Source organism: Artibeus jamaicensis, unplaced genomic scaffold (genome assembly GCF_021234435.1).
Source record: "Artibeus jamaicensis isolate MK-2021 breed Jamaican fruit bat unplaced genomic scaffold, CSHL_Jam_final contig_470, whole genome shotgun sequence".
Lineage (NCBI taxonomy): Eukaryota > Metazoa > Chordata > Mammalia > Chiroptera > Phyllostomidae > Artibeus > Artibeus jamaicensis.
Window position 1 is genome coordinate 397,285 of NW_026521849.1, and position 141,245 is coordinate 538,529.

At 47.5% G+C, this 141,245-nt stretch overlaps 4 protein-coding genes, 1 non-coding gene and 1 pseudogene across 12 annotated transcripts in view; 4 read left to right on the top strand and 2 right to left on the bottom strand.

Annotated features, from left to right (window-relative positions):
- Positions 1-1,565: 1,565 nt before the first annotated feature.
- Positions 1,566-1,939, bottom strand: LOC119037334 (adenosine 5'-monophosphoramidase HINT1-like; annotated as a pseudogene).
- A 38,071-nt stretch (positions 1,940-40,010) lies between these two features.
- On the top strand, positions 40,011-62,854 carry GRAMD1A (GRAM domain containing 1A). 6 transcript variants are annotated; one of them, XM_053667586.1, is made up of 19 exons: positions 40,011-40,273; positions 49,061-49,271; positions 49,359-49,379; positions 49,817-49,901; positions 50,029-50,132; positions 50,205-50,300; positions 51,106-51,186; positions 54,374-54,486; positions 54,634-54,784; positions 55,331-55,538; positions 56,496-56,639; positions 57,758-57,876; positions 57,953-58,095; positions 58,694-58,797; positions 58,881-59,054; positions 59,155-59,242; positions 60,399-60,506; positions 60,590-60,710; positions 62,399-62,854. In XM_053667586.1, exons 1-19 carry the CDS (start codon positions 40,026-40,028, stop codon positions 62,489-62,491), a joined length of 2,412 nt encoding a protein of 803 aa, XP_053523561.1. In that variant the 5' UTR covers positions 40,011-40,025; the 3' UTR covers positions 62,492-62,854. The 6 variants fall into 6 exon arrangements, with proteins under 6 accessions (XP_053523561.1, XP_053523562.1, XP_053523563.1 ...); XM_053667587.1 differs by having other exon boundaries at positions 55,331-55,529; XM_053667589.1 differs by lacking the exon at positions 40,011-40,273 and adding an exon at positions 42,965-43,149.
- Positions 46,222-46,357, bottom strand: LOC119037357 (small nucleolar RNA SNORA67). Its single transcript, XR_005080178.2, has one exon. It is a non-coding gene; the product is annotated as a small nucleolar RNA SNORA67 (small nucleolar RNA).
- Positions 62,855-65,570: 2,716 nt separating the features above from the next.
- SCN1B (sodium voltage-gated channel beta subunit 1) lies at positions 65,571-74,880 on the top strand. Of its 2 annotated transcripts, none has more exons than XM_053667582.1 (6): positions 65,571-65,970; positions 67,578-67,744; positions 68,499-68,739; positions 73,450-73,591; positions 74,109-74,185; positions 74,268-74,880. In XM_053667582.1, exons 1-5 carry the CDS (start codon positions 65,931-65,933, stop codon positions 74,173-74,175), a joined length of 657 nt encoding a protein of 218 aa, XP_053523557.1. In that variant the 5' UTR covers positions 65,571-65,930; the 3' UTR covers positions 74,176-74,185; positions 74,268-74,880. The 2 variants fall into 2 exon arrangements, with proteins under 2 accessions (XP_053523557.1, XP_036985394.2); XM_037129499.2 differs by having other exon boundaries at positions 74,109-74,180.
- Positions 74,881-76,749: 1,869 nt separating this feature from the next.
- HPN (hepsin) lies at positions 76,750-93,755 on the top strand. Of its 2 annotated transcripts, XM_037129512.2 has the most exons (13): positions 76,751-76,914; positions 77,462-77,531; positions 82,809-82,910; positions 82,987-83,028; positions 88,509-88,638; positions 88,711-88,833; positions 88,968-89,008; positions 89,448-89,613; positions 89,710-89,900; positions 92,434-92,529; positions 92,720-92,862; positions 93,022-93,186; positions 93,407-93,755. In XM_037129512.2, the coding sequence occupies exons 2-13, from the start codon at positions 77,516-77,518 to the stop codon at positions 93,443-93,445; spliced, it is 1,254 nt and encodes a 417-aa protein (XP_036985407.2). In that variant the 5' UTR covers positions 76,751-76,914; positions 77,462-77,515; the 3' UTR covers positions 93,446-93,755. The 2 variants fall into 2 exon arrangements, with proteins under 2 accessions (XP_053523567.1, XP_036985407.2); XM_053667592.1 differs by lacking the exon at positions 88,711-88,833 and having other exon boundaries at positions 76,750-76,914.
- Positions 93,756-136,476: 42,721 nt separating this feature from the next.
- FXYD3 (FXYD domain containing ion transport regulator 3) overlaps positions 136,477-141,245 on the top strand; it is a 6,192-nt gene continuing 1,423 nt past the window's right edge. Inside the window, 5 exon segments of the mRNA XM_053667600.1 lie at positions 136,477-136,621; positions 136,798-136,891; positions 139,582-139,635; positions 140,761-140,793; positions 140,901-140,924. Of these exon segments, the coding sequence (XP_053523575.1) occupies positions 139,596-139,635; positions 140,761-140,793; positions 140,901-140,924 (97 nt within the window). The 5' untranslated portion in view covers positions 136,477-136,621; positions 136,798-136,891; positions 139,582-139,595.

The window sequence follows — 141,245 nt, forward strand, 5'->3', positions numbered from 1 at the left end:
CCATGAGTCTTTTTGCCTTTTTGCTCAGTCCCTCTACCCTCTAACCCCTCTACACACTAGCTGTCATCTGCTCTCCATCTATGAGTTGTCTCTGTTTTCCTTATTAGTACAGTTTGTTCTTTAGGTTCTACATATGAGTGACATCATATGGTATTTGTCTTTCCCTGACTGGCTTATTTCACTTAGATAATGTTCTTCCAGGTCACTCCATACTGTCGCAAAAGGTAAAATTTTCTTCTTTTTTAGGGCCAAGCAGTATTCCATCATGTAAATGTCCCATAGCTTTTGTTTTGTTTTGTTTTGGTTTGGTTTTTAGCAGCTGTCTATGTGATTTATTAGCACTGGTTTGATGAAGTTAGTGGGAAATATGTATAAAGAAAGCTGATTCAACCCTCTAACACATGATGCAAATGCTTCTTTAATTACTTTCTTTACAGTGACACAAACCCCTCCAAAACTTTTTCCCAGAACTTCTCCCACTTTAAAAAAGTCATAAAAGTACATAAAGCCATAAAAGTATTAGGAAGAAAAAGAATTTTAGAAATCCTCCTGGGTGGGAAAGCCTTTTTAGAATATGAAATAAAAATTGGTACCTTAACTATATAAATACTTTAAACACCATAAACCAAAAATTATGACTGAGAAAAAATTATTTGTAAGATATAAATGACCAAGTTTCCTAATCCCCCTAAAATATTGAAAAAAATTACTAACAAAATTTAAAATTATGAAAAAAATTTAATTGCATGTGTCCAGCCCTGCTACAGTGGCCTTCAGAAAGGCAAGGGTACTAGGCAAGACTAAAAAGAAAGCTTGGTTGTCAGGCTACGCAAGGAGCACCGAGACCCTGAGATTCCCCTCCTAATTCCACACAGCCAGATTCATGCACAACTCAAATATTTATATTGGTATGAATGTAACACATTCAAAATAGTGAGTTTTCAATTTGAAGTTAATTCTAACAGGTTTTCAAGTCTTTATAATAAATTCTCAGCCAGAGTTTCAGCAACAAGGAAATAACAATGCATGGCTTCACATGGTCATCAAAAGTCTGTGACTCATCTACTTTCGTCCTTTCCAAAATCATCCCAAAAGTCCAGGGGAAAGATATGGGCTGGACAACATTGTTTTTAAACCCCAAACTGTTTGTGGTTCAATTACATCACATATTCCTTTGTTCTCAGAAAATAAGAGAACTGGATTAGAAAATTTTTTTCCAGGATTGAAAGGATATTTCAAAACTAAAGCTAAATTTATGAAATTTTATAATTTGTTGTCAAAGATGGTCACACCATTATACCAATGTACATATACATTGAGTCCTCCTTAAAGGAGAAAAAACAAAAAACCTCCCAGGTTATGATCTCCACTTTCATACATCCCAACAGATATATATTTAAAACAATAAATCACATACAGAATTTAGAACATGCAACAATGTCTTTTATTATGTGTGGGTTTTAGAAATTATTTCCTCAATTTCTCCATACACAGGCAAAAGTGTACTTTTTAACTTGCAAAACTGATCATTGCCTACAGTAGGGAAAATTACCCCTAAAACTTGCTTAACCAGAAGGCCAATTCATCTGCTCACCTCCAAGAACATGAAGGTGAATGTGATAGACAGTCTCCCATCTGAGTCTTTGTTCACTACCATTCGGTACCCTTCTTCAGGCCGAGATCAGCTGCGCATTTCTTGCCAACAATCATTAAATGTCCAAGAAGACTTTCATCAGCATCTTCTGCTACAGAAATCTGGGTTATATACTTCTTGGGTACCACCAGAAAATGTGTTGGTGCTTGAGGAGAAATGTCATGAAAAGCAAGACACTGGTCATCCTCAAAAATGATTTTGGCTGGGATTTCCTTGCAAATAATCTTCCTGATCTTGTTGCCACCAGGCTGAGCTGGCCTGAGCTTTGGCGATCTCATCTGCCATAGTGGCTTCCCTTCTTTCTGCAAGGCTGCTGGGGGAAAAGCTGCTGGAGAAGCTGGGGGAGGGGAGAGGGGGGAGTAGGGGGAACGAGGTGAGGGCAGGAGCTGTCCCATAGTTTTTTTATACACATGTATTGATGGACACTTGGGCTGCTTCTACATTTTGGTGATTGTAAATAATGCTGCAGTGACAGCACATAGGGGTGCTTATGTTCCTTTGAATTAATGTTTTGGGTTTCTTTGAATATATTCCCAGAAGTGAGATTGCTGGGTCAAAAGCAGATCCATTTTCAATTTTTTGAGGTATCTCCATTCTGCTTTCCACATAGGCTGTACCTGTCTGCTTTCCCACCAACAGTGCAAAAGTATTTCCCTTCCTCCACATCCTCACCAGCACTTGCTGTTTGTTGATTTATTTATGATAGCCATCTGACAGGTGTGAGATGGTATCTCATTGTGGTTTAATTTGCACTTCTCTGATGATTAGTGATGTTGAGCATATTTTCATATGTTTACTGGCCGTCTGCATGTTATATTCAGGTCCTTTGCCTATTTTTTAATTGGGTTGCTTGGTTTTCGGTGTTGAGTTTTGTAAGTACTTTATAATTTTTGGGTATTAACTCCTTATCAGATGTATCAGCAAATAAATTCTCCTGTTCTCTGGGTTGCCTTTTTATTTTGTTGTTTTCCCTTGCTGTGCAAAAGTGCTTGAGTTTGATGTAGTCCCATTTGTTTGTTTTTTTCTGTTGCTTCCCCTTGCCTGGGGATAGATATATGATAAAAAAAATTCCATGAGTAGTATCAGAGATTTTGCTGCCTATGTTTTCTTCTAGGATTTTTATGGTTTTGTTTCTAACATTTAAATCTTTTATCCATTTTGAATTTATCCTTTTGTGTGGTGTAAGAAGGTGGTCTAGTTTCATTTATCTACACACATCTGTCCAATTTTCCCAACACCATGTATTGAATAAACTATCTTTAGCACATTGTATGTACTTGCTCCCTCTTGCAAATATTAATTGACTTTAAATGTGTGGGTTTATTTCCACACATTTAAAATGGGTTTATTTCTGGCCTCTCTACTCTGTTTCATTGATCAGTGTGTCTATTTTCTTGCTGGTACCAGGCTGTTTTGATTACTATATCCTTGATATAGTTTGCTACTAGGTAGCATGATTCCTCCAACATTTTTTCTTCTTTCTCAGGATCACTGTTGCTATGTGGGGCCTTTCATAGTGCCATGTAAATTTTTGAAATATTTGTTCTAGTTCTGTGAAATACTGCATTGGAATCTTGATAGGAATTGCATCGAATCTATAGATTGCTTGGGATAGTATAGACATTTTAATGGTGTTAATTCTTCCTATCCAGGAACATAAAATGTGCTTCCATTTATTTGTATCTTCTTCAGTTTCTATCTTCAGTGTCTTATAATTTTCCATGTGCAAGTCTTTTACACCCTTGGTTAGGTTTACTCCTAGATATTTAATTCTTTTTGAAGTAATTGTGAATAGGATTGCTTTCTTAATTTCCTTTTCTCTTAGTTTGTTATTGGTATAAAATAACAGATTTTTGGATATTAATTTTGTATCCTGCTACTTTGCTGAAATTATGTATCAATTCTCATAGTTTCTTGGTGGAATCTTTGAGATTGTTTATGTACAGCACCATGTCATCTGCAAATAAACACAGTTTCACTTCTTTCCTTCCAATTTGGCTGCCTTTTATTTCTTCTTCTTGTCTGATTGCTGTGGCTAGGACTTCCAGTATTATGTTGAATAAAAGAGGTAAAAGTGGATATACCTGTCTTCTTCCCAGTCTTAAGGGGAATGCTTTCAGTTTTTGCACATTGAGTATGATGCTGGCGGTGGGTTTGTCATATACGGCCTTTATTGTGTTTGGAATGTTCCCTCTATTTCCACTTTGCTAAGAGTTTTTATCATAAATGGGTGCTGTATTTTGTCAAAGGCTTTTTCTGCATCTATTGACATGATCATGTGACTTTTATCCTTCATTTTAGGTGGTGAAACACATTTATTGATTTCTGAATGTTGTACCAACCTTGCATTCCTGGAATAAATCCCACTTGATCATGGTTTATGATCTTTTTGATGCATTGCTGAATTCAGTTTGCTAATATTTTGTTGAGGATTTTAGCATCTATGTTCAACAAGGATATTGGCCTATAATTTTCTTACTGCATAGTGCTTATATCTGGTTTTGGAATTAGGATAATGCTGGCCTCAGATATGAGTTTAGGAGCCTTTCTTCCTCTTGAATTTTATGAAATAGTTTGAGAAGAAGAGGTGTAAGTTACTTCTGCTCAGATGTCTGATAAAATTCACCTGTTAAGCCACCTGGTTCACAGCATTTGTTTGTTGGGAGGTTTTTTTTTTTATTACTGCCTCATATTCATTAGGTGTAATCTGTCTATTCAGATTCTCTGATTTTTCCTGATTTAGGCTCAGAAGATTGTATGTTTCTAGGAGTTTATCCATTTCATTGAGGTTGTCAGTTTATTGGCATATAATTGTTCATAATATTTTCTTATAGTCCTTCGTATTTATTGGCATCAGTTGTTATTGCTCCTCTTTCAATTTCACTTTTATTTATTTGGGTCCTCTCTCTCTTTTTTCTGGATTTTGTCCATGTGTCCTATATAGTTGTTCCTGAAAACCCTTCTCCCCTTTCTCCTCATTATCCACTCTCACCTCCCCTACGGATATTGTCAGTTTGTTCTTAATTTCAATGTCTCTGGTTATATTTTGCTTGCTTTTGTTTGTTTTGTTGATTAGGTTCTACTTAAAAGTGAAATCATATGGTATTTCTCTTTAACCCCCTGGCTTATTTCACTTAACATAATGCTCTCCAGTTCCTTCCACACTGTCCCAAAGTCTTCACTTTCTCCCAGGTAATGAGTGAGTTTAGGTCCTTTCATCTTTGCCTATGCCTAGTGTCCTGATGCACAAAAAGCACTCAGTGTGAGTTTTAAATTAATGAAGAATAAGTCAATTCATGATTTAAAAGATGTGAGATTAATAGAATAATGACCCTGTTGATCAATGGAAATTTGGATTTACTTCTGAATTAATGAAAAAGTGTAAGTAGCTGAACAAACAAATAATCTGATGAATGGGTATATTTTACTTAATCTTTCAGTAGTATTTGACCCAAATTGCTTTCTTCTGTACCTCCCTCCTCTCCTACCTTCTTAGATGCCACATTGTCTTTCTTTTCCTCTTACCACCCTAGCTACCTCATTCCTTTAACCAGTTGGACATTGGTACTGTCCACCAACACTAGTCTCCCCACCCACTCCTTCTCCACCCAAACTCTAAATGTTGTAGTCTTAAGGGCGTGGCCATGGTACCTCTTGTCTTTCTATCTCTTTAGATGAGTTCACTCATTCCCCCTGATTTTGCATACCATATATTTCCTCCTGATTTCCAAAGTTATAGTTTACCCTTGAATGACAAAGAGATTAGGGACACAGGCCCCTGTGCAGTTTGAAATGTGCATATAACTTTGATTCTCCCAAAACTTAACTACAATTGTCCATCAGTATCCACTGGGTACTCAAAATCTGAGGACCCCAGTGGGTGCCCAGATCTGAGGATACTCAAGTCCCTTATGTAAAATTACCTAGAGAAATGCACACAGTCTGGCTCTCCTCAGTCAGACTCCTGATCTGCAGTTTGTTGAATCTGCAGATGTGAAACCTAGGGACAGAAAGGCCAACTGTATATTAATTGAAAAAAATCTATGTATAAGTGGACCTGTGCAGTTCAAACTCATGTTGTTCAAGGTTCAGTCATATATTGCCATGTATATTCTCACTTCTCCTTTGTACTCTTGCCTGTATTTTCAATGGATTTCTCACAGCCTCTCAAAGTGAACATTTCCCCCTATATTTATCCCCTCTCTAGGGTTTCCCATCAATAAGGAAGAGAGAGATGAGCAGAGATAATTTCTGGGGCAGAGGCATGGAAAGAGAGAGAGAGCCAAGATTTTGAAGTCAGAAAACAGATTGAGATAGTAGCCCTGGCCACACTACAATAAGGACAGCCCAACAAGCCTGGGAGCCTGATTCCAAATATTAGGAATGGGTCTCCAATTTTACGTTCTTTCTTAGCTGGGACTGAGCCCTGGAATCACCAACACTTAAATATCAAGTGCCACTGATATAGGGATACTCTGCAGCTGGAAATTATGTTCAGTTGCCCAGGCTCACTGTCCTTGCCAAGGTACACCTCACTCATACCTTACTCCTCCATCCCACTTTGCTCCCACAGGCAGCATCCAAGCCCTGCAGATGCTACAATATCCACCATTTATGGTGGTCAAGGCCACCCTTATTCCTTGCTGGAATTCCTGAGCCAGCCACCTCCCGGGTTCCTAGGGGAAGCCTCCACACCCACTAGCTGTCACTCATCCCCTTGGCTTCCTCTTCCTTCATTATAGTCTGCAACTGTTCACCATCTGTGGGAGGTTAACCCAGCATGTTTCCCTTCCCAGTCCCACATTGAGCTCCATCAGGGCAAGGACCTGGGGTGTCTCATTCTCCTTTGCATCCGAAGATTAAAGTAGCAAACATTGGGTGATTGATACATATTTACTGATAGCAGGCGTGAATAAAATGAATATCAAGAAGATGGATGAAGGAATGCAGGAGTGGATAAATTGACCAGACAAGTGATGGGTAGGGATGGAATGAGAGCTGGAAAGAATGAAATGAAGCTTTCACATTTGTACTGTGGAGAAAGGGCTTTGAAAGCCATATTCAAGTGGGAGTTGCCACCACTGGTTACAGGGACAATTCCTTCAGGCCCTGCCTCCATAGTAAGAAAGGCTCCTCCTCATGCCTTCTGGGACTCTCATAGCCACATGGCTCTCACAAGGTCCACAACTGGCAGGCACAAGTCCCAATGCCATTTTTCTCTGCCTCAATGGCATGAACCATTAGTGGGTAGCCACTGAGTCCTGGGGAAACAGTGGGTGTTGGAAGTGGATGTGCCAGATATTCCCTTCCCAGAACATTAGTCCAAGGGGCTGAGACCACAGAGAACCTTAGTCTAAAAACAAATCAACTTTATCGGCCTAAAAACTACTCTAAGCCCTGTCTGGTGTAGCTCAGAGGATTGAGCGCTGGCCTGCAAACCAGAGGATCGCGTTTCAATTTCCAGTCAGGGCACATGCCTGGGTTGCAGGCCAGTTCCTAGCAGGGGACGCATAAGAGGCAGCCATACATTGATATTTCCCTCCCTCTCTCCTTCCCTTCCCCTCTAAAGATAAATTAAATTAAAAAAACTACTCTAGATTCCCTCTCTCAGTGGTAGGAATTGGATGCAGGGAAAGGAGAGGTGGGGTCTAAGTTGATGACTTTTCAAGACTTGGCAACCTTATTTTGTATACTTATTATACTATGTTCTAAGCTTGTGAGGAAAACAGATGCAGAGAAATTTATTATTGACAAAGGAAAAATAAGAACTTTATAGTAAAAAAAAATCCAGCAGACACAATCCTAGGTGATCAAGGTCACCACCACCAGTAATGTCCTATTAACATCATGGCTCTCTTGCTATGAAGTACTGAGAAAGGCACAATGTCACTCCTGTGGCACCCTTGTCATAAAGTCACACACACATAACTTCCATCCGATTGTGAGAAAACCATCAGATATTCCTAAACAAAGGGACAGACTACAAAATATTTCTGATGCTTCTGGTCACCAAACATAAGATGTGTTGGGGGAGTGGTTCCCCATACCACCAAGTAATTCTCTGTGACACCAGCTGGTTGTCCTACAATTCAACTCAATTCTGACAGTATCTCCCTAGAAACTGTACCCCTACACACACTTCATATGCCAGTTGCAAGCCCAGGTTATCACCTGTACTCTGATTAATTGGCTACAGATTGGAGGGTACCATGATCCACTCCTCAGGTTGAATTAATTTGTTAGAGTGGCTCACAGGACTCAGAGAAACATTTTACTTACTATGTTATTCATTATGAAAGGATATAACTCAGGAACAACCAGGTAGGTGGAAGAGATGCATAAGGAAGTTGTGGAGAAGGGGAACAGAGCTTCCAACCCCAGATCTCCATGTGTTCACCAACCCATAAGCTGTCCTAACCTTATCCTTTTGGGTTTTTATGGAGATCTAATTACATTGGCACAATCGATTAAATCGTTGGCTGTTGTAAATTGATCAAACCTCCAGCAACTCTTTCCTCCCCAAAGGTGGAGTGGAGTGGGACTGAGAGTTCAAACCCTCTAATTGCATTATTGGATTCTCCTGGCAACCAAACCCCATCCTTAGGTGGGGTCAAAAAGTCACCTCATTAGCATAAAAAAAGACACCTTTGTGCAAGGGTTTTTGGAGCTCAGCGCCCGAAACAGGACAAAGACCAAACACATATATTTCTTATTGTATATTGCAGTATTATAACTTGACTTGTCAAGAGTATCAAGGTCATGAAAGACAAGGAAAGACTGAGGACCTGTCACAGATTGGAGAAGACTAAGCAACTAAGGCAACACTGACAGCAAAAGGCAGTGTGGGGTACTGGATTGGATCCTAAAATACAGGGAGTACGTTAGCTGGTGAAATCCTAAAAAGTCTAGAGTTTATTCAATAGTACCAATATTAATTCTTTAGGTTTGGTCATTGTATTATAATTATGTAGAATACTTACATTAGGGGAAGTTAAGCATAGTTTGGTATATAAAAACTCTGAGGATTATTCTCATTCTCCTGTGAATCTAAAGTTATTCCAAAGCAAAAAATTGCAATAGATACATTTAGGAACAGAACATTTCAGGAAAATGTGTTTGTGGGTGGGAAGGAGTGTTGAGGTCACCTGAAGTGGGGGTGATGGGGACAGGTGAAGGGGTCATGAGAAAATCTGGCTAAGAGATGTTTAAAGTGAATAATAATGGTAAATGAGAAGTTGGGAGAAACCATCCAAGAGAGATAGATTCAGGAGTTCTGAGGACTGAGCCGAAGATGGAGATATGGGAGTCACTGGTCTCCCAGAGATAATTAACACGAGGGGAGTGAAAGCAAGGAAAAGAGAAGACAGATAGAGAGAGGGGGGCCAGACTAAGACCTAAGAAATAAAACTATTTAAATATGGAGTACATTTTATGCTTTAGAAATAAGAATCTAAATTCATATTTTCTTATATATCCATAGAGAATTCAAATGCTACAAATCAGTGCTTTCCCCCCACCCTGGACAGTGAGTGGTTGGTAAACATTTGCCTGCACATTCCTGCATTTAATGTAATTCATTTAACTAGCTCCCTCTTGGTGAACATGTGAATTGTTTCCAGTCTTTTTGTACCACAAGGGGAAAAAAGGCTGAAGTGAATAATTTAATATCTATGTCACACCTCATATCTTTGACTATATCTGCAGGAAATTGTCTAGCACCATAATTTCTGGTTAAAGGCTAGGTACACTTATAATTTTAGTAAATATTTTGAAATACTGGTAGCTTTTTATAGAGTCAGTGTCAATTTATGTTCCTATAAACACCATATGATAATGCCTGTTTGCTCACATCATCACCAGCACAATGTTATCAAACTTTCTTTTATCATAGCTAGTCTGATACATGAAGAATTATGCTGCCTTGTAGTTTAAATTTACATTTCTCTTAACATGAGTAAAGTTCAATAGATGGTCTTACATTTAAGAGGCCTTAGATTTTCCTTTCCTATGAATAATTTCATATTCCTTGCCCATTTTTTAACTGAATTGTTGTTTTTCTTACTGATTTTAGGAGGCCTTTAAATATGTGGAAAATTAACTCTTTGTTATATGCTAACAATTATTTTAATAAGTATGCTATTTGTGTTTTATTTTATTTTATTGAGAACAAAATAGTTTTATTTTGTTTATGGCATCGCTTAATAAGACATTTTTGTATTCGTGACATCATATATAGAAATGTCACCCCAAAGCTGAGATTTATTTTTATTTTTCTAAGATTTTATTTATTTATTTTTAGAGAGGGGAAAGGAGAGAGAGAGGGTGAAAAACATTGATGTGAAACAGACACATCAAGAGACATAGCCTCTCATATGCGCCCTGGCCTGGGATGGAACTCACAACCCAGGCATGGGCCCCGAATGGGAATTGAACCAGCAACCTTTCTCTGTGCAGGATGATGCCCAACAAACTGAGTCACTCTGGTTAGGGCACTGAGATTAATTTTTAAAAATACTCTTTCAGCTCTGGCTGGTGTGGCTTGGTGGATTGAGCACTGGCCAGTGAACCAAAGGGTCACTGGTTTGATTCCCAGTCAGAGCACATGCCTGGGTTGTGGGCTGGGTCCCCGGTGTGGGGTGTGCAAGAGGCAACCACACATTGCCGTTTCTCTCCCTCTTGTTCTCCCACCTTTCTCCTCTCTCTAAAAATAAATTAATTAAATATTAAAAAATAAATAAAAATACTCTTCAGGTATTTTTTGTATGAAAATACTAATATTTACTTATAATATTTCACTTTTTCCCCTTTTATGCCTGTATCTTTGCACCATTTAGAATTTTGCTCTGTGGGGAAAAAGAAAAATTCCTCATTTCTTCCCCTGGTTCTTTCCTCCCCAACATGAGACAGATTTACAAGAGAAAATCAACTTAATTTCATGTGAATGGGAACCCCACATACATGAGAAAGTTAGAGACTCTACATACATGACAGGTTCAAAAACAGAAAAGGAGAATGAGGCATATATGACATTTTGAGCTCTGGATGAGGTCTGGAACCTTGGGATTTCAGGCGAGGGTTGGGGGGAGGGGCGGGCGGGATAACGAAGGCCACCGCAGGACAATAAGAAGAGCAAACAGTCAGTGTTAGGTTGGAGTTGCTCAAGAAACCAGACGGACGGGCGGAGCCAGCTAAGGAGCAGGGTTTATTAGTGGGAAAAAGTGGAGCCAACCAAGGGCAACCTAAAAGCCTCGCTGGGCAAAGTAGGACCAACCTAGGGAGGTTGGGGAGCCAACCAAGGGATGTTAGGACTGCCCTCCATTAGGGCAGGGTTTTTAAGCGCAAAAACCCGAGAAGGGTAACTGATTGGATGTTAAAGTCTGATTGTCTAGAGCTGGTTGCAGGGTGTCATTTCTGCTGACCATTGTTCTTGGTACATCTTGGCAGGCCCAGGTTAAAGCTACATCCTGTTATGCCGGATAGGCTGACCCCAGACCCCGGTCATAGCAGTAGCCAGGCATCTGTTTGTCCTGGGTAGGGTTGACAGGCAGTTTCCCAGGCAGGCATTTTCCCAGGCTACAGTTTCCCATGGTACAGTTTCCCCGCCTGGTAATTTTCTATTCCTCTGAGGCCTACCTAGGTCTGCCAGTCAGTGATTACAAGTTTGCTCTGCCCTATAAACGAATCATAAAAAGTTATTTCTGATAATAACTTTTTATGGGCAACGTCCCTAATTAAATTCTTCTGGGTAGTTGAGAGGAGGGGGGGCAGAAATTTCTCATGAACCTGAAGGCTCTTGATTGCTTTTAGTTCAAAATAATCCATATACCACAGCAGCACATTTTGGGACAAGTCTTTCTGAACCCCTATAGCTCTCTATATTTATCCTCTTCTATAGAACAGTGTCTGGAACCTACTGGATACTCAATAAGTATTGTTAAATGGGTAGAAAAAAATGAACACGCAAGCCCGCTAACATGTTTCTTGAAACCATTATTTCCTGTTGCTTGTGGCACTTTGAGCACTCGGAGCATTTTCCCACAGAGCAATGTTCATCGGCTTCTAAGAGGATGAGGATACTAGCAGTAGTATCCCTTCAGGCACAGGCCTCTGGCAGAGATGACCACCAGTGGCTCTAATTGCGCCTGTGTGGTGGTTACCTAATCAGTCTTGCTGTATGCTTTTTCATAACACGGGGGTGGTAATTACAGTGTTCTACCTCCAGGATACTGAAAACATCCTCTTCTATGTCTGGCCCTGAAAACCATTGCAGAGCTTAACCCAAAAGTCCTGGAAAAGTATTCTTTTCTCTAGTACTTGATAACCATAGTAAGTCTGTTTATCTTGGTGTGCAGTGCTTGGTTCTGGTTTACAGATGTAAATTAAAAATGTAATGTGCGAAAACAAAAGGAAAGCTTGGGGGTGTGAAGGCACCTTCTTGGGGCAAACAACTGATACTGCCACATAAATATGAGTGTGTAGATGTCGGGGCAGAGAGGGGAGGCATGGAGACAAAGGAGAAATACCAAAGTGACTTCAATTTTCAGTGTTCTGCATCCAAATGTTCTTCCAATGAAACTCAGCCCAGGAGTCCACTTCTGCTCCTCTTGCCCTCTGGCCTGCTCCAATCAAGAATTCCTGCATCAGTTGTGCTGGGCAGGATTTCTCAGCTTCCAATGTGGAGAAGCATAAACAACTCTGATCCAGGGGTCAGAATTGCCACAGAAAGAGAGACAGGAGCTCAAATGAGAGACAGTTCATGACTTGGAGGAAATGGTTCTTCCTGCCACAGGAAGAACCAGGACATCCTGAGGCAGCCACTTGTGCAGAGCTGGAGCCCTGTGTGGCCCAGAGGGCATGCACATGAATTGCCGGGTGGGGTGGGAGGTGGAGTGTACGCCTGAGGCTTCACCTGATCAGACAGAATCTAACGCGGGCTCCAGGGGAGAAGATTGATAAGGGGGAAGCAATGACTCTAATGTTCCAAGATCAGCTCAGCAAACACAGGTATGGAAACCAAGGAAAGAAGCCAGTGTGGAACTGAAATACTTCCTTCATTTAGACACTGGCTGGCACACTTGGGTCAGAACTCTGGTGTGTGGGGGGAGTGTGGGCACATGTTTAGCCTGAGTGTGATGGGGATTCTGATAAAGAAATAACACTTGGGCAGCCAGGGTGTTCCAGAGGGGGGCCAGGCCCTGAGGGGGTCTGCCTAAGGCCAGCCTATAGTGTATTGGTTCTTTACCTCAGGTAGGAAAGATTTTACAACACGGGTCCAGGTGACTACAAGGATACATTTATTAAAGCTGAGGACAGTGAAACAAGGAAGGGCCGAGCATAGAAGAAGCAACAGGAGAGCCTGTGCCTTAGCTCACTGAGAAGTCAGAGACAAGTGGGCCTTGGGACAGGTCCAGGGATAACCCTGGGATGAGCAGCTGCTGCCCATTGATGCCCTGATTGCAAGTCTCAGGGTCCCTTAGAGTTTAGCAGACTCATGCCTTTAGGAAGAAGAAAGGGAAGAAGAGGGGAATGCAAATGGCATGGGCTGTTCCTCAGGGGGACAGTGCATGCTGGGCACTTTGTCTTGAGGCTTTTATCTCTCTATTGCAGGCTTATCTTAGAGGAGGTCTGTTGGGAGCCGACCAACAGCTGTCCCTTGACACAGTCGGGATGTATGAGATGCACAGCAGAGACAACTGTGGCTGGATTTCCTGTCTATCTCTCCCTTGCATGTTTGTTGTTGAGATTAATAGGCGGTGGGATTTTTAGACACCTGCATTTCAGGTCAAATGATCCTCATAATTCCAATGAGGTTGTACAAAATAATTTCTTGGCCAGAGAACAAATTTTCCCCCTAATGAAGTAGCCCCTGAATATCTAAAAGTTGATGGAGTAACAGCCCCTCCTCTACCTTAGACAGGAATATATATTAATTAGAATTAGACAGACAAAGAAAGAAACAGGAGAAGCTGGTTAGCTACTACAAACTAAGCATGTAGAAACAATTACCAAGGAGTTAGAGTCCATATTACATAAAGAAACATTTTAGACAGAAAGATAGATAGCTAAGTTAGACATCACACAGAGGCCTTATAATGAATTTCCTAACTTCTGCTCGGCCTAGTGTACCTTTTTGCCCCATGTCAAATTCTAAGACCTTTAATAAATAATAAGACATTCAAATTCTGTACATAGAGCTATTTCAAATTGTCTGATTAATGGCTCTCCTGGTCAAAACAACTTTTGTTTAACATAACTGAAACTATGGAAATTCTTGTACTTTTCTTGGTTACCTCTGTATTGGTTTTTTCTGTTTAACTGATCATGCCATGCACCTGTTCCTTTAATGTTATATGACAATCTCTATAAAACTAAAGCTTAAATCAAACTCTATGAGTTCAGTCAGACCCACAGAGGCTGGCTGTTCTCTGGCATCCAATAGGGTGTCTGACTCATCATTTGTCACCTGCACCATCCATCCTTTGGGAACCCTGAACCCTGCTGAGGCTGGACCCCAGCAGAGGTCTCAGGGGAGGGTTTCAGTGGATCAGTTTTCAGTGGAACAAATTGATCAGTTTTCCAGGTGTTCTCTTTCAGGGTCAGGGTCTCCACTGATTGGTCAGTGACAGGGCAGGGGTCATTAGTCATTGTAGCTAATCCTGGAGATGCAATGCAACTGAGGCCTAGATATTATTTCTAGGGAGATGACCTATTATATCTGGCTGTAAATTGCTCAGCCGCTGTGTTCAGTTGTCTGTCTCAGTTTCTCTATTCCACTTGCCAAGAAATCTTCCTAGCTTCTTACTATCCTCTCTCAAGGGGAAAGGTGGTATATTAGTTATCTATTACAGCATAGCAAGGTGTTCTCAAACTTAGTGGCTTAGAAAAACACACATTGATTATCTTCCATTCTCTGTGTGTCAGGAGTCCAGGCACAGCTTCCCTGGTCAGGGTCTCTTCAAGATGCTAGCCAGAGCTGATGTCTCTTCCCACTTTTCAACTGGAAAGGAGCTGCTTCCAAGTTCATTGTTTCTCGCAGGCTGTGGGATGAGGGCCTCAGTTCTTCACTGGCTGTTGGCCAGAGGCTGCTTCAAGTCTTCTTGTCCAGCATGGCAACTTGTGTCATCCAAGTGTGCAAGCCAAGAAGACAATTAGGAAAATCTGCTAGCAGAGAGAAGACACAATCTTTTGTAACCTAATCATTAATATGACATCCATCCCCTTTGCCATAGTCTATCAGTTAGAAGCAAGTCAGGAAACCAGAGCCACACTGAAGAGAAGGAAATTATACAAGGGCACCAATAACAGGAGGTGAGGATCACTGGAGGCCCACTTAGAAGTCTGCCTCCCATAGGTACAGAAGAAACTGGAGAAAAATACCTAAAACTATACTTTCCTCTGGTCTAGATTGTTCTTGAGAATTATGTAAGGAGACAACTTTTTAAATATTTTATTTATTTGTTTTTAGAAAGAGTGGAAAGGAAGGAGAAAGAGAAGGAGAGAAATATCAACATGTGAGAGAAATATTGATCAGTTTCCTCTCCTTCGCCCCCAACTGGGACCTGGCTTGCAACCCATGCATGTGCCCAGAATAGGAATTGAACCAGCAATCTTTCAGTCCGCAGGCCAGTGCTCAATCCACTGAGGCACACCAGTCAGGGCAGGAGACAACTTTTGAAATGAATTAAATGACAAAGAAGAAAAGTTGAAAAAATGCTAGTCTTTCTAAAACATTTTAGGGCTGATTTTCTAATAGTCTATAGGAATTGGACTTAATCTCTAAGGAGACAGCCTTTTAAAAATAGTAATTAGCCCTGACTGGTGGGGCTCCGTGGGTTGGGTGTTGTCCAACAAAGCAAAAGGTTGCTGATTAGATTCCCAGTCAGGGCACATACCTCTGTTGTGGGCCAGGTCCCCAGTTGGGGGTGTTTGAGAGGTAACCAATAGATGTTTCTCTTGCACATAGATGCTTCTCTCCCTCTCTTACTTCCTCCCTTCTCCTCTCTCTAAAAATAAAAAGATGACATCTTTTAAAAAAATAGTAATTAATGAAAATATGTCACTCACTCATAATTAATCGAAACCTGAGTTTCCTCACCCTCACCCCTACACCTCATCAAACTCAGTCTGAGTTTGGGAGAGTCTGAGAGTGTTCCAGTTGCCACATAACAAGTCACTCCAATGTTTAGTGGTTTAAGGCATTATGTATTTTGCTCATAGTTCTGCAATTTGGATATGTCTGCTTCACTCAGCATCAGCTAGAAAGGCTTAAAGTCAGGGAGCTGGAATCTTTTTTTTTTAATTATTTATTTTTATTGATTATGCCATTACAGTTCTATTCCCCCCTTCATTCCCCTCCACCCTACCCCCCGTCCCCACCATTACCCCCCTTTAGTTTATGACCATGTGTCTCAAGTTCTTTAGATTCTATATTTCCCATACTATTCTTGCCCCCCCCCCATCTATTTTCTATCTACCATCTATGCTACTTATTTTCTGTACCTTCTCCCCCCTTCTCCTCCTCCCACTCCCCTGTTGCTAACCCTCCTTGAGATCTTCATTTCTATGTTTCCACTCCTGATCTAGCTGTCCTTTTAGTTTGCTTTTGTTTTAGGTGTGGTTGTTAATAACTGTGAGTTTGTTGTCCTTTCACTGTTCATGTTTTTTTAACTTCTTTTTCTTAGATAAGTCCCTTTAACATTTCATATAATAAGGGCTTGGTGATGATGAACTCCTTGAACTTGATCTTATCTGAGAAGCACTTTATCTGTCCTTCCATTCTAAATGAAAGTTTTTCTGGATAGAGCAATCTTGGTTGTAGGTTTTTAGATTTCATGACTTGGAATACCTCTTTCCAGCCCCTTCTTGCCTGTAAGGTCTCTTTTGAGAAATCCACTGACAGTCTGATGGGAAGTCCTTTGTAGGTGACTGTCCCCTTATCTCTTGCTGCTTCTAGAATTCTCTCCTTCATTTTAATCTTGGCTAATATAATGATGATGTGCCTTGGTGTGTTCCTTCTTGGATCCAAGTTCTTTGGGACTCTCTGAGCTTCCTGGATTTCCTGGAAGTCTTTTTTTTTTTTTTTTTTTTTGCCAGATTGGGGAAATTCTCCTTTATTATTTGTTCAAATAAGTTTTCCACTGGTGGCTGTTACTTTCCCCCTTCTGGTACCCCTATAATTCGGATGTTGGAGCATTTAAAGATGTCCTGGAGGATCCTAAGACTCTCCTCATTTTTTTGAATTCTTGCTTCTTGACTCTTTTCTGTTCAGCCATTATTTGCTTTCTTCTGGTCCACTCCATTGATTTGAGTCCCAGTTTCCTTTTCATCGCTATTGGTTTCCTGTGCAATTCCATTCATTTCAATTAGAGTCGCCTTCATATGTTTGTCTAATTTGTGGCTATAATCAACCAGTTCTGTGAGGATCCTGATCACCAGTGTTTTAAACTGTGCGTCTGAGAGTTTTGCTGTTTCTTCATTGCTTAGCTTTATAGGCTCTGGGGCTTTGAGATCTTCTTGCACCATTTTTGGTCTGTTCGCGCCCGTTAAGTATGAGGAGCGGAGCCTTGGACACCCAGGTCACTGGGTTGTGATGCTGTATGTGGAGGCGGGGTCTGAGTGGGGAAATGGCGGTGCCCTCTGCTGCCGCTCGCCACTGGTACATGCTTGGTCCTGTCTCACTGCCCACTCCCTCACTGGTCTATCTGGGAAAGAATGCGCGACCACAGTCAGATCTCGGCCCTGTTCCCTTGCTGGTTCCCCGCGGTTGCTCGCTGGGTCGCTCGCTGGGTCACTCACTAGGTCCACCCCTTGCAACCCTGTGTCTGGGTTCCACGTGCCTGAGTCCGTCTGACCGAGTTTTCCTGTGCAACCCCGCTCTGCCAGCTGCTGGTTTTGCCCCTCTTTACCGGTCAGGCTGAAGAACTTGTTGTTATCAAACTTCCAAAAGTTTCAACTTTCTGTGTTCTGGCTGTGTTTTCTGTTGCTAAATTTAGTTCTCTCTAAACTTGGTTGTGTGAGAAAGCACGGTGTCTCCACCTATGCCTCCATCTTGGTGGAAGTCTCTGGAATCTTCTGAAGTCTTTCTCATTCATATATCTATAATTGATGCTGGTAGTCAGCTCCAGCTTTGGCCAGGACACCCACAGGTGGCACTTCTATATGGTTGCTTGGGCTGTCTCATAGCATGGTGTCTGAGTTCTAAGGAGGAGCAACCTGAGAGAAAAAGACAGGTGGGGTGTATCACCTTTCATGATTTAACCTCGAAAGTCACCTGGAATCATTCCCATTGTCTCAGGTCACCTGGATTCAAGAGAAGGAAACATAGATCTTGATGGAGGTGTCTCAAGGTCTATGGTAAGAAGGGCACAAGGGATGGAATTCATCTGTGGAAAACACAATTTTCCACAGAGAGTAGAGTCGCTCCCTGCCATCCTTGAACTTTCACGAGTGTCACTGACAACAGACATCATAAGGTAAAAAGATGTATACGGTTATGAAAAAAACAGGCAGCAGGTATAATATTGATAAATGGAAGTACAATCCTTTCTACCTCTTCTTCCACTGGGGCAGGAGATGGGGAACAGATCTGTCTGCCTAAACTAAGAGAACAGACATGGTTCAGGATCGTTGGCCAATCTTGTGGTTTGGGGATCCTCATTTGTCCTGTTATTAGCTCATAAAACTTCCTCTGTTAATTTTCTGTTGCTGCAAATACCCATTTATTATTTCAGAGTTTTATGGTCAGAAGAACCAGCAGGTCTGGATGGGCTCTGCTCAGGTTACTGTGAGGCTGAAATGAAGATGCTGGTGTCTTGGCTCTAGATAAGAATCTGTAAATACTCCAGAAATTATATCTAGTAGAGGAAGCTTCTAACATCAGTTCTCCACTGGGTGCTGCTAGGGATTTGTTGGCCAACAGAGGACACATGAACCACGATCCTTGTTGCTGGGAGCAGTGCCTAAGTTCCAGATCCTTTCTGTCACTGTGGTTCCATTACCAACAGCACAATCATAGCCTGATAACTTGCTAGAAAAGCAGAATCTCAGGCCCCAAAGCCAGACCTGCTGAATAAGAACCTGTATTTTGGCAAGATCCCAGGCAATTTGTGTGAACATTGACATTTGTGTGAACATTGTGTGAACAGTGAGCATAAAGGGGCACTCCAGCTCAATGGTTCTCATCCTTGGCTGCTTGTTTAAATCACCCCCAGAAATTTAAAATATTCCTGATGCAAGGGCACTCCCTTCCCATTCTTCCCTCCCTGATAAAGTTTGATTTTAACAATCTGGAGTTTTAAAAGCTCCCCTGAGGACTTTAATATGCAGCTCAGGTTGCGAATCTCCATGAGTCCAGCTCATTCCACACTGTAGAACTTTGTGTATGCATGAAACTGTGTTGTGCAGTGCCACGCCACCTGGTGCAGGCAGAGAAGGGCATAAACCCCACTCCCAGGAGTCTCCTGGAGTGCAAGACCCCAGCCCTCAGTGGCTTCTTGGTTATAGTGAAGTCAGGACAAATGTGGAAATGTGAAACACTGAAGAAGTGTTACCACATATTCAAAGTACATTAAAGACCCAGGTTAAACACCAACTACTCAGACAGAAATCGTTGTCCCCTGGCACATGCTCAGTGATGGTGCTCCCCAATCACTGATCTCTGATTGGTGATGGTGCCTCACGTTGCTGGAGAGCAGGAACTGTGTTGGTTCTCCCCTATGAGTGTTTGCCGGATGATGCATCCTCCAAAACTGCTACATGACCTGGGCAGACCCCAGCTGGTGGTGGGCCCAATGAGCTGAACTTCAAGAAAGAAAGTACCTGGAGAACAGAGAAACTCGGTATTTCAGGAGGGACTTGTAAAAATATTTATCCTCTCCAATTTATAGAGCACTTTGCAATTTCCAATGCACTTTTATGTGCATTATTTCATTTTCACAATACCTGCCTGCATTAGATTACATTGGTACAAAGGTGGAAAAGTTAGTGACAGAGGTAAATGTTATGTTGAAATTTGCAGGATGAGTCAGGCAGAATTGGAACAAGAAATTGCTTTCTTAAATCTGAGTTTCTGAGCACTATGTCCAGGATGTGGCAATATCCCACTTTAGGCCACTCTTTCCCCACCACATGGGAGCATTTCTAAGAATCTTGTCTTTGTTCTTTCTTCTCCATTCTCCTCTCCAAGCTGATGGTTTGTTTTATCATTCTGGAATTTTCAGTTAATCTTCTACCAAATATCTGCTGGCTTATATCCTTTCTCATTTTCCATAGAAGAGCCACTAGGTGTGGAGGAAATTCTCAATATGTGGTATTGAGAATTTCTCAATAATGGTAGTATTTCTTCAATGCAAGGAACTGTTTTCTTGTTGTATCTCTACCACTTTAAGAAAATATCTGTGGAATGAGGAAATCAGAAATAAAGTGAAGGAATTTGTGAAATTAAATCTGAGAGGAAGGCAACAGACACAGAAGAATAAGTGGCCATGGGTCTGCACATGGTATGGTGGGCAGGCTCTAACCTCTAAACTAACAGCTGTGGGAGATGGGGTATATAGAAAGAAATACTGTCAGGATCTTCTCATGTAATTGTCAAATCTCATGTAATTGTCAAATCTCCTGCATACAATTCCTTTTCTGTTCCTCTCCATAATGCAGAAATCAGAAGTTAAAGTCTGAATGTATTTTCTGCTCCAAGAAAATACTACATTGTTCTTTAGAAAATTCAGTAAACCTCTGGATGCTGACTCTTTCATTCAGGGCCTTTCCTTTTGGCTCCCCACTTTCTCCTGTCAAGTGCCCTTACTCCTCTGGGCTAAAAAACCCTCTCCTTGGATTCCTAAAAACTCTCCTCCCCAAACATCTGAAATGTAGGAAGGGTGTGAAATCATGTGCCCTGGCTTCACCTTGTGTTTCTGTCCATCAGAATGAGGTTCCATCTCAAGCCCACTCCTCCCCTGACTGATTAACCTGGCCCTTCTCCCCTGGCTTGCCTCCCACAATCTCCCACTTTCTTTGCTGAGTCCCGGCCATCCAAGAACCTGCAGTGGCCAAGGCTCAGCCCACTCTGCCCCTGGCACCAAGAATCAGTGTCCGACATCCAGGCTACAGGAGGCCTCTCTTTGCTCTTGGTTAATACTTAGGGCCTAGAGAGGGGCAGATAATGGCAGGTGAAGAGGCCATCAGCAGTGGACACCAAGGATGATGATAGGCAGGCTGAAGGAAGAACAATGGTAACTGGGTGGAGTGTTTCAGGAACTACACCCTAGTATAAAGGGGAAAAAAAACTTAGCTTCCCTATTCTCAGATCACTAAGGAAGAAACTTACAAGAGTAAGAGTGCATGGGTAAAAAGAAGGAGTATTATGAATGGACAAGTTGAGGCCAATGTGGAGTTGGGTCCAGGAGAGTGAACCGGGCTTAAGAGCCCGAATCTTTCTCTTCATGTTGCCCTCAGGGGATTTAAAATCTCCAGTTTCTACAAGGCCCAAGCCCCCTCCCTCTGGCTTGCCTTAGATCAGACCCAAACAAGGTAGTAAATTTTCACTAAGAATTTTTATCCCTTAAACTCTGTGCCACAGGGGATCATGGAATTTTCTAGGATCTTCTAGGGAACTTCTTAGGGGTCATGAATATATGTATTTGTCAAAAGTCATTGAAGTGTATACCCAAAACAAGTACATTTTATTGTGTGTAAAGTGTACTCCAATAAGCTGATATTTTTCAAGTGCATGAGATTGACAAGAATATGGTAATTGTCAAAGATGGATGATGTGTACATCACAGTTTTTATGTTTTTCTCTCTACTTCTGGGAATGTTTGAAAATTTCCATAATAGCCCTGGCCAGTATGGCTCAGTTGGTTGGAGAGCCGTCCCATAAACCTAAGGGTTCAATTCCTCATCAGGGCACATGCCTTGGTTGTGGGTTCAGTCCATTTTGGGGCTCATGTGGTCCCAGTTGGGGCATGTAAGAGAGGCAACCAATCAATGTTTCTCTCTCACATTGGTGTTTCTCTCTCTCGCTCCCTTCACCTCTCTCTAAAATCAGTGAGCATATCCTAGAGTGAGGATAAAAGGAAGGAAGGAAGGAAGGAAGGAAGGAAGGAAGGAAGGAAGGAAGGAAGGAAGGAAGATGTCTGTAGTAAAATGTAGAAAAAAAGTTCTCTGTGCTAAACTTAGTTGAGAAAAGCAAAGTCATACCTGAATTCTTCCATTTCACAAGCAATTGTTTGAGCACCAACTGTGTGCCAAACATTGTACTTGGCACTGGGAATCTGATGATCCAGTGATGTCCTGTCCCTGTCTTGCGGTGTGCAGAGTCTAGTAGAAGAGATGGACATTCAATCACTCAGGTAAATTATGACTTTCATAAGCAATGTAAAGCAGTAGGATGTCATGAGATAATATAGAAAGATCCATCTTACTCTAAGCAATTAGAAAGACTTTCTAGAGGAGGTGATAGTTAACCAGATGCTGAAGGATGAAAGATACTACAGGAGCATATTAATTCAGCAAAATTTTGTGGCATGAATGCTGTGTGGCAAATACTTAGTAATTTCCCTTGGGGAACTCTTATTTTATTGGGTGATTCCAAATGGTGGTGAATACCTTGATTCAAGGTGATATTTACTCTGACAAAAAACATTCATTTCTTTTGGGACTAAAGATTTCTTGGAGAAGATTTGTGTTGAAGAATTTATAGTGAAAGTTGCCTGTAAACTAAGTGTTAAAGTAGAGTTAGTGTCAGTTATGTAGGTCAAAATGTGGGAGATAGTGTGACTTGAGTGGAGGGTGCGCTCTGAGGAACAGTGGGAGATGTGCTCTGGTATTTAAGTTAGATGGGGTCTGCATGGGTGCTGTGAATGCCAAGCTGAGGAGGTTAAAAGTGTCAGCTGATGGGCATTGGTGCCAATTCAGGGTGTCAACAAGAGTTCCCAATTTGGGGTCTGGTAAAGGGAAACAATTTCCAGTACAAATAGCTCAATTGTGATAGAGGTCAACTATGATATAGCATGGCAATGGAACAGCACAGCTGTGAGGCAGCAATGGGCTCAAGGCAGCTCTGGGCACAAGATGCCCCAGCCCCAGTGTTGCCACTCAGTCCCTGTCCAGCAAGATGGTTTCAGCCTGCCAAGACAGGACAGCATCACCCCACCCCACCAGGTACAACCTCTTTAGTGTTACAGCTCCAACAGTGTGGGTGCAGAACCAGAGGAGAACTGACTTGTATAAAGAGAAGTTTCAGCCCCTGATCTCTGACTGGTTCATTCTCATGCAAATGAGGACTCCAAACCCTCACAGTTTGATTGGTCCAAAAAGATGTCATGACTAGGTGGGAATAGAGCTACTCTTGTTGACCAGTGAAGTTGCTAATGAAGATATAGCTGCAAAGCTACAATTGGCTGGGGAAGGTCTCAGTCCTATTAGCTGAAATAGGATTCCAGGAACTCCTTTATAATGGTTGGCTCAGCCAGCAGAAATAGTGCAGACAGGCAGTTCAGTACAGACATTTTCCTAAAGCATGGCCTGAGTGAGAGGCCGCTGTTTAACAATGGCCACTAGGTTCTGTCTTTAAATTTGAGCCCAATTAGCCAGCAGGATTTTTTCTTGGTAGGTATTTTCTTTCTTGGGGTCAATAGAGGGGATCCCTGACACTGGGTACTCACCACTATTGTAGTTCCCCTCTTTCTACCTCAACATTAGGCATGTGGAAGAACAGAACCTGGTGGTATTTTAGTGTCAAGATGAATCTTCTATCAAATTTACTGAGGTTCAGGCCTGGCTGGGACACCTCATCTGCCTGGAAATCAATATGACCAGGAGCTAAGCATGAAGCCAAAAGTGAGAGCTCACAGCATAATGATAAAAGTACAATCTAGTTTACATATTTCTTTCTGGAAGAATCTTCAGGTTCTCCTGCTTGAACCACAGGCAGCGAGCCTTACCAATCCTTACTTATAACAAATATCCAATAGCACTTCACGGTCTGCTGGAAGTGGTGAATGAAATCAAATGTAGAAAAGAAAGACAATTCCTGACTAGTGTGGCTCAGCCAGTTAGAACATCATTCTGTGAATTGAAGGGTCGCAAGTTCAATTTCTGGTTGGGACACACATCTAGGTTGTGAGTTCAGTCCCCATGGATTGATGTTTTTCTCTCTCTCCCTTGATGTCTCTCTGAAGTCAATAAATATATCCTCAGGTGAACACTTCTTTAAAAATTATTAAAAACAAAAAGAAGGAAAGAAAGATAATAATGGCACCTACCATGAAATAAATTGACATAATTCTAACCTACTCAAAATAAGTATTTGAAAATTGATTGCTATATTTTCAAACTCTAGATACATATACAGTTGTATTAAAAAGACATATATTTAACATTTAAACATCATGTAATGTCAAAAAAATATAACCAACCTCCCCATACCTTCCAGCCACTTCTTATAATGCATTATTTTTGTCTTATAGCTCTTCTGACATTGCTCCATGCTGTAATATTCATATCCTAATATCTGTTTTGCATTTTAATGCTATTGAAGAATAATTCATATACAACAAAATGTATCTCTTCCTTTTTGTTACTTGTTGTTTTTTAATACAGTCATTCCACTCATGTTTATTAACTACTTATAACGCTTTAAGGGCATTACAAGTAAGTGCTTGAAACATTAGCTTAGGACTTCCGCCAAGATGGAGGCATAGGTGGATGTGCCGTGCCTTCTCACACAACCAAGTTTAGAGACAACTAAATATTAGCAACAGAAAACACAGCCAGAACATGGAAAATTGAACCTTTCGGAAGGTTAACAACAAACTCTTCAGCCTCACCAGTAAGGGGCGAAACCAGTGGCTGGTGAAGCGGGGTTGCACAGGAGGACTCGGTCAGACGGACTCAGGCGCATGTAATCCAGGTGCAGGGTTGGACCTAGTGAGCAACCGAGCCAGCGACCAGGCGAACGACCGCGGAGGAGACAGCGGGGGAGCAGGGCTGCGTGTTGACTATGGTCGCACATTTGTGTGCGGGTGGACAGACGAGGGAGTGGGTGGTTGAACCTGGGCCCGGCGAGTCCCTGCGGCAAGCAAGCGGCAGTGGAGGGCACCGCCATTTCCCTGCTCTGACCCCACCTCCACATACAGCATCATAGCCCAGCAACTCTGAGTGGCCCAGCCCAGGTGAACCACCTAAGACGCTGCTCCACACCCAGCTGTGAGAAACAGCAGAGGGGGTCGCCATTTCCCCGCTCTGACCACGTCCCCACATACAGCGTCACAACCCAGTGACCTGGGAGTCCAAGGCGCCACTTCTCACACTTAAAGGACACGAACAGACCAAAAATGGTGCAGGAAGATCTCAAAGCCCCAGAACCTATAGATCTAAGTGATGAAGAAATAGCAAAACTCTCAGACGCACAGTTTAAAACACTGGTGATCAGGATCCTCACAGAACTGGTTGATTATAGCCACAAATTAGACAAATATATGAAGGCAAAACTAATTGAAATGAATGGAATTGCACAGGACACCAATAGCAATGAAAAGGAAACTGGGACTCAAATCAATGGAGTGGACCAGAACACAGCAAATAATAGCCAAACAGAAAAGAGTCAAGAAGCAAGAATTCAAAGAAATGAGGAGAGTCTTAGGAACCTCCAGGACATCTTTAAATGCTCCAACACCCGAATTATAGGGGTACCAGAAGGGGGAAAGGCAAAGTCACCGGTGGAAAACTTATTTGAACAAATAATAAAGGAGAATTTTCCCAATCTGGCAAAGGAAATAGACTCCCGGGAAATCCAGGAAGCTCAGAGAGTCCCAAAGAAGTTGGACCCATGAAGGAACACACCAAGGCACATCATAATTATATTAGCCAAAATTAAAATGAAGGAAAGAATCCTAGAAGCAGCAAGAGCTAAGGGGACAGTCACCTACAAAGGAGTCCCCATCAGACTGTCAGCGGATTTCTCAAAAGAGACCTTACAGGCAAGAAGGGGCTGGAAAGAGGTATTCCAAGTCATGAAATCCAAAGACCTACAACCAAGATTGCTCTATGCAGAAAAACTTTCATTTAGATAGGAAGGATAGATAAAGTGCTTCTCAGATAAGATCAAATTCAAGGAGTTCATCATCACCAAGCCCTTATTATATGAAATGTTAAAGGGACTTAGCTAAGAAAAAGAAGTTAAAGAAACATGAACAGTGAAAGGACAACAAACTCACAGTTATTAACAACCACACCTAAAACAAAAGCAAACTAAAAGGACAGCTAGATCAGGAGTGGAAACATAGAAATGAAGATCTCGAGGAGGGTTAGCAACAGGGGAGTGGGAGGAGGAGAAGGAGGGAGAAGGTACAGAAAATAAGTAGCATAGACAGTAGATAGAAAATAGATGGGGGGGGGGCCAAGAATAGCATGGAAATATAGAATCTACAGGACTTGAGACACATGGTCATAAACTAAAGGGGGGTAATGGTGGGGATGGGGGGTATGGTAGAGGGGAATGAAAGGGGGAATAGAACAATTGTAACAGCATAATCAATAAAAAAATTTAAAAAAGAAACATTAGCTTAGCACTTTTACGCAGGCATATTTGCAATAGAGAAAGTCAAACCATTAATTATAATGGTATCTTGAAAATATCACGCAAAGTGCGTTTTTCCATTGTCTATATGATAAACTATGCTGCATTGAACACCCCTGTACAAAAATGTTTAGGCATATTATGTATTTTCATCACTTGGATTCTTAGAATTAAAATCACTGGGTCTAATAAATGCAGACTTTTTCAATTTTAATTTTAATAGAAATTTTAATAGAAAAGGTGAATTACTTCAACAAGTAGTTGTCTCCTTCACCTCATGTTTTATCATTCCTGATTCTACTCTCCAGAATTAGCCACTCTTTTTTGGTCAATATGTGCATTGTAATCTTCATGTTTATAAATAATAAGTTGATATATAGTCCTGACTTTTTAGTTGTATGTATTACCAATTTACTTCTTACTAGATGATTATGAATTAGTTCTTACCACTCCTCTCCCACACACATATTTCCTTTCCTTCCATCCACCCCTCGGAGTTATTTCAAGATTTTTATTGTCGAGATTTTGGGCCTAGATGTAGGCATAGGTATATACACTTTGCCTCTTTGCACAACCAAAAGAGGGACAACAACAAATTTAAAAACAAAAAATAAGCAGAACTGCCAAAAAATCAAACTGAACTGAAGTCTGACAACCAAGAAGTTAAAGAAGTAACATTCATCTGGACTAATAAGAGGGGTGAAGAGGAGCAGCTGGGGTGAAGACTCACAGGAAGGCATCATCTGGAGAACCAGGTTGGGCAAGGCAGTGGCTAGTGGACCAGGTGGCCCCACATTTGCATGCAGATAAACTGGAAAGAACAATTGGAGAGCGAGACAGACCCAAAACCCAGGGTTCCAGTTTGGGAAAGTAAAGCCTCAAAGTCTCTGACTATAAAAACCTGTGGGGGTTGCAGCAGTGGGAGAAACTCCCAACTTCACAGGAGAGCTCATTGGACAGAGACCCACATGGTCCCAGAATGGACACAAACCCATCTACCCAGCAATCAGCACCAGAAAATTCCAATTTGCTTTGGGTAGTGGGGGAAGTGACTGAAAGCCAGCCAAGAGCTGAGCAAGCAGCATTGTTCCCTCTCAGACCCCTCCCCCACAGATGCAGCAAAGTGTATGCCTCACCCTGATGAATACCTAAGGCTGCACTCCTTACAACATAACAGCTGCTCAGAGACAAAGAAATATGCCCCAAATGAAAGAACAGATCAAAGATCCAAAAACAGAACTAAAAAATGAAGACATAGATAACCTATCAGATGCAGAGTTCAAAACACTGGTAATCAGGGTGCTCACAGAAATGGTTGAGTACAGTTGCAAAACAGAGGAAAAAGTGAAGACTATGAAAAGTAAAATAAAGAAAAGTGTACAGGAAACCAACAGTGACAGAAAGGAAACTGGGACTCAAATCAATGATTTGAAGCAAACGGAAGAAATAAACATTCGACTGGAACAGAATGAAGAAACAAGAATTTAAAAAAAAATGATGAGAGGCTTAGGAAACTTTGGGACAACTTTGAACATTCCAACATCTGAATCATAGGAGTGCCAGAAGGAGAAGAGGAAGAGCAACAAATTAAAAACTTATTTGAACAAATAATAAAGGAGAACTTCCCCAATCTGGCAAAGGAAATAAATTTCCAGGAAATCCAGGTGTTCAGAGAGTCCCAAAGAAGTTGGACCCAAAGAGGAACACAGCAAGGCACATCATAATTATATTAGCCAAGATTAAAATGAAAGAGAGAATCCTAGAAGCAGCTACAGGTAAGGGGACAGTCACCTACAAAGGAGTTCCCATCAGACTGTCAGCGGATTTCTCAAAAGAGACCTTACAGGCAAGAAGGGGCTGGAAAGAAGTATTCCAAGTCATGAAAACCAAAGACCTACAACCAAAATTGCTCTATCCAGCAAAGCTTTCATTTAGAATGGAAGGACAGATAAAGTGCTTCTCAGATAAGGTCAAGTCCAAGGAGTTCATCATCACCAAGCCCTTATTACATGAAATGTTAAAGGGACTTACCTAAGAAAAAGAAGATAAAAAAATTAACAGTGAAAGGAGAGCAAACTCACAGTTATTAACAACCACACCTAAAACAAAAGCAAACTAAGAGGACAGCTAGATCAGGAGTGAACCATAGAAATGAACATCACATGGAGGGTTAGCAACAGGGGAGTGGGAGAAGGATAAAGGGGGAGAAGGTACAGAAAATAAGTAGCATAGACAGTAGATAGAAAACAGATAGGGGCAGGGTAAGAATAGTAGGGGAAATATAAAATCTAAAAAACTTGAGACACATGTTCATGAACTGAAGGAGGGGATGGTGAGGGAGGGGTGTGCAGGGTGTAGGGGAATGAAGAGGGAAACAGAACAAATGTAATGGCATAGTTAATAAAATAAAAATATATTTTAAAAAAGTTTGTATAAGGTTGAAATTACTTTTCCCTTATATGTTCAATAGAATCCCTTGTTAAAAACATTTTGTCTGAGAGTTTGTGTGTATGATCTCAGGGGAAAGTGCAGGGAGCAGGATTTTTAACCAGTAATTCAACTTACATGATTTATTTGAAATATGACAGTTTATATTCTGTAGTTCTTGGATATGTTTTGATAAATTATATTTTTCCTAGGAATTTGTCCATTGCATCTAAGTTTTCAAATATGTTCACAAAAATTTGATCGTAATGTTCTTTCATTATCATTTTTTAAATATTTTATTTATTTATTTTTAGAGAATGGGGAAGGGAGGGAGAAAGGGAGAGAAACACCAATGTGTGGTTGCCTCTGGCACACCCCCTACTGGGGACCTGGCCTGCAATCCATGCATGTGCTCTGACTGGGAATAGAACCAGGACCCTTTGGTTCACTGGCCTGCGCTCAATCCAATGAGCTACACCAGCCAGGGCTCATTATCATTTTAACATCTCTAGCATCTTTATCTTCGTCATTTTTATTCATTTCTAATTTGGTTTGTTCGCGCGTCTCTCTCGGTTTTTTTCCCCTTTATCTATATTTCCAAAGTTTTGTCAGTTTCCATATATTGTCTGATTTCTATTATGGCTTCTTTTTGGACTCATGAGTTACTTAAAAGTGTGTTTCTTAATTTTCAAATACATGAGTTTTTATAGTAAGCCTTTTGTTGTTGATTTCTGACTTAATTTTATTGTGACCAGAGATTGCACTTGTTTGCCATCCAGAACTATAACTTTTCATTGGTACTATCTTTATGTCCTAGACTGTGGTGAAATTTTGTAAATATTTCATGTGTGCTTAAAATAATGTATATTATTCTTTCCTTATTGTCTACAACTTGTTCATTAATGCATCCAAGCTTGGAACTGTTACATCTTCCTAGTGAAGTGAACTTTTATATTGTTAGGCTATTTTTAACTTTAGAAATGTCTTTTGCTTTAACATATTTTTTGTCCAATGTTATTACAGCTACACTACTTTTCTTTGGTTAGTGTTGTCCTGATAAATCTTCTTCCATCCTTTTACTTCCAGCCTTTATTCATCCTTACATGTTAGTTTTTGGTAAACAGCATATAGCTATGTTACAGAAACAGACCCATGGAGAGGTGGATGAGATGTTATTACCGAATGGACCCCCCCTTCTCTGGGGGTCCCCCTGTACTATGTTCACCTTGCCCACTGCCAGGGAATTATGTCTCTCAGTGCCAGAGATTAGTGAAAAAGAAAGGAATTATTTATTAAAATGATGTACAAACTTAAAAGTAATGACTTAATGTCTTCATTGAGGTTGCGAAGTCCTGTAGAATAATAACCACGAATACACACAGTCCTTCCCCCTTTGCCCAGTTCATAGTACCGTATCTCAGGAAAAGAAATAGAAGTCTGTGGCTCAGGTAGCCCCTCAGTTCCCAGCAATTCTTGCTCAGCCACCAGCCTCCTGTGGTTCCCAACACCATCAGCTGTGTCACCACCACAATCTCTAGTTAATCCAAAACTATGTGGCACCTTCTCATGGCCCATCAGCCCTTTCACCCCTTTTCTTCCCAGTAATGTCTCTCCTGCTTCCTAAGCTATGTGGCAAAAGGGAGCACCCTAAATCCTCATGGTCCCCATTTAGCATGGCTGCTGAGCCTGGGTTTAAATCACCGCACCAATCTTCCTCTGCAGCCCCATTTCTGACTCTTCCGACACTCAGCTACTCCTGCCAGCACTCCCATACCATCCCAGCTTTACTGGGCTGCCATAGTAAGTCCAGGCAGGCATGGCCCCATGGCATGGAGCCAATCATCTCCAAGCTCTCACGCAGGTGCTATAACCAGTGGAAGTTGCCTCCCAGTTACATCATGGGTTGAAGTCACTCCCATTTCCCTGGCTCAAAGCATGGCCACAGCTATTTAACATATTCATGAAACCAGTCAAAAGTTATAGATATGTTAAATGACCATGGCTGAGGTTAGTTGCAAAACTGTTGCTATGCAAAACAGCTCTCAGTGGCCCTGCTCTCAGTTCAGACTTGTGGGGATCCTGGATACCCTGAGTTCTGGACCCCATTAAAAATCCCTATTGGGGGGCCTCCTGGCTGCACCCTGTATCAGCTTTCTTTATCTTTTTGGCAATGTTTGTCTTTTAACCAGAGTTGTTAGTCTTTTTACTGGTATTATAATGATGGATATGCTTGTTATATATAGTTCAGCCATAATATTTTGTGTACTTTCTCTTTATCTAACTTTTTCATTTTTCTTATCTTATCTTTGGTGCTTTAGTTTGGATTGAGGGTTTTCCTTTTTGATTTTTGTCCCTCTACTAATTTAGTTGTTATACATTATCTTTCTATTTTAGATGCACATGTAATGTATTGAAGTTTCTTATCAGTCTTTATTCTCCTTCAACAACATAAGGACTTGAGAACACCAATTCCAGTCATCTACCCTTTTAGGCTATGATTATTGTCCATGTGAGAAATATCCAAACCTGTGGAGAATTTTTTGTGAGTTTATTTAAACTGAACTGACAATAATTGCTGAGAAAGAAAATCTCAACAAATTGAGAAAACGCTTCAGAGAATGGCCACTTTGCAGCTTATTTTCTACATTAGAATGAAAGAAGACGTGTTATAGAATGGACCTGTGGTGGGGGACAAAATACTGTTATCAAATGGACCCCCCTTTCTCCCAGGGACCCGTTTTAGGTTTGCCTTGCCCATCGCCAGGGAATTATAGCTCTCAATGTCAAAAACTGGTGAAAAGGAAAGGAATTATTTATTCAAAAGCTATACAAACTTAAGAGTAATGACTTAATGTCTTCACTGAGATCCCAAAGCCCCTTAGAATACCCACAAATGCACACAGTCCTTCTTTCCCCCTTTGCCCAGTCCAAGGTACCCTATCTCAGGAAAAGAAATAAAAGTCCATGGCTCACATAGGCCCAGTTCTTCCCAGTAATCTGCTTGGCTGGCAGGCCACCCTTGGTTCCCAGCACCATCAGCTGTGTCACTAGGATCTCCAGTTCTCAATCCAAACTCATGTGGCACCTTATCCTGGCCCACCAGCAACAGTCCTTTTACCCCTTTCCTTCCCACAGTGTCTCCTGCATTCCTCCAAACTGGTAAGAGAGAGATCTGCATCGCTGCTACATCTTGCTTCCCAGCTTCCTAAGCTGCATGGCAAAGGGAGCCCCAAAGCTGGGCGGTTCTCCCTTTTCTCTCCAAAAGCTAAGTGGTCCTACCTTTCTCGCCAAAGCCACGTGGTCCCCTCCCTTTCCCCTTACTCCAAAGCCAAGTGGTCCCCTCTTACTCCAAGCTCTCATACAGGTGCTGTAACCAGGGGGAGCTGCCTCCTAGGTAGCTGTAAGGTTGAGGTAGTCAGGGGTTGAGGTCACTCTCATTTCCCTGGCTCAACACACAGCCACAGCTATTTAACATATCCATGAAACTGGTTAAAAGTTAGATTTGCTAAATGATCATGCCTGAGGTTAGTCGCAAAACTGTTGCTATGCAGAATTGTTACCGAACAAGAGGTCTGAGGGAGGGGCAATACAATATTTGGCCCACCTAGGGATGCCCAAAACTGCTATACAACAGGGGCCCCTCCCAAAAACAAAATACTAATATCTACTGGGCTCTTCTGTCCGCCGCCAATTGGAAAGACATCTCTCAATGCCAGAGATTTGTGAAAAGGAAACAAAATGTTTATTTAATACTATTCAGGCCTAACGCTTCCACTAAAATATCAAAGTCCTTTAGGGTATACACCTACACCCACACAGCTCCCTTCTCCCACTGTCCCAACTCCGGGTACCGTAAATCAGGAAAAGAGCACACATCTGTGTTGCAGGCCGCTGGCACCATCAGCTGTGTCACTGTGCAGGCAGGATCTCTCTAGTTAATCCAAAGTACTGTGGTACCCTCTCATGGTCCACTGGCAAGAGTCCTTTGTACCCAGTTTCAGTCAAAGCCTCTCCTGCTTTCCAGGCCCCACGGCCAAAGGGGGCAACCCAAAGCTGCGTGGGCCTCTTCTACCAAAGCTGCAGGGATTCGTACTCCACCAAAAGCATGTGGCTTTCTTCTTCACCTGGCTGCAGGGACCTCCATTCTAGCAAAGCTGCGTGGTTTTCTCTTTCATTTGGGCAGTTATTGCCTCATGTTCTGGAGCCAGTCTTTTCCAAGCTCTCACACAGGCCTCCTCACTCTGGGGCGCAGCCCCTAGTTTCATCCTGAGTCCCAGCTACTCCCTTTTCCCTGGATCCAAACTTGGCCACAGCTATTTAACATATCTATGAAACCAATTAAAGATTATAGATATGTTCAATGATCATTCCAGAGGTTAGCTGCAAAACTGTTGCTATGCAAAACAGCTCTCAATGGCCTTGGCTCTATTCATCCCTTCCCCCTGGGGGGGGGGAGTGGTGAGGACATCCTATATGTCTCTCCAATATTCCTATACACTTTGAATTCTGGACACCATTCCAAATCCTTTTTTTTGGGCCCCCACCCCAGCTGCACCCTGTATCAACGCCTCCACTAAAATAGCAAAGTCCTTTAGGTTGTACACCTACACCCACACAGCGCTCCCTTCTCCCACTGTCCCAACTCCGGGTACCGTAAATCAGGAAAAGAGCACACGTCTGTGTTGCAGGCCGCTGGCACTGTCAGCTGTGTCACTGTGCAGGCAGGATCTCCAGTTAATCCAAAGTACTGTGGTACCCTCTCATGGTCCACTGGCAAGAGTCCTTTGTACCCAGTTTCAGTCAAAGCCTCTCCTGCTTTCCAGGCCCCGCAGCCAAAGAGGGCACCCCAAAGCCGCGTGGGTCTCTTCTATCAAAGCTGCAGGGGTTTGCACTCCACCAAAAGCATGTGGCTTTCTTCTTCACCTGGCTGCAGGGATCTCCATTCTGGCAAAGCTGCGTGGTTTTTCCCTTTCACTTGGGAAAGAGGGGGTCCACACCCTGCCAAAACCACATGGCTCCCTCTTTCACCTCACCAAGAGAGGGTCCTCACTCTGCTGAAACCGCGTGGCTCTCCCCTACATGACTGCAGGGGTCCTCACTCTGCTGAAACCGAGTGGCTCTCTCTTCATCTGGCCAAGCGGGGGCCCTTCATATCTTGGAGCCAGTCTTTTCCAAGCTCTCACACACACCTCCACTCAGGGGCGCAGCCCCCAGTTTCCTTCTTAGCCAAACCCTTCTCACTCAGGAGTGCAGCCCCTAGTTACATCCTGGGCTTCTAAGCTACTCCCTTCTCCCTGGCTCCAAACTTGGCCACTCCTATTTAACATATCTATGAAACAAGTTAAAGGTTATAGATATGTTAAATAATCATTCCAGAGGTTAGCTGCAAAACTGTTGCTATGCAAAACAGCTCTCAATGGCCCTGCTCCATTCTTTTCTTCCCCCTGGGGAGGGGTGGGTGAGGACATCTTATATGTCTCTCCAATATTCCTATACACTTTGAATTCTGGACACCATTTCAAATTCTTTTTTGCCCCCCCCCCTTGGTTGCACCCTGTATCAGAATGACTCTCAATGGACCTATATTCCATGTGTGCCATCCCCCAGTTCAGACTTGTGGGAGCGAGGACATCCTATATTTTAAAAATATTTTTGGACACCCTGAGTTCCGGACCCCATTACAAATCCCTATTGGGGTCCCCCTTGCTGCACCCTGTTACAAGGGCTTACATGAAATCCACTGGTGATGGATAAGTGAGGAGGGAGAAAGCAAAGTGGGGGTTGGGAGGTAGGGGAAGAATCTCTGAGACTGGTTGGATAAAGAGTAAAATGGAAAGACACATATTTCTTTTACATTGGTGGGTACTGGATAGTTCATAACTAACACTTACAGCACACAGAGATGGTACAGGGAAACAAGAGAACAAGGGGTTCTAATGGGCTGGAGCTCTGGAGCAGTGGTTGTGGCCTAGGGGCATGGAAAAGAAGATTGCTCCAACATTCCAAATGTATGTCATCTTTGATGCAAAACAACAGCAACAAAAAAAACAACAGGCTCACTTAAGGTTAAGAGTGACTTGTGTCAAGGAGGCTTCATGCCTAGGACGTGACTAACTGCCGTGACCTGCTTTTTAGTTGGGAATTTGTGTGTTCAGACTATCTTATGTGGCTACTTTCATCCCCTGAGTTTTTAAGTCCACCATACAGGCCTCCCTTGAGCTTGTCAGAGTTTGGATGAGGTCCCTTCTCCATCCACATTATCATGTATTTTAGTTCTAGCCTATTTTTTAAATCTGAAAAACAAAAATTAGTTGTTTTATTCTCTCACTGTCCATTTTAGATCTGTTCACACATTTGTTACTTCAATTGTCCATGACTGCACCCGGCAGTTCATATCTTCTCTCAAGTACTGTTCCTTTCTGCAGAGCCAAATTATTTAGAATTTCTTTTATTGAGGATCTGTTCATAACACAATATTTCAGTTTTTATTTGTCCAAAAGTGTGTTTAATTCATCTCCAGCTTTGTGAGACTGTAGGAAAGACAGTTCTGGGCTGGCAACTCTTTTCTCTCAGCATGTGGGAGGCATGCTCTTCTGGCCTCTTGTTTCATTTTTGCTGTTGAGAAATCAGCAGAAATTTTGGTTTCATATCGGTTATCTATCTTTTATTTCCACTGTTTTTAAGATCATCTCTTGTACATTATCATTCTTGTACATTTTTTTCAGTGGATCTTTCATCTTTTCTCTTGGGTGATGTAGTGGTGGGTAGCCAGACTTTTCCTCTCAGTTCCAAGAGTAGTGGTTTGCTCAATGTACAAGAATTGAGAATGGCCAGGCACATTTTCACAGGCCTGTAGTCCCAGCTACTCCAGAGGCTGAGGCAGACCTCTTGAGCCCAGGAGTTCTGGGCTGCAGTGTGCTATGCCAATCATGTGTCCACACTAAGGCTGGCATCAGTATGGGTACTTCCTGGGAGTGGGAGACCACGAGGTTGCCTAAAGAGGGGTGCACTGGCCCAAGTCAGAAATGGAGCAGGTCAAAACACCCTTGCTGATCAGTAGCAGGAGTACGCCTGTGAACAGCCACTGCACTCCAACCTGGGTAACATAAGCGAGACCTCATCTCTTTTGTCCCCTCACTGATTTCATGGAATCCTTTATCTTCTAGTATTCCTTTGACCTCCAAAATTAATAATGAAAATACAAACAAACGAAGAGTTGAGAGTTGTTCTAACCAGCTTGTCAGTGTGGATTTGCAAACTGCCTCCACTGCAGTGTGAGAATGTGCACCAGCTAGAGGTATCTGCTCCTCACAGGGCCTGTTTCCTTCTCCACTGTGTGGCCAGTTCCCGACTCCTGCCCTTTCTTTTCTCAGGACTTAGGGGCAAGGCTAGTTGTTTCCTGTAAGATTATCCATACTTAATTTTTACACATAAAATATGCATAATATCAATAAATAAAACAGAGAAAAATAGCCATTCCAAACCTATCCTGTTTGAAGTACTGTCCTCCTCACATTCCTGACTGTGGAGCCAAATGAAATCTTTCCAGTTCCTCCCTTCTTTGGTCTCTTTGCAAGCAATAGAAAGAGAATGCATCACCTTCTTATTTTAAGAATTTGCATAATAAGTGGTGTGTAAAAACACCTAGGGCTAAACAAAATCAATATGAGGACATGACAAGCATTCTAGAATTTTTATGTTTCTTCTGGCTCTATTTTTACATCATCTTGTATAGTGTGGTGGTAGAAACCATGATCCATGGATGTTCAGGTAAACACTCCTCCCTCACCCCCCTGGGACATATGATAATGGCTAAAACAGTGATTGGGCACTGACCACACACCAAGCCCAGCCTAAGCATTTTAATTCTATTATCTTATTAGAATCTCTCAAAAGCCCTTGATGTGTGTAATAACATTTTTCGTGTTTCACAGATGAGGGCTGTAAGCTCACTGACTGCTAGGACTAGGCCCAGCTGTCGATGGTCTAATTCCCATTTTCAAGAAGAGCAGCCTTCAAGGTGTGTGTCAGTAAGAGGGGAGACAATCTAGAAAATCATTGCAGTTTATCAAAAGGCTCCCCACCATCACTGCTGGAATAAATCCTCCAATATCCAGAAGTTTCTTTGAAAAGTTCTTAGTCTGGGCAAAATACTGGATGGAAGTTCCACAGAGCATCATAGATCCCCCCAAAGCAGTTATTTCTACAGAAAAGGATATATTTGGTCCTGACACATCCTTGCAGAAATTAACCCACATGATCAGGAAAAAAATGCAGTTCTTCTGGTTTTGCGAAGTAGAACAGGCCATCCTTTCTTAGACTGTTTGTGTCCTTCCTTGCAGTTTTTAGGAGAATAAAATATATAACCTAAGAAGGCAAAAAAGAAAACCAGCTGCTTGGGGAAAAGCTGTGGAGAAGGAAGAAGCCCTTGGAAGGACTAGTCTTTAATCCTCTGGTTGACACAACGCAAAAATACCCATTTTAATTGCTCCTGCCCTGTTCCTATCAGTGTGCTGAGTCCTTGGAAACTCAAGGTACACCAAGCTTCCTCCCCAGATGGCCCAAGTTTAAGGCAGGAAGTGGTCTCGGACAGGGTGTCTTTGCTCTGAGAATAGAAGCACCAACACATGAATCCAAGATGCTGGAGAGACGAAGCAACTTCATGAGAAAGAGGCCCAACAACAATGTCTGGGAGGCTAAGGCAGAAGCTGGCTGGGAGCAAACAGCCAGTTAGCACCTGCAAACTCATCAGTTATATAAAAATTTAGCTCAGTCTAGCTCAGCAATTGGGCAAAGTACTCAACAGGAGGATATTAGAGAATTTGGGACTTTCCAGAGTGGAGAGTATGGGAAGGGATTTGTTAAAATCAGACATGCTTGGGTAAGAAAGCTTACGTATATAGAGAGTGTGGGTGAGATCATTTGGTAAGAAGTCAACTTACCAAACCCATGTGGACACAGAAGAAACCATAAGTCACAGTCCAATGGAAACAGACAGATACAGTCAGGAAATCTTGAAGTATCTGGGGAATGCAAATATCACATAATTGCTTAGTATTTGTCAGAAATACCTAAGCCCACGCTCTATTGAATACCCAGATAGAAGTGGCAAATGGAAGCCAGAATTGACTGTATCTGTGCATCAACTCTTCAGGTGGAAGAATGCTATGGAAATGGCACAAAATTTGGACCCCTTGACCCATAACATGACCCCACTGGGAGGAGACTCCAGCGGACAGTCTCAGGAGGCTGCGACCCCCCTGAATCTGGGGAAGGCAGAAATAATGAAATAAGAAGCAGGAGGTTTTCAGCCCACAGAGATTTTAGGACAGGAAACATGGGAGCCTTCGTGTGGAGTTCTTAGTAGCCCTGCTCTGTTTGAGATTTCATGTCCACACACCATCCCTTCCCCATGTTTCCAGGGACATTGGTTTCTAATAAGTTTCCTTCTCTCCATAGCCCTAATGCCAACCATAAACTTTACTCAAAACCTGCCTGTGAGGCAGAGATCAGAAAAGGTAAAGACAATCCTAACTGTAAGCCCAGATGCCCATATGACTCGTGCCCTGACTGATGTGGCTCAATGGGTCGGGCATGCTCCTGCAAACCAGAATGTATACCATAGTAATAAAAATTATTAAAAATGAGTGTGTGGGAGGGAGTTAAAGAAAACAAAAAAATTCTAAAATAACAAAAAATAAGAAATGTGAGCAGATGATACCTGATGAATGAGGGAGTGATAGAAGATGGCAGTGTGGGGTGGGGGAGAAGCCTAAGACAGTAGGGGAGAAGCACTCATCAGGGGTGCTCGTTCTCCAACTGGGTGGGTAGGGGTCATAGGGTTCATTTTATTGTTATACTTTGTAACTTATATTTATGGTACAGACAAACTTTAATATGTATCGATTTTTATGTAATAAAAATGGAAAAGTCGGAGAGAAGTGCCTGGACCTAAGCCATAGGAAATACCACTTTTACAGACCAGGTGCAGACCAGGTATAGGAGACAAAGCTATGCACAACAGTGAGATGGGGGTAGGAGCCAGAAACTGCGATGTGTTGGAGGCTGTGAGAACCTCCCAGAAGGAAGAGGGCTCTCCCAGGTTCCAGCTTTTAAGAGCAGGGTGGGAAGGTGAGAAGCGGAAAGTGTGTCAGATTTGGCCACCTGGAGGATCCCTAGGCTCCGAGGAACAGCTCTGGGAGAGTAGTAGGAGGGAAGCTAGGCTGTGGCTGGCTGCTGGCCAACAGGAGGATGAATCAGTAGAGGTCTAGGGTGAAGCCAAGAGGAAAGGGCAAGATGACCGCCAAATTCAGCCTCCTCTATGGTATGCATACCCCCACCCCCACTTTGTCCTTTCTCCCAGCTGGTCTGAGGGAAATATGACTCCAGTGGACAGGCTATTCCAACTGGCAAGGTCACGACTCTCTACCCCGGCCAAGACTCCTGGGAAAAGGAAGGGCCTGTTCCCTTGCCTTTACCCTGTAAGTCCAAACGCTGTGAGGACAAAAGGAGCTAGAAGCCATAAGGTAGGGGTATTGGGGTGCCTGAAAAAGACCCTGGGGTCCAGGCCTGGCCTGTAAGAGTTAGAGTCTTCTCTGAACTGGGGGAAACCCTTTCTGGGTTCCACAGGTCCTATCTCCCTATTCCCTGGTAGCTGGGTGCAAAGAAGCCCTTGCTGCAAGTACAGAGAGACACTGATCTGATCTCCCCAGGCCCAGGTGGCCTCCAATATCACAGTTCCAATCGCAGAAACCAGCCTGGCTTCCTCCCATCTGAGGAGGCCACAGCCCAGCCCAGCCACCCTCCTGTTGTTTGTCTTGGGAGGGGTAATTACTGAGCAAACAGGGAAGGGAAATCCTGGATTATGCCTCTCCTGATCAGCCGTTACCCAAGCCTGAGGCACTGGGGCCCCTTGGGCTTGGCTCCTTTGTGGCCTTGTGTATGGAAGGGAGCTGGGTGGCGTGTTTATAGAAAACCCAGGACTTGGCCTTGGTGAATACTCAGAAAAATAAACCCTGGCCCTGAGCAGGTTTCATGAACATTCACTGACCACTTGCTGTGTGCTGGGCCCTCTGTATGTCACAGTTCTTTGACACTGCTCAGCTACTCTAGGATGTCAGCATAAGGACTTTCAGTTTCCAGAAGAGGAAACTGAGGCTCAGGGTCATGAAGGGAGGATACCCGCAGAGGTGGAAATGGCACCCAAACCTCTCTGACCCTCACACTGTGCTCTACACCTAGCTCATCTTTGTTTTTGGGAAGGGCAGGGCTTGGGCAGGAACTCTCCCCTTCACCTCTCTTTTTTCTCCCACAGAGAACCACACCTGCTGTCCAAGGGCCCCAACCAAGCAGACAAGAGCCCTCCCCATGGCTGAGCTTTTGCCCCTGCCGTCTGGGGTGCCCCTGCTGACCCGGAGTCATTCCCAGGACTCACTTGTCTCCCCATCTGAGTGGCAGAGCCAGCAGCCACAGGACGATGAGCCCTGGAGGCTCTTGGAGGTGCCCTCCATTCAGATAATGCCATCAAGTGATGGGGAGTCACCTCACTGCACCCCAAGGCCCCAGTGCCTACAGCTGCTGAGGACCTCAGACATGGATAGTCTGCTCCAGGACAGGTGAGATCCAGGTGTTGGCACAGGAAAGGGGTTTTCTCTTTCTAGGGACTCATGCTCAAAGGTGGGCTTCCTGTGGTTGTGACTGTCCAGAAGAAGGCTGAAGTTTAGTTGGAATGTGGCCTTAGTCTGACTGGAAGTTGTAAAATAGATACACAAACAAAAACAGGCAAGTGGGAGTATGCATTGGGACAAGCAACTCTGAGCTTAGCTGAGCACTCAGACTGGAGACAGACACCCTCTTTAATGTACCTGATGTTTTGCAAACTGCGGGTCATGACCCTTTTAAGGACCGTGAAACCAATGTAGTGCATTGCAATCAGCACTTTTTCCCAAACAGAGCAAGGACAGAATTGAAAATACATAGCATATGAGGTATAGTGAATAAGTGTGGTTTCTTGAAGCTTTTGTAACATAAATTTCTAAGTATGTACTGGAAGCTAATATAAAAGGTATTTCCTGTTGCAGCTGATAGGCAAAGAAAAAAAGTTTAAGCAAAACTGCAAAGAAACTCTGCTCCTGGAACAAGGAGACAGGAACTGGGAGGTTCAAGGCTACAGGGGAAAAGAGGAAAAGAACTATGCTGGCCCTGAAGAGAAATATCCACTGAGGTTTCTTCCAACAATGAACACATGAAAAGAGTTAAAAGTTTAGGAAGTAGAGCTCTGTGTTAATGTGGAGAAATCTCAAGAAAACAATGATGATAGAGAAAGCATGCTGTAAAATGATATAGGAGACTAATTGTGTATCTTTTTAAGATATTGAACAATAAGACACATTATATTGTTGGTGGATGCCTCCCTACAAAAAGGATGGGAAAGTGCACAGGAAGAACACACATCAACTTCAGGGCAGAATGTACTTTGGGGGCGGAGGCAGAGAAAACAGGGGTAGGATCTCAGCCTTTGGCTGTAACCGTAATCATTTATTTCTTAAAACAAACAACAACAAAAAAAACAAGGATCTGAAGCAAAAATGGCAAAATGTGCACATCAATTATATGGGTGGTGGGAACATAGATGACTATTACCTATTTTCTTATTTGAAATAAATATTCCCTAATTTAAAGTATTTCAAAGCAAGAAACAGGCAAGGAGAGTAATGAGAGGGAGGGAGATGGTGGAGGGAGGGCCTACTTGAGATATGATGGTGAGAAGCAGTTAAGGGAAGAACTGAGGGAAGAGCTTTCAAGCTCCAAGCAGAGAGAGCAGCAAGTGCAAAGGCCCCAGGGCAGGAATGTGCCTGTGAGTCAGAGGAAAACGCAGGGTGGCTAGGGGGCTGGAGGGGATGAGCAGAAGGGAGACAGAAGTGAAGTCAAAATGAAGTCTTGGGCATCAAGGTGAGGGCTTTGCTTTTAGCTGGGAATGAGGTGGAGCCACAGGAGGGCTCAGAAACCTGACTCCCCCTGGCTGCCTGTGGGGAGAGGACTGTGGGCACTTGAACCAGAGCAGCAGACAGGGAGGAGGTAGCTGATGCTCCAGGAGGGAGGGAACTGAGGCTGGGTCAGGGTGGGCCGTGGAGGGGAAGAAGAGTTGAGATTATGGATAGGTTGTGTAGGTGTGACAGAAAGACAGGGGTCAAGAAAGACTTAAGTTTAGGGTCTGCCATCCACCAATATGGAGGAGTCATACTGCTTGGAGGCTGGGAAGGGGGTGGGGATGGAGTTTTTTTCAAGAGGATGGAATAACCCATCCTGCAGAGGGATAGGGAGCAAATCTCTGCGCAGTTGCTTCTGGCCAGAAGCTTTGAGGTGGGCCTCACATTCTGTGTTCTAGGGCAAAGGAGTCCAGAACCAACAGACGCCGGCAGTTGCCGCAGAGATAGACACAGGTTATGGCCTCAGAGCAGGGCTGCGTTCAACTCTGCAGCCTACTCGCTGGGTGACTTGGGCCACTCACTTCCCATCTTTCGAAACGGGCTTCTGTCTGTTAAAGTGCTGCTGCTGCCCTTCCCCAAGCCGTTCCGTGGAAAGCCCTTATCACTGACGTAGTGGGCTGACTTACTCAAGGTCACAGCGTAGATAAGCACCAGGGTGTGCTGAATTCTAACTCGGCCTGGCCGACCACCTGAGACAACCCTTCCGGCAGCCGTGATGCCCCTCCTTCCAGTGCAAGCCGCCGGGACACCTCTGTTTCCCAGAATCTCCATCCACCCCCCAGCTCCGCCCCATCTCTTAGATTACGCCCTGGAGGGAGGGGACCTCCGGGCCATGAGCGTCACTGGAGTTGAGGACCCCTTTCCCAGGCACCAGGGGAGAGGGTGGCAGCCTGTGCCGAGGCAGCTGCCACGGCAGCGTTTTGATTTAATCAAGTCGACCTCTGTTTCTCTGTCAGCCTCTCCTTAGATTCTTGGCCTCCGTCTCTTTTTTTTCCTCTCTCCCTGTATCTCCGGCGTCCCAGGCGCCCCCCCCCCCCACGATTTCTGGGTCTCTGTCTTCCTCCCCCTGCGGCCCCGAGTCCTTCGGTCTCTACTTCTCCCTCAGGGCCTCCCTGGGTCCCGCTGTCCCAGCAAGGCCTGGACTAGCACCCTCCGGCGTCACTCAACGTCTCTGCCCCTGCGGCCCTGCAGCCTCGGCCTCCTGGATCTAGGCCCCGCCCCCAGTGTCTAGGCCTCGCCCCCAGCCTGAGCCAGTCCCTCCCCCTTCCCCTTCTCCGACGAGGGCCGGTGACGCGCAGGGGCGGGAGCGGGAAGGGGGTGCGTGACGTCACAGCGGCCTCTGGCAGCTTAGGCCTTTTGTGCCGGCGGCTGGGTCGGTGGGGTGGCGGCCTCGGACTGAGGGGCGGGAGTCCTACTGGGACGTCTAGCTCTGCCCATCCCTGCTCAGCCGGCTCCAGCCCTGCCCTGCGGCTGGGCGCTCCCGCCGCCGCACCCATGTTCGAGTAAGGACCGTGCGGGGCAGGGGCCCCAGCCGGAACCAAGGTCCCGGAGCCAATGCACTGGGGCCACCGGGGTGGGGTGGGGCTTGGCGTTCTAGGGTGCACCCGGGCACTGAGGGCTGATGGCTGGGAGGCTCTGGCCTGGCTGGTCGCTGCCAGGGTGCGATGCGCCAGGTTGGAGGGGCTTTTGCTGGGGTTCCTAGCTGATTTTGCGGGAAGCGCGCCTGTGGGGAGGGCCCTGGCCTGGCTCGCCCCTGCTTGGGAGGTGAGGGGTGGGAGCGAAGCTGACCCAGTTCTTTGGGCCTGGCCTGGAGGCAGGGCTCACAGGCCTGGGACCCTGGGCAGGCCCAGTAGCAGCCCCACCGGGCCTGAGCCACCTCCCACAGTCTTCGTCTGTCTCGAGTCTCGGCCAGGGTTACTGGGAGGTGGGGGCTTCCGTGTGGCCGACCGACTGACCGTGTGCCTGACCCCTCTGGGGCCCTCCTGCACCCGTCTGGCCCGGTGTTTCCAGTTATGAATTGTAGATGTCTTGGAAGCTTGTGTACGCGTGTCTGTTTTCCTAGTTTGCAGGCCGCTGTAATCCTCTTTGGCTGTGTGTGTGTGTAATTTACCTCAAATTCCATGTATTCTGTAAATTCCCTGCGTGTATCTGATTAAGCCTCTGTAGTGTGTGTCTGGGCTTAGCTTGTGTGGCCATGACCTTCTGTGGTTGTATGTGTGTGGTGTATGTCACCCCATCAGACCTCTGTTGTCAGATTGGGACTTGGGAGTGTCCATACATGTGTCTAGGTTTCCAGGGTGTGAAAGCTGTGATCTTCCCTGGCTGTGTGTGTGTGTAATTTATATCTGACTCCATCTGTGGCTCCAAGTGTCACTGTAAGTTGCCTGTGTCCAGTTGTGACTGTAATGTGTGACCGTATGTGTCTGAGCCTCTGTGCTTGGTGCTATGGCCATTTGCCTCTGAATGTGCCTATAATTTACCTCTGAACCTATTAGCTCTGTGTGCAGATGTCAGCTACCTGTGTGTCCAAGTGTGATGTTGGGTGTCTGGAGCCAGACATGTATGACTGAGGCCCTCTGGGGTTATGCCTGTAATTTCCTTCAGATTCCATCTTTGTGTGAAAATCCCTTGGTAACATTGTTATATGTATCTGCCTGGGCTTCCATGTGTGCAGCTGACCCTCTGGGGCTTTGTGTGAAGAGCAGGAGAAAGAGACTTCTTGTGGGTCTTAGTGGGTCTCAGCCCCTCCCTCTTGAGACCTCAGGGGTACCCTTGACTCTGGAGCAATAATCATTACTGACATCATTCCCCTGTTATAGCTTATAAAGAATGTCCCTGGCCGCAGTGTTGTTGAGATGTGGCTACAACCCCAGGGGCTGCCTTATTCTGAGTCCTTAACTTCTGTACAGTTGTCAGGGTTCTCTGTCAGCAGCAGCTGCTGATACCTCCATTCCTTGACATGTTAGAGCAGGCTTTTGCTTTTTCTTCCATGCCAGATGGTGAGCATCATAGGAGCCCAGCTGACTCTGTGACTTAATATCCCTAGGTTGTTCATGTGTTAGCTGGGGTCCTCTGTGACTGTTCTGTGACTGTGTGATTATAACTGGGAGTGTTTCCTTTCAACTCTTCTCTGAGATGTTCTTGTAGCTGTATGTGTGAATGTATCTGGGGCTTTTTGTGGTTTTCTGTGTTTCTGTGACCCTCTGCAGCTGGCTTTATGAGTGCATTTAACTTTTGGTGTGAAGTACTTATGCTGGGACTTGTGGCTGTTTGTGACTGTAACATACCTGTGGTGCTACTGCTGGGGGTGGGAGTGTAGGGAAGAATACTTGCAACTGTGGGGAACTATAGTTTGCCCATGACACTGGCTGTCAAGTTTTGCTTTAATGCATACCTGTGTGTGTATCTCGTCTGCTCTGACCAGAGGGAGCTCTGGACCTGTTTAGGCCCAGGAAGCTGGACGTGAGTTGTCTGCAGTGGCAAAAACCCTATTCTCTGCCAAGTCCCCACCCCCATAACGGTCCTATAGATACTTGGGGCTCCTCTCTTCTCTCTGCTGCAGTCTGCCTGGTTGGGCAGCCTCAGGGCTGTGCCTGCCCCTGAGCACTTCCTGTTCCTCCTGCCAAGGAGCAAGATCTGGGGATGTCGGCCCTGCCCTGCCCTGCCTGTATGTGTTAGACTTGTCCTTAGATGCCTTCCCCTGACCTGTGGCTACAGGAGACTAAGACAGGTTAAGGAGGGGTTTGCAGTTCAGACCAGAGGGGAGAAGATGAAGCAGGTGAGGAGTGTGGTTCCCTCTCCTTCAGACCCATCCGCAGCTGACCAGAGCCCACAGTACCTGTGGGTGGGCCTGTGCCCTCCTGTCCTCCTTTCCCAGCCCCACTGGCCACCTCACTCTTCAGACCTGCCAATCTCAGCCCTGTGCCTGAACTCATTGTTCCTGCCCCTAAAACTATATTCCCCCTCCCTTTGCTAGATCTGTTTTTTATCCTCGGGGCTCTGCTCAAGTGTGCCCTACATCACACCTAGCCCTCCTTTATCACCATGGTCCTCCAACTTGAGCTTGCATCATTCTCTTGGGCCCCACCCTGTCTTTGATTCAGGAGATCTGTAGTGGGTGCCAGAATCCGTGTTTCTCAAAACTGCCAGGTGTTGCTGCTGCTGTTCATGTGATTAGTATCAGTGAGATTATCACCCTCGTTTACATTTTCTCTTATTGATTGTTTTCCAAACAACATCAGGTCCTGAGGGTGGGGATTATACCTAGTTCGCTCACTTTCTTGTGTCCAGTGCCTGGTTTGTGGCAGGTGGCCAGTGTGTAGTTAGAGAGTGAACGGCTGCAGTTTGGGGGCAGTCGGGGCTGCACACACCAGGTTGAGGTGTCTTGCCATACCTGTCGAGGTCAGTGTAGCATCTTAGACACAGGTGTGCTGGGACATTGGTAGGGCCATGTACTACACTTCAGTCTGACGGCCCTGGATGATCAAACCAGAGTGCCTTCCATGTGGTGGACTGTATGTATATATGTCCTCCTCCAGACAGCCCTGTGAGGTAGATACTTTTTTTTTTTTTTTACACGTAGGCAGCCAAAGAAAGGCAAAGGAAATTACACACGACCTTCTGCCCTGAAAAGCTGTGGCATGCCAGATCTTATTACAAGTTGCTACTTTCCTGAAGAGGGACACTAAGGGGAGGCAGATACTTTTATATTCCTATTATATTCAAGAGAAACAGGCACAGGAAGGTTCAGACTCTAGCCCAAGGTCACATAGGGAAGTGACCAAACTGAGACTTGCCACAGCCTCATCCCTCAGAGGACTGGGCAAGTCATACACCTGGTTCAGTCTGACTTCTGGGTAGAGGGAGTGGAGGGTCATTCATTCATTCTGCCCACAAGAGCAAATGGCCAAGGAGCATGCAGTTGGGAAATAAACCTCTTTCCCCCCAGGGGTCCACCTCCTGTGTGAGAGGATAAGAAACAAAGACAGCCCTAGCTGGCGTGACTCTGGATTGAGTGGCGGTCTGTGAACCAAAGGGTTGCCAGTTCGAATCCCAGTCAGGGCACAAGCCTGGGTTGCAGGTCAGGTCCCCACTTGGGGGCACACATGAAGCAAACACACATTGATGTTTCTCTCCATCTCTTTCTCCATCCCCCTCTCTCTGAAAATAAATAAAATCTTTTAAAAAGAAGGACAAATATAGAAGGTTGGGTCAGAGAAGTAATGAGGGGAGAAATGGAGAGGAGGGAGTGTCAGGATGTGAGGAGTGTGTTTTAAATAGAGAGCTGAAGGAGGATGCCTTGGAGATGTGTTCACTGAGCAGAGACCCGCAGACATCTGGGAGGAAGGGCCTTTGGCAGAAGGAACAGTCAGGGAAGGAGCTCAGAAAGAGTGAGCGAGGGGGCTATGAGAGCATCTAGCCCTCAGCCAGAATGAGGTGCAGCCAGAGGAGGGCCCTGGCCTGGTTCACAGACTCCCTCTGGCTGCATGTGGGGAGATAGGCAAAGCAGGGAGACCTTGAGAGAAGGTGGCTATGATTGCCTAGGAGGTATGGCAGTGGCCTAGGTCACAGCTATTTATTTATTATTTATTTATTTATTTATTTATTTATTTATTTCCACAAATTCATTTCACAAGTATGACGTGAATGGCTGCCCTGGTTCCAGTCCTGAGCAATACCAGGGACAAAACAGTGACCGAGACAACAGGGAGCTTACAGATCTGTGGTGTTGTCATCAATAGTGACAGCACAGAGCAGTCGGGGCTAGGATGAGGGAAGTGTAGGTGGAGTGGTTAGAACTGGGATGGGAGCCAGGAGACCCACAGAAGTGGGGGCAGTGTCCGGGAGGGAGGAGTTATGGAGCAAGAGTCCTGAAGGATGCATAAGAATTTGCTAGGCCAAGAAGACGAAGGATAGTCTGGGCAAAGCAAAGAGGTCATGCTAAAGCTTAGAGGCAAGAGGGAGAAGTGTGAGGAGCCTCGACTGTTTGAGGAACTCCCTCCTCCTCCCCAGGGGAGAGTGAAAGCCCTATGTTGGAATCCTGCTCTGAATTAAACTGTGGACAAGTGGTTTGCCACTGTAGGCCTCAGTTTCTTCTGTGAAGGAGGTGATAACAGTATCAAATGCAGTGTTGTGTGAGGATCAGTACAATTCATAATATGCAGAATGTGCCATGGTAGTGGGTCCTGATACAAAGTCAGCAATGAGTGTCCCTTCAAATGCCCCCAAACTGACCCTACAGCCCTATGAGAGTTTGTTTTTGTTGGTCCTCTGAGCGTTCTACTGGTTCTTGGGCTGCCTCCCAGCAGCAGGCTAATTCCCCAAGGCTGGGACCACATCTGGTGGTCTCTGCTGCTCCCCGCTCTAGGCAGCACATGGATTATTCATGGATCACCGATGCGTATTCAGAGTTCACTCTGGGCCAGATATAGTTTTGGGGTCTGGGGACACAGTGGCAACCAGGACCTCCTGAAGGTCTGGAGCAGACAATGACCAAATTGAATAAGTGATCAGGGTGAGTTGAGATGGTGTGAGTGGAACTGGGGGCTACTTCCAGCTGGGCCACCACTAGAAATGCATTTGAGTGGAATAAGACAGCTGCTTATGCTGGGGCTGTGGAAGGACATTCAGGCACAGGGAATGGAAGTGCAACAGCCTTGACACAGAAATGCACTTGGTGGGCTTTAGGGGCAAAAGGAGGCTGGGATGGAGGAAGTGACAGGGACCACATTAGGGCCTTGGATGCCAAGGTAAGGACTTTGCTTTTAGCTGAATTGAGGTGCAGCCTGGTGACGACTCAACCAGGGGGGCCCTGACCTGACTGGACTCTGTCTGGTTCATAGGCCCCTCTGGCTTTGTGTGAGGAGCAGACTGTTGAGAGTGACCAGTGTGCAGGAGGCTGGGCCAGGTCACTGGATGGAGCAGGGGAAGTGGGGCTAATAGAAATAATGGAAATAGATCTTGGAGGTGGACTGGGTGGGACTTTACTAACAGATTAGAGATGGGGATGAGCCAGAAAGAAAATAAGATGCTTAGGTTTTTAGCTCAAGCAACCGAGTAGAAAGGGGCTGCTCGATAAGTTTTTATTGTGTAAATGACTAAATATACACAAATATAATATAGCAGGTATATTGAGAGCTAACTGTATTCCAGGCTGTATTAGAAGCACTGTGCATTTATTGTTCATTTACCTCCAGACAACTGGATGAGGACATGTATTTCTGATCCCTGGGTCACAGTTATAGTAACCGAGGAACAGAGTTAGGGAATCTGCTCTGGGACCTGCTGCTAGGAAGTGGAGTAGGATGGATGGGTAAGGATCAGTGGGCTGATGCTCAGGCCTCCCAAAATAGGCCTGCCTACACCCCCTGGTTTGTTTTATCCCATAACCCCTTCTTTTCCCCCTCCCCCCAGTACCACCCCCCACTCTGGCCGGAGCACGCCAAGCAGCTCACCATCTCTCCGTAAGCGGCTGCAGCTCTTGCCCCCAAGCCGACCCCCACCTGAGCCAGAACCAGGCACCATGGTGGAGAAGGGGTCAGATAGCTCCTCAGAGAAGGGCGGGGTGCCGGGAACACCCCACACCCAGACCCTGGGTGGCCGGAACTTCATCCGCAACAGCAAGGTTGGTGGAGGTCCTGGCCAATTGGGGAGAGGGGTAGAAGACCAGGGATCCGGGGCCTTGTTCTGATTCCACTCCTTTCTCTTGCAGAAGATGCAGAGCTGGTACAGTGTAAGTATTTTAAAGGGTTTTCTAAAGGGGTTGGAGGGAGGGGACAGCAGTCAAGTGGGGCTGGGTCAGCAGACCTTGAGTCATATCTTTGTTGCTACTTGTGTGTTGTGTGACCTTGAGTGAGTTGCTTAACCTCTCTGGACCTCTCTCCTTGAGAAACAGTCCCCACTTTACAAGGCTGAAGGGAACTTTCACTAAGAGTCAGTGATGCTGCTGGGTATGTGACACAGGACCTGGCTAATGTAGAAATCAATAAACAGCAACTCTCATCATGTTTACTCTTGTGTTACTGGCAGTGGAAGCCAGAATGAGCTAGACTTCAGAGAGCATTAGAGAGCCTCTCTGGGGCAGAAGAGACTGAGGGGCTTCTGGGAGCACAGAGGGGCAGAATTAGGGGTAAACACCACCTGGATTCACACCTCCCACACTTCCCCCAGATGCTGAGCCCCACGTACAAACAGCGGAATGAAGACTTCCGGAAACTGTTCAGCAAACTCCCTGAAGCTGAACGCCTCATTGTGGGTCAGTCCTGATATGCCCACCCAGCCCTGAGTTCCCATCTCTGCCCTCCTGAACCTCCCCACCGGGGTGCTGGGTAGGCCAGCCGTGTGACTCGGGTCTCTGCCTGTCTCTCCCCTGGCTGCCTCAGATTACTCCTGTGCCTTGCAGCGAGAGATCCTCCTCCAGGGCCGCCTCTATCTCTCTGAGAACTGGATCTGCTTCTACAGCAACATCTTCCGCTGGGAGACAACAGTGAGCCCGCGCAGGGATGAGAAGGGGCCCTGGCAGGGCTCCGGCCCCTCCTGACTCGCCTGTCCTTCTTAGATTTCCATCCAGTTGAAGGAAGTGACATGCCTGAAGAAGGAAAAGACGGCCAAGCTGATCCCCAATGCCATCCAGATCTGCACAGAGAGTGAGAAGGTGAGTGAGAGGACCTGCTGACAAGGCCAGGTGGTCGCTGATCTTAGCCAATGCCTCCCTTCTTCCCTGACCAAAGCCCTGTTTTTTCTGCCCCCTGATCTGCTCTCAGTCTGTGGCTTTCTCTTTGTTCTCCCTGCCCCTGCCCTGGCCCAGGTTCCCATCATCTCTGACTTGGATCTTCACACCAGCCTCCTGCTATCACAGTCCCCGCAGTCTGTCCCCTCACACAGCTGCTCTGAGATAGGATTAATAGTAAAATTCTTCCCTCCTACGTATCTACAACTCAGATGTCTTCTCTCCCTGGAAGAAGGAGAGACACTCCTGACACTCCATTCTGTCCCTGTGATGTTGATTCGTGGCCCCAAGATGGCTGCCTCCCATCAGTGTGCCAGACGGGAAGGGAGAAAGAAATGTGGCTGTGTGCACACACACGACACTTCACAGCAGAATTCCTTTGTGTTTTATTGGCCAAAAGAAGATCAGTTGACCACCTTACGGGCAAAAGAGACTGGGAAATTGCCCTGGGCTTCCCCACTCCTAGCCCCAATCCCTCTGGACTGACCCCATCTGGAGATGAGCCTGCCTTAGCCTGTGAGCTCTGGGTACAGAGCTAGGGACCATCTCCCCATCACAGTGACTCCAGCATCCAGTGCTAGGTTGGGCACAGGATAAACATTCTGTAGAGAGAATGAAGGGATGAATGAATGGATGTACCTCAGGATGGAGATTGGGACAGAGCTGGATGGGGGTGGAGCTGCCCCTCTACCCTTTTGTGTCTCTCCCACACCCCATCTCTCACCTGCAGCATTTCTTCACCTCCTTTGGAGCCCGGGACCGCTGCTTCCTGCTCCTTTTCCGCCTCTGGCAGAATGCGCTGCTTGAAAAGGTGGGCCTGGAGGAGGCCTGGACAGGGGACTTTGGGGGTGGGCCAGGAGAGACCATGGAGCCAGGGGTGCCAGTACTGGAGGACCGCTCAGCTCCTCTCCATGGGTATCTGCCTGAACATATTGGCAGCATCCCCCATGGGCCCCACGAGGGACCACCATGGGCTCTGGTGACAGAGTCTGCCCACTAGAAATGTGTATCCACAGCCTCTTACTCACCGTAACATTTTCTATATGTGACAGTAATATCTGCTCTAAGCTAGTAACGTGGTATTTATTATGCATATGAGCACTGCATAGTCAAGCTTTCTGCTGCGATGGAAGTGTCCTCTATCTGTGCTGGCCAGTAGAGTAGCCACTGACCACGAGTGCCCCCTTGAACTCTTAAAAAGTAACTAGTGTGATTGGGGATCTGCATTTTTAATTTAATTTTAATTAATGTAAACTTAAGTGGCCATGCGTGCCTCTTGCATAGCACAGGTCTGTATCTCCCCACGTCTGCTCATGTTGTTAGTGTGTGTGACTGGAACAGGTCTCAGATGAAGTTCAGTGTAATGTGCAATATATGAATAGAACATACCAATGATTCTCAAACTTCATAGTTCCAGAAACAATTTACACCCCTTAAAGTAATTGTAGGCTCCAAAGAGCATTTGTGTAAGATGGTTATATCCATCAATATCTACTGTATTAGAAACTGAAACTGAGACATTTTTAAGCACAAGAATACACAACACATTGCATAGCGACCAGAAAAATTACAGCATCACTTGCCATAGAGCCTCTAGAAAACCACTGTATACTCGTGAGAGAATGAAAGTGAAAAGATAAGTAACATCTTATACTACTAGTGATACTTATGCTTATGAAAATAATTTTGACCTCATGGGAGCCTGAAAGGGTCTAGGGGACCCCCAGGAATCTTTGGACCACACTTTGAGAACCTCTCATACACTGCACTGGATACAAAATATAAGAGTTATTATTATTGGTTCTCTATTACGGCCTACAGTATTGGCACTGTGCTACTTTTCTTCAATCCAAAATCTTAATTTTGTATCATGTCTTGGCCCAAAGTCTTTGAGGCAGGGATTTTAGACTTCACTTGCTACAGTCCAATAGCCCATTGAGTGCCAGCCCTCGGCAGGCTCTCCTGGAATGCCCTCTGTGGGCATTGCATAGGTTTACGTAGGATGTATTTGGCAATAAGTAACTGAAATGCCAACCAAACAATGGTTTAAGCAAACAGATACTGAATCATTTCACAAGGTAATAGTAGCTAACATTTAATGGCTACTAGGTGCCAGGCATTGATCTGATTATTACATGGGTAAACCCATTTCATCTTGACAACCACCCCACAAGGCAGTATGGTTATTATCTATATCTCACTAATGGGGTATGGAGTATTAGACTCACCCCTGGTCACATGGGCTTTTGTGTGGCAGAGCTGGGTTCTGACCCACTGCAGTCAGGTTCTGGCCTCCACTCAACCACTGCGTCACACTGAGGCTCATGTCATGAGAGGTCTGGAGGCAGGTGGGCCAGGGTGGGTATGAAGGATTAAGGACCCAAGTTCTTGTCCATTTTTCCACACCCATCCTCTGCATGGTGATGTTTTGTTCACATGCTTATTGTCCTGTGGTTACAAGGTGGCTGCTGTGCTCTCGTCCAGATGTCATACCATCACATAAGTGTCCCAAACATGAAGGGGGACAGGGGTGGATAGAAAGTGGAAATTCCTTTTTTTTTTTTCTTTTTTTTTTAAATTAAGAAAGGGAGAGCAACATCAATGTGTAGTTGTCTCTCACTTGCCCCCATCAGGGACTGGCCCACAATCCAGGCATGTGCCCTGACTGGGAATCAAACCGGTGACCCTTTGGTTTGCAGCCCATGCTCAGTCCACTGAGCTACACCAGCCAGGGCTAGAAATTTCTTTATAAAGGAGAAAAAGCTTCCTTTAGATTTTGCTTTGTATTTCTTTGGCTAAAATGGGGTCACGTGACTGCCTTCGGCTGTAAAAGAAGTTGGGTGTGTGGCAAAGGAAAGATGAATTGGCTGGAGAAGATTTTTCACTCCAAACAGATCAGTTATGCTGGCAGGAAGGGAGTGTGGCTAGATGTTAGGTTGGCATGGCTCGTTGCCGCTGGCCTGTAGCACCTCAGAAGGCCGGAACCCGCTCCTCCAGCAGCACTGTGCCTCTGTCCTGCCCTCTCAGGGGCACCTCCAGCTATGGCCAGTGGGGGGCAGCAGTGCTGGAGCAGGAGCTGGAGAGAGGAGACAGTGCAGCATCAAAGCCTGCAAGAAGGACAAGAGCAGAGGAGGGTTCAGAGTTCAGGTCCTGGAGCCAGATTGCCAAGGTTGGGGTTCTATCCCTATCACTGAGGAGCTGCATGACCTGGTTAAGTTGCCAAACCCCACTGGTTAGATGGGGACTCTCCCTGCTTCATAGCAGCCAGGCTTGGGTTCAGAATAAGTGCTGCTCAGCAGTGTCACTTCTTATGAAGCAGGGTTGTCCAGAGGTAGCTCCAGGGTGCTGGAACAGCCCCTGGGGTAACATATCAGCACTGCCCCTTGGGCACCTCTGTGCCTCAGTGTCATTGTCTTAAAATGACGTTGTTAGCACTGACTTTATAGAATTGTTTTAAAGACTCAGTGAGTTGGCTCATGTGAAAGGATGAGAAGAATACCTGGCATATAGTAACAACTCAGTGCATGTCTGCTGCTGCTATCATTATTGTTATTGCTGTTTTATCATTGTCATCCACCCCTTCAGGCCACGAGTAGCTGAAAGACCAGGGCTCCTGAAGACATGAGAAATGGATGGGGGCAGGACAGCATGGGGGTGGGGGTGGGAGCAGAGGTTCTGGAGGCTGGCTAGGTTTGAATCCCTGAGTTGCCTCTGGTCACTTGTGTGGCCTTAAGCACATGACTTCTCCCTGGGCCTTATGTTTTCTGTAAAACTGGGACCATTAACTTGTAGCTGTGTATTGTGAGAACCTGAGGGGAAAGTCCTGAGCACACTGTCTCCTCCCCACTGGGCTGTCATGGAGTGTAAGATCTGGGACGGGGGACCTTGCTGCCCTGTGTGGGCACTGGGGGAACTGCTGAGGCTGGTGAGGACTGGGTGGAAAGCATTCTGGCCTGGGTGTGGTGGAGGCCAACCCTGACCTCATCTTGCCTGCCCAGACGCTGAGTCCCCGAGAGCTCTGGCACCTGGTGCATCAATGCTATGGCTCAGAGCTGGGCCTCACCAGTGAGGATGAGGACTATGTCTGCCCCTTGCAGCTAAACGGCCTGGGGTGAGTCAAAGGTTGACAGCCAGTTCCTGGAGGGGTTGGGGGAGATAGAAGGGGTTGTGTGAAGAACTCCTGGACTTCCAGGTGGACTGCGGTGGGTGCATGAGGTCTCAAAGATATAGTCATCCCACACCCGCCCTTTCATTGCAGGAGCCCCAAGGAAGTAGGAGATGTGATTGCCCTAAGTGATATCACTCCCTCAGGGGCAGCCAACTACAGCCAGGAGCCAAGCCCAGTGGGTTCGCGCCATGGCCGCACCACCCCCAACCTTTCCCGAGCCAGCAGTGATGCAGACCATGGGGTGAGCAGAGGGAGAGAGGAGGGTGTTGTGGGGAAAAGACAGAGGAAGGCTAGAGGTGGTGTCAGGGAGAGGGACAGATCGGGGAGGACCAGGGAGGGAAAGGTCCAAGGGACAGAGAAGAGGTGAGTGGAGGGGTAAGAAAGGGGATAGATGGAGGGACAAGACACAGCTGGGGAGATGGTCAAGATAAACAGGAACAGGTAGGGAACCAGAAAGACGAGCAAAAGGGAGACAGACAGATGGAAAGAGTGACAGACAGAAGAGGCAAAAGAGAGATGGATGCATCCAGTCAAGGCATGGACAGGACAGGCATAAGTAAGCTTATAGCCCAGAGCCATCCAAGATAGGCCTGCAAGGAGCTTAGAGGAGCCCTTGTCCGGGCAGCCTCAGGGCCCCTCTGAAGCTTAGCTGTAAGCCCTCTATATACATGTGACCTCCCAGCACTGGTTTTCTTAGACTTGAATTCTTATGGCCTATGTGGTCACGCAAGAAACCCTCAGGCTGGGATGGAAGTGGGACAAGGCTGGATTAAGTCATTCTCTGCAGGCAGAGGAGGACAAGGAGGAACAGACAGACAGACAGCCAGACGCCTCTTCTAGCCAGATGGTGACTCCAGTGGCCGAACCCCTGAGCACAGAGCCCACCTCACCTGAAGGACCTGCTTCCCTGGGCCCCTTGGATCTGCTGCCCAGTGAGGAGCTGTTGACAGATACAAGTCACTCCTCCTCGTCCACAGGGGAAGAAGGTGAAGCAGGTGACCCAAATCATTTGCTTTAGTTGCACATAACCAACTACTCAGACTGGCTTAAGCAAGGGGTTTGTGGGCTCCCTGGACCAAAAAACCCAGGGAGTGGGCAGGTAAGGCTTTTAATAGTGTTGTTAGACATCTGCCTTACCTCTGCTTTAGAGGTAGCAGAGCAAGGCAGATAGGAGCATGAACTCTGAAGCCAGAGCGCTGGGATTCAATTCTGGCCACAGTGGCTCCTAGCCATGTAACCTGGGCAAATCATTTTTCTGTGAGCCTCATTTTCCTCTTCTGAAAAATGGGATTAGCAATAATAATACCCACTTCATGGGGTTGTTGTTAAGAGAATTAAATGAGTAAATATATATGTAAAGTACTTGGGCCAGTTAGTAAGTATAGGCTATTACAATTTCCATCACCATCGTCATTTCTATTTCTCTGTGCCAACTTCATTCCCAGGTACTTCTCCTTTTGTTGGGGCAGAGAGAGACACTGCCCTGCTCCAGATAAGCCTGGTAGAGAGGAAAGATGCTTTTCCCAGTGGCTGTATTAAAAGCTCTAGGGTTGGCTCTGAGTGGAAAATGAGCCAACTCCTGAACCAGTCTCTGTGGCTGCTTGGGGTCACACATACCCCTCAGAACCAACCACTGTGGCTGCCTGGCCCCAGAACCAATCCCCGTGGTTGACAGTCATAGGCCTATGAGCCTGTGATGACTGGGAATGCAGTTGGCTGGGCCTGTAGTGAGAACCAATCACGATGGCTCTGATTGTTTGGGCTTAGGGCACGTGCCACCAGAAAACCAACCCTGTGGCACAGTGCCTGCTCTGGTCTAGGCAGACAGATCTGCCCCTCCACTCCACAAAGCCAGGAGTGGCATAGAGTGGTCTCCAGAGGCAAACCAAGGAACCACTTTGAGCAGGGAGGCATGCCGATGGCCTCATTTGCTGCCCTTCTGTGTCTCCCAGCGGACCTGGCTACCCTGCATCCTGACCTCTCCGGTCGTCTCCTCATCAATTCTGTCTTCCATGTGGGTGCCGAACGGCTCCAGCAGATGCTCTTCTCAGACTCAACGTTCCTGCAGGGCTTCCTGGAGCAGTGCAAGTTCACAGGTTAGGGGACAGATTCCCCAGACACAGGGGAGGTGTGGGGAGGACGAGCCTGGAGACAGGTAGGCCCTGCTGTGCTGGTCAGGTGTGCAGGGTGAGGGGGTTAAAAGCAGCATCCATGAGAGCAAGTGTTCTGCCTCTTACTAGCAGGGTTCCAGCCTCTCTGTGCCTCAGTTCTGCACAATGGAGGTATGATACTAGGGCCTGCCTTATCGGGTTTCAGGAGATCTAAATGGGTTGATGCTGGAAAAGTACCTAGAGCAGTAGCCGATAGTACATATTTCATAAATATGACAATCATACATTTAGTACTACTCTATGCAGAGACCAGGACAGAACCCTAGAATCTAGGGAGAATGAGGGTAAATAGATTCTCACACAAATAAATGTGAGTATCAGAGAGGTAGCTGTGATCTGATCAGGAATGGCTACTGGAAGGATGTGAAGTGGAAACTAAGGCCCGAAGGAGGGACTTTTCCAGAAAGGGGAGGAGGTGGGAAAGAGAAACCTACATAGCCCCTGAGGCTGGAGGCAGGCACTGTGAGAGATCCTTTGAGGCTGGGCCCCTGTGGGTAGGTGTGGAGAGGGGAAGCCACAGCAGCAGGTGAAGTAGAAGGGTTGGCCATGGGACCAGCAGAGGAGCTCAAGAGTCAGACAGGGGAGGGAATGTGCAGGTCTGGGGCTTGGGTGGGAAGCCTAGAGGACAGCTGGACCACTCCTGAGATAGGGCCCCAGAGGATGAGCAGGTTTGAAGAGATGCTGAGGCCAGCATGGGGCCCAATAGGTATGAGGGGTCCAGGGGACTTAGAGGGCAAGGTGTTCAGGAGGTCATAGGACCCCAGGTCTGAGGCTCAGGGGAGAAGCCAGGACTGGTACTGAGAGGGAAACTGAGGCTACAGGAGGGACAAGAAGTGTAGGAGGGGAAAGGTTCCAGCTCTGAGTATCATCAACATCTAAAGTTTTAGGCATCCCAAGGAACATGGGGTAAGCACCAAGATGGGGACATGGAGGAAAGGTGGGTTTGGGGCAAGGCCCAAGAAAACTGGAAAAAGGCTGAGTCTCCTATACCCTATAGGCAAAGGCTGGTGAATAGTGTCCTCATTCTGCTCTCCCTACCCTAGACGTGACCTTGAGCCCCTGGAGTGGGGACAGCAAGTGCCATCAGCGCCGAGTGTTGACCTACACCATTCCCATCAGCAACCCACTGGGTCCCAAGAGTGCCTCAGTGGTGGAGACACAGGTGAGCCAGGTGAGGTGACCAGCCCAGTGGGACAGCCAGGTGGGCAGCCCTGACTGCCTCCTCCCTTGCTCTGCAGACGCTGTTCCGGCGTGGCCTGCAGGCAGGCGGATGTGTGGTGGATTCGGAGGTGCTGACGCAGGGCATCCCTTACCAGGACTACTTCTACACTGCCCACCGTTACTGCATCCTGGGCCTTGCCCGGAACAAGGCCCGTCTTCGGTGAGCAGCTGCCTCCATCTGATGCTCTGGTGTTCCCCGGGCCCCAGCCCCGTGCTCCCCAGCCCCGTGCTCCCCAGCCAAAGTCAGTTGCTACCCTGGTAGGCAAGCAGAAGTGTTGGTCCCTCAGGGGCCAGGAACACCCAGAGGCGTTTGGCCTGAGCCTCTAGATGAGTGGAACTGCCATAGACCAGGATGGGGAAGATGGGGAGAAGTAGGTATGGGGGTTGATCAGGAGATCAGTTGGGGACGTGTCAAGCTACCAAAGACCCCCATGTGGAGTTGCATGAAGCAGCAAGACAGAAGGAGTTCAGGACTGAGGTGTGTGTGAAGCCTGCAATGTGCACGGGCAGTGCTGAGGCGGCACTTATGGACAGGAGACTTGCCAAGGTAGTGGGTGTGAACAGAGAGGGAGTTACAGGCTGACTGGCTGGTACTTCAGGTGAGCAGGGATCACAGGGAAGCCATGGGTGGGTGAGGGGGATGTATCTGTTTTGTCTGTGGGTACACAGGGCCCTCTCTGAATTAGAGAGGAAAGCACCCCCTGAGAGTGGGGCAGCAAGGCTGGAGTCAGACCCTACCCCCATTTTCCCAACCCTAGAGTGTCCTCTGAGATTCGCTACCGGAAGCAGCCCTGGAGCCTCGTGAAGTCTCTCATTGAGAAGAACTCGTGGAATGGCATTGAGGATTATTTCCACCACTTGGGTAGGGGACAGAGTTGGCCACAGCAGGATGGGGTCATGGCCTGTCTGGATGCAGACCTACAGAGTCCTTTCTTGTGTCCACAGAGCGAGAGCTTGCCAAGGCCGAGAAGCTGTCCCTGGAGGAAGGTGGAAAGGACTCCCGGGGATTGCTGTCAGGCCTTCGGAGGCGAAAGCGGCCCTTGAGCTGGAGGGGTCATGGTGATGGGCCCCAGCGCCCAGACCCTGACCCCTGCGCCCGGGCCAGCATGCACACCTCAAGTGCGTTTGTTTGTCAGGCCCGGATAGGGCAGGTAGGAGAGCAGGGCCCAGGTGGGGTAGGCTGGATGAATCTGTCTGACTCTGGGTTGCTCTCCCACAGGCTCCCTTAGCTCCCGTTTCTCAGAACTGACCACGGACCAGGGCCCCGGGACAGGCATCTCCAGTGCCCTGGTGCTCATCAGCATTGTGTGAGTAAGGAGGCCAGGCTTTGGGGTCAGACAGGCCTGTGTCTGCATCTCAGCTGTGTTACCTTAGGCAAGTGTCTGGCCTCACTGGGCCTCAGCTTAAGTGAGAGTGTGGGCTTCCCTCAGCACAAGGATTAAAGGAGCCAGTGTTTGAGCTGTGCCCAGCATACTGCTCTGTTCGTCATGAAGAGGTCTGCCTGCTGGGAGAGGGATGCCTGGGACTCTGGGAGGTTAGAGAGACCTGACTTCACCCAGGGGGCAGGGAGGGCTTTCTGGAGGAATCGGTACCCAAATGAGGCAAATTTAGGTGAACCAGGAGAGGTATGCAAAACAAGCATTTTACTTACACACTTCATTGGTGTTCCTGTGTTTAACCCTAAGCTGGGTGATGCTGGGCACCTACCTAGTGGTAACAAGCAGCTCTGGGGGAGACAGTTCTGGCACCAGACCAAAGTAATGGGGGAAACAAGGAACAGGGCCTGGGTAGGGAAGCCTTGGGAGGCCAGTGAAGGCTTCCTCCAGGCAGGACAAGTAGACAGTCAGGGATAGCTTCCTGGGAAGGCAGAGGACTCCTGAGCTGAGACCCCAGAGGATTAGGCAGGGAGAGCCACATGAATGAAGGTCTGGAGGTGTGGAGGGGCGGGACACTGAGGAAATGGAAGTGAGATCCATGCTTTCAGCAAACCTTAGGAGGTGAGAGTCAGATCAGCCATGCATCCAGCCTCACGTCCCACTGAGAGGCTGAGTGGCATGCTCTGCTGGGAGCTGGGGTCAAGGAGGGGTGGGGTGGGTAGGACGGGCTGAGCAGCTCTCATCTTTTTGCCTCCCCCTCACTGCTGCCTCAGGATCTGTGCGAGGTAGGGTCCTGGATCCTGCACCTCCCCTCACCTCATGTCTCACCCCTGGCTGCAGTCCCTTCTCTACTCCATCTCCTTGGCTCTCCCAGTGAGCTTGTTTGGCATGGCAATTAAGGGTGTGGACATGAGACAGGCAGGCCTGGGTTTGAACCCTGACTTTGCATGTCTCTCCCCTTCTCTGAGTCTTAGCTTCATCCTCTGAAGAGAGAGTAGTCATGGTGTTCCTTCAAGGTGTGGTTGTGTGTGTGCCCAGCTTGTGGGAGCACCAGTCCTGACTCCTGACCTCTGATTCCTGCCCTCAGCCTCATCATCCTCATCGCCCTCAATGTTCTCCTCTTTTACCGCCTCTGGTCCTTGGAGAGGACAGCTCACACCTTTGAGTCCTGGCACAGTCTGGCCCTGGCCAAGGAGTGAGTGGGTACCCTGAGGGGGTTGGGAGCGTGGACAGGTTGGGGGAGGCCAGCGCTCTACTCAGGCCCTGCACCCCACTCAGCAAGTTCCCCCAGACGGCTGCAGAGTGGGCAGAGGTCCTGGCCCTGCAGAAGCAGTTCCACAGCGTTGAGGTGCACAAGTGGAGGCAGATCCTGCGGGCCTCGGTGGAGCTTCTGGATGAGGTATGGCCCTGGGGCTCTGGGACTCTGCACTCAAACCCAAAGGCGTGGCACATGCCTCTGGGCCTCGGTTTCCTCCTCTGTAAGATGAGGAAGCCATTCATAGTCCCCCTCCTTGTAGGGTTTCCGGAAAAATCAGCAGAATGAAAGGATTTATTCGCTCCCATCTTGGGAAAAAAGTCCAGATGTGGCCGACTAGGTCTGGCTGGATCCAGCCACTTAATGGCAGTGAGACTTGGTCTCTGGTGTCATCTTTTGACTCTGCCTACCCCCAGGGTTGGCTCAGTTCTGAGTGCCCTCTCCCCAAGGATGACCAAGGTGGTACCTGCAGCTCTAGTCTGACATCCAAAGGAAAGGACTTATTCTCATGGGTTGCTGGGGTCACATGCCCCCCACCACTGAACCAGCCACAGAGGCCAGGCAAGACTTGGTGTCTGAGTCTCTCACCACTTTGGGGTGACTAAGGGGGATCACATAAAGGTGGGGGAGAGGTTTTCCAAAGGCTATTGGGGTCTCACCTTTAGAAGGGGTTACCCCATAGAACCCCTGTAAGTTTAGGGGCAGCATCTATTCAGAGAAGGCCAGGTTCAATTTCTGGTGTGTGGCCTTGCGCAAGAGACTTGGGGCCTTGGCTTCTTCTCTGTAAATGGGGCAGTAATTGACATTACCCCAAAGACTATTATGAGAATTTAAATCAGTTCACATTGGAATAGTGCTAACATCATAGTAAACACTTTATGTGTGTTTGCTATTAGTAGTATAAGTCCAGTGCCAAGCATACAGCAGATGCTCAATAAATGTGGTGGGTCAGCACAAATTTCAGACACATGGGCTAAGTACCTAATGTGGGGAGCAAGTGTGGGAAGCTGGGGAGCACCTGGCATTAGCTGGCCACCAAGGGTGTCAGAGCCTGAGGTAGTGGTGATGGTGCAGACTGTGTCTGGCCCCTACGGGCCATAGTGCTACGGCTTACCTTGGGGCCCACTGCAGTTAGTTATGTGTGGACAGAGATGCTCAGTCTGGGAAGGGCTCTGGAGGACAGGGTAGGGGGTTTTGAAGCTAGGGCCCCCTTGCTCAGAGCCAGGGAGGGCAGGGCCTCCCCATCCTGAGTTAAATTCTCATTTCCCTCTCAAATTGCCATGGGCACTGAGTTGGCTTCTCAAGCAGTGGTAACAGTGGACACTGATCAAGCTAGGCTGTTCTAAGTACCCAAATGACCAGTTGCCTTGCTTCTCATGGCTAGGCTATGACGAGAATGTTCTTGTCCCCCAAACATAACAGACAGGAATGCTGAGGTGTAAAGCGACCAAACTTGCCCAAGGTTTCACAGCAGGGAATAAGAATAACATGCATTGGGCACCTCCTGTGTGCCCCAGATCCCTGAGATAACCTGCTGAAGCAGGTATTACTGACCCTTCTTTCAGCTAAGGCACTTAAGGACAGGTAAGGGGCTTGCCCAAGGCTTCCCAGTAGGTAGCAGAGACCAGACTCGAACCCAGGCCATCTGGACCCCTTCCATCTGCCGTCCGTGATAAATTAAACTGGGTGTAGTGTTGCTCTGCTCGTGTTATACTGTGACCCTGGCAGGAGACATGGCTTCTCTGGACCTTCCCCAGTTTCTCAAATGCAGGATGGGGGGTGACATCACCCCTCCAGCACTCACTCACCACGCTGCCCACCTCTTCCCCCAGATGAAGTTTTCACTGGAGAAGCTGCATCAAGGCATCACTGTCTCAGACCCTCCCTTCGACTCCCAGCCACAGCCGGATGATAGCTTCTCCTGAGGACGTCTGGCCACACAGCTGTCCCTGGAAACGGTCAGATGGACACAACCTCGGTGACCACTGCTGGCACAGTGTGAGCACCGGCAGCCTCCTACCCACCCATCCTGGTGGCCTGGCCTGGGGCCATGCAGACATGGGGACCACAGAACTGAGATGCACTTTTGACCAGCGTGTTTAAAGTGCAGCTGCCGTCGCCTGCCCAGCCAGGGAGCTGACCTGGCCTTTGGCAGGCACCCTGCTAACTTATTTTGTCCAGCTGGGGTTGTGGAGGGCACCTCCTGGGGTACAAGATTCCCTCAGTCTGGGTTTAATATATTGTATTTATTTGGGCTGACAGAGCCCCAATAAAGGGTTGGAAATGGCTGTGGCTGTCTCCGTGGGGCCCAGGGAGTGGGAGGGGAGGGGTTCTGTCCATTTTCTGGGGCCATAGTCACTGACATGACCTGGAATTCCCTAGCATCTTCCACAAACTTTGCATAATCAGGGTCCAGTGTGGGGGTTCCTAGGACAAACTAACCCTGGTGGCCTGGGATCAAATTGTACCTCTGATACTTAGGTACATAGACTGGAGCTGGTCAGCCTCTCTCAGCTTTAGTTTCCTCTGCTGTTCGATGGGCATAAGAATAGCCCCAGTCTTCCAGGGTTGTTAGACGTGAGTCGTTCTCAAACTTGAGCCATGTCAGAATCTCCTGGAGGGCCAATCTCCAGACCTCCCAGCAGAGTGTGATTCAGCAGGTCCAGGGCAAGCTGGCAGCTTGTACTTTCGGCAAGTTCCCGGGTGATGCTTGTCCAGTGATCCCCCTTGGAAGAACCACTTTATGAGGATGCAGGAAGTTAATAGAAGTGGCAGCTTATAATAGGGTAACTATTCAGTGATGTTATTCATCACAGAAAAGTTAAAGGGAGAAAAGTACTCATGGGCTGTGTATCAAGTACATGCCAACCTGAGGACCATGGTCTGATATTCATTTACTTCTTACATTGGCTCTATGAGTTGGAGACAGATAGTTGCATGCCTGAGGCCCTTATCAGGGAAGCCTGGCCCCTGGGACCCCACATGCAGATGCAAGGTGTTAACCCCTTCAGGACTCACAACGGCCCATCCACATGAGGCCATCTGGACCCCTGTCTTATTAATGAGGAATGGGCTTAGAGGTGAAGTCCCTGGTCCAGGTTTAATGTAGATCTGTCCCCTCAAACCCCATACTAGTTCCAGAGTGACTGAGGGGTAAAGAGAGACCTTTGACATGTCAGTGAGTCTGTAAGAATCTCTGTGATTGATGACTTGGGGCAGAAGACTAGAGGAGGAATGTACCACAGGAGACAAACAGCAGAGCTCACCTCTCCTATCCCTAGCTATGTGCTCATGGTGAGTTTACTCATTCTGAGCCTCCGTGCCCCATACCCACCTGTAGGAAGAATTATATGAGTTAATGTCAGTAAAGTGCAAGAGCAATGCCAAGCCCACAGCAGGTGCTCAGGGAACATCAGCCTGTTGGGGCTGTCAGTAGGTCCCCTGTTCAGTGTCTAAAGCCTGTCCTCATTGTGCCTCTGCCTGCCACCTAGCCAGAGGGAGAGCTCAGAACAGCAAGAAGGTTATTTTCTGTAAGGGAATTTCATAATCCAGGAAGTAAGTGCTGGCACAGAGGCCCAGACCACAAAGGTGTCCAGTGTCCCTGGCCGCTTGTCCCTGTGCCCACGTCCTGTCCCACATCCTGGTTCCTTGTGCCCAGCAGAGATGGGCCAGGGAGTTTCCAAAACTTCATCCCACCCAGAATTGGTGGCCAGGACCTGGACAATGACCCCCCAGCCAGAGCCTGACTCCCACCAGGGCCTGACAGCCCAAAGCCCCCATCCTCATCCTCTCTACTAGGCAGAACCTATTCATAAGACAGGCCACCTACCACCACTGGGCAGGATTCCAGACCCACCTGAGGCCAGGGCCATGACCCTAGTGGAGGGAGTGACTCAGCCTCAGTGTCCTCTCTGTGAAATGGGAATAATAATGGAACTTGCTGAAATGCATTCAGCACATCACAGGAGCTCTAGCATTCACATTTATTTATTTATTTATTCATTCATTCACTTGACAAACACTTATCAAGCACCTGCAACGTGCCAGGCACAGTTCAAGGTGATGGAGACACTGGTGCGCAGGATAAAGTCCTCCCCCCTGGGGCAGTTTATATTCCTGGGTTAGAGGGACAGGCAGAGAACAGGGAAACTACACGAAGGAAGAGTACAATGTCTGGTGACAACTGCTGTGGGGAAAAAAGTAAAGGAGGTCAAGTAAGAGACAGGGGAGGCAGTTTCCCTAAAATGGACAGAAGACCTGACAAAAGTGCCATTGAAGCTAGAAGCTGCAGGAACACCTGGAGTGAACATTTGGGTTACCCGGGAGAAGAGTGGTGCAGGTGAAGGGAGGAGCAAGGGCAGAGGCCCAGAGGCCGAGAGGAGCTTGCTCCGTTGGGAAAGCAGGGAGCTCAGGGCAACCGCTCAGGAGAGGAGGGGAGAAAGGAATAGAACATAATGTCAAAGACAAACACGGGGGCATCCTCCTGAAAGATACCACCCAACTCCCCAGGACAGGCTCTCTTTTGGATCCTGCTTTGGAGGGGTCTGGAATATTATAGGTAGCCCCAGCCTGACCTCCAATGCCCCCACCCACTGCCCACTTGGGTTCCCACACAGTGATCTTCAGGCCTGATGCCAGGGATCTTGGAGAGAGGTTACTCGTATGCCCCTTCAAGACCCCCTAGTTCCCATAAGGATGACCTCTATAATGTGAAGTCTGAAGCCCTGTCCCCAAACCACCCTCTGCCCCCTTGTGACTCTGGGGGTAACCTTTCCCAGACTATAATCCTGGAGGTCCCTAGCGTCTGGAGGGGCCAGACACCCAGGCAATGCACCCATGCTGGGAAGTCGTGGTCGCTGCACCACTTGGAGAAGCCGGTGCAGCGGCGCCTCCCGGGCCGCTGCGGCAAACGCTGGGCAGCCGCGCCCTCCCTCCCCCGTCCCTCCCCCCCCCCCCCCCAGTGATTCATCCCGCCCCCTCCCTCTTCCTCCTCCCTCCCGGGCCGCTGCTGCCGCTGCAGTGCGCAGGAGAGCACTGCCTGAGCCCAAGCGCCGGAGCCGAAGGGGGTCGGGGTCGGGGCATCTGGTGGATGAGCCTGGCTGTGCGTGCCAGCGCAGCAGCCCAAGCAGTGGCCACAGCCTGCGCGGCGGGGATGCCCGGACGCCGGTCCCCGGGGCTGGGCCCCTGGCGGTAACCGGAGCGGGGGGGCCGCGCCCCCCCTCCTCCCCCCTCACTAGTCCCAGAGCCGCAGCTGCTGCGCCCGCGCGCTCCCGGGGACATTAGAACCGCCGCCGGGTCCCGCTGCCTCTCGCCTGGCTATTAATACCGGCGGCCTGGGAGAAGGGTGCAGCGCGCAGAGCAGTCATGGAGACACTGCTGGCTTTCTTGGTCGGCACGGCGCTGGGTAAGTGCGCAGGGGCGCGAGGCGAGGGGCGCAGCGGGGCGCAACGGGGTATCGGGTTAGCGCTCCAAACCCCAGAGAGTGGGGCGAGGGCCTCTCCCGCTCATTCCCCGACCAGAGTCCCTTCAGAAGTTGGGCGCGCAGGTTGCGGAGCTTGGGGGAGGGTCGAAGGTGTGGGTGGTCCAGAGCCGGCGGGAGTCCTGCTGGCATTGCTTCGTGGCTTCGGACGTCCAGGGGGCGAGGAAACGCGGAGTCAGCTGCTCCTGGAGCCCCGCAGGCTGCAATGTGACACCCACAGTCGCGGGGGGGGGGGGGGTAGGGAGTGGGAGGGGTGGCGGCTCCGGGAGAAGGAGAAGAGAGAGATGGAGAGACAGAGAGAGATGGTGTCAGGAGAGGGAAGGCGCGAGAGACACAGAAGGACCCGGAGTGCTCCGCTGGGGGACCGGGGAGATGGAAGTAAAGGGACAGAAAGAGACGGGAGAGATGCAGTTTGCCAGAGAGAGTAAGGAGAGTTCATCTGAACTGTGGAGAGAGAAAATTAAGAGAGTCGGAAGAGAAGGAGACACTGGTAGACGGCGGGGAGGAATGGAGTTTAAAGGGGGACCGGGAAAGGTGGAGAGAGAGAGCCAAGAGCGTGTCTGAGACTGGAAAGAGAACACAGAGTGGTGGACCTTCAGAGAGACCCCAGGAGAGATAAAGAGGGGGCGTTAGAGACAGAGTTACTTGGAGAGATTGAAGGAGACAGCAGGGGAGGACAGGAAGCCCCCTGGACTAGTAGAGGAAGAGACTCAGGGACAGAGAAAAAGGTCCAGAGCCGGAGCTGCAAAGACAGAAATAATTAGTGAGCTTTGGAAGTCAGGAAGGCGGTGGCAAGCAAGAATGTGGAGGAGGGGCCCAAAGGCACTAGAATCCAGGGGAGGTGCAAAGGCTCTGAGGCAGAAAACAGCTTGGTGAGTTTGAAGAAGCTAATGTGAGGTGGGAGCCTGAGGACAGAGTCAGGAGAAGTTGCGGAGGGGGCGGATGGCAGGAGCTTGTGGTACTGACTGGGGTACAGGGATGGAGTGTGGGTCTGCCCCAGTCCCAGCACCCACCTCCCTCTTTGAGGAGCTGCCTTCTCCCAACCATCTCTGGACTGGCTGGTTTCGCAGAGTAATAATGGTAGAAATGACTGCCACCTGTACCTTCTAACACAGTTGGAATTCTATGCACACCGACTAGGTGCTGCAGTATCCCAGCCAAGTGGCCTTCTGAAGAAGGAAGGGGTAGTTGGGCAGCACAAACTCAGTTACTGAGCATAGTAACAGCCCTACTGACTGGGGGCCTTCTGTGTGCCAGCCCACTGCTGGGACCATACCAAAGTCAGGGAATCTGCTCAGCAGCTTCCAGAAGCAGAAATAATTGCTTTCCTCACCATCCACAGAGGAAAATTGAGGCTCAGAGCAGATGGGTGGCTTGCCAAGGGCACTCAGCGAGTGGTAAGTCCAGTCTCAGTGCCCAGATCTGTCCATTCATTACTGAGGGGAAACAGATGGTTTCCAAGGGGCCGTAGGGCCAACAACCAGCAGGTCCGGCATGGCCGAGGGTGATGGGTGCCCCTGGTGTCTCTGCAGTGTCCTCAGCCTGGGCAGGCTGTGTGGAGGTGGACTCTGAGACAGAGGCCGTGTATGGAGAGACTTTCAAAATCCTGTGCATCTCCTGCAAGCGCCGCAGTGAGACCACCGCCGAGACCTTCACAGAGTGGACTTTCCGCCAGAAGGGCACTGAGGAGTTTGTGAAGGTGTGTGGGTGCACCGCCTTGGGATGGGAGGGTGGGTGTCGGTGTCTGAGTGAGGGCAGGATTGGGGGTGGTTGTTTGCTCTCAGTAATGTGCTGTTATGGATGACCTGGATTCAAGTTCCATCTCCACCATTAACCAGCTGGTGACCTTGGGCCAGTCACTGAACCTGTCTGAGCCTCAGTTTTCTCCTCTGTAAAGAGAGGGTGGTCATGGCCTCTAGCACATAGGTCTGTGGGAGGATTGATTGGGTTGACTGACCTGGCCCATGGTTGGCACAATGTCATTGGAATTATTTTGTACCAGCAAAAATGTTTTGGGCAGTCATCATAGAGGAGAAGCAGAACTATTTGGACCTCATTTACACTATGTGGATGTTGAATTATATCTGAGGAGGTACTACACACTTTTAGGGCAACTGGGAAATTGGGGTGTACAGCAGCTGGATCAGGCTGCCTCTGTCTGTTCATGAGGTATATGTCGGTGGCCCAGGCAGAACTGTAGAGAATCAGGGCCAGGAAGGCTGAGCAAGGGCTGGGGGGCAGGTGAGAAATGTGTATAAGTGTGTGTGTCTCAGGACTAGGGGCAGAGTCAGGGTCTGGGGCTGGCCCAGGAGTGACCCTAGCCCCTCTGTGCCCTCCCTGCCTGAGCCCACGTGTGTGTCTGTCTGTCTCTGCGTGTCAGGGAAAGGGACAAAATAGAGATCTAGGTTGGGGACATGGGCTCATCAGTGAACCCCCCCACCGCTGCCCCCCAGATCCTGCGCTATGAGAATGAGGTGCTGCAGCTGGAGGAGGATGAGCGTTTTGAGGGCCGTGTGGTATGGAATGGCAGCCGGGGCACCAGGGACCTGCAGGACCTGTCCATCTTCATCACGAATGTGACCTACAACCACTCGGGCGACTATGAGTGCCATGTCTACCGCCTGCTCTTCTTTGAAAACTATGAGTACAAGACCACCATCATCAAAAAGATCCATGTGGACGTGGTTGACAAAGGTGAGTCAGACCCCGCCTGTCCGCCGTTCCTGCTGCCCATTGGCAGCCAGATAGAGGGACAGATGGCGGGTCAGGAATAGCTGGCTCTGCTCCTGGGCCAGCCAGCCACCACGGCAGCAGGGGGAATGGCACCTGTTTCCCCAGGTCCGGCTCTAGCCTCCATTTCCCTTCAACTCACAGAGATGCCCCAGCAGGGGTCTCCAATGGAAGTTATGGGTGTGGAACCTCTGCTCTCTGTGCCGTGTGGCCTCTGGCAGGTGCCATTCTGTCTCTGAGCCAAAGGTTGTCCGTAGGAAACAAGATGGTAATGGTGTTGTCTGAGCCATTGCTGTGTTCCAGGAAGGTTGTGAGGGTTGAGTGACATGCTGGTGTCAGCTGCTGGCATGCCTGGTGGCAGGGCCTTGGTACGTGGGGGCAGTGGTGGCAACTCTGTTGGTCAAGAGTGTGACAGTGAGGGAAGAGACATGAGTGTGTCACCTACAGTAGTGCTTCTCCAATTCTACCGTGCACACAACCCTCCAGGAGTCTCTCTAATGTGTGTATCTCGACTCAGCAGATCTGGGTGGGCCCAGGGTTGAGAGAGGCCAGTGCCACAGGTCTAGGGCCACAGTGAGCTGTGGGATCTAAGGAGTTTTTGAATCATTTCATTATTTTGGCTTCAGCTGCCTTGGATCCCTTCTCTGAACCATCTTCCAATTAATGTAAATTGGAATTTCCTGGGGCCCTATGATCCGTATTGACTCAGAGAATGAGGGTGATATGCCCGACCTTGGACCACCACAAAGCTGTGGCAGGGACACCCTTCAGGGCCTGCAGCACATACACAGCATCATGGACAGTGTGCATTGTTCTTCCTTTCTCCTAGACAGGCCTCAGCGCCTGCTGTAGAGTCTGTCTGGGCTGGGGCTCTTACAGATGGGGAAGCCCAGGCTCAGGGAGGTAAGATTACATGGCCAAGGTCATAGAGCTGGGACCTGAACTGAAAGCCAACCAAGCCTGTGTGACTGCCATTTCTGTTCTTTGTATGATTCACTGTCTTCTGCTGACAGCCAAAGCTTGCAGGTTTATTTTGATAATTAACATTTTTACATTTATTATGAAAGTGATCTAGTAAAATTTGATGCAGGGTATGTGTCTGAGAGACTCTTTGGTGTGGGACACAGATGCTGGGTGGGCAGCCACCCACGCACATAGAAGATGGAGCCCTGCCCATGTGACTTTTGGGAGAGTGGAGTGGCTGTGACAAAGATGCCCCCAAACACTGCAGCTTAAAGTCTGTGTCAGTTCTGTCTCTCGAATCAGTGCTGGGGTGAGGGGTCAGGAGGGTGTGGAATCTCCAGAAGTCCATCAGGCCCCCAGATTCTTTCCCTCTTGCAGCTGTGGCCTGGCTCAGGCTAGTGGACCCTCATCTTCATGGTGGACCCTGTGGTGGGGCTCAGGCACGATTGCGACTCAGTATGGTCTCTCTTTTTTAACGTTATCTACCATATTGTACTGTTTCCCAGAACCTATGTGCCGAACAACATTTACCGTACTGTAGAGCTTTTTCCATTGATTTTCCAGAGCCTGGGGTTGCAGTGTTACCTACCATATAATAGTATTGCCTTTTATCATTGCCCACTATACTGTATTATACTTTGCACTATGCTGCTTTAACATGACCAAGCACACGACAATATTTTGTCATAATTCATCATACTAGAGTATTTTATCCATACTGTCACATTTATGTCATTACTTACCATGCTATATATATATATATAGTATTTTAAAGTATCAACCCTATTGCAGTATTTTAAAATTGTACCTGTTATACTATATATTCATCACCTACCACATTGTAGTATTTTATGTGTTACTCATTACACAATAGTATTTCTTTCATGACCCATGATATTATTGTATTACTAGCATTGCCAGCCATGCTGTATACTTTTTTATTATCACTCACTCTCTTACTGCCATCTCAACATTGCCAATCAGCCTGTATTACCTTCTGGTGATTAATGACTGCTGAAGAATGAACGGAATCACTTCTGAGGGAGAGGCAGTGGGTATTGGTGGAGAGAGCTTCCTGGCGGAGGTGCAGAGGTGGCGGGGAGCACTTGCGGCCCTCCCGCGGCAGTGGGGCTGGCAGAGGAGGGCACAAGGGCTACCTCTGTTCTGGCTGTGTCGGCCAAGTGGGAGTGAATCAGAAGGCTTTGGCTGGAAGTAAATGATCAAGATATATTTAAAAGTCTTAGGATTTTCAAGCTGGAAACACAACTGTACAATACCCAGAATATTTTGAAGAAGAAAGAAAAGCTAAGAGTTTTTACAATAAAAAAAGTGCATTTTTGAAAAAAAAAATCAGCCCTGCATTCTGAGCCTCTGAGATGATAATCTTCCAGGGGTCCAAGGATCTGGATAATGGATGTCAGTAGGTCTGGACACCTGAACATTCTTTTCTAAGTCCTTAAGGGGTAATCAGAGCCTAGCCTATAGGACACATGTAGTCTGTCTCCAGTCATAATTGGAGAGTTCAAAAGTTTAAGTTCCCAGGCTAGTGAACACAAAAGTAGAATCATTTCTTCTGCCTTAGCCTACCTGAGTTTAGTACTTAGCAGCTTGGCTGTACTGACTCTGTCTGCCTTCTTCACTCTTTCGTCAGATGTCCCCAGTGTGAGTGAAGCATGTCCTGAGGTGAAGCAGTGTCTGAGGCTGGTGAGAAGTCTGGCCTGTGTGGGCATGAAGGGGACGCACAGGGAAGATTTGGGGATTTTGAAAAGACCAAAGATCTCCCCGGAGAGGATGCCTCTGGGCCTTTCAATGACCTCTGTGCCATCGGTCCCTCATCTGTAATATAGGGGACCGATGGATGGGTCTCCCTCCTGAGATGTGTGTGGGTTGGTGGAGATTGCACTGTACAGCGGCTATTACAAATGTTTCTTTGGCTGTGGAAGCTTTGCGGAGCAGATAGGAGCTCAGACCTGGCAGTCAGTTACAACTGGGGCTGAATTCTGGCTCTGTGTTCAATCCTGGCTGTGCATCCTTACTCTGCCCCTTCACCTCTCTGAGTCTTAATATCCTTGTCTGGAAAATGGGCTACAGACCTATGCCTATCACTGTCCTAATCAGATTGGCAGAGCAGGAGATAACAGATGACTTCTCCATTTAGGCACTGAGTTCCAGAAGGAGGGTTGAGAATTCTAGTGATGTGAGCTGTATCCAACAAACATCATCTCACTGTGCTTCTTGAGTTCAGCTGACGTGGGAAGCCAAGACTATCTCTATATTTGGGGTTGTTTTAAAGAGTCATTTATGGAGATGCTCAGATAAAGAATGAAATACGGGGCCTGGCTGAGAGCACATATTCACTGCATAAGAGTGGTTCACGAGATCTTTTTGAGTGAATGAATGAAGTGTGGAACCCTGTCACCAGCTCCTCCTGTGGGGCAATAGGGGAGAAGCATCCAGCCCTGCACCCTCCCTGCACCTTCCTTCGCTCTGGCCCAGAGAGCGTCAGCACCATGTGCACAGGTGAGGAGCAGAAAGTGTGCACTGACAGGGAGGAAGACCACATGGGCACAGCAGGGGTGATGAGATCCTGGCCAACCAGAAGGGACACCTGTAAAGTCCAGCCCAGGATGCCACAGTAGCCTTTGACTCTGGTCCCCTGGCTAAGTGTGCTCTCGTTACAGTTTAAATTTATGCTCAATGAAAGGAAGCTGATGGTGGCCAGATCCAGTGTGGTGGAAAGATGGAGGGTTTCCAGAAAACAGCTGCCAGTAGCCAACACTTAGGCGCTGCTATCTGTGAGTGCATCCAAGCACATGTGGAATGTTAACAGATGTTTCCTCTCCCCAGTAACCCTGTGAGAAGGCATGAGTATGATCATCCGCATATTATAGAAAGGGAATCAAGGCCCAGAGAGGGAGAGTTGCTTGTCTAAGGTCATGTGGCTATTAAGAAGCAGAGGCAGAATCTGAAACCTGGCTATCTGACCCTGAATCCTCTGTTCTTAACTACTTATTGTTGCTGTACTGCCCCAATAATAACAGTAATAATATTAGTAATAGGAAATATTTTTTAACATATTTTATTTTTAGAGAGAGGGGAAGGGAGGGAGAAAAACATCGATGATGTGCAACAGAAACATGGATCAGTTGCCTCTTGTACACCCCCAGCTGGGAACCTGGCCCAAAACCCAGGCACACACCCCAACCGAGTCGGTTCACAGGTCAACACTCCATCCACTGAACCACACCAGCCAGGGCAATGATAGCAAACATTTATTGAATGATGCCTATATTTCAAGCACTATTCTAAGTGCTTTTTAAATTCTCACAACACTCTCATAAAAGAAACTGAGACCCAGAGAGGTTGAGTCACTTGCCCAAGATCGTACAGCTGGCAAGTGGCAGAGCCAGGATTTGAACCTGAGCCTTCTGGTTGCAGAGCTATAGCTCTTGGGCACCTATAGCCACCTGACTGGCACAAATAAACCTTTGAATTACACAGGGAGTGGAGTGAGGTGATCCTGAAGCCCATCCACAGCCAGTGACTAGTAACAATGATGACTCTAGGGAAGCAGCACATTCCCATTTGCAGACCAGGCCCAGGGAGGTCGAGCCACTTGCCCAAGCTGGCACAGCAAGCTCAAGGAACACAGGCTGTCTTGCCTCCTGAGCCTGGCCTCAGCTGCCACTTACTCCTGCCTGGCCCCTGCAGCCAACAGAGACATGGCGTCCATCGTGTCTGAGATCATGATGTATGTGCTCATCGTGGTGTTGACCATATGGCTTGTGGCGGAGATGGTTTATTGTTACAAGAAGATTGCTGCTGCCACGGAGGCTGCTGCTCAAGAAAATGCGTAAGTGGGGCTGGTGAGGAGGGAGGAGGCAAGCCAGGACACCCAGGACCTCGCACAGGGGAGCATGAGCTGAGTGGGGAGGGCACAGGGGAGCGACCCAGGGCACAATCTGCAAGTTGTCCTCAGAGGGGGGCATTTGTTGTCAGAGACAGGATAAGGTTGTGGTCAGGTCCCAGACCTCTCCTACCTCAGACTCTCAGCCTCCCACTTCTCTTAGCACCCAAGGTTCAAGCCTAATATCCAGTCCCCCAAAGATACAGGCATCCAGGTCACAGTCTCTTTTTTTTACCAGGACCCAGGAGTCTGAGCCCCTAGTCCCCCCCTACCTCAGACTCAGGGCTCCAGGCCCCCAGCCTGGACTTCTCTTGGGTCACCAGGAGTCTGGCCCATAGTTCCCTCCTTTTTCTAACTCTGGAGCCCTGTGCATCTGGGGCAGGGACCACAACCCTCTTCAGTCTCCTGGTGGTGGGCCAGACTGATGAGGGGGTCACTGTCTACCTGGCCTTTGCCCCCACAGCTCGGAATACCTGGCCATCACCTCAGAAAGTAAAGAGAACTGTACGGGTGTCCAAGTGGCCGAATAGCCCCGGTAAGGTGGGTAGATGGGCAGAGGTTGGTGGGCCTGGGGTAGTGTCAGTTCACTAGGTCCCTGATTCTGTCTCTCCCTCATCTCTAGGCCCTGGGCTTCGCCTCAAGGAAGAGCCAGCCCTAATTGGGAACATCTGGGCACAGCCTACCCCCAATGGGGGTTGGCCATTCCTGGGCCTCCACAGCCTCAGAGTCCTGCCAGCAGAGCCTCCAGGGTGGGAGGGGGCAGGGGGCTTGGCTCAAACCCCTAATCCAGCCTTCCTCCTGCCCACTCGCCCACTCTCACCATGCATGATGGGTAAAGCAATACTGCCGCTGCCCCCACCCCTGCTTCTGCTGCCTGTTTGGGGGAGGCGGTGAGGTGGGGGCAGCAGCTCCGCACCCCTCCTCCTTGCTGATTTGCACACGTTGGCCGCTCAGACACACACTAAGGGCCCAGCTTCTCCCTGCCCAGCAGGGTTGTGACCAGCCAGAACCGCTCAGGGCAGGGGGTTTGGGACCCACTTAAACCCTCACCGACATTTCCCCTCCTGCTTCCTCTGGCTGGACCTGGGGTCCCCTCTCCTCTGATGCACTCTTGGCCCGCCCAACTCCGCCCTCTCTCACCAGCCTTGGATTGAGGCCACTTCGAAAGGGGCCCAGTCAGCCTCGTCTCTTTACACAGGTAGTTTTGTTCATGAAATAAAGATTCTTGGACTTGATTCACAGTCTCTCTCATGAGCCCAGTTACCCTCTACACTCCACCCCCAAATCCAAGAGCCTCAGTTTTCCCAGGGACCTGCCCTCCCAGGTGGGTAGAGGGGCCTGCCTCTCTGCACACATTCAGGGATAAGGATGGGAAGGAGCAGGTGGGTGCAGCATCTCAGGCTCAGCAGCTGCCGGAAGGCCCAGTAGGTGCATACACTTAGTGCTTGATTAATGTGGGGTTGGGGGTGTCATTAGCTCAGCAGGGACCACGAGTGGGAGGGAGGCCGGAGGGAGCCAGGGAGGCAATCGGGAGGGTGCTGCTTTGGCGAGGAGAGGGGAGGCAGCAGTGCCCACCAAACCACCCAGCATAAGTGAATCAGGAGGCTTTGCTAAACTTAAAAGTGGCAAAGTTTTATTCAAGGGTCTTAGAGTTTGAAAACAAGAAACACTACCATGTAACATCCAGAGTGTTCTCAAGAAAAGAGAAAAATTGACAGTTCCTACAGTGAAAAGTACAATGTTGAGGGGAAAAAAATTAGTTCTGAGTTCTTAGCTTCTGAATTGGTCTGCAATGGTGATCTTCCAGATGTCAGGGGTCTTGGATATGTGGACATTCTTTCCTAAGTTCTTCAGCAGGTCATCTGTAGGGTTTGTCTATGTCTCCAGGCATTGCTGCACAGCTCAGAAGTTCAAGTTCCCAGTCTAATTAAAGCAAGAATAGTTTCCTCATACCTCAACCTATTGATTTTAGAAATTCAGCAGCCTGACTATAGAGACTCCATTTTATTTCTTCACTCATTCCTCAGCAGTGTAGGTCTGTCTGCAGTGGTGGGGGTGAGAGGAAGGGAAAGGGAAGAGAGGACCCTGAGTGGAGAGAGAGGGAGAGACTAAATGCTGAGCAACACCAAGTCTACAGGAGAGGGACCCCTGTGGGAGGCTGTGGCGCTGAGTTGGGTGAGCAGGTGGCTCTGAGTATGCAGGGACAGCCTAGTTGGGATGAGCAGCTGTGGTCTGTGTTTATACAGCTATCTGAAGCCAGGTATCTGATGGTGTCCCTAGGTGTCTGGTGTTTATTTGGCCCTGGGATGTGACACGGATCACTCTTGACCACTGGTGGGGCAGTGTGTGTCTGCCTCTGGACACTTCTGCCCACTTGGCTTGGGCTTCAGCACTTAGTACTGCCTTTTCTGGGCCAAGCCCCCTTCCCCCATATCTAGGACTTCGGCGGATCCAGAGGTCATTGCTGCTGGCGGCAGAGAGGCTGCCAAAGCAAACCAGCCCCTGTGACTTGTGGGAAAGCAGCTGGGGGGAGGATGTTGTGTGTGTGTTGGGTCGGTGGGGGGTAGGGTGAGCAGAGCAAAGCAGACAGGGGCTGGGCTGGGGGCTTGGGAAGGCGCAGAGGCTTGAGTGAGAACTGGGGCTGGGGGAGAAGTCTGGGTCAGAGCCTGGAACTAGGGCAGGGACAGGGGCTGCCTCAGTCAGGACCTGGACAGGGAGTGCTGGAGGGGGCAGGGGTGAACGGGGTGGAGTTAGACCTACCAGGCAGGGGCCTGGCGGGAGGCTGGAGAAGCATCAGGGTAGTTAGTTGGGGCACTCTGTCTAACTCCCGCCAGTTCGCATCCCCATTCTTCAGTCCTTGTAAGCACCACCGGCCTGCTCTGTTGCCCCAAACCCCCATCCTCAGGCCAACCTTGTCCTTACTCCCACCTCCCCTCAAATTGGCACACCTAGGCCCACCCCTCAGACTAGAGGGAGGCAGGTGGCTGGGCTGGGCTGGCCTGGTCCAGCCCCAGCAAACCCTGCCCCACCAGCCAGGTGGCCTCTGGTGCTGCCAATCCCTTTGCCCGCCCCTCCCCACCCCTTTCCCCGCCTCCTACCCAGCCCCCTCCTCCTCAGGTGAGGCAGCCAGGCCTAGCAGGCCCCACGCCGCTGCCTCTGCCTCCTGGCAGCGCCACTACTGCGGGGCCATCATGCTCCTGCCCAGGCCTGGAGACTGACCCTCAACTGGCACCATCTCTCAGCTTCACCCCTATCCACCGGACCCCACGGTAAGGACCAGGGCCCTCAGTTCCAGTTCCCAGGACAGGGGTCACCTTACTCCCACCCAACCTAATGCTTACCTCCCAATAGAGGGACCCCAAGAGTGGGCTCTCTGACTTCTTTCCAAGGTCCATGGAGCAACCCCATCTTCTTCAGATTCAGAGATTGGGCCCCAGTCTCGTCCCCACTCAGACCTAGGAGTCCAGGCTCCTATACCCCTCCAACTTCATACCGTGGAGTCCTGACCCCCAAAGCCCTCTTTCCCCAAGACCCAGGATTTCAGGCCCCTGCTCGACATTGCAGTTTAGACCTCTAATCCCTTCCTCTCGAGGCTTAGACATGGGAGCCCCCAGCCCTGCAAATCCAGGTGTCCCCCTGGCCCCTTGTCAGACACTGACCCCATCCTTGAACCTAGCCTAATCTGTGTCCGTGATCACAGCGTGCTCTGGCCAGGGCCCAGGTCCTCCAGCTTCCCTGGATGGGCGCCGGGGACTGGGGGCGCTGGAGCTGGGCTGGGCTCCCCTAGGCCCTGCCTCTCCGTTTATCTCCCCACAGGTCCTGCCCCAGCCCAGGAGGTCAGCTGGGGAATCATTAACAAGAGCCCGTGACATGGCAGAGAAGGAGGGTGAGTCCCCCTTTCCCTGAGCCCCGACTTTGGCTCTAGCTGATGCCCACTGTGCTCTCTTCCCAACCCTCTGCCCTCTTGGAGCCCCTTCTCTCTGGCACTCCTCCTGGGCCCATCCCCACCCCCTTCTGAAGCTTTCTCTACCCAATTAACCATTAACCAAATTTTCTGTGAGACTGTGCCACCATCTGCCTCCCTGCTACCCCACGTGACTTTCCTGGCTCCCTGCCTCAGTTTCTCCTCACCCCTCAGCAATTCTTCAGCTGACCCTGGACCTGTCTTCCCTTTGGGGCTGCGGTGGGGAGATGGGCTGTCATGGTTAAGGACCCAGACTCGGGAGCTGAATCTTTTGGCCTGCATTTAAACCTGCTTCTGCTGCTTTTTTGTTGTATGATCTTGTGCAAGGGACATCATTTTTCTGGGCTTCAGTTCCCCTCTGGGTCAAGCATGGATCCTAAGGCTACCTTCCTACATGAAGTTTTGGGGGGCAGAGACAACAGCAGGGGGCTTAGCATGTCAGATGCTTGCCGTGAACCAGACCTTTCATGACAGAGGTCAGTGGACTTGGAAACCCAGGGATTCAGGACCCCCACCAATTTCAGACATTCCTCCTACCTTCTGACATGGTGGGCAAAAGAGCCGAGGGAGGACTTTGGACTCAGCAGGAAGGATGAAGAGGGGAGAGAGAGCAGAGAAACCACTCCGGGATGATGGAAAGAAGCCACTGCCGAGTGGCTGGTACTTAAGGGCTCTTGGCAGCCCCGAGCCAGGGCTTCCCACAACCTGGATACCTCTTAACCTCTTCTACACCGAGGAGCCAGCTGGGGGGGGGGGCAGCTGGAGGGGACTGAGGAAATGCGGCTTTTCCTTCCTGTCCTCTCCAGGTGGACTGATTCCTTCCCTTCCTCCTGGAATTAGGCTGTCTGGTTTTGATCCTGGAAAGTAGTACTTGCTAGCTGTGAGGCCCTGAGCAAGCAATATACCTAACTCTCTGGGCCTTAGTTTCATCTGTAAAATGGAGATGGTACTCATGCACATCTCATAGGGTGGTGGGAGTATTTAAAAGCAGAAAGCGCTGTGTGTGTCCTCTGAAATGATAAGTGTGGATCGCTGGCCTCCTTGGGTCTCAGAAAAGTTAGCCACTCAGTCCCCCAAGCATTCTGCTCCAGCCCAGGGTGCAGCCAGGCTCCCAGTGGCTCAGAAGGCCCTGTGCCCTTGCTAAGCAGGTGGACAGTGGAGCCCCACACCATCTGGAGGATTCCTTCCTGGAGCCGAGTGAAGGGAGTCACCAGGGTTGGGGCCTATGGGTAAATGAATCAATAAAGAAAAACTGAGTGTGCTGGGAAGGATAGGCAGAGGCAGGTCTGGGTACGGGGAGAAATGAAGCAGAGTAAGCTCCAGTGCAAGCCCAGGCAGCTCGGGCCCAGTCTTGGAGGGGAATCTGACTGGATGGTGTGGTCAAACCTGGACACAGATGCCAAAAGGTTGTGGCTCTGTGCTTACATCCTGTGTGATCTGGGGTTGGCACCTGCACCTCTCCAGGCCTCTTCCTCATCCGTAAGCCAGGCTAGTGATAACAATGATACCTTCCTCCTAAACAGTTACAAAGATTTAAGGAACTGCAGGACAGGGCTGGAAGCCGGCATGCGATTTAATAGCCAGTCGCTGCTTAGGTTTGTGTTATGTGCAGCTTGAGGGTCTTGGTGCTTCTGGTGACCTAGACTTGGAGGAGGTGATATCCGGGTTGTCATTCAGGATGAAGAGGGTGAAGGCAACATGTGCCACGCAGAGGAAAGAGCCTCACTAAATGTTGGGGGGTAACAACTGCTGGGAGTGCAGTGGCACATAGATAATTTGGGTATTTCTGGAGGTAAACTTGAAATGGAGATGGGAGGGTGATGAGGTGTCTGTCCCACTTTTTTTGATGAGCGGCAGGTGGATGCCTTGGCAGTGCTGGGTCCCTCCACAAGATGGCACTGGTGGCTATTCTGTGGTGGTTTTTTTTTCTAACTTTTAAGTCCTGAGGTTTCAGTTGCCTTTTGAAACCTTTCCCAGGTGTCTGACAATGACCCATATGGCCATCTGGAGGTTGAGAGAAATGTGTATTCAACCTTCAACTCTCTAACAGCCATGCTCATGTCCTGGAGTGGCAGGCACCCCAGGGTGAGGGTCTTAGACTCTGTCCTAGGGGACACTGGGGAGTCACGGAGGATTCGGTGTAAAGAAGGGGCAGGTGGGATTTGATATTTAGCAAGAGCCCCTCAGACTTCCACGTAGAGGCCAGCCAGAGGGGTGCTGAGCCAGGGTCGGATAGGGCTGGGGACAGGGACGGAGAAGCAGACAGGACACATTCAGGGGGCCTGCAGGCTGTGGAGCTGGTAAGCTCTGAAGGGAGGGAGGTGTCCTGCAGAGGAGGGACAGTCCTGAGGATGAGGGCCTCTGCAACGAGACCTGAGGGTTTGAGGAGACATGGAGGCCAGTATGGGACCTGGAGGGCGTGTGTACAAGACCTAGAGGGTTCCAGGGAGAGGCATTTAAGAGGCTGCATGACCTCTGGTCTGCAGAAGAGTCCAGGACTCAGGAGAGAAAAGAGAAACTGAGGTTGTGGAGGTGGGTGAGACAGGCTTGAAAGTGGGGGCGGGGGGGCATGAGAGGGAGGAGACCATAGCCAGCTCTGTGAATTCCAGATTTCAGGGAGCAAAGAGGTCAGGAGGTGGAGGAGGCACTGCCTGCCAGGAAAGTAGAGGTAGAGGCCTCTGGGTGTCCCAGAATTTAAATGAGGGAACTTTGATTCAGAAATTTAAAGTTGGGTCTGAGGGGGACTGAGACACGAAGCAATGAGTTGAGTGGAGTTTTAGAGACAAGGAGGTAAAGACATCACTTGTGAAGGTTTTGCATCTAAATGGTGGGGATAGAACTGTCCTATGAGGAGACAAGGGCAGCCAGGTGCCCCTGGAGGAGTGGAGAGCAGGCCTGTGGGAAAAGCTGGGAGGCAGCATGGGAGCTGGCTTACTGATTGTGAAGGCCCTATCACTCCCAAAGAATCATGTCAAGAATGGTCCCTCACAGGGTGAGAATACTTCCTGTCCCACTAGTGGCACTTCTTTGGGGGTTGCTGAAAGTCCCCTGAACCAGAGTGCCTGGAAGGAGTTTCCTCCTCTCATCCTGAGAGACATGGGTGGCAGCACTTTCTGCCCTGGCAGACACACTGAAGCTGCTAGGCTGGGCTCTGAGTGGCAGAGCACATCTGGACACAGGGGAACCAGGACCTCCCACAAGAACTGAGAAAATGCTTGGGTACAGAATTGGGAGCTGGGCCTGAGACACCCTCTTGATACATGGAGGGGTTTTCCAGCATAGGGCTAGGTTGGCCTGGCCTGGCCCACTTGGGCCTCTTGGGAGGGAGGGAATGTTCTCTCATGCCTTGACAGGAGCCGCTAGGTTCTCAAATTCTTAAGACACTCAGACAATGGCCATCCCAAGAAGGTCCTGAACTACTCTCCACTCTGTTCCTGACCCTGTGCCTATCAGGTATACTACCATGACCCAGATGAGACAGTGGGGTCTCCTGCAGCCCACCGTGTGTGTGCCCTGGGCCAAGGGCAGCCAGGTGCACGCCAGGCCCAGCTGAAGGCTTTCAGGAGCCTTTTCTCTTCGTTCCTCCTGAAATCCCCAGGTGCCTTGTTGCACTGGGGATAAAATCATCCTTACCTCAGGTCACCCGGCCTCTCCAGCTGGCCCCAGCCTTGGTCCCATTGCCTTCCCCAAATGCATGCCATTCTGGCCATATCAATGCCCTCTAACAGATCATGTTTATTCTTGCCTCAGGGTCTTTGCCTTTGCTGTTCCCTCTGTCCACAATGCTCTTCCTTGAGATCTTTGCACACTGGCCTCACCCTTCAGGTCTCAGCTCAAAAGTCAGTTAATAGGGAGGCCCTCCCTGAGCACCCCATGAAGCCACCTACCATGTCTTACAATACATTATTTTCTTCATAATCGTTGCTACAATCTGGAAGTTATCAAGTTCATTTACTTTCCTACTTGTTTACCTCTCCCTCTCATTTACACACATGGGATATGACCCCCGTGAGAGCCAGCATCTGCTCCGTCTTGTTTTTGGATGTGTCCCCAAGTCTAGAATGGTGCCAGGTACACAGCAGATGCCCCAACAGGACAATGAATGAATAAGGCTCTGTTTTACCAATGAGAAGACTGAGGCCCAGAAAGGGGAAGAAAGTTGCCCAAGAACACACAACTTTAATGATTTAAAAGCATTCATTTACTATGAACTTGCTGTATGGTAGGGACTACAGGAGAAGGTAGAATGGCTTAGTGGTCATACATTTGGGCTCTGGTTCCAAATCTGGCCAGGGTTCAGGACTCGGCACTGCCTTTTCCTGGCTGAGTCACTTCAGGCATGTAACTCTTGGAGCCTGTTCTCCCTGTATGGAAAGTGGGAATCCTCGCTGAGATAAGGACTGAGTAAGTTTGATAGAGTTAGAGCTGTACTTGGTGTACAGTAAGCACCTGATGAGAGTTTGGCTATTCCTATTATTTAAAAGAACTTGACTATTTAAAAGCATTATTTTCAGAGGTGAGTGCTAGATAGAAGCCACTTAAAAGGATGAGAAAGCCGAGGCTCGAAGAGGTGATGTCACTTGCCCAAGGTCTCAGCTGAGAGTGGGGAAGGCCAGTATTAAATGAGGCTGTCAGGTTTCCAAACTTGGGTTCTTCACCTTCAGGGGCAAACTTGACCTTGGAGCTGGGTCCTGTAGGGAAGGTCTGGATTTGGAGGGTACCCCAGACAGAGGGTCTGGAATAGTAGAGAGAAATGAGGCAGTGAGGAAATGCCAAACAGCAGGCAAGAGAGCTGCCAAGAGGGCAAAGCAGGGGTCACGGCCCCTAAGAGGCTCTAAAAATCTCTGAAAAAGTTAACAGAGGTGAGATCCAGGAAGAGACGGCCCAGTGTGATGAGGGAGCTACAAAAATACAGCATCACTGGGGAGGAGAAATTCCATAAGTGACAGGAGTACAGGCAAGGAGGCTGAGAGCTATCCCAGCCATGTCCATTCCCAGCTGCGGCTTTTGGGGAGCTGTGTACCTGGTTGTCCTCCCTGCAGGGACAGCTTCAGCCCAGCCCCAGGAAACTGGTACTGGGGTATGGCAGGCTCTACATGCTAAGTGAGCCCTGGGGGCAGGGCAGAGCTGGCCCTGAGCCCAGACTTTGCCTTGACATGCACAGGACTGGCAGTGGCTCAAGCATGGTGTCTGTTGCAGGTGGCCAGACTGTGCCATGTTGCTCTGGACCCAAGTTAGCAGCCCTCACTGCGGGGACCCTGCTGCTCCTGACAGGCATCGGGGCGGCGTCCTGGGCCATTGGTGAGAGTGGTCCCCTGCACCTCTACCCTCCCCTGCCCCCTCAGCCTGCCTGTCCTCACCTCTGCCTTCTCTGCAGTGACTGTTCTACTCAAGAGTGATCAGGAGCCACTGTATCCAGGTGAGTAAAGCAGGGTGGGACGCTCTGGGGAGCTGTGGAGGAAATCTGTATCTGGTGGGAGCTCAATGGAAGGATTTTTTGCATGAATGCATGAGTGCATGGAGAAAGGCTGGTAATAAAAGAACACTCATGCTGAGAGCTTGCTTTGGACCACGTGCTATTCCAAGCAATTCACTTGTGTAACCCAGTGTTTTTCAGACTCTGAATGTGTTACCCATTCATGCATCATGAAATTAAATTAGTGAGTTGAAAACCACATTTTAAAAAGTATGAAATAGATTAGACTAGAAAATATTGAAATGCATCTTTCTCAGTAAGGAAAACTGTTGTTAATCTTTTGTTTTGGTTTTGTAATGGCAGCACTGTTATTCTCTTCACTTTAAAGATGGGAAAACTGAGGCTCAGAGCCATGGACTGCTTTGCCCTAGAAAACAAGTTCAGGGACACATCAGAATGCAAAATTGTTTCTTATTGCAAGGCATAGTCAAAACAAGTCTGAAACAAGTGAACCCTTCTAACTGCCCTGGGAGGTAGCTTCTAGTATCTCGAGACACAGATGTGGAAAGTAAGGACTGGAGAGGACCTGCAGCTGGTCAGTGATGGGACCAGGAATAGCTCATAGGCTTGCCTGGTAGAGATGTGCCTGCAGCAGGTAGGAGAGAATGACCACACAGATATAAAAGCAGAAGCTCATTGTGGAATAAATGAATGAATCATCCCAAATGCCAACTCTAAGCTGCCGTTCTGTGGTGCAGGACAGCAGGAAGGAAGGGGAGGTTGGGTGCTGGGATGTATTTTTCACTCCAGTGAGCCTCATCTAGTTCTATAAAGGACTCAGCTCACATTAAGAGAACAAATAAAAGTCTAGACGAGGGAAGCCAACATCAGAGTTAGTCCTCATAGTCAGCACTTAGAGATAATTTATGTATGCCAGGTGCAGACCTTAGGCTTTGCAGGTATCAGTTCATGAAATCCTTACAACAGCCCATTTTAGCATTGGGAAACTGAGGCACAGAAAAGCCAAGTGACTTGCTGCAGGTCACAGAGCTGGTGAGCAGCAAGTCGAGGATCTGAACACAAGCAGCCTGGATCCAGCGCTTGTGCAGAACCACTACATGCTGAGTTTCTCAAAAAAAAAAAACAAAACAAAACCCAGTAAGCTGCCATAGCAAGGGCTCACCTATGCCAGGCCCTGGCTCTAGCCTTGGTACACAGTAGCCCTATGATGTTGGGGCTATCATTATCGCCCCCGATTTGCAGATGGGGGAAACTGAGGCCCAGTAAACCAAACTGACCTGCCCAAGACCTCATGTCACATAAGTGGCACAGCAGAGGGATCACGTGTCTGCTGAAAGCCCCTCCATGGCTCCCACAAGCACTGGCCTGAAATCCCAGCAGCTCAAAGGCTCCAAGGCCCTGGGCCAAGGGCCCTCTCTGCCCTCACTTCACCGTTGCTCCTGGTGCTCCCACACCCTCAAAGGACCCTCCTGACACCACAGCCTTTGTTCACCCATCTCTTCCCAGTTCACACCCAGATGCAGGTTTGGGGGTTCTGCAATGTCGCTGCCGAGTAGAGGGCCCTCTCTGAGTCTTGCTGTCCTCCTCTGTCAGTTAAAGGTGCGAATTAGAGGACATGATGGTCCATGCAGTGCTTGGCTCTTGGCCAACTTGGTGAACATTGGCTTTTGTGTTTCACCCTTTGGACTTTAACTTTCCCGAGTGAGGCCTTCCTGTATCTCCAGACTCAGTGCTCCCCCAAGCCCATGGCCATCCCCGCTGCCCCAGGTAAAACTCCTCACACTGCAGTGGATTACTTATTCCCAGTGAATTTTAGGAGGGAAGGGGTAGGTTTCTACCACCCCAGTGTCCTGAACATGACAGGTGCTCAGGAAATCTTTACTTAACTGAGAAGCACGAAGACAAATTGCCAAGATGAACTAACTTGTCCTGGGCTTCCCCTGGAAGGAAGGTAATCTGGCCACAGTTCTGACCCAACTGTGGCCAACACCAGCATCCTTGCACTTCAACTATACTTGGGTTTTCAAAAATTTGGGGTAATTACCATACACACACTCACACACACAAACCCTAACAAAAAACAAACAAAAAAAAACCCAAAACAATTCCCACCTTATTTTTCTGGGGTTGTCTCCCTTCCAAATATATCAAAAAATTTGGTTAGCAAACCAGCCGACCCAAAATACATTTTGCATGGCTTAAACTTATACAAATGAGAAGACGTTAAAGGTGAGAAGCAGTGACACAGAATGTGGCTTTAAAAATAATTAGAGAGGGCATTTTATATTCCCTTCCCACTCCACCTTCCCCAAAACACATTCATAAAGTGACAATGTTTTCCTAAAACATCACACTTTCTGCAAATCTGGAGCACTTATTTCAAAATAAGAATTCACCCCCCACTTGGTGTTTCAAGTGCCAAGTCTTGATTTTGGAGCTCATGGGGTGGTGGGTACCCCCTGCCCCCACCTCAGAGCAAGGGGCCATGGTTAAGACAAGACGGCCAGGAAGCTGTTTTTTTTAATTTTTTTTAAATTAAATGTATTGGGGTGACATTGGTTAATAAAACTACATAAGATGTGAGTGTACATTTCTATGACACGTGGTCTGTTACTGCATTGTTGCGTGCACCACCCAGAATCAAATCTGTCACTATATACTCCATCCCTTTCCCCCTGTACTATCCCCCATCCCCTCCCTCTAGTGACCTCCATGCTGCTGTCTGTGTCTGTGAGCTTTCTTTGTTTGTTTATCTTGTCTGTTCATTTGTTGCTTTTAATTTTGTATCCCACATCTGAGTCAAATCATATGGTCTTGACTTTCCGTCTGACTTATTTCGCTTGATATGGTATTCTCAGGACCCATCCATGTGACTGCAAATTGCACTATTTCATCTTTTCTTAAAAGCCAGGAAGCTCTTAGTCTGGGCTGTGGGTGAGTGTGTTCAGGGTGAAGACAAGTAAGGGTCTCTGTGAGGCACACAGTAGCAGGGAGTGTGCAGGTCAGCAGGCCTGGGTTTAAATCCTGGCTTTGCCCATTTTTAGGCCCTTGGGCAAGTACATCCTTTCTGAGGCTGTTTCTTCATCTGTGAGATGAGCATGGAAATGCTCTTTTCCTCCCAATATAGTGTTGGGATTGAAAGAATGTCCAGCTATGACTCACGGCATGAGGCCAGTTCACAGACGCCCACGTGGTGATATGTAGTCGATGTAATTATTGTTTCACCCTTAGGAGGGGAAGCTGACTGAGAGGCCATGTGAGGCAATGTTAAAAGCTTGGGATTTAGAGTCACCGGGCCTAAATCGCCCTACCTCTCCAAGCTCCTGCTTCCCCATCAGGAAGATGGTGATGATCTTTGTGGCCATAGGGGTCTGTTGAGGCCTTGGTTGAGGTGGCAGGGAGAGCATGTAGCATAGCAATGGCCCCCAGTATGTTCTCAGCAGGACAGGGTCCTCCCTGGAAGTCCTTGTCCAGTTCTGCAGGGCTTCAGGAAGACTCTCAGCTTGGGTGTGGCCTCACCGGGTTTTTTGGATGCATAAGTGATGTTACACTGGAGTCAGTTCCGCAGCATGTATTCTGAAAACCAGCCTTGCAGGAGGCCTAGGAAAGAAGAGATTCACAATTGTTCTTTCCCCAAACCTATCCTCCCCACCTTCCCCATCCCTGTCAGGGGCAACTTTGTTTTTCTAGTGGCTCAGACCAAACACCTTGGAATTGTCCTTGACCTCTCTCTTTTCCTCATCCAATCTGTCCCCAAACCCTGTGGGTGGACCTAAACTCTCCTCCCCCTCCACTGCCTTCTCTGGCCCAGCCTTCATCCTCTCCCTCCTGGACCTCACAGCTGCCTCTTTTCTGGTCTCCTATTCCCCTCCCTGCCTCCAAAGTCTGCTCCCCACATGCAGTCAGAGGAAGCAACCAGAGTCAGGTCAGGCCCTCTGGGCTCAGAGCCTCCCCAGCTGAACCTCACTCTTGGTAAAAGCAAAGTCCTGATGTTAATCCAGTCTGTCTCCTGCGTCATCTTCCCCTTGCCTCCTCTGCTCTAGCCTACTTGCTATTCCTCAGCCCCCACCCCCAGCCATGGGATCTTTGTACTTGCCGTTCCCTTGGCCCAGTTCTCTGGTCCCTCACTTATCTTTGCAACTCTCCTCACTTCTTTCAAATCTTTGTTTACTTACCACTTCTTAGGGAAGTTTTCTCTTCCCAGGTATTGAAAATCACAACCTCCACTCAATCTCACTGCTCACACCAGCACCACTGACTCTACCAATGTTGATTTGTTTCCCCGGCCCTGTCTTTTGGGACACACAGTCTATTTTCCTCATCTGTCCCTTTCATTTCCATCTTACCTACTGGACTTTGAGCGCCACAGAGCAGAGTTTTTATCTGGTTTCTTTATTGCCTAAACTATAGCCAGCACGTACTGTTTGATGAATGTACATAAATACAACTAAGGGCTGAGACCTGGCTTAGGTGTGAACAAGGGTCCTCTGGCCACGTGTGGGGAGCAGCCTGGAAGGGACTGAGGGTGCATCAGTTTTTCAACACCACCAGCTCCAGACAATGGGTATCCCTCGCAAGCTCTATCTAGCCTGTACATTTGTGCCCTGCCCCTTCTCAGTTTGTGAGGGTGTGCTTGGTTTGGTGACTTTTTTATTGTTGTCTGTTCCCCTCACCCCAGACTTTGGCTTGGTGAGGGCTGTCTTAGTCACCTTTGTGTACCCGGCACCACCCCTTACAGTACTGCACATGAAGTGTGTATCTAGTTAAGAGTTAATGTTTGTTGAATGAATGAATGAATGAGTGAATACGACATCCTCTGCTTAGAAAATATTACTATGCACTTTAATGTATTGAAGGCTCTGACAAGTCCTGCAAACAGGGTAACTATCCTTTCCTCTTTTTTTAAATTTAAGGCTATAGGATATCTATTTAAATATTTTGGTAATCTGATGTATCAGTTCAGATTACAAAAGACAAAAGAAAAACTGACTAAGTGAAAAAGGTTCTTCAATTCTGGCTCCATCAAGGGGCTTGAAAACTGTTATCAGAACCCTCTGGGCTTTCCTCCATATTGGCTTGTTTTTCTCCTCAGGAAGGTGAACATGGCCCCAGCAGATCCACTCTCACACACCATTCTCTTAGGAGATCAGTTGAAACAGTTTCCCTCTTTCCAAATGTCCCAGCAAAGTACCAGACTTACAGCCCATGAGCAACCAGCATAGGAATCCCCTTGGAAAGAGGCAGTTCCCTGGTTCCAGCAGGGCCAGCCAAAGTCCCAGGGCCACTGTTCCTTGGTCTGACTTGAATCATGTGGCCTTCCAGACGCAGTCACAAGTGTCGGGGGCATGGGGTACTCTGATCAGTCCTGCCAGGACTCCGGACTAGAACCCCATAGCCATAGAATAGCCAGGAGGGATTGGGGTAGGAAGCTGACCCGTGTGGCCCATCTTGTCCCCATGCAGTGCAGGTCAGCACGGCAGACACTCGGCTCATGGTGTTTGATGAGACAGAGGGGACATGGCGGCTGCTGTGTTCCTCGCGCTCCAACGCCAGGGTGGCGGGACTTAGCTGTGAGGAGATGGGCTTCCTCAGGTACTGGGGTGCCCCTTGGAGGGGTGGCAGCAGGAGGGTGGGAGGAGCAGGCCTGACCCCCACCCTGCCCAGGGCACTGACCCACTCGGAGCTGGACGTGCGGACAGTGGGTGCCAATGGCACGTCAGGCTTCTTCTGTGTGGACGAGGGAAGGCTGCCCCACGCCCAGAGGCTGCTCGAGGTCATCTCTGTGTGGTGAGGAGGGTGTGGGCAGGTGGGAGCATGCACCCCAGGCCCTTCAGCTCCTGAGTTGTCCCACCTGCTCTTCTTCATCTTCCTTCTGTCTGTCTGAATTGGCCTTTTTGGTTCTATCCCCATCCTTCTTACAGTGACTGTCCCAGGGGCCGCTTCCTGGCTACCACCTGCCAAGGTGAGGCCCTGAAACTCAGAACCCTCTTCCTTAGACCAGGGTAAGGCCATGACCCCTTAGGTCACCCAAGGATATGGCCGTGTCACCTTCAGATACCCCAAGGGCAGGGTCTTGGCCCATCAGACACTCTCAAGCCGAGTCATAACTTCTTAGATCTTCCAAAGATGAGGCTGTGTCCTCTCAGACTCTCCTAGGGTGGTATGTCCACACCCCCTCTACCCCCAAAGCAGGGCCACGTCACCATAGGTCCTCAGAGATGGGGCGTGTCATCTCAGAGTTCCCCAGGGTGGGGCCATGTCTCTTCAGATCCCTCAGGTCCCAGTCATGCCTCGTCACACACCCCAGAGTAGGGCGTGTTCTCTCAGATGCCCTCAGACAGGGCTGGCCCCTAAGGCTCCAGGTCCCTTCCCCCACCCTTCTGACTGCCCCTTTTCCACAGACTGTGGCCGCAGAAAGCTGCCTGTTGACCGCATTGTAGGAGGCCGGGACACCAGCCTGGGCAAGTGGCCGTGGCAAGTCAGTCTTCGCTATGATGGAGCACACCTCTGTGGGGGGTCCCTGCTCTCTGGAGATTGGGTGCTAACAGCTGCCCATTGCTTCCCTGAGTAAGTGGCCCCCACAGCACCAAGGAGGGTGGCAGGGGTCAGCGAGGTAGGCTGTGCCCAGGCAGGCTGCCACCTTCCCCTCCTGTTCCCTGGTAGGCGGAACCGAGTCCTATCACGATGGCGAGTGTTTGCTGGTGCTGTAGCCCAGGCCTCACCCCATGGCCTGCAGCTGGGGGTTCAAGCAGTAATCTACCATGGGGGCTATCTCCCCTTTCGAGATCCCAACAGTGAGGAGAACAGCAATGATATCGCTCTGGTGCACCTCTCCAGCCCCCTGCCCCTCACAGGTGAGTCTGGGGGCTGAGCCTTGGCCTGGGGACTCTAGAGGCCAGGAGGTCAGAAGGACCAGGGTCCTAGGAGTCCACAGTGATAAAGGATATGCTTTGGAGAGTCACAAGTTAGTGTCCATCAAGAAGGAGTGATTAGTGCGGCCACTTTGTAACTAGCTGGCAGTACCTCAAAAAATGAAATGGAGTTACCACATGACCCAGCAATTCCACTCCCAGAGGACACCCCCAAAAGAAATGAAAACACGGATTCACACAGGAATTTGTGCACAAACACTCACAGCAGCACTGTTCACAACAGTCAAAAGATGGGAACAACCAAGATCTATCCTCTGACAAATGGGTAGGTAAAAATGTGGTCGATCCATACCATAGAATAATGTGGCTGCAGAAAGGAACAAAGTGCTGATTCATGATGTGCCATGGGTGACCCTTGAAAACATTACACTAAAAGAGAAGTTAGACACGAAAGACCACTATATGCTTCCATTTATGTGGCTGTTCAGAACAGGCTTGCCTGCAGAGAAAGCAAGCAGCCTGGTGGTTTCCAGACTGGGTGAGGACAGGGATGGGGAAACTAGGGGGTAATAGGTAAGAATACAGAGTTTCTTTTGGGGTGATGAAAATGCTCTAAAATTGATTGTGGGGGTAGATGCACCTTACTATTGCCCAGCATGCCACTTAACATCTGTCTGTGAACCCACCAAAAACCATGGACTTGTATGCCTTATGTGGGTGAACTATATGGTATATGAATTATATCTCCCAAAAAAGCTATTACCAAAAGATAACCAAAGGAAATGAAAAATGTTTTGAATATATGAATGAATCAGAAAGGTACTTAGGAGTTATTTCCCCTGCAGCTGCCCAGGGCATCCCTGTGCTTTTTTTTTTTTTTTTTCTAGACTTAAGATGGTTTCTTTCTTTTTTTTTAAATTTTATTATTGTTCAAGTATAGTTGTCTGCATTCCCCCACCCCACCCCACCCCACCCCACCCCATGCTTCCAACAAGAAAGACTGGCATGGGTCCAGCGTGCCTCTGACACTTGTCCAGGCTGGCCTGTGGGCTGAGGGCACTCCTGGGGCTTCACTCTCAGCAAGCCTCATCTTGGTCACAGTGATGGTGGTAAAAACAAAACCATAATACTGGTGACAATGAGCCTCCAGCAGGCAACAGTCTGAAATAACAATGAAATGATACAATAAAATAAAATGACAGGGATGAGAGTCACGAACACTGACACCTGCCCGGCACCTCCTGGGAGTCAGGTGCTGATCTTGGTGCCCCGCACACGTGCTCATCGGTTCTCACCGCAGCCTGGGAGGGCGGGTCCTTTCATGACCCTGTTTTCCATGGGAAGGGGCCCAACATAGATAAGGTAAATAATGCCTCAAATTTCCACAGCTGGCAAATGGCAAAGACTCGAGCCCAGGCCTCCTGGCGCTGGGCTCTGGTTTGCCAGGGAGGCCAGGACCATTTTGTAGTTTGCGTTATACTTATTTTTATGGCTATTATCTTTTCAATGACTCATGACACTAGTTTGCCATTTAAGAGAGTGATACATATTTTTTCTTTAAGACAAAATAAAGTCTTCTCTTCCATGAGAAGAGTGAGGGGTTAACAATGCTGAAGTAAGGAAGTGTTCAGGAGGCACAGGGGGATGGGGTGGGAATTGTTTGGTTTAAGATGCAGATACTTGCTGGGTGTATGATCTGGGGCATGTGGCTTTACCTCTCATGTGCCTCTCTGTGCCTCGTCTGTAAAATGGCTTCCTAGTATTATTGAGACAATAAAAAGGAATATGAGGCAAGAGCTCAGAGCGGTGCCAGCAGATAGCGAGCCCTCAGTTAATGTTAGCAGCCATCTCTATTGTCATTGTTTATTACTATTACCAGTTATGCGAGCATGTCCTGTTAGCTGGGCATGCTACTCAACATTTCACCAATTTCCTACTGCAAGCTCTGAGGGAAATGATTGTGTCCATTTTGCACCTGAGAGTCTGAGGCTCAGGCAGGGCTGCCAGGGCTGCTGTGTGGGTTGTGCCATACCTCAGGAGTGCCATTCTCACCATGGCCAGTGGAGACCTGTGTATTTATTATGATTTTATGCCAAGTGGGAGTCAAGTACCTCAAGACAGATACTTGACTTTTTCTGTTTCTCACAAAGTCATGCCCTATTGGGGTACAAGCCTCATGGGCCATGGTTAAGAACACAGGCTTGGGAACTGGGCAATCTGGGTTCAAATTCTGGCTTTGCCATTGATTCACTTTGAGACTGGAAAACTGACTTGGCCTCTTTCCCCCTCTGTCAAATGGGATGATAGTCACCCTTACCTTCCTGTGTTGATGGGAGATTAAAGAAATTGACACAGGAAGGAGCCTAATATAAGAGTGAGCTCTCAGTAGACAGCAACTTCTACTGTGGTTGTTATGAAAGATCGGAGGAAGGGGGGTGCTGGGGACACCCAACTGGAGGTCGTTGGATAGAGGTTGGTACCAGGTGGGGCTGGATCGGTGTGGTCTCTCTCACAGAATACATCCAGCCCGTGTGCCTCCCAGCTGCTGGCCAGGTCCTGGTGGATGGCAAGATCTGTACGGTGACTGGCTGGGGTAACACGCAGTACTATGGTGAGTCCTGTCCTTTGCCTGGCAAGCCACCATTAGGGGTACTCTGACCTAGGCTGGGGAAGGGCAGTCTGTCAGGTTGAGTCCACTTGGCCCCGGGCCACCGGGACACGGAGGAGACTGGGGTGAGCACAGGAGGGAGGGGTTATGCATGCCCCCCAGCTCTCTCCAGCCCTGCCTGTACAACCCCCAGGTCAACAGGCCGGGGTACTCCAGGAGGCCCGAGTGCCCATAATCAGCAGTGATGTCTGCAATGGCCCTGACTTCTATGGGAACCAGATCAAGCCCAAGATGTTCTGTGCTGGCTACCTTGAGGGTGGCATTGATGCTTGTCAGGTGAGGGATTGTGGGGGCAGCCCCTGGCCCTGTCACTCCATAGATGGGAACACAGGGAAGTGGGTGGTCAGACCCTCTATCTCAGGGCCAAAAGGCTCTGTGGGACAGCCCAGGGCCATCTGAAAGGGGCTCCAGCCATGCCTCCCCTTCCCCTACCAGGGCGACAGTGGCGGTCCTTTCGTGTGTGAGGACAGCATCTCTCGGACCCCACGTTGGCGGCTGTGTGGCATCGTGAGCTGGGGCACTGGCTGTGCCCTGGCCCAGAAGCCAGGCGTCTACACCAAAGTCAGTGACTTCAGGGAGTGGATCTTCCAGGCCATAAAGGTGAAAGGTGGACCCAGACAGAGCCAGAGGACAGGAAAGTCTGGGACTCTCATGGGGGAAAGGAAGGCAGGGGTTTTCTGGAGACCTTTGCTCAGTCCTAGAAGAGGCACCCAGTGGAACAGATGGATTTCAAAGGGTTTTTTTGGGGAGAGGAGGTTAGTTGTGGGACTTTTGGGGAAGCCCCTCAGACCTCACAAGGTCCCCAACCATCTTTCCCCAGATTCACTCTGAAGCCAGTGGCATTGTGACTCAGCTGTGACCTGCTTCCCCTTGCAGCAAATGCCTCCAGAGTCCAAGTTGACCTCGCTGGCCTCAGCCCCACATGGTGGGATCCAGCCTGGGCCTGGGATGGAACATTTTTCTTCTTGGGCCTGGCCCGTAGGTCCAAGGATACCCTCCCTCCAGGGTCCTATCTTTCACAGTGGTAGGCCCACTCAGCCCTGGGACCACCCGAGCCTCACCTTCCTGACCCCCATGTAAATATTGTTCTGCCATCTGGGGACCCCTATCAGAGTGTTTCTGATGGCAGGCTGTTCTTTAAATAATAAAGATGGGTTTTGATTAATGTAGCCTCTGAGATAGCAAATATAAGAAGCAAGGAGGACATTTAGGGAGGAAGGAAGTGAGGAATTAGGGCCTGGAACAAATCATGTAGGGACTGTGATTCTCTAATTCCCACTGGTTCACTTAACTGGAAATGCCCTGAAGCAGCTAGCTTCAGGTACTGCTGGATCCAGCTGTTCAAATATTTTTCACAGGACTATGCCTCATTTCCTCTCAGATCTGCTTTACTCTGGGTCAACTTCACTTCCAAGCAGCCTCCTCTATGAGCAGAGACAGAGCTGTCCCCACCACTCATCCAAACACTGGGCTAATATGCCATGTACCACTTGGTAGCCCCAGTGGGAAGGGAATGCTTCTTTCCCAGTAGCTGTAGCAAAAAAGCCCAGGCCTAGCTCTCACTGGACAGATCTTGGTCATTTGCTCATTCCTTATCTAATTGATGTGCACCTGACACATGAGATGTGGTCAGAGGTTTGACCCTCAAGAACTACATTAGTATAGGGGATCCTCCACCCCCAGATGGGGTGCTTTCTCCAGAAAAAAAAATGAACATAGATGACCCATTAAAAAATCTGTCTTTGGTCAATACAGGAAACAGGGCCCTGTAGGATGGAGACAGGAGCATCAGGCCCTATGAGCACGGCCTGTGACCCCCACATCTTCCTTCATCCAGGCCCAAGGTGGGGTCCCAGCTTCTGGTGCCCACTCTGTTCTCTAGAGCATCTGCCCATAGTGTGGGGGCTCAGTGGCCACCAGGGGGTACTACTGCTTCCGATCAGAAACTAAGGCTTTTTTTGCCTCCACTTGTCCAGGTGTTGCTGAAAACTAAATGCTCTGTAGGGCAACACTAATGCCTCATTGAGTGCCTGTTTCCTATGACTTTCAATGACAAAATTACAATGTTTCACCCATCAACTACAAGTTCTGAAACAATTTCCTAAAACACAGACACAGGAAATCACCTTTGAGTAACTCACTGTCTTGGAAAATGCTCTAAGCATCACTCCTTGCACACCAAACCTTAGTATGGTTGATCCCCACCACCACTTTGTCCAACCCGAGCATCCCAGTCCCAGACCTGATTTGCAGAGCTCCATGTGGTTTCTCCAAACGTCCGCATAGGGCTGGGCTGTCCTACTCATCCTGTTTGAGATGTAATTGGAGACTTAACTCACATAGCTCTTAGACATGTATTGAGTTACACGGCTGCAACTATAAATTTCCCTTTGTAATTGTCTTCTGAAAAGCATACTGTACATGGGCTTTATGAAGTTCTGGGACTTGGAACATGGTCCACCCTCAGGGTTCTGAGCAGACACAATCATGTCCTGATGGGGTGGGGGTGGGCAGGGAGCTGATCCAAGTAGAGATGCTGCTGCCTGTGGGGATCTGAGGGATGTGGCCCTATTCTAGGGTACCTGTCTGAAGTTTGGGTATTACGAATCAATAGGCAACCTACTGGGAAATTGTCACCCAGGCGGCACCTGTGAGTTCTGCCTGCATCATTGCTGCCTTGGAGGGCAAAGGAGTCAGGAGATTGCAATTCATTCAACGGCTATTCACTAGTGTCCTCTGTGTGCTAGGGGTCAGTGAGCCTCAGTTTCTCCTCCTGTTCCTACCCCAAAGAAATCTCACAGAGATTAGAAAAATAGTAATAACAATCTCAGGGTTGCTTTGAAGTGCTGCTGGAACTTTGGTCTTCACAAAAACTAAATACCAAAACTCTTCATGTTCTTGTTTGTGAGTCCCTGAGCCACAAGTACTTGCTGGTCTTATCTAATGTGGCCACATCAGGAGCAATGCAAGGCTCTGCATTCACAGTTAGGCTTATAGTTAAATATTCACATTCAAATATAGAAAATCCTCTTGAGTGTAACTTGGAATGGAAAGCTCTGTATGTGGTTTATAAGTTGCATTCTCCAGTCAAATTAAGAAATGTACAATTGACTTTTCGTTCACAACAATTATTCTGCAAGTGAAATGGCACCATGATTATTAATGATTGTGATGGGCATTTGCTTTATATTCAGAAATAATTATTGTGAACATTCCAAGAGTGATGCATGTAGAGAATGGATTTCAGTTTCTGCAGAAAAGTAATACTATTTAAATACTGCAGTTATTAAGTGAGCAGCTGTTCCAGTCCCATTACTTTATAACAAGCCACCCCAAACTCAGTGGTGTGAAATAGCAACCACTTATTAAGCTCACAGACTCTGTGGCTCAAAGTCAGGCAGGACAGCTCATCTCTGCTCTGAGATGTCCAGGTCCTAAGCCAGAAGATCTAAAGGGCAGAGCTTCTTTACTCACGAACCTGATGTCTGAGCTGGAGTGGCTCAGACACTGGGCATCCTTGAGATTACCAATTTAGTGTCTGTGTAGGTCACTTGGGTATCCTGCCAGGAGGGCTGCCTCAGGACACCTGGACTTCTCACAGCTCAGAGCTCTAGACCACAGGTGGCAAACACAAGGCCTGCAGACCAAATCTGGCTCTCTACCTTGTTTTATTTGGCCCTGCACCTTGTTTCTACCTGGCAGCAGCACCGAGCTCTCATTTAACTGTTAAGGAGCAGTTACATTTGTCCAATCCTAAAATTACATTCGGCCCTTTGAAGGCAACCATGAGGCTGATGTGGCCCCCGGTGAAAATGAGTTTGACAGCCCAGCTCTAGACTGAGTTTTCCAGCAATGCTGCCTTTTACACGCAGCCTCACTGCTGCTTCACTCTGTTGGCTGAAGCAGTCACAAACCTGCCCAGACCCAAGGAGAGGAGGCAGAGACAGGTGCCAAGTTTCAACCTGTCAAAAAAATTCTGAGCCATGTTTTACAACTGCCAAAGGAACTTACTTGCTATAAAAACACATTACAGCTGCTAGAGAACTAATTATCCTCATGAGGTGTTCAGTCTGATTTGCCTGCTATGCTGTGGATAATACAATTCTGACAGTAATGTCTAATACATTTTCTGATTTTCAGAAATTCATTCTTAGATGGTGATATTCAGCTTTCAGTATATCTTTAACAATTTTTTAATTTTTTTCAAATGCAGTTGGCATTCAACATTTGGGTGTACAGCATAGTATATGTATATAACTTACAAAGTAATTCCCCTGGAAGGTCCTGCACCTACCTGGCACTATACATAGTGACTACAATATCATGGAGTACAGTCCCTATGCTGTACTTTACATCCCCATGGCTATTTTGTAACTACCAATCTGTACTTCTTAGTCCCTTCACGGTCTTCACCCAGCTCCCCAACCATCCTGTAACCAGCAGGTTGTTCTCTATATCTATGAACTTATTTCTGCTTTGTTTGTTCATTTATTTTGTTTTTCAGATTCTACATGTAAGTCAAATCATACAATATTTGCCTTTCTGTCTGACTTATTTCACTCAGCATATTACCCCGTAGGTCCATCCATGTGTTGCAAACAGTAAGGTTTCATTCTGTTTTGTGGCCCAATAATATTCCATTGTCTATAACAGTTTTTTTACCCAGTTGTGTTTTGACTGGGGCAGTGAATTTATTTCCACTTGAAGTAATTATTGATAGGTATATAGTTATTGCCACTTTACTGTTTTTTGTTCATTTTATAATTTTCTGTTCCTTATTCCCTTACTCTCTTCTATTATGTTAATGACTTTCTATAGCATTGTGTTTGAATTCCTTTCTCTCTCTTTTTAAAAATATTTTATTTATTTATTTTTAGAGATAAGGGAAGGAAAGGAGAGAGAGAGAGAGAAACATCAGTGTGTGGTTGCCTCTCACATACCCCCCAGCGGGGACCTGGACTGCAACCCAGGCATGTGTCCTGACTAGGAATCGAACCAGCAACCATTTGATTCAATGGCCCATGCTCAATCCACTGAGCTACACCAGCCAGGGCCTTTCTCTTTATTTCTTGTATGTCTCATGTAGATTTTTATTGTGGGGTTGCCATGTGTTTTGTACCAACTGCTATGTTTATAACAGTCTATTTTAAGTTGATGAATGAATGCATAAGCTTGAACACATTCTAAAATCACTAACATTCTTATTCATACCCCCATGTTGGTTTTTGTCAGCATTTTTTACTTTTTTAGTATGTGTGTATGTTTGTGTGTGCCCCTTAATTTACTATTATATTACACATGATCTTCCTACTTTTGCCTTTTAAACTTTGTGCTAGCTTTAGAGTTGGCTGATCCACTGCTTTTATTATGTGTTTGCCTCTGTCATTAGTATTTTTTATTTAATATATTTTCTTATTCATATTTTTAGTATTTTCTTCTTCTTCTTAAAGAAGTCCCTTTAACATTTCTTGTAATACTGGTTTGGTGGTGATACACTCCTTTAGCTTTTTCTTGTCTGCGAAACTTGTCTCTGTCCTTCAATTCTAAATTATAGCTTTGATGGGTAGAAAATATTTGGTTGTAAGTCATTTGAATGCTTCGCGCCAATCTCTTCTAGCCTGCAAAGTTGCTCTTGAGAAATCAGCAGACAGTGTTATGAGAGCTCCCTTGTAGATAACTAACAGCTTTTCTCTTGTTGCTTTTTAGATTATCTCTTTTTTGACCTTTGGCATTTTAATTATGATATGGGTTGGTGTGGGCCTCTTTGGGTTCACCTTGTTTGGGACTCTCTGCATTTCCTAAACTTATATGTTCATTTTCCTCACCAGGTTAGGAAAAATTTTAGCCATTATTTCTTCAGACAGGTTCTCAATCCCTTGATCTCTCTTCTCCTTCTGGTACCCTTATGATAGGAATGTTGATATACTTTATGCTGTCCCAGAGGTCTCTTAAACTATCCTCATTTAAAAATTTTTGTTCTTTCTGCTATTCTAATGAGATGTTTTCTACCCATTTCCCTTCCAAATTGCTGATTCATTTCTCTGCTTCATCTGATCTGCTGTTGATTCCATCTAGTCATTTTTCATTTTAGTTATTGCATTCTTTATTTCTGACTGGTTCTTTATTATGTTTTCTATCTTCTTTTTTTTTTAATGTTTCCTAACTCTTTGTTGAAATTCTGATTGAGATCAGCTACTCTTCCCCTACGTTCATTCAGCATCCTTATAACCAGTGTTTTGAACTCCACATTTGGTAGATTCCTTGTCTCCATTTTGTGTAGCTCCTTTTCTAGAGTTTTGTCCTGTTCTTTCATTGGACCATGTTTCTTTGTCTTCTCATGTTGGCTGCCTCCCTGTGTTTGTTTCTATGTATTAGGTAGAGCTGCTACATCCCCCAGTCGTGGCAGGGTATCCTTATGTAGCAGGTGTCCTGTGGGGCCCACTGGCACAGTCTTCCTGTTTACCCGAGCCAAGGTGTCTCCTTTGTGGGTTGTGTGTGCCCTCCTATTGTAGTGGAGTTTTGATTGTTGTTGGCACATCAGTGAGTGAAATTGACCCCCAGGTTGACTGGCTGTGACTACAGAGGACAAGCTGTTGTGCAAAGGCTGACCCCACAGAGTGGAATTTGCTTTAGCAGGGCTCCACCCTGCTGAGTCCACCCTTTTGGTTTGTTGTTTGTGGCACTAATTGAGTGGTGCTCTGGAGTGGTCTGAAGTGGGCCATAAGGTGTGTTGGTTCACAGGCATCTTGGGAGGGGCTCTGGTACAGGCCAAGGTCAGCTGCTGCCTGTGTCTAACCTGGGGCCACCTGGTAGGAGCTACAAAGGGATCTGTGGTTGGTGGCAGCTGCCTGTGATGGACTTGAAGGTGCTTGGGAGTGGTTATGCTGTTAACTAAGGCTGGCTACATTAGTGTTAGGCTTGTGGCCCCTTAGCAAGAAGTATAGGGTATGCTGAGTCTGGCTGCTGCTTTTTGGGATTTGTGGACCTTTGAGAGATTTTAGAAAAGTTCTCAGCATGGGCCCAGGCTTGTGGGGGCGGGGCACTACTCACAGAGTCCCCTGCCCCCATCCACCACAGATGAGAATAAGTCTACCAAGACATGATCTGCTTGGGGAGGAAAGGTGGCCAATCTCTCAAAGGGGAAGGGCCAGGAGCCTTTTCCTCAAGGGGCTTTTATTGGGTTCAATTTGCACAGGAATACAGGTAAAGCTCATCAATCATTGTCAGGAAGTAAGGATCAAACAACAGAAAATATACAAAGAACTATGAGGGCTTATTCTGAGTCAGGGTCAGTTAGCTAAAGGGCTATAAAACTTTGGGAAACAAACTCGTTTCATGCTTGGACCCTTATCAGAAAATGGAGGGCATTCTTAGCAAAGCAGGTTTCACAGGATTTTATGTATTCTTTCTTAGGCCTGATTGCCCTGGGCAACCTGCCTTTTCCAACACAGGGCTGAACCATCCTCTGTCATTGTTTCAGGCTTAAATCAGTCAGGGAAAGTAAGGCAGCTAAGAGATTAGGAGACTTCTTGCAGACAGCATGAGAACTCAGGCTATGACGAAAGTGAGGGGTGAAGGTCCATTACCCCCTTTTTCTATAACCCTCCAAGTTCTTCCCTCAGGTCTCCTTCATGACCATGTCTGTCTTAGGTTGTACCTCCTTTGTGGTATCTTACCTGTCATTGGCTAACCAGTCACCTACCCAGGGCCAAGCAGGGTGAAGTAGAAGAGGCAGAGGCAGTGCCCCTGCCAGGGAGATAAGCTTTGTCTCCTTAGTGGCTTATGGTCCCAAGGTCTCTTATTCAGCCTTAGCCATGGAGGGTTAAAGCTTCTGAAACCAGGCAGGTGGTTCCTAACACACGCTGGTAGTTTGCGTGGATTAGCCTTTGAAAGATTTCAGGTAAGCACTTGAACTGGGTGGAATGGGGTCCCAGAAAATCATCAGAGTGGAGCAGGAATAGTGTTAGTCAGGTAAATGGAAACTCAGGAAGGTACCTTCCTGTCCGGCAGACTATGTGTGGGGAAGGTACTCCATGAAGGAACAATGGCACCTGACAGCACTTCTGTCCCAGAGACAGCTGCTCCTCCAGCTCTTATCCTGAAGCCATACAATTCAGTTTCTCCCCATATGTCCCTGGAGCTTTTCCAACTGTAGTTCCTTCTCTGGAGTTTAGGGTGAGTGTGAGTGAGTATGCCTGTGTTAGGACTTTTAAGAAGACACTTGGGTAGACAGCAGCCCTCCATCTCACCTGGACTGAGTCCCTGATTTTCACAGCCAGATGTTGTGGAGACTCCTCTTCTCAGTATGAAACTGGCCCAGGGGTCAGCTTCTTGAGTTCAGAGGTGAGTGCAAGAGGAGAGCCTTCTGAAATGGGGTTTGTCTGGTGAGTGGGAAGGAGATCATGAGAGATGAGAGTGTAGGCCAGGAGGAATTACTGAGGGAGTCTGAAATCCAAGGAATAAAGGCCTGGAGAAGAAGCAGGAGGGTGAGTAGGCCAGCAGGGTAGATGCCAGTGAGGTCAACCAGTGCCTAGAGTCAGGGAACTCAGTGGGAATCAGAGACTGTGTTGTGTAACAAAGAAAGGTAGGAAGGGTAAAGTGGAGGAGTTGTGCCAAGGTCATGGAGGGCTACACTGAGGGGTGAAAAGGCTCATGGTGAGGACCAGGCCCAGAGAGGCTTCATCTCTCCGGTGACCACCTGTCTACCTCAGGCGAGGTAGACAGATGGTCACCACTCAGTTTGTTATCTGTCCACTATTCTCATCTGTCTATGTGAGTTCTGTATTGCTGTCTCTTCATTCCAGTATCATTCTGTTATCTTTTTTTCCCCACCAACCTGATACTCCCTGTCTGTCTGCCTAACCATTTTATCTTTCTGCTCATCTGTGTTTCCATCTGCCTGATGTTCTGTCTTTTTAACTGTCTCTCTGCCTATCATTCTTCCCATCTGCCTGTTCATCTGCCATTTGATTCCCTGCCTGCCTGTCTCTGAAAATCTCTGTAACAACCTGTTCATCTGACTGTGCCTGTCACTCTATAGATGCCCCATTTTTGCTCCACCCTCTCACTCAGCCCCCAGGCTCACTCTCCAGCATGTGCTTTATTGGGCCTTAGGATCACCAGCTGTACTAGAGCCTTTGACATTGGGACTCACCAGTCCTGCTCTACCTCCACATAGATGCCAGGAAGCAGGCCAGGACAAATTGGCAAAACTGCAGCCACAGCTGTCATACTGGTGGCCCAGCAGCAGGAGGGGCAGTGAGGGGACTGGCAGCATGGGAAGGGGTGTACAGGTGCCCAGTGCTGACCCACCTGGCATCCCTCTGCCAGGAGCATATCCAGCCTTCTTTCCCGTAGCAGAACCAGGGGCTATAGACACTGCTGTTCCAAAAAGAGGCACCGAGGGCTAGGAAATGGGCTGTAGAGAAAGTGGTGCTGAGTGGGGGTGCCTTGAACTGGGGCATGGACTCCTGGATCTGAAGGTGGAAAGGGTTGAGGGTCATGGTCCTGGAGGAGGAGAGGGCTGTAGCTTTAGGCTACTAATCCCCATGGGCATGGGTCTGGCAATGGGCAGGCCTAGGATAGGACCCCAACCACTTCACTATTGTAGGCATAGACATTGGGAACCAATTGCAAAGGTACTGGTGTGGAAGGCCCAGCACCCCAAGACATCCATGTTGCTGCTGCCTGCTACACACAGGATGTCAGAGGTGCTAGAGCCAGGGAGGGTGAAGTAGTCCTACTAGCCACTGTCGAAGCCTGCCCAGGCTGTGATTGGGGACAGGGTCAGTCAGGCCACCTTCTCACCTAACTGAGGACTGGTCAGCCTCTCCTGGTTCCCCACTCACCTGAACCATGATGCCTCCACCAGGCCATTGTGGGGCTCCTGCCATTGTCAAAGCACATGGTTTGGTGGATGTCTTTGTAAAGAAACAGTGCTCAAGAGGTGCCATTGGTCACCTGAAAGGTGTTTACCTGCAGTGGGAGAGTGCAGCGGGAGTTGGTGCATCATGGGCTGGTCCAAGAGCACACCTCAACATAATAAAGGCCACATATGACAAACCCACAGCTAACATTATACTCAATGAGAAAAAGCTAAACGTATTTTCCTTAAGATCAGGAAGAAGCAAAGATGTCCCCTTTCACCACTGTTATTTAACATAGTATTGGAAGTCCTAGTCATAACAATCAGATAAGAAAGAGAAATAATTCATCCAAACAGGAAAGAAAAAGGTAAAATTGTTATTTGCAAATGACATGATACTATATATAGAAAACCCTAAAGATTCTACAAAAGAACTATTAAAATGGTAAATACATTCAGTAAATTAACAGGGAACAAAATTAATATTCAGAAATTGATTGCATTTTTATATACCAATAACAAACAATCAGAAAGAAATCAAGGAAATAACCCCATTTACAACTCCATTAAAAACACTGGGAATAAAATGAACCAAGGAGGTAAAAGACCTGTACTCAGAAAATTGTAAGACATTGAGACTTCTGCCAAGATGGAGGCATAGGTAGAGACGTTGTGCTTTCTCACACAACCAAGTTTAGAGAAAACAAAATATTAGCAACAGAAAACACAGCCAGAACACAGAAAATTGAACTTTTCAGAAGTCTGATAACAATGAATTCTTCAGCCTGACCGGTAAGAGGGGTGAAGCCAGCGGCTGGCAGAGCGAGGTTGCACAGGAAAACTCGGTCAGACAGACTCAGGCACATGGATCCCAGGCGTGAGGTTGCAATAGGCGGACCCAGTGAGCTACCCAGTGAGCGACCAGCAGACCCAGCAAGGGCGCTGGGCACCGGGTTGACTGTGGTCACGCATTCCTGAGCAGATAGACCAGCAAGGGAGTGGGTGGTGAGATGGGACCGAGCAGGCCCCAGCAGTGAGAGGCAGCAGAGGGGGCCGCCATTTCCCAGCTCTGACCCCAACCCCACGTACAGCATCACAATCCAGCAACCTGGGCGGCCCCGCCCTGGTGAACACCTAAGGCTCTGCTCTGCATACTTAACGGTCATGAACAGACCAAAAATGGCTCAAGAAGATCTCAAAGCCCCAGAGCCCATAACTCTAAGTGATGAAGAAACAGCAAAACTTTCAGATGCACAGTTCAAAATACTGGTGGTCAGGATGCTCACAGAACTGGTTGATTTTAGTCACAAATTGGAGGAACAAATGATGGCTAAACTAATTGAAACGAAGGGAATTGTACAGGAAACCAATAGTGATGAAAAGGAAACTGGGACTCAAATCAAGGGAGTGAACCAGAAGGAAGAAAAAAATGGCCAAACAGGAAAATATGAAGAAACAAGAATTCAGAAAAGTGAGGAGAGGCTTAGGAACCTCCAGGACATCTTTAAATGTTCCAATATTCGAATTATAGGGGTACCAGAAGGGGGAAAGGAACAGCCACCAGTGGAAAACTTATTTGAACAAATAATAAAGGGGAATTGCCCCAATCTGGCAAAGGAAATAGACTTCCAGGAAGTCTAGGAAGCTCAGAGAGTCCCAAAGAAGTTGGACCCAAGAAGGAACACACCAAGGCACATCATCATTACATTAGCCAAGATTCAAATGAAGGGGAGAATCCTAGAAGCAGCTAGATAAGGGGACAGTCACCTACATAGGAGTTCCCATCAGACTGTCAGATGATTTCTCAAAAGAGACCTTACAGGCAAGAAGGGGCTGGGAAGAAGTATTTCAAGTCATGAAATCCAAAGACCTACAACCAAGATTGCTCTGTCCAGCAAAACTTTCATTTAGAATGGAAGGACAGATAAAGTGCTTCTCAGATAAGATCAAATTTAAGGAGTTCATCATCACCAAGCCCTTATTATATGAAATGTTAAAGGAACTTATCTAAGAAAAAGAAGATAAAAAATATGAACAGTGAAAGGACAGCAAACTCACAGTTATTAACAACCACACCTAAAACAAAAGCAAACTAAGAGGACAGCTAGATCAGGAGTGAAAACATAGAAAGGAAGATCTCATGGAGGGCTAGCAAAAGGGGAGTGGGAGGAGGAGAAGTGGGGAGAAGGTACAGAGAATAAGTAGCATAGACGGTAGGTAGAAAATTCATAGGGGGGGCAAGAATAGTATGGGAAATATAGAATCTAAAGAACTTGTGACATGTGGACATAAACTAAAGGGGAGGAATGGTAGGGGAGGGGTGTGCAGGGTGGAGGGGAATGAAGGGGGGGAATAGAACAAGTGTAATGGCATAGTCAATAAAATTTAAAAAAAGAAAATTATAAGACGTTGAAGAAAAAATGAAGAAAATATACCATGTTCATGGATAGGAAGAATTGTTATTGTTAAAATGTCTATACCCAAAGCTATCTATAGATTCAAAATAATCCCTCTGAAAATACTAATGGCATTTTTCACAGAACTAGAACAAATAATTAAAAAATATATGTGGAACCACAAAAGACCTTGAATAATCACAGCAAATTGAGAAAAAAAGAACAATATTATCAAACTATACTACAAGGCTATGGTAATAAAAAACAGCATGGTACTGACATAAAAACAGATACATAGATGAACAGAATACACCTAGAAATAAACCCACACCTACATGGTCAATTAATCTATTAAAAAAGAAGGAAGAGTGTACAATAGGGTAAAGATAGTTTCTTTAATAAATGGTATTGTGAAAACTGAACAAATAGATGCAAAAATAAAATCAGATCACTTTTTTATGCCATATACAAGAATAAGCTCAAAATGAATTAAAGCCTTCTAGTACCCAAATCAGTAAAACTCCTAGAAGAAAATATAGGCAGCAAACTCTTTAATGCTGCTGTCAGTAATATTTTTTTAGTATCTCTCTCCTTGGTAAAGGGAAACAAAAGAGTAAAATAAACAAATGGGACTTCATCAAACTGAAAAGGTTTTGCACAGCAAAGGAAACCATCAACAAAATGAAAAGATGACCTATCAAATGGGAGAACATATTTGCCAATGATACAAAATCAATAAGCAACTCCTACGACTTACCCTGGCTGGAGTGTGTGGCTCAGTGGATTGAGTGCCGGCCTGCTAATCAAAGGTTCACCAGTTGATTCCCAGTCTAGGGCATATGCCTGGGTTGCGGGCCAGGTCCCCCATAGAGGGCAAGTGAGAGGCAACCAAACACTGCAGTTTCTCTCCTTCTCTTTCTCTTTCCTCCCCCTCTCTAAAACATATAAATAAAATCTTAAAAAAAAAAAAGAAAGAAAGAACTCCTACAACTTAACACAACAAAAAACAAACAATCCGATTAAAAAATGAGCAGAGGCCCTGAATAGACATTTCTCCAAAGAGGATATACAGATGGCCAAAAGACACATGAAAAGATGTCTAATGTCATTAATCAGAGAGGTGCAAATTAAAACCACAATGAGATACTTATTGGTTCATGTGCTGAAAATGCCTGTGAACCACATGGCCAGAGATTAGAGGGGTGGTCTCCCAAAAAATTCCAAAGAAAGGAGAAAAGGATGCTAGGCAGGACAGAATAAGAAATGTTATAATTCTGCCTTTGTTTCCTCATTTAAAAATATTTTACATGTATTTGAGCACCTACTATGTGCTAAGCAGCACTGAACCAAACCAACATGGTCCAGTTCTGAATCTTTATCTGTCTGCTGGTCAGGTAAATGGCAGACCATGACCTTCCTGCAAGTCTGAATGGGTGGAGGCCTGTCCTGGCCTGGAACAGCCTCTCCTCCATGCTGCAATCTGGCTTTGGCCTGTGGTTCAGTACAGACCGCACCTACACCCTCATCCTCATCCCACCACAGCCTTATGATGGGCCCAACCCATCATGCTGCTGGGCCCAGTGGCCCCACCAGCACAACTGTGACCCCAGGGATGATGCTGAGGCCTGCATTACATTGGAGAAGAAGAGAAAGGCTTGTGGGGATGACTGTGGGCTGCCTGTCCAGTCTGTAGTCAGGAGGGGCAAACTGTGTCCACCAGGAGGCAGTGTTGACTCCTGCAGGACCCCCAGGAGCCTTTTGCCCCTGCCACAGGGAAATAACCCAGACCCACATGTATCCAGCTGTGTCAAGGACTGTATCTGCTTTTTTCATTGAATTATGCTAAGTGTCTCAGTAAGTGCTTTTATGCAGCAGATGTATCAGACATAGCTGAACACATGAACTTCGTGCAAGATAATACCAGTTATGTCAGTGGGCCTGTGTCAGTGACCTGTGTCTTGTTGGGCACTGTGACCACATCTTCCACTTGGCCCTGCAGACATATGCCACAGTCTGCCAAGGTACAAATGTCACCAGCAGGCTCTGGCAGAATTCTTCCTTCTGTGGGGAGTCATGGTAGAGCAGGGTGGGAACTCATCCATGCCACAGACAGAAACACTTCTGTATTCCTGAGTGCCCTCAGTTACTCCCACATGGCAAAGCCTGCTGTGTCAGGGACTTCCACAATCTTCCCTGGCTTCAGCTGGGTGCATGCTGGTTGGTGCAGAGCCTGTTTTCTACAGGTTGCTATATATTTTAATGCCACCCTTGGCCTTAGTCTATGACTCTGTGATGTTCCCTGCCTCCCTGTCAAGTGAACTGGGTGTCCTTTTCCACCCTCAGAAAGCCTGAACTGAGAGGCTCACCTTTCCAATTCCCAAAGATGCCAAGATAATGATCCCAACTGTTAATACTTACTGAGCATCCTCACTGTTGTAGGCGTGGGGCCAAGGACTCCATGCACTTATCGCTGTCATCTCAGAAACATCCTGTGAGTAAGAGACATGACTGTTTTTATCTCTCTCTCACAGTTGGGAAAACTGAGGTCTACAGAGGTAAAGTCGTTTGTTCACAGTTTGTTGTTGACGCTTGTTGAGACTTGAACCCAAGATTTTCTTTCTCTGGGGATGGAAAAAGTTTTAATATAGCAACGCCCTTCAATTCTTTCTTTCTTATTTACTTTAATTCTATAGTATGGATATTTTCAAACATAAACAAAAGTAGAGAGAATGGTACAATAAATGTTCCTGCATCCATCAGGCAGCTCAACCATGGCCACATTGTGGCCAGCCTTGTTTTATCCGCCCATTTCTCACCTTATTTATTTACATTTTGTAAAGCAAATCTCAGATATTGGGTAAACCTATAAATACTTTAGCATGACTCTCTAATCAATTAGGACCAAAAAAGGGCCATGATTTTTTCACACCTAACACATTGAACAATTACTCCCTGATATCATGAAAAACCTAATCCATATTAGGACCTTTCTGATTGTCCCCAAAACATCCTGCTCTCCTTCCCTGCAGCAGTTTTTGCTGGCTCCCTAGTGGCTGGAGATCAGAGGTTTGAATATCAGTATTGCAATAGGGGCAAGGCACATTCTTGGAGGGGCACCAGTCCCTTGCCCCACAAAAAAACACCAAAAGCCTCCAGGGAGCCACCCTGGGGTTCAGGATGCCCCTAAAGCCATGCCCCACCCTCATGATGTTAGAGCCAGTATGAGTCTGACCTCCAGGCAGAAAGGAGCCCTCAAACACTTTGGACTAGGGGAGAGGGATGGGACAGTGTTCATGGAGCCGGAAAGGCAGGGAGACTAGAGGCTGTTTCTGGAGTAACAATAGGTTACGTCTATCCTGGGCTCATGATGTGCCAAGCACAACTGTGTCGCAAATGATTTATTCTATTTGCTTACTCCTCAAAACAAATCTGAGGCCAGTATAATGAGCCCATGTTCCAGTTGGGGTTGCAGGGGGCGTTGTTGGTGCTGGGCCCTAGAGAGAGGTAAAACAATAATAGGTTGGGGAGGTTTACAGTTTATAAAACTATGCCTGGGGCTGTCAGGGGCCAGAAGGGAGAGGCTGGCCAGGAGGGGAGGCTTGGAGGTGGCAAGTATGAGTCTCCAGGATCCCCCAGCTGCTGGCGGGACACCAGGGGCTCTCAGCCCTGCCAGTGTAGGAGGGTACAGCCAGGGGTTACCCAAAAAAAGGATTTGTAATGGGGTCCAGAACTCAGGGTGTCCAGGAAATATTAAAAATATGGGATGTCCTCACCCCACAAGTCTGAGCTGGGGGATGGGACCCATGGAGCAGGACTATTCAATTGTTTTGCATAGCAACAGTTTTGCAGATAACCTCTAGAATGGTCATTTAACATATCTGTAACCTTTAACTGGTTGCATAGATATGTGAAATAGCTGTGGCCCTGCTTTGAGCCAGGGAGAAGGGATTGACTTCCACCCAAGATATAACTAGGAGGCAACTCCCCCTGGTTACCAAGCCTGCAGTAGAGCTTGGAGATGATTGGCTCCACTCCACAGGGGCCATGCCTGCCCAGACTTACTATGGCAGCCCAGAAAAGCTGGAAAATGAGTGCTGGCAAGTATAGCCGACTGTGGGAGGAGTCAGAAATGGAGCTGCAGAAGAAGATTGGCACTGGGATTTAAACCCAGGTGCAGCAGCCATGACAAGAATCACCATGTGGCTTTAGCAGAGAATCGCCACATGGCTTTGGGTCTCCATTTGCCACGCAGCTTAGGAAGCTAGAAAGTGAGACATAGCAGCGATGTAGAGCTCTCTCTCTCTTAGCAGTTTGGAAGAATGCAGGAGAGACACTGCAGGAAGGAAAGGGGTAAAAGGAAAGGGGAGAAGGTTCCATGTGGTTTTGGAATAAGAACTGGAGATCCCAGCGATACAGCCAATGGGTGATGGGAACTGAGGGAGGCCTGCCAGCTGAGCACAGATTACTGGCAAGAACCAGGGGCTGCCTGAGCCACAGATTTCTATTTTTTTTCCTGTGATATGAAACCTTGGACTGGGCAAAGTGGGGAAGGAAGGACTGTGTGTGTTTGAGGATGTTTTAAGGGACTTTGAGATTTTGATGAAAACATTAAGTCATACTCATAAGCCTGTATAACTTGAATAAATAACTCCTTTCCTTTTCACCAATATCTAACATGGAGAGCTATAATTCTCTGGCGAAGGAAAAGGTGAACCTAGAACAGGGGGATCCCAGGAGAAGGGGGGGGTCAACTAGGTAACATTGTGGGATCCCCTTCCCTGGCAGTCAGTCAGGGAAAATCATGGGAGAGCACATGCACAGTAGCTTTAAAGTAATACAACTACTTGTACTCATCACGGTAAAAGCCTGCCAAAACTAGCCAGGAAGGATCCACCCTATGAGAATAGAGTTCCTCCAGCCCCTGATGTCAATCTCTGCTTGGAGTTGACCTGCTCCCATGTTCTCTGCTATAAATTCTGGGTGTTTGGTTCAATTCTTTACCCCGATCACCAAGAACCTGGTTACCTGTGCCCACCTGTGACATCAGGACAGGCCCCTGTATTGAACAGCACTGCAGAGTCCGGGCAAACTGTGCTTCTGCCTCTGCCGAGTCCTGTGACTCCTTTGGCCCTTGGCCCTTTGACCCTTTGGTCCTTTGGCCCTTTTCAAGGTGGAATTCAGGAGAGAGAACAGGTGCATGTCAAAGACATCTATCCAGGCTAACCAGACCCAGATTGTCCACAGAGAGAGCCTCAACCTGAGGTAAGCACTCAGGCCTCCAGAGACACTTGATCTGTTTGAAGCTAAAAGAAAAGCATTGGCTCAAACTAAGTAAATAGCATGTGACAGATCCAGTGAAAGTGCTGCAATTTTGGCTCCACAAAATTTCTTTGTGTATCAGTTTTGCTTTTCCAGGTTACAAATATCAGGAAACCACATTAGAACTTAAACAAGTCAAATTATTTATTACATAACTGAAAGTTCTGTAGTGAAATCAGGCATGGTTTTAACAGGGTGCTGACTGTTTCTCATTCTTTCTTTTGGTTGGTGGTCCTCTATAGTTTTAACTTTGCTCTCAGGTTGGCTTTTCTTGTGCTGGCAAAATGTTGCAATTTCAGGCCTCAGCTGTGTATTCCCCATCATCAAAAGCAAACTCCAATTCTTTCCTTCCCCAGACACTAAACAAAATACTAATGCTTCACTTTGATTGGACCCCACTGAACCAATCATTGTTGCCCAGAGATTGTCTTAAACTAATGCAGCCTTTGCTTCGGGAGCTGCAGGTGGGAGAAACCCCCTCGACACTCACTGCTGCTCATTGCAGGAACAAGGATAAAACGGGAACCTACCCCAGTGGGCTCACATTCCCAAACCAGTATTTCTTGTTGTAGAAATCCTGCAAATTTATATTCATTTACAAAGAATGTAAAAAACCTAGGAAGACCCGCCCTCTGAAACCTGAGACTTTTTCTGGAATCCATAGGGGTGGATGTATTTTTCTGAGGTCCCCAGCCTACAAGAGTTTCATTGTTGGCTGTTGGAATACACACAGCCCTGCCCCTCCCACTTCACCCCTTCCAAGAAAGGAACAGCTTTCAGAATTAGTCATGCTGTCAGCTTCCCACACCACAACCCTACTGAATCCAAAAAGCAGCCCTGCAGGGTGAGTGCTATTTTTATCCCCATTACACAGGTGGGGAAACTGAGGCCTGTGAGGATTTGCATACCTCAAATCACACAGTGAAGAGAAGGTAAAGCAAGGATTTGAATCTAGGCATTCTGGCTCTGACTTCTTACTTCTCCAACTGTGGGCCTACTGTGTGCCTTCAAAGTGCAATCTACTTAGGTAGATTGGGTACCTGATTCATCTGTTATGGGCACAGGATACAGTCACTGAAGAATGGTTTTCACTCATTCACTCAACAAATATTTTCTGAGCATGTACTATGGGCCAGACCCCATGCTCACTGCTGGGGACACAGGGAATATAACAGGCAATGTCCCTCACTCAGTAAGCTGACATACTAAAAGGGGAAAGAGACAATAACCATAACCAATATGCATATAATTAGAGAATAAACATAACCAATAGGTGTATGTCAGGAGGATATGTGTCAGTGCTATAGAAAAAATAAAGGACAGAACAGGGTGGCGGTGGGTGGTGGGGAAGCTGTGCAGGCCAGGTGGAAGCTGTTAAATAAAGTGGCCAAGGAAAGCTTCATCAAGAAAGTGATGTCTGAGCAAAGCCCTGAAAAAAGGAGATGAGAGTGGGACCTGAGGGCACATCTATGGGAAGAGTGAATCCCTAGCAGGAGGGGCAAGTGAGAATGTCTGGAGCCTGGGCAGATAGTTGGGTGCTGGAGGAACAGCAGAGAGGCCAGTGTGGTTGGTGCTGAGTGAGCCAGTGAGGGAGAGGCTGAAAGGGAGGAGATAAGACCACAGAGGCTGCAACTAACTTGAGGGGACTTAGGGTTGTAGTGAGGACTTTGCCATTTTACCAGGAATGAAGTACAGCAGGGAAGGCTCAACCAGGAGGTCCCTGGCCTGACTCAGCAGTTCACGGGCTCCCTCTGGCTGTGTGTGGGGAGCTGACTGTAGGTGCAGTGACAGGGGCAGGAGACCAGGGAGGAGCCAGCTGTGATCTCCATGAGGCAAAGGATGGAGGCTGGGCCAGGGTCAGCAGTGGAGTGGGGCAAGTGGCTGGTTCTGGAAATATTCTCTGGGGTCTTATTCCCTCTTCCCACCCTCTTGTCTGTTCTTCAGACCCTCAAAGGTAAGTGGGGCCCTATCATCCTTTGTCTCTACCACCCCTACACACATGATATGGAGGCAGACAAAGTTCACTTGGAATTCTAACTTTGACCCTTAATCAACTGTGTGACTGCAGCTAAGTGACTGAGCCCCTCTGTGCCACAACTTCTTCCACTAGGAGAATTATACGCGCCTAGCCGGCAGTAAGTCCTGCAGCTGTGTGTGCCAGGATTGTTCTTTGAAAATGGAGGAGACTGTTAGCAATAATAGGCAAATGACTCAGGGATGTGCATGGCTGTGGAGCTGTCTCTTGCTGTCCACCTTCTTGGACAGCAATGTGCAGGGAAGGAGGATGGGAATGCTGAGATGTCAGAAGTACTGCTGCCAGCAGGCTGCTGGGTTAGTGCCTCCCCATGGCCACAGAGCCAGGCTCTTAGAACTGCAGCCTCATCTCTGTTTCTGCAGCCAGGCAGGAGCCTGCCAGCCCTAGCACCAGCCAGAGAGTCTGAGGTCCCCCAGGCTGAGGCTGGGCAACCAGGAGGGGGAACACACCCACCACTAGGAAGATGCAGGAGGGGTCAGAGACTGGCAATTGATCCAAGGGGAGGAAAAGGACGACATTGTGGAAGGGCAAAAAAGAATGCAGGCTTTTATCTAAAAGAAAATATATATATATAAAATGGACATAAAGATACTATTTCCTAAGTTCAATTAAATTATTTATTTAACTTTTAAGTTACCCAATCCTGAATTTACTTTCCCTCTGTTTTTATTGTTTTTATCTTGTAATTTATTATTTTGTGTTAACTTTAATTTTAAAATTTTTTAATGATTTTCCCTGACTTACATTTTGAATTTTTTGAACTATAGAGAAACTACATAAGCAGTGCAGTATAATGAACCAAAATATCCTTTGCAGAGATTCACCAGTTCTTAGTGTTTTGTCTCATTTACTTTGTGTCTATCTGTATCTGTGTTTGTTATTTTTTTTCTGAGTTTCTTGCATCTCAGAATCTCCTGATTCGTTTTGTGTGGGTATTTCGAAAGACAGTCTTCTCTGTTGCTTTGCCTGTCAAAGTGTTTTCCTGACAGAGTCACAGAGCACACCAAACTTTTCCTTAATTGTGCCTTTTCCCTGCCCTCAGGCAGACCTGGTGACAGATCTGGGGATCTTTCCCACATAAACCCCACGCTGATCATATCTGAGGACCATTTGTCCAGCCAGGAGGTCTGTGCTGTACTGTGACCGTATTGTTAGAAGGTGGGTCTGAGACGGGAGATGACCAAGCCAGGCCTGAGGCCAGAGCCACTGGGAGTTCCTCTTTCTTGCTTCCTTTCATGAAGCTTCAAAACAGAGAAAGATGGGGCCTTGGACACTCTGTGCAGATGAACCTGCCCTTCCAAAAACTGCTTCCAAAGGGAAATAGGGCCCAATTAGGACAGGTCTTCTAAGAGAAGCTTGTTTTGTTGAAATATCACAATGTTTAAATATTAGCAACTATGAATTTTTGCAACACTTTATGAACCAATGGAAACATATACAATAGTTGGGTTGATCCTAGGGCCAGTTCGAGATCTTTGTCTTAGTGACTGAGGCAGACTAGGAGAAGGCTACAGGGCTCCCCGCCCCCTGACCCCTCAGCCCCCACCCCAAACATGTAGCCTGCCTACTCCTTTCCTGTAATCCCCACTCAAACCCAAGACCCCAAGATCCCTCCCTCAGTGATGAGGAAACTAATCCAGGCTTGTCAGAAACTTTATTCCTTCATGCCCACCTGCCCCCTGTGAGTAGCTCTGTCCTTACCACCCCTACCTCAGCTCCTGCAAAGCTTCCCCAAGACAGGGATAGTTAGAACGGAGGAAACTGGGGAGGTCCCCCAGGACTAAGATGAAGAACAGGACAGAGGACAGAGCAGAACAGGATACAGGACAGAGACCCAGTTCTAAGACCAGTTTTTCCCACTTTCTGGAAAAGTGCTGAATCATGGTGAATCATGAACGCACTGGTGCAAAAGATGCTACATGACCCCCTGCTTCATTATAATAGCATTATAATAAATTAACATTGTGGGACCCCCTTCTCTGGTGGCCAATCAAGGAAAATCATGGGAGACCACACGTGCAGTAGCTTTAAAGTAATACAGGTACTTGTACATGCACAGTAAAACTCCACCTAAACTAGTCAGGAAATATCTGCCCCATAAGAATAGAGTCCCTCCAGCCCCTGAGGTCAGTCTCTGTTCAGAGCTGCCCTGCTCCCATGTTCTGTGAAGTGTACTACTGCTTAATAAATCTGTTCTGTCTCTCTTTCTGCTATAAACTCTCTGTGTGTTCAGTTCAGTTCTTTGTCCACAATCACCAAGAACCTGGTCACCTGTGCCTACCTGCAACAGTTTTTGGTGAGCCAGCCAGGAGGAGACACCAGAGTGGTAAGCCCCCTTTGCTGCCCTGGCACTCATTGCTATCGATTCCATTTTGGTGAGTTTGATGTTCTCTGATGGAAGATCAGCCACCAAATTGTGCGCATGGGTCAAGCATTTAAAAGCCACTGCTTGGGACTTCTGCCAAGGTGGAGGCATAGGTGGAGACACCCTGCTTCCTCACACAACCAAGTTTAGAGACAACTAAATATTAGCAACAGAAAACATAGTCAGAACACAGAAAATTGAACTTTTCGGAAGTCTGATGACAACAAATTCTTCAGCCTGACTGGTAATAGAGGCAAAACCAGCAGCTGGCGGAGCGGGGTTGCACAGGAAAACTCGGTCAGACGGACTCAGGCGCACAGAATCCAGGTGCAGGGTTGGACCTGGTGGGCAACTCAGAGAGCGACCGCGGGGAAACAGCAAGGGAGCAGGGCTGCGGGTTGACTGTGGTCTCGCATCCATGCTGGATAGACAAGCGAGGGAATAGGCGATTGGACGGGATCCAGCAGGCCCCAGTAGCTTGCAGCAGCAGAGGGGGCCGCCATTTCCCCGCTCTGACCACGCCCCCACATGCAGCATCACAACCCAGCAACCTGGGAGTCCAAGGCTCCGCTCCTCATACTTAATGGGCGTGAACAGAACAAAAATGGCTCAAAAAGATCTCAAAGCCCCAGAGCCTATAAATCTAAGCGATGAAGAAATAGCAAAACTCTCAGATGCACAGTTTAAAACACTGGTGATTAGGATCCTCACAGAACTGGTTGATTATAGCCACAAATTAGACAAACATATGAAGGTGAAACTAATTGGAATGAATGGAATTGCACAGAAAATCAATAGCAATGAAAAGAAAACTGGGACTCAAATCAATGGAGTGGACCAGAAGAAAGCAAATAATGGCCAAGCAGAAAAGAGTGAAGAAGCAAGAATTCAAAAAAATGAGGAGAGTCTTAGGAACCTCCAGGACATCTTTAAATGCTCCAACATCCGAATTATAGGGGTACCAGAAGGGGGAAAGGAGCAGCCACCAGTGGAAAACTTATTTGAACAAATAATAAAGGAGAATTTCCCCAATCTGGCAAAGGAAATAGACTTCCAGGAAATCCAGGAAGCTCAGAGAGTCCCAAAGAAGTTGGACCCAAGAAGAAACACACCAAGGCACATCATAATTACATTAGCCAAGATTAAAATGAAGGGGAGAATCCTAGAAGCAGCTACAGATAAGGGGACAGTCACCTACAAAGGAGTTCCCATCAGACTGTCAGCAGATTTCTCAAAAGAGACCTTACAGGCAAGAAGGGGCTGGAAAGAGGTATTCCAAGTCATGAAATCTAAAGACCTACAACCAAGATTGCTCTATCCAGCAAAACTTTCATTTAGAATGGAAGGACAGATAAAGTGCTTCTCAGATAAGATCAAATTCAAGGTCATCATCACCAAGCCCTTATTATATGAAATGCTAAAGGGACTTATCGAAGAAAAGTAAGTTAAAAAAACATGAACAGTGAAAGGACAGCAAACTCACAGTTATTAACAACCACACCTAAAACAAAAGCAAACTAAAAGGACAGCTAGATCAGGAGTGGAAACATAGAAATGAAGATCTCAAGGAGGGTTAGCAACAGGGAAGTGGGAGGAGGAGAAGGGGGGAGAAGGTACAGAAAATAAGTAGCATAGACAGTAGATAGAAAATAGATGGGGGGGCAAGAATAGTATGGGAAATACAGAACCTAAAGAACTTGAGACACATGGTCATAAACTAAAGGGGGGTAATGGTGGGGATGGGGGGTAGGGTGGAGGGGAATGAAGGGGGGAATAGAACAACTGTAATGGCATAATCAATAAAAATAAATAAATAAGCCACTGCTTGAAACACCTGTGATAGGATAATTGGGGTGCAGAATTGGGTTAGCCTTACCCCCCCCCCCCAGGTGCAAGAAAATGTCTGTACACCGGTCAGGCACACTGTGAAAACTGAAAGACACTGCCCCACCCCGTGGCCGCTCCCTGATAGCCATAGTCCCACCTTCCATACAGGATATCAGTCACCACCTCGCCTGTGCTATGACTTCCTTTTGCAGTCTCCTCATCAGGCCCACAGATAGTCTTTTATGCTTGCCACCCCCCAACTGACTTCAGCCTTTATACCTGCACTTGTACCCCACTTGCCTTTTGTGTAGAAAGCGTTCCTGCTGTCTTTATACCCAGGATATCTATATCAGGGTCACTAATAGTCCCATCACTAAGTATAGTTGCAGGAATGGGTCACTCCCACCTTTGGCCTGTATGTACTATCATTGTAAGCAGCAACATTGGGCAGAGCCGTTTAGCAGGTGCCTGCTGGTTGTTTGTTACCAGAATGGCCACATGGAGCCACTCTTACCCAATTACTTGAATTTGAAATTCTCATGTGGTTTACTTGCCCCTGGGGATATTTTAATTTCCCCTCTCAGTCTGTCATCCCGCTATGAGATCCACCTCCAGTATGAATGGGGAAACTTCAGACAACTCTTGAGGTCCCTTTTGTGGAAATTTCAGACTCAGGTAAAATTTCTTAAAGCTCTGGAAGAATTAGATGGAAGAATAGCTGAGTGTCCTCTTTGTGATTTGAAAAGGAGTCATTTTATAATAAGGTCATCTTGGTGTCCCTCTTGGTGGTTTATGGGGCCAGAAACCATTTTACTAGTAAGACACACCTCCTTTGCCTCAGACCTGAAGGCTTACAGGAAGGTGAGAGCCTCCATAGATGGAGAATACAGAAATGGAAATGTACTCAGGCTACTTGGATAGTGCAGTGGGCCTGGGGTCATCAGGATTATAGACAATTACTCAAGGATGCTGGACTGGTCCCTCCCAACAGTTCTTTGCAGCCTGGACACTCAGCAGGGCCATGAATTATGCAAATGATGTCCAGAGAACACAAAACCTCTGAATTAAACATAGAAAAAGAAACAAAACTAGACTGTGGTGATCCTCTTAAAGTCTTTTAGATTTGTGTCAGCCAACACTCACTAGGATTTCTTTCACCAGAGATGTCTGGAAGGTGGGTGCGATCCCGGGGGTCACCCTGTGGCCCACAAGGAAAGCTCCTGAGGCAAGCAAAGAGGGATGCCTCTAGATTGCAAAGGAGTGTCTTTGTGGTTTTTTTTCCCTTCTCTTTAAGATCACTGCATTTGAGATGGGAACCACACCTTCCATCTTTTTCTGGTTCACAGGCCCGCGCTCAATCCACTGAGCTACGCCAGCCAGGGCTTATCTTCCATCTTTCTCAAATTACCATTGGGTTTCATTCTTAGCAATTGGGATAAATTTGACCCTAAAACGTTACAAAGTTTCCCTAGCTGGCATGGCTCAGTAGATTGAGCACCAGCCTGTGAACTAAAGTGTCACCGGTTTGATTCCCAGTCAGGGCAGATGCCTGGGTTGCAGGCCAGGTCCCCAGTAGGGGACACTCGAGAGGCAACTGCACATTGATATTTCTGTCCCTCCCTTTCTCCCTCCCTTCCCCCTTCTTTAAAAATAAATAAAATATTGAAAAAATAAAAATATAAAAAGAAAGAGATTACTTTTCTTTTGTAACACTATTTGGCCCACTATATATTAGGGGACAGAGAGATATGGCCTGAAAATGGGAGCAGGAATTATAATACTATCCTACAGTTAGATCTGTTCTGCCAGAGGGAAGGCAAATGGTCTGAAATTCCTTTTATGCAGGAATTTATGGCTGGCTCTGTACCGAGGTCCCTCATTTTGTTCTGGCTCCACCCTGATGGAACCTATGGGCTCAAGTGTTGATCAATTAGAAGATACCCTCTTGCCCTGGCTGGCATAGCTCAGTGGATTGAGCGCGGGCCTGTGAACCAAAGGATCGCAGTTCAATTCCCAGTCAGGGCACATGCCTAGGTTGCTGGCCAGTTCCCAGCAGGGGACACATGAGAGGCAACCATACACTGATATTTCTCTCCCTCTCTCCTTCCCTTCCCCTCTAAAGATAAATAAATAAAACCTTAAAAAAAAGAAGATACCCTCCTTATTCCCCACCTGTCTCTCAAGGGAGATTAAAGGAACCCCAGAGTTCCGGGGTCTCTGCCCCTACCTTAGAGGGATCAGCCTTATGCTGCTATGGACAACCTAAAGCCACCAGCTGAGGAAAAATCCAGCCCAGCAGGACAGACTAGGAGCAGCGCTTCTCATCTCCCTACCACTCCTACACTCCTACTCCTTGGGGAGGTAGCAGGTGCCAAAGGTGCTATAAGGATACAAGTGCCTTTCTCTATAACTGATTTACAACAATGTAAAGATAGGCTAGGGAGTTTTTTGGAGGACCCTTTGCCTTTCACTAGTTATTTCCAGACTCTTTAGCCTTCAGTATGGCATGAAGGGATTTGTACATAATTCTGACCACCTGCTGATCCCCAGATGAGAAACAGCAGATCTGGGAGGAGGTCTGTAAACATGTAGACCAGCTGCACATCCAGAACCCTGGCACTAACCAGCCTGCTGCCCAGGCCATCCCAGACCAGGATTCTGACTGGGGACACAATACTCAGGTGGGAATCCGGAGTAGGGATGCAATGATAGATTACCTGCTGACAGGAATGAGAAATTGCATCAAAACACCTGTAAATTATGAAAAGGTTAGGGAAATCACCCAGGACAAGGAAGAGAACCTGGCTTTCTTCAGAAACAGACTAGTAGAAGCCTTCCGAAAATATATGAACTTGGATCTGTCCTCCTTCGAATGTCGAATCTTGATCAGACAGCATTTTATAAGCCAGTCCACTCTTGATATTCACAGAAAGCTGCTGTGTCAAGGCCTGGAAGGCCCACTCTAACTTCGGGGAGATGGAAGAATATATGTGAAGCCATGGGGGTGTTTGACATGACTTTATTCATGGGTGGGTGAGCCATCCATGCTGCAAGCTGAGTGTCCCCCTGCATGTCTCTGTGTGGCACACTGTATGTCACCTGTCCCCTTGTGTGGTACATTTCATGGCCCTTGCTCCCCAGCATGCCACATATCATGGCACCCAGTGGGGAGCCCTTACCTGCTTAAGTACTAGAGGCAAACAAAGCTACTTCAAGCCAGAAAATTATATAACATAGCATAATTCTGCACATGCAAGCCCACTCAAGGCTATAAGAACACTACTTATCAGGCCCCTCCAAAGCTATAGGAACACTGCTTCCCTTAGTTACCCAGATACCTGGGTGAGGAAGCCAGACTGCTTTCATTTACCCTACAACTTCAAAAATTACAAATGGGCCCACAGACCCCCCTTAGACCAGCTCATGGATATGGCCTTTTCAGTCTTCAACAATAGATATTGCGAGGAAAGAAAGAAAATGGAGAAGCAAGCTGAGCTCCTTGCACTAACCTTTAGTAGTGCTTTTGGCAGAAACCAGCCCCATAAGAGGAGCTTGAGAAGGTCGTAATCAGGGGTGAAAGGATCAGACCTGTTATAAATGAAAGCACCTTGGACACTGGGCAAAGAACTGCACTCAGCCACCTCTGGGACGCTGTCATTTATGCAAGAACTTCAGTTCTGATCCCTGGCACTGGAAGGTAAACTGCTCCATTCCTGAGTGGAAAGGGGTCATCACCCAAGGCCATGGCTACTCTAGAGGACTGAAGGTGCCTGGAGAACAGGTTGGCCTCAGGGAATTCTCATTATTCCCATTTCTACCTAGGAGACCCAGGTAACTCTGGGTGTGGCAGGTAAGGAAATCAACTTTCTTGTTGATACTGGGGCCACTTACTTTGTCCTTAACTCTTAACCCTGGACCTCTTTCCTCCAAATCAGCTAAGATAATGGGGGTCAAAAAAACTTAAGGCCTATTTCTATACACTCCCTATCACTTGCCAATTTCAGAGTCAAATATTCAAAAATTCCCTTTTTTAAAAATATATTTTATTGATTATGCCATTACAGTTGTTCTATTTCCCCCCTTCATTCCCCTCCACCCTGCACACCCCCTCCCCCACCATTCCTCCCCTTTAGTTTATGTCCACATGTCACAAGTTCTTTAGATTCTATATTTCCCATACTATTCTTGCCCTCCCCCTGTCTATTTTCTACCTACCGTCTATGCTACTTATTCTCTGCACCTTCTCCCCCCTTCTCCTCCTCCCACCCCGGGTTGCTAACTCTCCATGTGATTTCCATTTCTATGGTTCTGCTCCTGATCTAGCTATCCTTTTAGTTTGCTTTTGTTTTAGGTGTGGTTGTTAATAACTGTGAGTTTGCTGTCCTTTCACTGTTCATATTTTTTATCTTCTTTTTCTTCGATAAGTTCCTTTAACATTTCATATAATAAGGGCTTGATGATGATGAACTCCTTGAACTTGACCTTATCTGAGAAGCACTTTATCTGTCCTTCCATTCTAAATGAAAGCTTTGCTGGATAGATCAATCTTGAATGTAGGTCTTTGGATTTCATGACTTGGAATATTTCTTTCCAGCCCTTTCTTGCCTGTAAGGTCTCTTTTGAGAAATCCACTGACATTCTTATGGGAAGTCCTTTGTAGGTGACTGTCCCCTTATCTGTAGCTGCTTCTAGGATTCTCCCCTTCATTTTAATCTTGGCTAATGTAATGATGATGTGCCTTGGTGTGTTCCTTCTTGGGTCCAACTTCTTTGGGACTCTCTGAGCTTCCTAGATTTCCTGGAAGTCTATTTCCTTTGCCAGATTGGGGCAATTCTCCTTTATTATTTGTTCAACTGGTGGCTGTTACTTTCCTCCTTCTGGTACCCCTATAATTCGGATGTTGGAGCATTTAAAGATGTCCTGGAGGTTCCTAAGACTCTCCTCATTTTTTTGAGTTCTTGTTTCTTTGTTCCTTTCTGTTTGGTTGTTTCTTTCTTCCTTCTGGTCCACTCCATTGATTTGATTCCCACTTTTCTTTTCATCACTATTGTTTTCCTGTGCATTTCCCTTCATTTCAATTAGTTTAGCCTTCATTTGTTCCTCTACTTTGTGACTAAAATCAACCAGTTCTGTGAGCATCCTGATCACCAGTGTTTTGAACTGTGCATCTGATAGTTTGGCTATTTCTTGGTCTCTTAGAATTATTGGCTCTGGGGCTTTGAATTGTTCTTGAGCCATAATGTTTTGGTCTCTTTGTGCCTGTTACATATGAGGGGTGGAGCCTTAGGTGTTCACCAGGGTGGGGCAACTCAGTCGCTGGGTTGTGATACTGTATGTAGGGGTGGGGTCAAAGAGGGGCAAAAGCGGTCCCCTCTGCTGCCTTGCACCGCTGGGGCCTGCACTGTCTCACTGCTCCCTCCTTCGCCTGGTTTAATCTGTGCGCAAATGTGTGACTGTGTCAGCTTGCCACTTTGCACCCTCCGCCCATTGCTACCCCACACCTGGAATCTGTCCACAGCTGCCTGCACACCTGGGTCAGTCAGGGGGGATCTTTCCTGCCCGACTCCGCTCTGCTGCTGGCTCTGTCCCTCTTACCGGTCTGGCTGAACAGTTTGTTGTTGTCGGACTTCCATACAATTAAATTTTCTGTGTTTTAGTTGCATTTTTATTACTAAAACTTTGTTGTCTTTAAACTTGGTTGTGTGAGGAGGTACAGTGTTTCTACCTATGCCTCCATCTTGGCTGGAAGTCAAAAATTCCCTTTTGATTGTTCCTCAGTGCCCTATCCCTGTGGGACCTTTTAGCCTGAATGGAAACCATCTTGTCCCCTGAAGAGCCACATGTGTTAAACAAGGTCACAATAATCAGTAGGAGCTGAAACCAGGAGGAGAGCCCAAGTTTAGTTCTGGATGCAATAAACCTGCTGGTTTGGGAGTCAGAGATTCTGGGAAGAGTGAAGACTGCATTACTGATTAAAATCCAATTAAAGTTTACCCAGGTCAGATTACCCTCACAGGAAACAGTATTTTATTACAAGGGAGGCTTTGGAAGGGTTACAGCCCATCATAACTAAATCTATACAACATAGGGCTCATACTTCCTTGTCAGTCTTGCAAGATTCCCATCTTACCAGTAGTAAAAACCACCAGAGAATATAGGCTAGCCCAGGATCTAAGATTAGCTAATGAAGCAGTAGTCCCTTTACATCCAATAGTAGCTAACCCTTACACCTTGTTCTCGGAGGTACCTGATGATGCTCGGTGGTATTCTGTGTTAGATTTGGAAGATGCCTTCTTCTGCATCCCTTTGTATCCTGACTCTCAGTACCTGTTTGCTTTTGAGTGGACTGATCCAAAGATGATGATATGTCAGCAATATACTCGGACTGTATTGCCACAAGTGTTCAGGGTCAGCTCCCCGCTCTTTGCTAGAGTATTAGAAAAGGATCTTAGAGAGCCACCGTTACAAGGAGATGTTTCACAATATGTAGATGACATGCTAATCTGCAGCCCCTTCAAGGAGGCTTCCAATCGAAATAACAATCAGACTCTGAATTTCCTAGCTGAAAGATAATATCATGCATTAAAGAAAAAGGCTCAGATTACCAAACAAAAAGTAAATTATTTAGGGTATATTTTGACTCCTGGGTGGAGGCAATTGTAGGAGAAAATTAAATCCATTACTGCATTAACTCCACCTGCTACTAAACAGCAGCTTTGCTCCCTTTTAGGAATAGTAGGATTCTGTAGGATTTGGATCCCCAACTTTGCATTAGTTGCCAAACCTTTGTATGATGCTACTAAGGGGCCAGATACTGAAATATTATAAGCAAAAAGGAATGTGATCAGGCTTTTCATAAAATCAAGCAGGCCCCAGTCAAGGCCTCAGGCTTAGGCATCCCTAACTTGAACAAGTCCTTCTCTCTATACATAGCAGAGGAGCAAGGAGTAGTGTTAGTGGTCTTAGTCCAAAAACTAGGAAATGAACCTTAACCAGCTGCATATTTCTCTAAAAAACTGGACACTATAGTAATCAGGTGGCCTCTGTGTCTAAGAGCAGTTTCAGCCACAGCCATGCTAACTGAGGAAGCTCTGAAGTTAACTTTTGGGCAGAAGTTAGAGGTCTTAACTCCACATCAGGTACAAGGAATATTAGAAAGGGAAGCTAACAGGAAATAGACTGACCAAATATCAGGCTGTTCTCCTGGACAATCCTGAAGTAACTGTAAAGACCCGTAATACCTAAAATCCAGACTCCTTAATGCCTACATTAAGGATGGGTCAGAGTCATCCCCAGACTTGACCCATCCCTGCTCAGACATTAATCTTACTCACTCCAGCAGGACTCACTTGCTAGACCAACCCTTAGGAAACCCTGATGACAAATGGTTCACCGATGGGAGTAGAACCTTTCTTTGTACTTCCTTATGACCCCACTAGAATTAAAGTCATTTAATTAATCCAGTACCTCTCTTAAATGTGATAGTACTATAGGATGCACCCCATATTATAATAATACTCTTACCAGGGCCATTAACCCATTTGAAGCCCTGGCCTCTCTTTCAAGTTCCAGCTTTCTACAGAATGTTCCTAAGGGAGAAATTTTCCAACCTTTGAATTGGTTACACATACTATGCTACCTGAATTATGATTCTAACTGCATTCCTAATGGTACCCATTGCTGCTTTGACAAAACTCATAGTGCGGATACAAATGATATTTAGAAATGTGTTAGTTGGAAATTGAACCAACCCCTTTAAGGAGTACTTGCAAAATTTCTACCACCACCTATAGGAGAGGAAGATCAGGGAGATAATTAGGCCCCCTTAAGGATTGCATTTCCCCCTTGCCATATGCCCTTCCTAACAAATATAACTCCACCAATGCCACAGTCATTGCAGCACCCCTGGGCCTCCTTTGGCTGTGTGGGACTCCCAATAACTGGCTAACAGATCATTCAGAACTTCAAGAGCTATTGCTTATACACATCTCACTAACTCTAAACATGGGGATGATTGTACCTTAGAGACCTGGGCACCTCAAGACCTTATCATTATAAACATAACACAGGGTCCTGGAAGTCCATCTTTCAGTAGAAGAAAATAAGCTTTTGGTTTAGTAGTGGTTGGAGCTGCTACCACTATAGCTGCTTCAGCCCCCTGGGGAGGCTTTGCCTACCTTCAGGCCACTGACAAGATTATAGAAAAGTCTCCAGAAATACTGCCAATACTCTAGCTGAACTATCACAATCAGTAGGCTCACTGGCAAATGTAGTCATGGATAAACCACCTTGCCCTTGACAATCTTCTAGCAGAACAAGGTGTGGTATGTGTTATCAGTAAAACCTACTGTACCTTGTAACTAACTCTGGAATGGTTGAAATTAACATAAGGAAAATTTATGAACAGGCAGAATTGTTGGGAACCGCCCTGCCTGGTTTCAGGAGCTGTAACCCTCTATGGATAAGGTGGAGTGAGAGACCTTTGGACTTGAGCCACGAAGGAGACAAAGCTTATCTCCCTGGCAAGATCACTGCTTCAGCTTCATCCATCTCCAGCCCCCAATGCTTGGTCAGTTAGCCAATGATGGGTAAGACCCCTCAGAGGAGGGGCAACCTAAGCCAGACACAATCACTTGGGAGGCCCTCAAGGAAGGACTCAGGGGGCTGCAACAAAGAAGGGGTGATGGATCCTCACTCCCCAGCTATTCTGGCATAGGCTGAGTTCCCATTTCTGTCTGGGAGAAGCACTTTCTGGCTCTAATTCACTTAACCCTAAAAACATATGACAGGGAGGGTGGTGTAGTCCTCTGCTGGCCAGAGTGGGTTCCAGGGTGACTGGGCATAAGAAAGAATTCGTAAAGTCCCGTGAATACTGCTTTGCTAAGAATGCTTTCATTCATATGATAAAGGTCAGAGCAGGAAATGAGTATGTCTCCCAAAATTTTTGCAACCCCCTTACCTGACAGACACTGACTCAGATTGAGCCCTCAGATATCTTTGAAATGTTATCTATTGTTTGATCCTTGCCGCCTGACATTGATTGATAAGCTTTACCTGTATTTCTGTGTGTTACAAACCTAATAAAAGCCATTGAGGAAGGGGCTCTCTTCTCCTTTGAGAGACTGACCACCTCTCCTCCCCAAGCAGATCATGTCTTGGTAGATTTATTTTCATCTGTGGTGGACAGGGGGACTTGCATGTGAAGTTTCCCCCACACAGAATAGCTACATAGATATAATCAACAGGGCCAAGGAACTAGGGATACTCTGACCTGGTTCCCTAGTTTAATGTGGCTACTACCCCTCCTAGGTCCCTTAATAACATTGCTGCTCTTATTACTTTTAGGACCTTGTTTGTTTAATTTACTTGTTAATTTTTTGTCTTCTAGACTAAGCAGCTCCATATCAAATTGATGATATTCCAGGGTCTCAAAACAATCTCTAAGAGTGATGAAGCTGACCGACATATAGCATCCACGATGGCCTCAGGGGTTCCTCTTCAACCTCTAGATAGAATAGGGTGACAGTTAAGTGGTTCTCAACAGGCAGGGACTACTACCCCATCTAAGCTGGAAAAAGTTCCAGAAGAATGATCTCTGCCTTTCAACAACCCCAAAAAGATTTTTGGGAACCATGCCTCTCAGGGGGAAGTTGAGGCAGGAGATAGTCAAGAAGGAGGAAACTCCGGAGGTAGGTACCCCATGGCTAAGACTAAGGACATTGATATGGGACGGAGACCCTGTTCTAAGACCAGTTCCCACTTTCTGGAAAAGTGCTGAATCATAGTGAATCATGAATAACTCCTGCTTCATTATAATAGCATTATAATAAATTAACATTGTGAGACCCCCTTCTCTTGTGGCCAGTCAAGGAAAATCATGGGAGACCACATGTGCAATAGCTTTAAATTAATACAACTACTTGTACATTCGCAGTAAAATCCCACCTAAACTAGTCAGGAAATATCTGCCCTATAAGAATAGAATCCCTCCAGCCCCTGAGATCAGTCTCTGCTCAGAGTTGGCCTGCTCCCATGTTCTGTGGAGTGTACTACTGCTTAATAAATCTGCTCTCTCTCTCTTTCTGCTATATAATTTCTGTGTGTTCAGTTTACTTCTTAGGTGATCACCAAGAACCTAGTTACCTGTGCCCACTTGTGACAGCACCATGTGTTAGACTGGGGGAGTCAGAGTGAGCCTTGGTTTGGCAACCTCTGTACTTGAGTTCTGGCTAAGAAAGAATTTAGAGCCAAGACTCAAACTATAAGAGAAAGTTTATTTAGAAAGTCACAAATGTAGAAGAAGTGAGTGGTAGGAGAAATAGGGTTGGTAAAAAAAGCTACAGAGGCAAGAGAAGAGCCCCTTAGAGCTTAGGAGAGGCACAGGAACTTGCCTGGAAAAAAGCAGAGTGGGATGGGAAAGGCTCCAACACACTACTAGGAGGAAGAGCTTGATGGGTCCTCCATTCTAAGGGCTTTTAAGAGTGGAGATTTTAGGAGAGGTCTCAGGGGAGGATCTCAGTAGAATATTCAACAGCTTTCCAGGTGTGTGCTCTCCCCTGATTGGTTGGAGCCAAGTGGGTCAATGCAGCTGGTCCTGGTGAGGCTGGGTAGTGAGAAGCCGGGAAAATTCCTCGGCAAGTGGAAGAGGGAATCTGAGGCAGATAGCTGAACACAGTGAGCAAGCAATTTACAGCCAGATACAAAAGGTCACCTCCCAGGAGATAATATCTAGGCCTCAGTTGTATGTCAGCTCCAGGCCCCAAAAATCAGCAAAACCAGGTGGGCAATGCCAGGACCAACTGCATGACTAGACTCCCTACCCTGCCCCTGTCCAATCAGTGGAGACCATGACCCTGGAAGAACACACCTGGAGAACTGATGCATATTCTACCGAAACCTTCCCCTGAGACCTCCTCTAATCCATAAAAGAGATAAAAGCCTCAAGACAATGGACTCAAAGTATTCGCTCTCCTGGGGAGCAGCCCATGCCACTCCCTTTCCTTTCTTCTTCTTCCACTTCTTTCCTGACAGGCACAAATCTCCTCAGCTCTAGGCAGTGGGCAGCTGGCAGCTTGTCCCAGGCTGATTCCCTGAACCCGTCCCCAAAGCCCCCTTTTCTCTGACTTCCCAGTGAGCTAAGGCAAGCCCCACCTAGGCTCTTCTGTTGCTTATTCTATGCTAAGCTCTTCCTTGTTCACTGTTCCCAGCTTTAAAAAATGTATCCTCATAGTCACCTTGACTCGTGTTGTTAAATCTTTCCTAGACAAAGTCAAGAACCCACGCGCTACAAATGGTCCTAGACAGATCGACTCAGGGCCAGGCCCATGTCTGGTAACACTGGCATCAATCCACCCAGTTTTGCTGCTTTTCTGGGCCTGGAGCTGAAATACAACTGAGGCCTAGATTTTATCTCTAAGGAGGAAAGGTCAGGGGGTCTAAATAGCATGACCAGCAATTTGAAAGGTTAAGGAGTCCAAAAGGCAGGACCAGTGATATGCTAGGGGAGGACAGGTCACCCTGGGGGTGAAATCCTTGTTTTCCTAGTTGCTAGGCATCTGAGGCTTTCTGCCCCACCTTCCTTGCTTTGCTCCTGTCTGTCTAACTGCCTACCACAATAAGGGAACAGAAACAGCAGAGGGTGGTTTTTTATTTTAAATAGGGTGGCCAGGGAAGGCCATGTGACAAGGTGGCACTTAAGCCAGGACTTGAAGAGTGTAACAGAATGAGCCCCACTGACATGTGGAAAAAGATTCCAGATAGAGGGAGCAGCTGTTGCAAAGGCCCTGAGGCAGAAATATGCCTGGAGTGTTCCAAGAATAGAAAAAGGCTGGAACTGAGTGACAGTGTTGGGGGTAGGTGGAGCTGAACCCCCTCCAGCTTACCTAGTGCCTAAAATCAAGGACTCAAACCAGTATCCCCAGGACCTGATCCAACCATTGGGCCACAAAGTGTCAAAGGAACTGCCAACATTTACCAAGTCAGTTACCAACATTTTAAAATCAGGAGGTAACTTCATAAAAACCAACATTTCCAGCTTCTCTTGGTGGGTGATGACATCAAAACAGTGAAAAGGGCAGATCTCAAGGGATCGGTAGAGTGTAGGGCATCCTCGGTGGCACTGCAAGCAGCTCCTGGAAGTTCACAGCCACACCATCCCAAAGTAGCAGGTCTGGGCCACCTGCCAGTGAGGCAGGAGACAGCACAGGAAGAACTCTGACACTGCACTGCTGTCACTGGCCAGCATCTAGCATCCTGGTTGCCAGGAAATGTCTTTTATCACTTAGGTAAAATGAATAGTAAACTAAGGCAGGGAGGAGGAAGGAGACACGTCTCACATGCTAACTCAGCAGTCCTGAACCTGGTCTGATAATATTGCCAGGTGTTCCAACATCACTAGAAATACTATAATAGCAAGAAAGAAGTCAAGTCCTTGAAATTCTATGTAGCATTTCCACTAACTGAGAAAGAAAGTCTTGAAACTGTGCTTTCATCCCAGGGCCTGGAATATGAGAGAGGGCCCCCGGTGCCCAAAGAAGCCCATAAGAAAACTTTGGTTAATTGTCTACCTCTGGTCAATCTGTTTTACGAGGCAGTCCCTGGTGCTTACAGAAAGAGCCCATAAATAACTTTAGGAAACTGCCCCAATTTTAATTAACTGCCTCCTGTTACATATTTGTTTTACTACAAGATGAACAAATGGAGTCTGGAGCAAGATAAAGATTTGTGTTACTGAAAAGGGCCAAGGGGGATGTACAATATACTATTACTGAAAGGACCCCCCCACTAGGTTCACTATGCCCACTGCAAAAGGAAAGACATCTCTCAATGCCAGAGATTTCTGAAAAGGAGAGGAAATGTTTATTTAAAGCTATACAGATTTGAAGTAGTGACCCAGTGTCTTCATTAAAATATTAAAGTCTTGTAGGATACCCACAGATGCACACAGTCCTTTCTTCTCCCTCTGCCCTAACCCTGGGTGACGTATCTCAGGAAAAGAAGTAGAAGTCTATGATTCAGGCTCCCAGCATCATCAGCTGTGTCGCCACCAGGATCTTCAGCTTATCCAAAGCCATGTGGCACCTTCTCATGGCCCACCAGCAAGAGTCCTTTCACCCCTTTTCTTCCAGGCAAAGTCTCTCCTGCTTCCTAAGGCACATGGCAAAAGGGAACACCCCAAAGCCACGTGGTCCTCACTCTCACCAAACCTGTGGGCGTCCCCACTATGGCCAAAGCTGCATGGTTCTCTCCTCACTGGCTGCCAAGTCGGGGTTTAAATATTCATGCCAACCTTCCTCTGCACCTCCATTTACAACTCCTCCTACAATCATCAGTTACACCTGCCAGCATTCCTGTATTATTTCAGGTTTACTGGGCTGCCACAGTGAGTCTGGGCAGGTGTGGCCCCATGCAATGGAGCCAATTTTCTCAAAGCTCTCACACAGGTGCTGTAACCAGGGGGGCCTACCTCCCAGTTACATCTTGGGTGGAAGTCACTTCCATCCCCCTGGCTCATAGCATGGCCACAGCTATTTAACATATCTATGCAACCAGTTAAAGGTTATAGATATGTTAAATGACCATGCCAGAGGTTAGCTGCAAAGCCCTTGCTGTACAAAACAGCTCTGCATGTTCCTGCTCCATGTGTTCCTTCCCCCAACTCATACCCGTGGGGGGGGGGGGCAGACATCCTATGCATCTTTCTAATATTTCCCAGACACCTTGAGTTCTGGACCTCATTCCAAATCTCTATTTCGGCTCTGCTCTGGGCTACACCCTGTTACATTAGGGCTAACAGACCCCCCATACCTAAGTTTGGGTAGTCACATTCCCCCAGGAAAGCTGGCACCACATTTACCCATTAATCAACATGTAACTTTTTTCTCCTATCCCACCAACTATGTAAGTCCTCATGTAACAGGGCACAGCCAGGAGGGGGGCCCAAAAAAAATTTGGAATGGGGTCCAGAACTCAGGGTGTCCAGGAAATAAGATGTCCTCACCATCCCACCCAGGGGGAAGGGACAAATGGAGCAGGGCCATTGAGAGCTGTTTTGCATAGCAACAGTTTTGCAGCTAACCTCTGGAATGATTATTTAACATATCTATAACCTTTAACTGGTTTCATAGATACGTTAAATAGCTGTGGCCATGCTTTGAGCCAGGGAGAAGGGAGTGGCTTCTACCCAGGAAGTAACTGGGGGGCTGGTCCCCTGAGTTACAGCGCCTTCGTGAGAGCTTGGAGTTGATTGGCTCCACACCATGGGGCCACACTTGCCCAGACTCACTATGGCAGCCCAGTAGAGCTAGGAGAATATGGGAGTCCTGGCAGGTGTGATCAATTGTGGGAGGAATCAGAAATGGGGCTGCAAAGGAGGACTGGTGCAGGGATTTAAACACAGACTCGGCAGCCATTGAGAGAGAGCCGTGCCATTTTGGGCAGAGTGCAGGCCCCCTCTTTCCCAGGCGAAAGGGAAAGCCACACGGCTTTGCCAGAATGGAGATCCCTGCAGCCAGGTGAAGAAGAAAGATGTGCACTTTTGGTGGAGTGTGGACCCCTGCAGCTTTGGTAGAAGAGGCCCACACGGCCTTAGGGTGCTCCCTTTGGCCACGTGGCTGGGGAAGCAGGAGAGACTTTGCTAGTGGACTGTGAGAAGGTGCCACATGACTTTGGATTAACTGGAGATCCTGCCTGGATGGTGACACAGCTGATGGTGCCAGCGACCTGAAATACAGATGTGTGCTTCTTTTCCTGACTTATGGTACCCTGAATGAGGGCAGGGGGGAAAGGAAGTGCTGTGGGCGTCCATGGTTATCCTAAAGTACTTTGATATTTTTATGGGGATATCGGGTCACTACTTTAAGTCTGTACAGCTTTAAATAAATCTTTCCTTTCCTTTTCACAAATCTCTGGCATTGAGAGATGTCTTTCTTCTGGCGGTGGACAGACAAAGCCCAGTAGATATTAGTATACCGTCCTTGGAAGGGACCCCTGTTTTCTGCAACAGTTTTTGGCACCCCTGGGTAGGCCAAATATTGCCCCCCACCCTTGGACCTGTTGTTCGGTAACACTCAGAACAAAGGACTCTCTCTCTCTCTCTCTCTCTCTCTCTCTCTCTCAGGCTTGAGGTGATCTTGACTCCCAGGCTACCTGGCCTCAGGTTGCCCAGAGGCTTGCCACCCTGGTCTTCAGCGGCTCTTACATTTCCTACCCTGCTTTGCCCTGGAAACTTTGCTTTTCACCCCCTCACTCTACCTAGTCCTGTTCTCTTCCATGGGAACAGGTCACTAATAAACTGATTACACACTAAGGGATGTGCTGATCTGTAATTCTTTGCACATGTCAGCAAGAAGAGCCAGGTCTCCTCCGTCAACACCAGCACCCAGTCTTCTTTCACAGGTGCTGAATACAGACGCCACAGGGAGTGGTCCCAGAACCCCAGGAGGCCATGCTTGTCTGCCCACGGATCTCTCTGTTCCTGTCTTGCCCAGGAAGTAGGAACTTGGAGTATTGCTGTAACCACACCTCCCCAACCCACCAACCTGGACTCTCAGTCTCCAGCTGGGAAGGTGGGGACTGGCCCAACCAGATCCCCTCTCATGGGCCAGGGTGACTCTGGCTCCCACACTCCAGCCAGGCCCATCTAGGGCCTATGAAATTACCAGGAAACTGTGTATAACAGGGTGCAGCCAGGGGGCCCCATAAAGAGGGATTTGTAATGGGGTCCAGAACTTGGGGTGTCCAGGAAATATTAAAATATATATAGAATGTTCTCACCCCCACGAGTCTGAACTGAGGGATGGGACACATGGAGCAGGGCCATTGAGAGTCATTCCGCATAGCAACAGTTTTGCAAATAACCTCAGGCATGGTCATTTAACATCTTTGACAAAAGTCAAAAGACTGGTTTTACAGATACGTTAAATAGCTGTGGCCACACTTTGAGCCAGGGAGATGGGAGTGACCTCCATTCAAGTTGTAACTGGGAGGCAACTCCCCCGTTACTGTGCCTGTGTGAGTGCTTACAGATGACTCACTTCTTGCCCCAGGGCCACACCTGCCCCAACTCACCAGTTAGCCCAGAAAAGCTGAAAATATATGGGAATGCTGGCAGGTGTAGCCGATTGTGGGAGGAGTGGGAAATGGGGCTGCGGAAGAAGATTAGCACTGGGGTTTAAACCCAGGGGCGACAGCCATGCAGAGGGGGAACCGCACAGCTTTGGGGCTCCCTTTGCCACGCAGCTTAGGAAGCTGGGAAGCAAGATGTAGCAGCGATGCAGAGCTCTCTCTTACCAGTTTGGAGGAATGCAGGAGACACTGTGGGAAGGAGAGGGGTGAAAGGACTCTTGCTGGTGGGCAGGAGAAGGTGCCATGTGGGTTTGGATTGAGAACTGGAGATCCCAGCGATACAGCTGATGGTGCTGGGAACCTTGGGAGGCCTGCCAGCTGAGCACGGATCACTGGGAAGAAATGAGGGCAGCCTGAGCCACGGACTTATATTTCTTTTCCTGAGATACAGTACCCCAGACCAGGCAAAGAGGGGAAGAAAGGACTGTGTGTGTTTATGGGTGTTTTAAGGGACTTCAGGATTTTAATGAAGACATTAAGTCATTACTATAAGTCTGTATAACTTTTGAATAAATAATTTCTTTCCTTTTCACCAATCTCTGACATTGAAAGCTATAATTCCCTCGTGGTAGGCAAGGCAAACCTAGTACAGGGGGACCCCAGGAGAAGGGGGGTCCATTTGGTAATAGTATTTTCCCCCCACCCCCGCTGGTCCATTCTGTAACACATGGAAACATTCATAGCTTTAAAAGAACAATAGCCCTGGCCAAGTGGCTTAGTTGGTTGGAGTGTTGTCCTGTAGACCAAAAGCTGTGAGTTTGATCACCAAAGATCTTGGAAGAGAGCACATACCCAGGTTTCAGGTTCAATCCCCGTTGGGACGTGTACAGGAGGCAGCTGATCCATGTTTCTCTCTCACATAGATGCTTCTCTCTCTCTCTCCCTTCCTCTAACTCTTAAAAAAATCAATAAACATCAACATACTTCAGGTGAGGAACTAAAAAAATGAAATTAAAAATATTGCCCTTGAATATTAAAAACCAAAATTAATATAACTTTGATTCAGTGACTACAAAACACCTTACGGCACAGATGGCAAACACACAGCCCGCGGGTGAACCCAGCTTCCAACTGGTTTCATCCGGCCCCCACCTGGTTTTATCCAGCCTGGCACCTTGTTTTATCTGGTGGCAGCGCCAAGCTCCTTGCCCCTAGTTAAAGAGTAGTTACATTTTTACAGTCCTAAAATTACATTTGGCCCTTTGAAGACAACTGTGAGGCTTATGTGGCCCCTGGTGAAAATGAGATTGACACCCCTGCCCTATGGTCTTGCTTTTGTATTTTTATTCAACCATCCTGAAAACTTTGTGATGTTCAGAAACTATCTGTGGGTTTGATTTTTCTCATTTAGAAAGGATTCCCAGGACACTGAGAAACTACAGCCAATCACAGCTTCAGGAGGTTCTTCACTGCCAAAGGATTTAAAAAGTAAAATGAAGAGGAACTAGTTTAACATTATTACATATACAATATAATAAATATATATAACATATTTATATATAAACATGTATATAAATAAACAAGTGGACATACTTCAATAAAACTAAAGTCAAACCAACTTAGAGAACTCACCCTGAAAGAGATCCAACCCCTGATACGGTATAAGGGACTGCACTCACCTGACTCCCTGAAGACCCTCCCAGAGATCCCAGTATGAACACCTTCACCCATACATGGGGTGGGGGCTCTGGTCCTACCCCTCCCAGCATAAGCCCCAGCCTGAGCCCAGCTCACTCTTGGTTGTGGCACATTCCAGTCCAGCCCCTAGAGAAAGCTATGGTTGACCTGGGTTGGGTATAAGTCCCATTAGCACCTGAATATCCAAATGCAAAACCACAGTAATTATAGATTCAGGAGCCCTGGCTGGTGTGGCTCAGTTGATTGGAGCATCGTCCCACAAACTGAAAGGTCTTGGGTTTGATTCTCAGTCAGGGCACATGCCTGGGTTGTGGGTTAGGTCTCCGGTTGGGGCATGTAGGAGGCAAGCAATCGATGTTCCTCTGATGTTTGTGTCTCACATTGATGTTTCTCTCCCTCTCTCTTTTTCTCCCTTCCACTCTTCCTCTAAAGTAAATAAGCATATCCTTGGGTGAAAATATTTTAAAAGTAGGTTCAGGAAATGAAGCTGACAAGGTCTCTAATTGGTGGTCTTCCAGACTGAAACTGGCCCTCAGATGTGTTCTGTTTGACCTGCATAACTTTTAAAATAACCTGATTCAACTTTTAATATTGGAAACTCCACATAAACATTCAGGTTTCTGAATGTTTATTCAGAATTAAAATAACTATTGAAAATATAGTAGTAATTGGCTGAAACTGTGTAAAGTCTATCCTTTAATTTTTTAATTAAACTTCTGTCGAAGGTAGTACTTTTTCAGGATACGCGAGTGTGTCCCTTCCACCTCATCCTACAGTCTCCCATTCCCCTCCCCAGAAGCAATAATATTTTATTCATATATAAGTATATGCATATACATTAATTCCCATCACAACTGGTAGCACACTTCGCTACATCTTGCTTTTTTCCCTTAACAAGTTATCTGGGAAGTACTTCTCCCTATCCATGTGAGCTTGCTCCAGTCTTTTTGGTGGCTACCCTTTAGGCGGGACAATAGTTCTCCTCTTTTCCCAGTTGCCGCTGTACCTTATAATCTCACGCCCCTTCTGTTGCACGAGTTCATGATTACTGCCTGCTGCTCCCTTTAGAATCTGAGTTCGCAGACTGGGGCACAGGTGAAGGACACAGCCCGCCTTCTTCTCAGCCACTGCCCACTCAACCTTTATTGTTCTCTGATGCTTGTAGTTTTCAGACTTCCCAGCAGAGGGAGACACCACTCCACTCCCAGAAGACCACCAAGGCGGTCTTCCCAGGGACATTACAATCTCGAACTGTCTGGGCAAGAGATGCTACCTGCCCAGACACAAAGAGCCCTTCGCTGTACTGGAATCCCCATCAGGCCTCCTTTTCTTCTGTTTCTATCTCCACCCTACTCTCTCCCCCAATTTCCCCTGCTTTGACTGAGCCCCACCTCTGAGTGCAGGGATTGGCCCCTTTTGAATGGGATTAGCAGGAGGCCTTGTCCCAGGCTAGGGCCTGGGATTGAGAAGTTGCCTGAGGGAGTCACATAAAGAAAGCCAGGTAGCTGGGTGAACTTCCTGCCTCTCTACTGAGAAGGGGAGGGAGGATCCTGTTCTCCTGCCCCCAGCAGACAGCCCCCAGCAGAGGCTTGACCTCCAAAACCCCTTTCCCTGTCTTGCACTCCACCCTCCTGATAGTACCCTCTCCTTGGCCTGGTTCCTGCAGCCTTCCTCTCCACCCCTGTGGTGGTGTTGGGGGTCGCCTGGAGTCCAGCTGGTGGCCAGCACAGAGCCACCCTTTCCTGGCCCTGCCCCTCCCCATGACCCCAATCCTCCGCCAGCCACTCAAAGGCGCCTTGTTCTACATCCAGCCCCCAGACAAAAGTCTCTCTGTCTCAAAAGGCAGAATTCGGGGGGAGGGTGCACCCCAACAGGGACCGTGTGGGGGCCTGCACAGACCCCAGCCAGAAGGAATGCTATGAGGAGGAGGAGGGGTGGGAGAGGGAGAAGGGAAAGGAAAGGAGCCATGCACAGTGCAGTGGGCCCTGTGCGGAGTGAGAGGCAGCCCCCCATCCCAAGGCCCACTGGGAAGTCCCAGGCTCCTAGCACTCTTGGTAAGAGCCTGAGTTAAGGAGGTCTGACCTGGTGCTCAGGAGCCAGTTCCCAGTCTCTCTAGGGCAAAATGTGGATGACAGGAAAGGAAGGGGCCATGGTCTAAGGCCTAACAGCTCCACCCTCACTTTAGGACCTTGGTCATGTCAGCATCTTCTGTTGACCCTCAGACCAAGTCAACAGCAATAAGTGGCCAGGAAGAGGATGTTAGATCTCCCATAATTGCTGCCAATCAATCCCTCCTCCAAGCACAACACACAGTCTAAGTAAAAGAAGTTAGGATATTACATCCCTGGATAGCCCTCCTCCACTCTTCCACCGGACTGCCAGACTTCTTCCTTCCAGGTCCTTTTCTAAGGGGCAGGAGAGGCCCCATTGGAGGAAGCCCCCTCCTCTAACGTCAGAGATGAGGGGTGAGTTCCAGCCCATCTTATTCTCATTGAACCTCACCTGAGGCTGCTGTGACCTTGGACCCCAGGGAGCTTCCTGTCACTAGTGGGGTTGGCAGCAGGAACTGTCTCTTTAAGAGCAGGAATGGGATGAGAGCCCCTGTGCTTTAGGGAGTCTGACTTGTTCTCTACCTGCCCAGCTTTGCCCAGGTTTGCTTAAGGCGTGGCAACTGCCAATAAAAGTAGAGCTCAGGCGGAACCTGGAACCTTCGCACGGCCTGGGGAGCCACACAGGTAAGAGTTTGGGCCCCCTTCCCTCCACTGCTCTCTTTTAAAGACCCTAGAACCTTCCCCCTTCAAGGCCCTTTTCTGGGGAGTGGGCAGAAGATTAGTGAAAGCCCCTAATGAGATCCTCCTCCCATCATTCTCCTCTCAGGGGCTGGGTGGCCAGCTGAGGTGAGGAAAAGGTCCACAGGTGGGATGGGGGTATCTGGAGTAACAGGGGTATCTGGGTAAACAAAAGTGGGTTGGGAGTACCTGGGTGAATGGGGGTATCTAAGTGGACCATAGGTGGTTGGGGGTATTAGCAGATGGAAGATGATCGGGTAGACTCAGAGTGTCGAGGGAGTGGGGTCCTATAGATCTCAGAAAAGCTGGTTCCTAAGGATCTGTAAAGTAGGGAGTTGATTTCGGGGGAATGGGAAGTCATTCTGCCTGCCCGAAAGGCCTGGCCACCATCATGGAGAACAGAGGGGAGAGCAGAGGGCAGGTGGCAGAGACAGGAGAGGAAAGGGGTGAGGAGAGCCTCCTCCTGCAAGCCGCCTTCCTCTTCAAGTCTTACACCGACTATCAGTTTGGGAGCAGCTCAGAGCCTCTTCCAACAAGGGCCTGAGAGGAAAAGAGGAGGGCAGAACAGCTCCCAGCAGCCTGCCCCACAGGAAGAGCCAGGCTGAGAATGCTGTGTAGAGGCTGGAGCACAGCTGAGCCAGCCATCCGTCTCCCCTGAGCTGGGGGTGCTGGGTGACAGACACCTCAGAGGGGGGGAGTAACAAAGGCCTGTCAGTGGGCAGGGGACTTGGAGGATCCCAGGGAAAGTGGCTTAAGAGCTGAGACTCTGAGTTTCGGGTAACAGTATAAGTGTATTAAGCTTAGTTTGCAGGGGTTACTGCGTTGCAACAGCACCGTGGGTTAATCATAGTTCCAACTTCATCAAGCTGGGAAGATTGTATGTGTGAAGAAGTGCACAGAGCTGAGACCAGCACCTGCCATGGGTTGAACACTCAATAAGCCCAAGCTCTATTACTAGTACTAGTAGAGTCTCAGGGCAACACAGCCTCAGGAGGCAGTTTTCAACAACAGCAGAGCTTCGACAGACCTGAGCCCAGAGCCTTTGGGCTGCTGGGCCCACACACCCAGTCCAGACTGCCCCTAAACTTTGTGAGTTTCTAAATACCATAGTAATGCTCCCCCAAACTACAGGTCCTCTCCCTGAAACAGAAACCAACTTGGGTGGGTGTTTCATGGAGGGAACAGAGAGAGAGAGGTGGGGGGTGTTCTCCCCACCTGTGGACATGGGTCCCTGCAAGGACATAGCAGGGGCTGTCAAATGAGCTTTTTTTTAAAAGATTTTATTTTATTTTTTTAAGATTTTATTTATTTTTAGAGAGAGGGGAAATGACAGAGAAATAGAGGGAAAGACACATTGATGTGCCAGAGAAACATTGATTGGCTGCCTCTCACATGCCCCCAGCTGGGGACCTGGCCAGCAACCCAGGCACATGCCCTGATTGGGAGTCAAACTGGTGACCTTTTGGTCCATAGGCTGGTGCTCAGTCCACTGAGCCACACCAGCCAGGGCTCAAATGGGCTTATTATTAGGGTTGGGAAGGACATATATTAAAGGGAATATCATTAAAGAGAATATATAACAGATGACCTCCAGGGTTGTTGGGGATTAAATGAGTGAAATCCCAGGAGGGGCATTTGGCAGTGCCCAGTGTGGGGTAGATCAGAGCAGGTGTAAGCTCTTGCTAAGGTTATGACAACATATGCTTGTGGCCATGGGGCAGGGGCAGGGGCAGGGAGAGAGCAGGGAGAGTGGGGTCCTGTGGATCTAGGGGGATGCACAGAGACCAGGTGCTTATCCCAGGCACAGATGATGGTGGAAGGGTGGACTAACCCTGACCTGGGGAGGACGGAGGAGTCCTCTTCATGCTGAGCAGGGCTCCCTGAGGAAGAAGGAAGAGTTTGTCACCAGGAGGAGCTCGGCAGGGGATGGATTAGAGCAGCGCCTGAAACTGGGGTAGAAACAGAACCAGGTACTGAGGTGGGATGGGCAGAGGTGGGGCAGAAATGGGGGCCAGGGGTCAGGGTGGCACAAAAGATGAGGTTGGGGTTGCAGCCAGGCCAATTCTTCTCCCAAGTCTGCCCTCTCACCACCCCAGCCTTGTGTTCTCTCCCCCACATGCTTTCCTGAGCAGCCTGAGGTCTGCAGAGTCTAGGCAAGGCAGACAGGCTCTCAGTTGTCTATAGGAGACACTCCCAGGAACCAGGCTTTCTGCCACCTGCCTTCTAACACCCCATTTCCCAAAACACCCTGAGGCCCTGAGAGTCCTTCCTGAATCAGGGGCAGTTGCTGTAGAGACAGGCGTGGTTTAAATCCCAGTTATGGCAAGGTACTTATTGGAGCCCTGGTTTCTCAATCTATAAAATGGGGTTAACTGCAGGCAGCTTCCCTCTCATTTGGTTGCCAGGACTTCATACCTCATGTCTATGTCCAGTCAGTTATTACTGCGGCTCCCTCTGAGTTCTCACCTAGCCCCCACTGCACTTTTCAGCTCCTTGTCTCTCAGCCTTCAATGTCAGCCTTTCTGCTCTGGGGTATACTGTGTACCCTGGGTCGGGTGTGGAGGAGGAGGGGATTGGGAACCAGAGGCCCCATTGGCATCCCTGCTAAAGCTTGGCCCTCCCCTGCACCCCTCCAGGCCAGCACTCCATCATGCAACAAGTGGCCCTGAGCCTGTTCATCCTCCTGGCAGGTGAGTGCTGTCCCCTGAAGTGCCTTTCCCCTGAACCCCTCAGCTGAGTGGCAGGCAAGCCTCACGTGTGTCTCTCTTGTGTTTTCTGCCTCCCCTGTGGGTTGATGACTGTCAGGATAGCGCCTCCTTGAGGGAAGAAGTGTCACACTGGTGATTTCAAGAGATCACAAAGACAGGCCCTCTCACAGCAGCAGCTGAACTGGCTAGAAAAGTCCAGTCTTGATGTCTCATAGATGAGATCAAGAAAAGGTTCAGCCTTGTGCTGTGTCTTTCATGCCTCCCTAACACTTTGTTACAAGGGGTAACTGGGAATGTAGAGGTTATGTAACAAGTTACCAGTGACTCCGTTTCCTTATCTGTAAAAATTAGGACCATAATAGCACTTACATAAAAGTCACTGTGAGGATTAAACAAGTTAGTATTTGAAAAGCACTCAGAACAGTACCTGTACGGAGTAAACACTGTTTGTTTGTACTTTAAGTGTAATTTAAAATTATTGATCTCCCTTTAACCAAGAAAGAACAGAGCTCAGGTCCAGAGCTCAGGCAGCCCACTGCTTCTAACCAGAATTCAATTCTAGTCCTTTGCTTCCATTGTATTTCTTTTTATCTGTTACATCAAGCAAGATTGGTATTCCATTTAGGATAGTGATAGAACAATGTATTTTAAAATAAAGTCTATTTAGTTTATAATTAGTAAGTGGCTTTAAAGGCAAGTGGTGAGCCAATGCCAGAACACACAGAACAAGGAGATGAGCTCTGAGGACAACTGGGCACCAATACCACCTGTCATGTGGACAAGAACACTTTATTTCTGGAGGAGGTATGGGTTAGCCAGGTGTTTGGAAACATTCAGCCAAAGGGTGGCCTAAAGCCACCATATTAATACCTATTTCAGGAGGCAAAATGCTGGCATGGCTCTCAGGTGTGGGGCTGAGTGGAGGGAGGGTCCGCACTTTGAGATGGGACATGTTGGGGCAGCTGGCTTAGGGCCGGACCCCTGCATCCTCAGGAGGCAGGGAACTGTCCATCTGGGGACCTTATCCCTGAGGCCCTATGGACCTACCTGCCAGTTTCACTGAGGCCAGCACCGCCATCTCCTCTCCTTCCCCAATTCTCCCACCAGGCCTGCCTGCACTGGAGGCCAACGACCCAGAAGGTGAGTCAGACTATACTCTTCTACCAGTTCCATCTCAAAATTCTCTCCTGAGACCCCTGCATCCCAGCTGTTTTCCTGGATTCATGTTCTTTTTTCTTTCCTTTCAGATAAAAACAGTCCTTTTTACTATGGTAAGAGCTGGTGCCCCTCCCTTTGCTCCTCCTACCCTCACCCCTCATACTATTTTGTACCAAAGGTCCCACAGAGAGCTGGATGAGGGTCTGATGTGGGTGAAAAGGGGGCAAGAATCAGACTGGACTGAAGCATTGACCAGTAAACAGAGTGAGTTAAGGGAACAAGACATGCCACCCTAGTCCTTGGGAAGATTCATGACTATCCAGCAAGAACGGTTTACAAGAATCAAAGGACAGTTCATAAGATGGTGTTGTCATGGTTTAAATCAAGTCTTCTGGGAGAAGTGCTGACTTGAGAAAACTTTCTGGAGGAGCTGA

Coding starts and splice junctions, on each gene's coding strand:
- HPN (XM_037129512.2), top strand. Junction 83,029..88,508: donor TCAGGAGCCACTGTATCCAG/GTGAGTAAAGCA, acceptor GTCCCCATGCAG/TGCAGGTCAGCACGGCAGAC. Junction 89,614..89,709: donor GCTGCCCATTGCTTCCCTGA/GTAAGTGGCCCC, acceptor GTTCCCTGGTAG/GCGGAACCGAGTCCTATCAC.
- GRAMD1A (XM_053667586.1), top strand. CDS start 40,026: ATGGCTGAGCTTTTGCCCCTGCCGTCTGGGGTGCCCCTGCTGACCCGG. Junction 40,274..49,060: donor GATAGTCTGCTCCAGGACAG/GTGAGATCCAGG, acceptor CCCTCCCCCCAG/TACCACCCCCCACTCTGGCC. Junction 57,877..57,952: donor CCTCAGTGGTGGAGACACAG/GTGAGCCAGGTG, acceptor CTTGCTCTGCAG/ACGCTGTTCCGGCGTGGCCT.
- SCN1B (XM_053667582.1), top strand. CDS start 65,931: ATGGAGACACTGCTGGCTTTCTTGGTCGGCACGGCGCTGG. Junction 67,745..68,498: donor GCACTGAGGAGTTTGTGAAG/GTGTGTGGGTGC, acceptor GCTGCCCCCCAG/ATCCTGCGCTATGAGAATGA. Junction 68,740..73,449: donor TGTGGACGTGGTTGACAAAG/GTGAGTCAGACC, acceptor TGGCCCCTGCAG/CCAACAGAGACATGGCGTCC.